Source organism: Dermacentor silvarum, chromosome 5, assembly GCF_013339745.2.
Source record: "Dermacentor silvarum isolate Dsil-2018 chromosome 5, BIME_Dsil_1.4, whole genome shotgun sequence".
Lineage (NCBI taxonomy): Eukaryota > Metazoa > Arthropoda > Arachnida > Ixodida > Ixodidae > Dermacentor > Dermacentor silvarum.
Genome location: NC_051158.1, coordinates 21,061,770 through 21,205,948, shown reverse-complemented (window position 1 = coordinate 21,205,948; position 144,179 = coordinate 21,061,770). Strand labels below are relative to the sequence as shown.

The 144,179-nt window shown below is 46.7% G+C and overlaps 3 protein-coding genes and 2 long non-coding RNA genes across 8 annotated transcripts in view; 3 read left to right on the top strand and 2 right to left on the bottom strand.

The window, feature by feature from the left end:
* Positions 1 to 56,126: 56,126 nt before the first annotated feature.
* On the bottom strand, positions 56,127 to 59,987 carry LOC125945555 (uncharacterized). 2 transcript variants are annotated; one of them, XR_007466985.1, is made up of 7 exons: positions 59,823 to 59,987; positions 58,148 to 59,081; positions 57,881 to 58,066; positions 57,350 to 57,532; positions 57,083 to 57,268; positions 56,816 to 57,001; positions 56,127 to 56,734 (listed from the first exon to the last, which is right to left on the bottom strand). It is a non-coding gene; the product is annotated as an uncharacterized LOC125945555 (long non-coding RNA). The 2 variants fall into 2 exon arrangements; XR_007466984.1 differs by lacking the exon at positions 56,816 to 57,001.
* Positions 59,988 to 61,802: 1,815 nt separating this feature from the next.
* LOC119452322 (uncharacterized) lies at positions 61,803 to 64,948 on the top strand. Of its 2 annotated transcripts, XR_007466986.1 has the most exons (5): positions 61,803 to 62,427; positions 62,509 to 62,695; positions 63,045 to 63,231; positions 63,313 to 63,498; positions 63,580 to 64,948. It is a non-coding gene; the product is annotated as an uncharacterized LOC119452322 (long non-coding RNA). The 2 variants fall into 2 exon arrangements; XR_007466987.1 differs by lacking the exon at positions 63,045 to 63,231.
* Positions 64,949 to 70,916: 5,968 nt separating this feature from the next.
* LOC119453027 (regulator of G-protein signaling 7) lies at positions 70,917 to 114,322 on the bottom strand. 2 transcript variants are annotated; one of them, XM_037715000.2, is made up of 15 exons: positions 114,189 to 114,322; positions 104,872 to 105,136; positions 104,312 to 104,362; positions 103,717 to 103,841; positions 96,233 to 96,281; positions 95,174 to 95,238; positions 93,251 to 93,327; positions 91,158 to 91,239; positions 89,819 to 89,908; positions 89,088 to 89,149; positions 88,453 to 88,554; positions 87,001 to 87,204; positions 85,608 to 85,841; positions 80,769 to 81,185; positions 70,917 to 77,948 (listed from the first exon to the last, which is right to left on the bottom strand). In XM_037715000.2, the coding sequence occupies exons 2-15, from the start codon at positions 105,026 to 105,028 to the stop codon at positions 77,726 to 77,728; spliced, it is 1,938 nt and encodes a 645-aa protein (XP_037570928.1). In that variant the 5' UTR covers positions 105,029 to 105,136; positions 114,189 to 114,322; the 3' UTR covers positions 70,917 to 77,725. The 2 variants fall into 2 exon arrangements, with proteins under 2 accessions (XP_037570928.1, XP_037570930.1); XM_037715002.2 differs by having other exon boundaries at positions 77,813 to 77,948; positions 80,719 to 81,185.
* LOC119453992 (uncharacterized) lies at positions 109,743 to 126,882 on the top strand. Its single transcript, XM_037716012.2, has 4 exons — positions 109,743 to 109,819; positions 116,944 to 117,071; positions 122,601 to 122,756; positions 126,650 to 126,882. Exons 1-4 carry the CDS (start codon positions 109,743 to 109,745, stop codon positions 126,880 to 126,882), a joined length of 594 nt encoding a protein of 197 aa, XP_037571940.2.
* Positions 126,883 to 137,793: 10,911 nt separating this feature from the next.
* Positions 137,794 to 144,179, top strand: part of LOC119452320 (beta-1,3-galactosyltransferase 9) — a 7,843-nt gene continuing 1,457 nt past the window's right edge. The window contains exons 1-3 of the mRNA XM_037714542.2: positions 137,794 to 137,852; positions 139,048 to 139,353; positions 140,686 to 141,166. Of these exons, the coding sequence (XP_037570470.2) occupies positions 137,809 to 137,852; positions 139,048 to 139,353; positions 140,686 to 141,166 (831 nt within the window). The 5' untranslated portion in view covers positions 137,794 to 137,808. The remainder of the gene's footprint in view (positions 137,853 to 139,047; positions 139,354 to 140,685; positions 141,167 to 144,179) is intronic.

Genomic DNA, 144,179 nt, shown 5'->3' with positions numbered 1-144,179 from the left:
CACTGATTCATGAATACGCCGTTGAGTCATTCACTGAGTAAATAACTGGCTGATTTAGTGATTTAGGGACTCAGGTATCGACTGATACATTCATTCATTCATTCATTCATTCATTCATTCATTCATTCATTCATTCATTCATTCATTCATTCACTCATTCAATCATTGAAGTAGGTCTTTTCATGGGCGCCCGCATAGCACTAAACACAGTCCTGTGCTCGCTACGCGCCCCATGCTGTACAAAAAAAAAACACATTTATTAGTGTTTCAGCGGCGAAGCCGTTCTGTCGCTGAGAGCGGCACCACATTGTTTCGCGGAGCTATATATCGAGCTTGTAGCATAGGGCCTGGTATAGACAGTCGTGAACCATATTGTGCCATACTATACAAAAGAAGTTTATAAAAGTAATTTTATGCGATAGAAATGATTTCCAGCACAAGGAACAGATCAAATTTTCGACTTGATAACTAAAACGCCCGACCACTTTCAACAACAGGACAGTCGAACCCGATTATAAAAAACAAAAACAAATAAACCAAAATATTCCCTATACCGAACAAGCGACACCCACTGACCGATACTCATGTAAAATGAGTAATACACCATAAAGAACAGCGTATTGGATGAACGTAAACCGGTGCTTTCACTGCCAGGGGACTGGGCGTTCACGACGCACATTTGCGGTACATTTGCTGGGCCGCTACAGTGCCAACATTGAGGAAACTGGACTAGAGCAGGTCTACTGAATTTCTCGCACTACTGTATTTTGCTTCAGTTCCTCATAGACGAGTTTGGGTATATCGAATTAACCGATCTATCGAACAACTGTTTAGTGCATTAGCCAGTTCTTTATAAACGGCTTGACTGTAGTTCATAGGAGCACGATCAAGAACAGTTGAGCAGTTAATATTGCATAATATAAACAAGTGCTCATCGCGAAAACAACATGATGAACTAGAAGATACTTGCTGTTTATTGAGTGTATTTGGAGGTCTAAATAGAGTCTTTAACTGTGTAAGTTCCATTTGTGTTTGTTATCTCTCCAAATTTGCAATCACGTTGTGACGGAATAAAACTTTCAAACTTATGGCATGCACTTCGCCGCATCCTTGCATAAACTACGCAATGTTTTTATTATTATGAGACAGATACCTTTCGGAGCTTCGGTGGGAAGAGTCTCGGGCGCTTTCTTAGTAGGCGGCGGCGTCCGTTTCTTGGTAGACGGTGCGGGCCTCGAAGCTTGCTTCGTGGTAGCGTCCTTGGTGCTCGTCTGGCCTTTCGTGACCTCTGCCCTCGTCAGCATAAAGTCAGGATCAGTAGTCGAGACATCAGCCTGTTCTGAAAGCCACAGGTGCGTAGAAACGCATGGGTGAATTACGATGGGTGAATAACGAATTACAAAGTACGATGAGTAACGCTTTTAAAGGCACAGTTGCTGTGTTATATTTTTTGACGAAGTAAGCTGCTACCTGTCGTAGGGCTCAGTAGCTACGGTGTTCTGTTGCTGAGCCCGAGGTCAAGGGTTCGACTGCCGATTGAGGCTACACCGCTGCGATAGGAGAGCCACGTAAAAAGGGTTCGCGCACCAAGTTTTAGGCGCTCATCAAAGAACCCTGGGAAGTCAAAAGTATTCCGGAGCCCTCCACTATACGGTGTCGCGCAAAGCCCAGGCTCGATTTTGGGACCTTTCCTTCTTTTTTCCTTTCGGTCATTGTGATGTGTCGTCGAAGTGTAAGCATAAATATGCACTTCAGAAGGAGCGCGAGAGACAGACCGCTTTCACGAGACACCTTCCCAATATACACTCGTTAAAAGGCCAGATGCAGATAGCAACACCACTTCACCGTATCAATAATCTCGCAACTCGGCCCACTGTTAAAATAGAAAAATTTGAGCCAATGTTGCTAACACATTACGAACAATATCGCAATGCTCTTGCATGTTTCGAAAGGGGGGTACCCGTCAATGAAACTTGCAATTCATTTTTGTTTTTCTTCTATTAGTACAGTGCTCAGCGATGGAAACGCGATACTCTGAGCGCGTGGCTGCCGGCGCTTTTTGCGCCCCCACTGAGCTCTGGGGACACCAAGCTAGTTATTTGACGTATACGCGTACAATGAAGGTGAGAGCCTTCATGAAGCATTGCGACTGCATTTGGGGCACCGGCGATCACTTAGCGATCTCCGGTGGAGCAAAAAGCAGCCGCCGCCATGCGTTCCGAGTATCACGTTTCAATCGCTGAGCAAGGTACATACTGCGGGCTGTTTACAGGCCAAACAGGTGGGTTTGCACAGCAATATTCTCGAGTAAAAAAAATTAAATTATGGAGTTTTACGTGCCAAAACCAGTTCTGATTATGAGGCACGCCGTAGTGAGGGACTCCGGAAATTTGGACCACCTGGGGTTCTTTAACGTGCACCTAAATCTAAGTACACGGGTGTTTTCGCATTTCAATATTCTCGAGTGTTGAACCACAGTATTACATGTCATGAGTAGTATTAACATACACAAGAATATATATCATTATAAAATTTTAGAGTGCTTCAAGCAGCAGAAGTAACAACGGAAAACCGTTTTTTTTTTTTTTTTTTGTGCACGATGCTCAAAAAGTGTTAGAACCGAAAGAAAACTAAAGGTAAATATGCATGCCATCGATGTCCCAGAATATATTATAATGCGCTTTTAAATGTTTATTCGTGTGAAGAGAATGTGGTATTTAGCATTTTACTGCATCGTTATCATAGTTCGTTTTAACTTCAAGTGTTTTTAGAGATAACGCGTGTTAAGTCCCTGGGAGTTTGTAAAAAGCTTGAGAGAAGACTACTTTTATTAACTGCTAGATTCCGCATCCGTGAGTTCCATACCTTTTGACCCCATGAATCAATAAATCCTTTCAGTGTCGGGTTTATTGGGAAGGGACGCAACCCCAGCATGAGGTCTTTGTCTCGAACACAATGGTTTATTTTTGCTTGTGAAGAAATGAAACAAATGACACGGATAATATCAGTCCTTGTGTGCTCCTCACATTCCTGTTTGGCAAAAGCAATATGAAAAGCAACATGGCGGGACAGAAACGCGGAAACGTACGGGTACGTCATTGAGGCCGAAAGGGTTAAGTAATAGTTTACACTCACCTTGCGCCACGTACAGCACAAGCCCCAGGATCAGAAGGATCAGGAAGAGCGTGATAGTGGCACTGATCATCGTGAAGGTCATCTTGTCGCGCACCCTGCAAAGCACCACGGAGTGGAACTCTTGTCAGACGAAGGAATGAAACACCACCGTTCAAGACATGATGCGGACACAATTGATCATAATAAAGGTACAGCGCCCCATTATTTAACACCTGATCGTTTATTCTATTACTCCATGACAGCCAGCTCATTCAACCGGTACCTCGAGTACACCGCAAAGGTAAAGCTCTCGCCATGGCCAAGGCACATTCTTCCATACAACAATGTTTTGGCAATCTATGTGGACCGGCTGGGACTAGGTTGAGCTTCCCAACCCACATAGCACTCACTAACAATCTCAAGTACCTTGAAACTTGTATCACAGGAGAATTAGGCTTATCTGGATTATGCTCTTAGGTCCTATGTACACGATTCTGCATGCCAAAATAGTTCCTCGTGAAAGCAACTGAAAGCAGTTGAATGGTAGGTTCTGGGGGTAATTGCTCTCGTACCTGTATGTTGTAATGTAAAGGGTTCACTTCTTTTAATGCAACTGAAGATCTTTTGTATCAGCCAGATTCTATTAGTGACGTGATGGATGCTCTACAAGTGTGCTGGACATAAAGTTGTTTATTTAGTTTTGTTACCTGACTTTCCTATAGGGAGTTCGCGCATGGAGTTCACATTTTGTAGACACTGTAGGGCAGCACTCATCAAAGAATTGAACATTCTGAATCTGCTCTCCTGCAGTACAGTTTGATCTATTCTGAGGATTTATGTAATGTGATGAATCGAAATTTACTAGGGAACAGGTGATTCGTGCCTGAAGTGGTTATAAACTTACTTGCCATTGAACAGTCCCATTGCATGCGCGTGCAGCTCATAAATATTCCCTTTTTGGGGCTCTTGAGGTAGTGCCACAAAACACCAGTGCAAAATCAGCAGCTCCCACCATATGCTCGAATGAGAGTTGAAACGTTCTGCATTCTACGGGGGGGGGGGGGGGGGGGGGGGAATAAAGAGGCTTGCTTCCGATTTTTGGTCCCATGCATACGTTCAGTAACCATGGGCCCTCAACAAACTCAGGATTCATTCCATTGCGCTGGAACAAAGCGTTCATATTTTAATGTTGGCAGTCATTTCCTCCTAATGCTTGTGCAGTGCCGTAATGGGCACCAAATGCAGTGGTAGTCTTGTAACTTCGAGGTCACTTGTTCACAGTTTTCTCATGTGCACATTTTCGACAGAGTGGCTGTCTCTTTGACCATTTGAATAGTCTTATTATGTTCATTACCTTGCTTAAAGTTTTGGTCTATTAGGTATAGCTGAACTGCAACATGTGCATACAACGGCGACTGCAAAATTGTGCTTGGAGTGTCCATATAATTTCTATCGCGTTAAAATGCGGCCGTCGATGCAGGGATTTCAACCCGATACCTCGTGCTGACAGCCCAACGCTATAGCCAATAATCCACCATGGCGGGTCCGGGTGTTTTCATTCGAAGACGAAGCTACCTGGGTGAAAAACGTAGTGTAACAGGCTAACATCAATTTAACACGGCATTGAAACGTGGGCCCAATGGAAAAACTATGCTGGAGCTCCTAATGTTACACTTAGGCACGTGGACTCGGAAGCAATGTACCGCTCGGCGTTGTCGCGTTGTCAATGGTGTCACATTGTATTCACTGTGAAGAAACAACTGCCAGTCATGAATGTAACACTTTATTGGGCGAACTTGTGCCCAGGAAGACGAGAAACGCTCAAAACACAGCGACAGCGGCGAGCACAGTCATCGGTCGTCGAATCTCATCTTGCGGGTCAGGTCCGTCGTCCATTTATGCATGTAACTAACGAACAATCTGTAGTATTCGCTGACCCCGGCTTACATTCGAAAATGTATGTACAGCAGCATTCGTATCGTGCACGCCAACTTAAACAAAATATTTCGCTACAGAGTCTGCAACAAAAGTCAAGCCATTTCTAATAGAGTAGGTGCCTCTTTTGCCAAGCGATAACTGAATGACAGTTATAGACCGGTGAAAACGGTCACCGGCAAAATGTAGCAAAGTACATGCCTGACAATACTTACCGAAAGAATTCGCTCTTCCATTCACTCCTCCATCCTGAAAGAAAAAGAGAGCCAAATTTACGAAGGATGACTGTGGGAGGAAGAAATAAAAGCGGAACCGTGACACGGTGATCGCCTGAAGTTCTCCCGTGTCTAACAACGCTTCACAAGATGGCGGCACCCGGCAGAACGATGGAAGTAGAAACCTAATGGTGCTTGTTTGTGCACTTCCCAAACCAAACAGGGTGGTGAGAACAAAGGCTATGTCCACGAGTAGATGGCAAGCCGCAAAACGGACCCATAGACACGGTTTAGCGCACTTCAATGCAGCCGTAAAACAGGCAGGAAACTTTAAGTGAAAATTTTGTTTTGAATTCCGACAGGCTCAAGTTAAACGTGCAAGCTGGACCTAACGCGCTACATCCACACATGGTTTACCCGGCAAGTAAAGTTGTTTTTTCAAGTCGCTGAAGTTTTGGCGTAAAGAAGCTTTTATCATCGGTTGTATCGTTTGTTGCGCCAAGTGTTCCATCAGCTCCAATAATGAGCGCCTGAAAGAGTATGAGCGATTTCGATCACCGAAACCGGTTCGCATCATCGCAAAAATGCAAAATGTGCACCTGTCCAGCTCTTCTCATGGAGACCATGTTATGGAAAAGTTGCCGAGAACGTACTTCATGACAATTATCAGAATATTTTTGCACATGATCACTCGAAGAATGTGTCCGTGTTGCTTCGGTTGATTTCTACAACACTAAATTTTCTTTTCCACACTGTCTGACATCGCTTTCCCGATTTGTTCTATCTCGGCGTGGCATATCTGGGCATGCTACATGTGCCTGGTTTCTTATTAGGTTGGAGTATCGTACGATAAGAATGCGTTGAGATTAACCCCTTGTCTTATCTCTTTTTATATCATTGTGTCTGCGCTAAAGTTCATCATGTCCTATCCTCTCTCTCTTTCCTAAAACTGTGACGATAAAATGGCCTCTGGTCTTTTAGGTAATAGCAGAGAATTTCCAGGCCAAACAACTATGACTTTCATGCACTCAGACGTACAAGTTCCTGTGAGTATTAAGTACTGTTACAACTAGCCCGGCCCGTGTAGTGAACAATTTATGTTGCACCGCCAAAACCACGGCGAAAGCCCGGACGTTTCAAGTACGCCGTGCCGCCCGCAACCGTTGAAAAGCGCCTGGAAGGCCGCAACGGCGAAAAGACGTTAACCTTTGTGAGCGCATTTTCGCCTCACTCCCCACGGCGTGCGCGACGCCCTCATATCTGCATAGGCTCGCCAGTGCTGGCTCCCTTCAGTGAGCGGGAGGGTTAAGCTTCGCGTGTGCATTCCCTCTTTCTCCTCATCCTGGACAAGAAAGACGCCTGCGGTGTCTGTGTATGCGTGTGTGTGCGTCAGTGCCTCTCCCTCTGCTGGGCCAGTGGCGGTTACAAAACCGTTGAACTGGCTTCCATGTACGGAGCGGCAGCCGCAAGTGTGGGGAGCGTTCGCTCTCTACTTCTTCTGAGCGAAGGCGTTCCAAAGGCGCCCGCGCCAACGGACTTCAACCTCCAGCAGACTTGAGCAAGCTAGGGCGTGCGTCGCTCTCCGTGTCGAAGCTTGTAGAGCTGACCGCTCCGTAGTGATGTAATTAAACGTTCGTCTTTGTTACTCGTTACGTGGATCGTCTTCCGTCTCTGCCTCTGCCCCTCCTTGCTGGTCAAGACACAGACCGCCAGGCCCACGCTACCACCCCGGTCCTGGGTGCACAGTTCGTAATAGCACCTATACTCTGTTCACTGGCTTCTATTTATTTCTAACACTTATAATCTACACTTTACCGCACGCAGGAATGGCCTAGAAGGCTTAGTGTATGCTACTTATCAGCCATAAACAAGTCACGTCAATACAACGCTCGTATCAAAATCTGCCTGAAGCGAAGGTTTCGTGAAGCGGTCGATGAAATTATATAAAATTGTTCATGTTGCGCGCCGTGTTTCTCGGTATACCGAAAACGCGCCTGCCCACTAAGACAGCAAGAAGCGAAGACTCCCCCATTACGAACCGCGTGACCCACGCGGCAGCGGACTATACTGACTCCGAGATCAGTCCAATTTACATTACACCACTTCCGGGATCGGCCAAATTTACCATTGCGCATTCGCCATTGTCAGCCCTCTATAGTCGGCGCGATAAGTGCCTAGCAGATGCGACAAACCGCTGAAAAGAAGACATAGAAAGCGAGCGTCGTTCTATAAAGGAATGAGGCGATTGAAGTATAGTGTGCTGGTTGCAGTGAGTATATTTAAGCACGGTTTGTCGTTTCATTGCGTGATTTGTAGAGAAGAGAGCCGGTCACCGGCATATACGTAGAGGGAGTACAGATACCTAGATATAAGCGGATTGGTTATGCGAGTGTTGTCCTGTATGCAAGCTATTCGGCGAGACAGCACCAAGAGCTGCCGCGATGACCAAAGTCCATGAGGCCTCGCAAAATATAATACTTGCTTTAAAAAAAAAAAGCCGTATAATTGTTAGGTTGTGTTGCTCACCCGTTTCGCCCATGGTCTTCTCATTCATCGCGGTTGTGCTGAAGGAGGTCGGTTCCATGTGTGTTGTTTCCGCTGGTGGCCGCTGCTGGGTCTGTGGCGCTAGCGTTGGTGGCAGCTGCACTTGGGCCTGTGGCGCTCGCGTTGGTGGCAGCTGCACTTGGGCCTGTGGCGCTCGCGTTGGTGGCATGCTGCACTTGGGCCTGTGGCGCTAGCGTTGGTGGCAGCTGCACTTGGGCCTGTGGCGCTCCCGTTGGTGGCAGCTGCACTTGGGCCTGTGGCGCTCGATTCGGTGGCGGCTGCGCCTGGACCTGTGGTACTTGCGCAGGCATCGGGGGATCACGGGGGGCTGGAATGACTTCTTTCTTCATGGTAGCCGAGTATCTGAAAAGTAAAGCACGTTGTCACGAAAGAAAGCGACACAAGTGAGGCTTTGCCCCAATCAGTCAATCAAACCCTCGTTCTCTCTCGGAGTGATAGTAAGCGTGTTGTTTAAAAAGGCTGGAAAACGTACAGGGGGCCTTCCCAAAATTCCCATTATTGCCACGAAGGGACAGTGATTGTGCGATGAGACTCGAGTGGAAGTTTAATTTGAGCCCCCACTCACGTTGACCTGCAGCGCTATTTGCGCAACAGTTATCCGCCGGTCAGAAAGCACTAGAGCCTCCGCTTGCGCGTCAATTTGTGGTTCGTCATCAGATGACGGTCGGCCACACTGTTATTCGTCGTGTGACTTGTTCGGCCGCAGTGCAATCAAACAGCAATCGCGCGATTTCAAACAGTGTCGTAAGCTGGGGAATTGTCACCGTACACAACCAATATCTTCGCATGAATATCCTCGGTACTGGATCCCTTAAAATACAGGAATTTGATCACTGCTCGTGCTTCCACAAACTTTTCCGATAGACGCTGCCATTTTTCTTTGAATATTATAGGAGTGTGCTGTGGTACTATATAGAAAAAAAATGTATGTTCCACTGAAACAAGAGAGATGTGCGCTAATTTTGATGCTATCATGTAAGTCTGTTCCAAATGTATGGTACTGATAATAAAAACTTTGCGAACGCTCCTCGTAAGACAAGGAGACAGGAACGGAGAAGACACCATTGTATGTCGTGACGATGTTTTTTTTTTTTTTTGTTCTTGTTATAAGCACTTAAACGGTTTCCAATTATCTCTATCTACAACTGTGGGTACAAACCCTTACGTACCATGTGATTACCCTATAAAACCGTATCAGTTCATATGGGGAACATAACGTTTTTGAACATGATAACAAATAATAACATTAGTGGTATGAGGCATATCGAGTAAATGATTTTGTTTCAATAAGATTAAGCACGACAATCATCTTTGACACCAAAATTACTTAATAAACCCAGGAACCTTTAGAAAGTTAGTCAATTCCATATAAATGTTAACACCAGTGTATGTATCAGTTTCGTCCTATTATTTACAACACTGAGATGTCGCGGTTTTTCAGGCGGGGCATTCACACTGGCAGGCTACTGGGTGGCTGCCAGGATATCGCTGCTAACTATTTTTCCGGCCAGCTGTCTGGTCTTGAGAAGGCTGAGACGTTGGCCAAACAAACAGTACTGGGTTAGCTGACCAGTCTTAACTGGTCAGCTAACTCAGTACTCAGTTGCGGATCTTAGCTGAGACTTATCAGCTAAGATCCGCAACTTTAAGATCAAGAAAGAAGCCTTAAAATCTTTTCTGGACATATGAATGTTTCTTCCGACTACTTGCATCCTTCCGCTACCTTCTTGCAGCGTCGCTTCCTGCAACTCCGCCATGTTTTACAACGCTCCTCGCGTCTTCCTTCTTCTTGTGCCTGGGTTACCCACGTGTGTACCCACGAATGGTTCTTTGGAACTTCGTGTGCTTCTCCTATTGGTTCGTTCGGCTTCGTGGACTTCCTCGGATTGGCTCCTTTTTCTTTTATTTCCTTTGAGGCGCGTGCCCTCGTGCTTGGCGCACTTAGACCGTCCTCGTTGTCTTTTCCTAAAGCACTGAACACACGTCAGCGGGCTCTTTATCATCGCCTTCTGTTTCCTTTTCACTCCAGCTGGCCCTCGCGCGCTTAACACATCACCAACCATCACAGCTCAGGCTGTAAAAAGAAAAATCTCGAACCTTCGTCCACAATCAGCAATATTGGCTTGTTTAGTTTAGTTACGACCCTCCGGCATCTCCGGCGCATCGCGTTTCTCCCAAGGAGGTGTTTCTTTTGCCAAAGTAGAAATCTCGGAGTCTGTCAGTAGACAAAGAAGAGCTAGCTGCATGCCATATTTGCACCGTATTCTAGGCCGATGAGTGCTTAAAACACCACACATCGACATGCTATGCGGTAGTCACGCGTCTCAAAGCACGAGTTTATCAAAAAGACGCTAGAACAAATGTAAAACAAAAGACGTACGTACAGCTATAGTTCAGTATCCGTTGATTCCGGCCTGCTTGGCCACCTTCTTCTTGTTCTTGCTGCTGCTGGAGGAGGTCGTGTGCAAAATGGCGTCGGCGCGCTCTAAATTATGATGACATTGATGATGACAATCATGATGAGTGTGATGATGAGCCTTACACATGGCACGCACCCACGATCCAGGATGGGCCGAGAAGCGCTGGTATTGCAGCGAAGCTGTATGGCTACGATCCGGGATTTTATGGCGTCCGCGCGGAAAAATTTGGAGGACGCTTAAGCTTCGCTTTCAAGCGTTAAACACGATAGCATTCAAAGGTCCCTGACTGCTTCTCACGCTTGCCGGCAACTGCAGCTTACGTAACCATAATGTTTACCGGAAAACGCTGGCGCCGAAAGCTATGCACGAAGGCGAGCTTTCTGGTAGAAACGCGGCCTCTTGCGTGGGCCGATCCCGGAGATAGTGCCCGACAGCGTCAAAATAGTTACATGATTTTTCAGGTTTCCGTTATTGTTTCGCACTTTTAATATTTCAATCTGAGAAGATTTAACATAAAAGGACATGCGCGGTGGCTGTTTTGTTTCATGACATTTGTTTGTGGATTTTCATTCTCAAAGTTTCGAGGAATAGCTTTGTCAAGAATGTGAGACAAGGTATGAGCAACATTAGTGATTGAATGGTGTGGCAATATAAGCCGCATATTCAGCACGTCATATAGTAAGCGTGGCATATACATATACCTAAATATATTCTCAGGCCCTGCGTGGTTGGGGATGATTTTCTCAGCCGCGGACGTTGACGCCGAAATCGATGTCGGCGCCGTATTTTGTGCGGCACGGTGCCCTTAATGCTATCGCGTTAAAACTAAGCCCCAGAAAGGAGAAAACTCTCCTCTAAAAAGTGAGAGTGAAACAGCCAACAACAAAAGCAAACGCATATCGCCACTCACGTCGAAGCTCGATTTAACGGCCACCTGTACCTAAAACGATGTGTCTCTGTGAATGTATGGCGTAGTGCCTGACGTAGCGTGTGCCTGATAAGGCGACCAAGGGGAAAAGTTTGGCGCCCAGCGGCGCAACCGCGCGAACACGCTCGTGCAACTGCTCACGCGTTCGTTGTCGTCGTCTTCTTCTATGCCTGGCTTCGTTGCCACTCATCATTCCGGCGTATTCAGCAGTATTCAAGAAACCTCTGGCAAAATTACTTCCTGTGGAGTGTCCCTAATTGCCCAGTGGAATACCCTCGCACGTGGTCATCTCTGGAAATGAAGAGGCTGATCGCCTCGCTTCAAGTTGTGCCCACCACTAATGTGACTGCCCTGACATTTCCTGCATGCTTGAAAACGCTCGTCTTCTGATACGCCGACCCCTCCTAAAGCAGCACCCAGACCGGCGTGTTGCAGACGGATCGTTCCCTCCCCGTGTTCGTGGTCGAGGCTTGCCCCGTGGTGCTAGAGCACTGCTCTATAAGTTAAGGGTTGGGTCTGTGTTGGTGCGCGAACGCCTATACCGACAAGGACGTGTGGACAGCCCGTCGTGTACGTTTTGTGGCTCCTGCGAGACACTTGAACATCTCATTTTAGAGTGTCCCGCATTCGTTGAGCAGCGCGCATTGCTAATTAAGGAATATGGACTTATTGGACTACAATGGGCGACCCTTGACGATTGCCTCTTTCCAAGAGGGTGCGCTTCCCGACGTGACCAGGCCCATCGAGCCCTGCTAAGTTTTCTTAAAGACACTGACTTGGCCTCCCGTTTATAGACATTATTTGTATTTTGTTTTGTTCTGTCTGTGTCTCCGTCATTTCTTCATCTCCTCTTTTCGTTCCTCATGTTTTAAATTCCTGTATTGCCTCCCCCTGAAAGAGTAGGCAGGCGTTGTGCCCCTCTCGGTGGCAGTTGTCAGCTTACTCCCTCCCTATTTCCTTCGTGTCCTTGCGTGTATATGTACTCAAACCAAATAATAATAATAATCATTCCAGCGTAGAGAGGAGGAGGAGGAATAAACTTTTATTGTAGCACCAGCACTTTATGATGGGTGGGTAAGAGCCATGTTTTGAGGCAGCAACAACAACTTTATGATGGCCGGGCCAATGCCTCCCATAAGGGGACGTCGAGGGCTTGAGAGAAAACATTTATTTGGACCATCGAGGTCGTTGTTCTTGAGGTCGAGTGGGTGGTGTCCTCATTCCAGGACTCCACTGGTCATGGCTGCTCGATGAACTTGCTGGACGAGAGCTTCTTGGCACGCCAGGGTATCGCCGGTCAGCTGTACCTCCCACCGCAAAAATGACGTGCTAGGCGTCTTCAAGTGTTGAGATGTGAAAGAGTGTGTCGTCGCACCAGAGGCAGATGCCGCGATATGTTTGTGGGTACATTTTGCTGTACCTGTGTAGGTTTGGGAATGTGTTATTCTAAATAAGTCTGATAGCTACTGCCTCTTCAGTGCTGAGCTTTCTGTGAGGGGGAGGATAAATCGGGAGGTCGGCCGAATAGAGGTAGACTCGCGACCCAAAGCTTTGGTACTGACTGGTTCTTCCCCATTAACACAACGTCACAATATCTTCTAACTTTTGCACGCTTCTCTTATTTTAGGGGGAGGGGAGAGAAGAAGGAAGGAGAATTCAGTTAATAATTTGACGAAGGAGAAATAAGTCGTGCAGGTATGGTACAGACTGACGAAATTCTGGAAACTTAAAAGGCAACAGGTTAATTTTTTTTTCGCAGAGGCAAAACACAATCTTAATACCCGCAGTAAGGATAGCGTTTCCTTTAACGTCGTTGTCACATGATGGCGGAGATGATGATTATAATGATGATGAGGATGACGACGACGAGTGGCGTGCGTGATGCCCCCGATTATGCATGGTTGTTGTTGCTGTTGTTGTTGCTCTTGATGCCCCGATTATGCAACGTTGTTGTTGTTGTTGCTGTTGATGCCCCGATTATGCAACGTCGTCGTCGTCGTTGTTGTTGTTGTTGTTGTTGTTGATGTCCCGATTATGCAACGTCGTCGTCTTCGTCGTTGTTGTTGTTGTTGTTGCTGTTGATGCCCCGATTATGCAACGTCGTCGTCGTTGTTGTTGTTGTTGTTGTTGTTGTTGATGCCCCGATTATGCAACGTCGTCGTCGTCGTTGTTGTTGTTGTTGTTGTTGATGATGATGCCCCGATTATGCAACGTCGTCGTCGTCGTTGTTGTTGTTGTTGTTGTTGTTGATGATGATGCCCCGATTATGCAACGTCGTCGTCGTCGTCGTCGTCGTCGTCGTCGTTGTTGTTGTTGTTGTTGTTGTTGTTGTTGTTGTGTTGTTGTTGTTGTTGTTGTTGTTGTTGTTGTTGTTGTTGTTGTTGTTGTTGTTGTTGTTGTTGTTGTTGTTGTTGTTGTGTAGGCAGCGGCAGGCGGGGGGCCCGGCGTCCGGAGAGCGCCCGGCACGCCGACATGTGTGAGAAGAGAATGCGGCTGGCGCGCGGAAAACCCACACGAAGACTGGGCCGGCCAGCGGCCGTTTATCCCACCAAGACTACCACCGGCAGATGTCCTCTTCGCATTAAGCGTGCACATACACGTGAGCGGACGAGGTGCGTCACCTGGCCAAACTAGCGCATAACATATTCAAACATGATTGCACTAGCTCCCACAGAGGGCGACACGTATACCACATTATACTCATTATGGGGGATTGACCAAGAGATGGGTTGATTATTCCAAGACATAATCGAAAATAAAGCTTTAGAATTATCATGAAGTAAGTGTTGTAGAAGGTGAAATGACCTGTTAAAATGAGAGCAATAACAATGGGAAGAATCAATAATCATTGATTTAAATGACGTAAAAGAAAAAGATACAATTTTAACGGTTCATTTGGTCGGATTTCATAAAATATTCCTCGTCCGCAAAGCAAACGTCCCTGTGGCTAAATCCCAGACTGGACTCCCCAAATGAAAAAAAAAAAAGGTTCTGTTAAGTCAAGGCGAAGCTTTTGAAGAGGCAGTTACAATATTTCTTCACTTTCCGCAGTAAGGCGGGCATCATATAGACTGAAGTGATGAATTGTTTCTTAAAGGGACATACAACCGCTCAGAACATGAATTAAGATAACCCCGCGGATGGAAAGATCGTCTATCGTATTGGCTAGAACGGGTCCTGTTTTTCTCATTAAACGTGGATTTATATTTTTAATTCTTCACTAAAAGTCGTGAAAATGGACTTTGGTGCCCCATGCGGCAAAACATGAACCTATTTAAGAGGTCAACCACGTGACATTCTACAGTGTATGCTGTTCCTGGTCTTTTTATCAATATTGAAATGCAGTAAAATTCTTTCTACTATAAGATTTTTCTAACTTACAATGTGCAGATAAGCCTTCGTTTGTAGTGAGTAGAAAAGTGGCGCTGCCTTCGCCTTCATTTTTGATGACTTGGATTGGCTCGTCTATCAAGTGAATAACGATGACGGGGGCCAGCCAGCCATGACGTAGGCATGTACTTGGGGGGGAAAACGCGGTACAGCTATAAGACAGGTATGTACAGCAACGCAAACTTATTGTACCAGTCTATTTACCTTTAAAAGTGGCTGGAAAGGTGACAATATAGGTGGCTAACCACAGTTGCACTTCCTCCCGTGAAAGCAGGACGATGGGCGGCTTTCACAATTTGCGAGGCGGGCTATCGGCATCGCTATCACTTCTCAGCGTTGCTGGAGGAGGGACTCTGTTTTTTTAGAGGCTGCTCAGATCGAAAAATTCTGCTTACAAAATATCCACGCACTTTTGGAAGTAACCGCTGCAGGTGTAAGCACTACCGAGGGCAAGCTTTTCGTTGCACCATAAAAAACTGGATCCATAAATATCGCTTGTCAGTCCCTTTAAAAGGCGAGCAGGAAGTGCACCAAACCTAACCTCTGCAGGTAAAGTTCAGGGAGGGAATGCGGCAACGTAATTTGGTGAGGAAACCTCAAGCATCATGGTTTTTAAGAATTCGCTATGCCAGGGAAGTAGCAGGGACTTCATTGTGAAGCAGTCAGTACTGAGCCTGCTAATGCTTTCATAATTAAGCACATCCTAAATATAACCGCCGTGGTTTGTGCTGTAATTGGTAGAGTAGGCAGGATTCAGCAGCAAGTCGACGTTTATTGGCAGTGAATCGGTAGTATCGTTTAAAAACAAACTTTTATATCCAGGTACCCAAATCCAATGAACACATTTCAGATGGGCAGCAACTATCAAGTCAAGTAGTTTTATCATGGGCGAATCACTAGACGCGCAAAGGTTGCATTGACCAGGCTTCTCAATTTCTCATCTTTACTACTTTTGTGATAAAGAAAGAAGCATGAACCACCTTCTACTTTCACGCCGCAAATTGTCCTCCTTCCGCGACATTTTCGTAGGACACCCTCTTCAGCATCTCGCGCTTTAGATAGCTGTTCCGAATTTCCTTTCGTTCGCAGCTGAACAGTTTAGAAGCAGCCACAGGGTGATTTTCATTGCTCTTTACAAGTTTTCCGAAGCACCCGGCAGGTTGCGCTGTTAGAGGCGAAGCTTACCAGCAACCAGTATAGTAATAAGTAGCATTGCAACAAAGAATGTCACGCGCAAAGTCAGAGAGGCTGAGGCAATCTCATGGGTGGCGACAATGGAAAAGAAACCTTCTATGAGTAACTACTCAAGAGTGAAAAAATGAAAGTGAGGAAAGAAACAATTTACGATAACTCAAATGGGAACTCCTTACTTTTCGAAGCGAGATCAGGATGCCTTATGACGCACACTTATGAAACGAGGTAGAATAAAGAAGTGTGTGCTTGCTACGGTAAAGCTAGGGAAACGAGAGCATGTTCTAGTAGAATGTGAAGATATCTGCCCAGCGGTCGATTTAGGCACTGCTGGCCTCCTTGAAGCCCTTGGGTTCAGCGAGAGCAGGGGGAAAGTAAACATGCCCGCAACAGAGATTAGTAAGAGGTGATTGAAAGATTGGTGTAAGAGAAGTATGGAAATGACAAACAACGCACAAAAACAAAGTTCCCAGTAGGGTAGGGGTTTAGATAGCACACGGTGATAAAACTCTTCGTTTTTTTTATGACAACTAGGACATTAGGCAATATAACAACGAGCTTGGTGGCGCAACCCACCACCCTGTTCCGAAGGGGACGCTCCTAGCATCCATCCATCCATCCATCTCTCTGCATCAATTTTCATCGCATGCTATTTTATGACTTATACTTGTACTGACAATGATTGTAATTCTCGTGAGATATCACCTAAATGCAAAAACTGCGACGCCTATAAAGCGGACCTGGCACACATATTGAGCGACTGCCCCGGGCTCATGCCTAGGGCGGAATTCGAACTTAATAACACTTCAGACTGGGAGGTAGCGGTGTCCAGCTCGGATCCCGCGGTCCAGCTGCAGACCGTCACCTGGGCTTTGGAGGTCGCCGAAAGGCTAGGGCTTACGGCGACCTCACGCCACCTAGCAGAAGAAACCCAGTAATTTAAATAACTCTGCATCTGACGAAAATAAAGTTTTCCCCTCCTCCTCCTCCTGAGATATGATTCTTTTCGCGCCAATTTCTTTCAAATTATGCTATTTCTGGCTAATCATTTTACGTCGTCCATCCCCCTCTGGGTAAGTGACTCTGTTTCACTCAACATCAAAAAACGCACGCAATTTGTAACATATCAGTTCTAATATTGCTAAGCGGCCGAACCTCCTTAGGGACTGCAATATCGCAATAAATATTGTGGTTCATAACACGGCACAATACTGAAAACGTTCTGAACGTTTCTATTGATGATCACCTCGGTTTCACAATGCGCCACCGCTGATCATGGTTCTTCCATTTCGTTTTATTGCATGTTTTGTGCATCTAAAAATCCTTCGCATTTTCACGCTCACTTTCCTGCTGCCTCCACGAGCAATTTTCATTCCTTTCTTTTTCGTGTGCTATGCGTTTTTCCTATCTTGTCATTTCCGTAGAGCTAATATAACCAACTGTAGAGGAAAAACTCCCCATAACGGCTGTACATTGAAATGGGCGACCGCAAGGGGGCCGCCATGTTACTACGCTAAGTAGCAGTCGAGACGCGCAATTTCAGTCGAGACGCGCAATCAACGCGATCACGTGCCTCCATTGGTACGGTGGCGCCATCTAGTTCAGGCGCCTGCAACCGTACCATCTCACGCAGCGTAAATTTTGCATAAATATTTTATAAATAGTCATCGAATGTTTCTCAAAAACATACTAAATTAACTTTGCACGTTGTTGATACGCACGCGCTACGTGTAAATACTTATTACATCATATACTGAGTATTTTTAGCGTTCTAAAAATTAGCCGTAGCAACACGACTGCGGTGTCCTTGCGGTTGCCACTTCTCTCGCCCAGCTTTTCCCCTAAAGACAGCTTACTAGCTCGATGGCCATTTGTGAAGCCTAAATAAGTCCGAAGTAAACCGTAAGAGAACACTGCTGGGGTAACTGTAGTGCGGCCAGACTGGAACTAACGGCACCGGCCGCGGTAGCCCAGCAGCTATGACGTTGCGCTGCTGAACTCGAGGGCGAGTTTTCGATTATAGCGGCGTGTTCTGCCGTAGCGACGAAACACGCCGCTACGGCAAAACACGCCGAGATGCCGCCAGTGTCCCGGTGCATTCGGATGGGGGCGAAATCCTAGAAAAAAGCCCAGTACTTATATTCAGGTATGGTGGCTATAATTTAGGTGCACGTTAAGGAACCCCATGCGGTCAAACTTAATGCAAAGTACGCCACTACGGCGTGTCTCATGATTAGATCATGGTTTCGGCTCGTAAGAAAACTAACCTGAATGCTGCGTCATGTAGAAAATAAATAAATGAAACACAAGTTTTCTTGTAAATTAAAAAAAATGAGAATTTTCGAAATAAATCTGGGGTTACCCAAAGACCGCGAATGCGACTCGAACGAGTTCTACACGTCGTGCTTGTATGCACGTTATGCGAAGCAACTCAATTCGAGGTCACGCCGACGCTAAACCGCAGGTCGGGGATCGTCAACGTCGGTTGGCGCAGGGAACGTCGCTTGCGCAGTCGCCACCGCCCGACGAACGCCGAAAGTAGTCGACGATCTTGCGAACCATCTTCAGCCGACTGAAAGCGCCGAATCGGTTTCTCGTCGAACAGTTGTTGCTGTAGTCTTCGTACTCGAGGTCGTACGCCGCTAGGCCGAATTGCAACGCCCAATGTCTGGACTTGATGTTGCACACCTGCGAAGCCAGAACACGTGGTAGCGGATATCTGTTGGTTACCACGTGAAATGTGAACTATAAAGAACCCGACTACCCTTAATTTAGTAAAAATAAAATGCAAAGAAGCCGCTATACCACATTGCAGCCATCGGAACGCTGTATTTCTACTGGACTATATGGCAATGCAAAACTTGCAAAGTATATTACTGGTGCACTTGTAAGGGACTTTCTAATTAATCATATTAGCCTTCAATTTACGAAGGCCGGCACTGTAGGTTGCTTTTGTGCCCTCCATGGTTCAATCTTAGTATGGTTGGGAGTACAACTGTACTAGACACTTGTTGAAGTAACGATTGCCGTACGGATCCCTACTTCTGTATAAAGTAGCCTTGGTAAATATAACATAATTCAAAAAAATGTTTTCTTGCGTTTCTAGATAAGTACGACAGAAGATGCGCTGTTAGTCGCAGTGAGCCAGTGTAAGTCACTAATGACATACCTTTCTACAAATTCCCTGCTCGTCGTCATACATGAACATGATGCGACTCCCAACGTTATAGGTGTACATGGCGTCGAGTGCATCGGAGTACTTCAGGTGGGAGTTTAAGTCGTTGTCGGTACAAACCTGTAATACAGCGTACGACAAGCCAAGATATGATCTTTAGGAACCAAGGAGTGTGCGAATGTCTTATTCACAACCATAAGTATAGCGTAAAAGCGTAGTCCTGTGTCAGGTGTCCGTCTGGTTTAACAGCAATAACAAATCTTGTTTACGAAAATTTATTACGTGTTCTTGTTAGAACAAATTCAAGTGGTTAACTAACCTTGCTAGCTTTCTTTATTGTTCCAATCCATCATTTGATTATAAATTCTCATATTAAGTCGACAATATGTAAACTAAAAACCCGTGACTTGTGTTTTACGTCTCATCTGCACGGTGTTATAGCTCTCAGGTGTGGGCCTAGTCGATACAAATGAGGCAGCTCAGAAGCCCGCTGCTTTTGCATGATGAGCCGTCCGGTTCTTCTCTTGGCAGCTTAAGTGCAGCGCCTTGCAACCAATTTCAGGTGATTTTTGCAGTAATCCTGAGTTCGCCGTAGATATAAATAGGGTCGCAAGAGTTGAGCGACTGCTTTAGTGAAAACATACAAAAGCTTTTTACCGCAGTAACGGATTTTATCGAGTTTCTTCGCAGACTTTGGTTACGCGCATGCAAAGAAAATTCTATCATCGCCTGACATGGCGGAAATTCCGCCTGCCCGCTTCAGGCCTAACGGGTAGCCGTTTATAACCCCTTTGCCTACTTCGCAGGAAGTGAACGATATTGTTGACTTTCGCTGCGCTTTATCTCCCCCCCAGCAGCAATGTTCGAGTGATATATCGGCGGTCTTCCTGAGAATAGTTCTTGTTACAGATAGACCGTAGATGGAATAAATGCCCACCTATGGTCAGACACCGGTAGCTCGCGATGTCACTGCAACGGAATGGTGGCGCCATCTATTGCCGCTACGGAAAAACAAGCCGAGATGGCGCAACCGCTCCACTGTAGAGAAATCGGCATCTTTTGAGCAATGTTGCCGCAGCAGACGACACGCACTTGTCATTGCCTTGCATTGGCGTTGTTTCCGGCAGCATACGCGAGCATATATGCCCCTCTCGATAATGCATGAACGCTTGGGACACGTGAAGCGGATTTTCTTGGGATCTCCCGTAGACTTCTGCTTTAAGGAAATTACATTATTTCCAGCACACACATATCCAGTGGGCGTATACGTATAGCAATCTGTTCTACGGCTACAGGTGTGTCGGTCACCGCCTCTACTCTCTGTAGAAATATGCAGCAAAATAACAAACGCTACCTCACGCAACGAATCTACGCTGTCAAGAGAATCACTTCTTAATAAGCCTAATCGATGATCTCTTGGGATTTCTCCCATTTTATAGCGACTATACACTGTAGAATAATTTGCACCGAGAAAAGCAAAAACGGCTGTAAGTCGGTCTATACCTCACACCCTTACACCCAAAAGCTGTAACAATTCCTGGCCGCGTTTGTCGCCGAAATCAACTGCGCGTGTCTTGTCGAGATGTCTTCTTCGATTTCAATGTCATGTAAGTGGAAACTAGTTTGTGACTATACTTCTCGGTGGAACACCGCGGCTGCCGCCCCTGTGCTGACCAACATTAATTCATTCTAATGTTTTTTTTTTCATGTGAAAGCAGTAAAAGCATAGGAAAACACTCATCTTTTAACAAACATCCACAACGTCTCGAAAACAGGGTTTGAAAGTGTAAACTTAGTAATAGCACGTTCAAATCGTTGGTTTAGAGAGCTCCAGAGCGCTTCCGCGGTGAGGTCACAACGGCGTCACAATTGTTACAACTTGCCTCTTGAAATAACAGAACTGGTTAAGCGTAGATGGTTATCGGCAAAGTAATTTATTGCCGCGTGTGTTACCGTGTAACAAAAAAAAAAAGTCGCAGTTTCGCCCGAAGCATGATGCCACGCGCGCACAAGCAAACATGAACGCGTCTCACTCGATAATCGCGGAACCTCGCTCTGCAAACGCTGGACTGAGTCAGCGCAGCAGCAGCAGCAGCTAGCGAATTGAGCTTCGTGCCGACGCTCGCATCAACGAAATCTTACCCCCGAAAACACAGGGAGGGCGGACTAAGCACCGCCGCAGATGCCTTTCAAGATACAGCCCCGCGGGCGGGAGCTCGCGGCGTAACCACCCCCCCCCCTCCCCATGCCCCCGGAGCCTTCCATACCAGCGGTACCGCGCGGCCGCATTAAAGCGGGGCCCCACCACCTGCCCACATTCCCCCCGGAGACTTCCGGCCCGGCGGGAGCGCGCGGCCGCAGTATAACGCGGCCCCTCCACCTCCCTACCCTCCCTCCGAAGCGTTGTGCGTGACTGGAAAACTGCGCGCTTTCTTCCCGCTTCCCGGCCTTGCGTGCGCGAGCCGCGATTGCTGGCTCACCGTCGCATGCTTTCACTCACACATACAGCACACGGCACGCGGCAGCGATTTTATCGCCCGTGGATTTCATACGGAACGTCACGGCGACGACGACGCCAACGGCAGAAATTCACCTAGAGTGTCCATATAATTGCTATCGCAATAAAACAGTAATTGATCTATTACAATGTTGCCGAAACAAATGCGATCGATTACAAACACTTAAATGCAAGTAATTTGTTACGTACAAATCTTGTTGTATTTAACGGTCCGGACAATAAAATTAAATTCAGCGGTAAGCGAAAAATATTGATGCGAGGAGTCAAGTGGTCCATTGAGCGAAAAAGCCGGCGTCTGTCGTCTGTAGCAGCGTAACGGTACCTAAATTCCCATTGGGTGCGACGCTACGTCACGAGGGCGCTTCAATGGCGGAACACCTGGTACCGGGGTACCAACGGAACACCTGGTACCATTGGTGCTGCCCTAGCGCGCCAAGTGTTGCGTGAGGGGAGAGGGCATCGCCGCGACTCTATATCGCCCTCGCTCTCGCTCGCGGAAGCCGGCGCAGGGTTTGTATCTCTCTCTCTCACCCCCACTGGACTTAGCTGCTGCGCGCGCCTGCCGGCCATGGTGGCTGGTGTGGCTTCCTCGGTCTCACATGCCGTAGGACGTCGGTGGTACAAGGCGTTGGCACCGCAGGCCACGGCTTCTTGCAGGCTCGGGCAGCACGTACCGGTATGGCACATTACTCGCAGCGCCAAACTCGAAGGACCACTCAGTGGCGTTCAACTGGGTATTAATGCTTTCGCATTCAGAACTAATAAGGAGTGCTTAAGTACATGTCCTAGGATTTTAACAGCGAAGTTGTTCTTAGTCGACCCTTCGCTGTCTGTCCGGCGTCACGCAGATCACGTGACCAGGTGAGGATGAGAGCCGCGCCGGGGCAGGGCAGGTCACGTGACCAGCAGAGAAGAGGCACGCTGGGGGAGGAGGCGACCAATGAGAGGGCGCGCTGAGTGCGAGGAGGAGAGGCGATAACGGTGTTTCTGCGCGGCGCGCCCTTTCGGATAACGCGCAACGTGTAGAGCTGCTGCCAACGCCGTCCACGTTTCCCCGCGTTCGCGCCGAACGCTCGCGGTGTCCGTGACTACAACCGTGCCTCTGGTGGCGGCTCGACAGGTTTCGACCACAGAACTGGAGACTCGTCGAGCAGCGTTGGAAGTCGCTTCCTCTTCTCGCCTCGCAACGTTTCAATATAAGTTCCTGTTGTGGATCTGTGTATACTTGTGTTTAGGCAATGGTATCACATGCAACACATGCGCAAGGAACACTCGTAACACTCGGCGTAATTAACACAGCTTTGCTCTTCGACCATGTTCACGGAGTGGAAGGGGCGGTGATTTTTTTTTTATTATTATTATGTGCACATAAAAATGAAGCTCTTCGTACACTCACTATCAAAAACGACGCTTTGTACACTTTTGCACGTTCCCAAAGTATTGTTGGAGTTGGCCTTTGACTGTCGTCGAGGTAAAAAGTGAATCGCACCTGGGCGTAGTTTCCGAAGGGCTCGGCCATGGGATCTTGCTCGCACGGGGACAACGGCTGGAACTGAGACCTGGGCCCGAGCTTTGTCCAGCGTCCTTTCATGCCTACGGACAAGAGCCACTTCGACCACCCGCCTTCGTCATGAATCTGCTTCAGGGCGTTCACCGCACCGTTCTGGAATGGAGAACATCGGGCCTTATCTGAACCCAGCGATATAACCTGAAACGGACCCTAGAGAAAAAAACTTTTAAATGAACACTAAATAAATATATTATGTAGCGCTTGATCGACAGATTATTTATCTACAAGTATATTGACATTTTCTGTGTGCCAATCTTTCTAGTAAAACACTGCCGCCGGAGGTATCCGACTGCTGCTTCCATAATTTGAGCCACACGCGCCAAGACGGACAAGTTGACGTAATGCACACGTGACCTTCCCCACTGCCGCTCTCTGCGAATCAGCCAGTGATGAGAGGCACCATATTCCACAATAGTTGGCGTCACATTGATTTGGTCATTTTGTCGCTCTCGAAAGCTCTCTTCTCGCTACGAATTACCTATTCGTTACTACAGAACCACATTCTTTAAATATAGCTCCACCTAACACTTTTCTTGAGTGTCCCTTGAATCAGTTTGGACTGATAAATCCTCCATTCTAAACTCTATAGTTTCAGTAATTTGCCATAAAAGCACCGAAAAGAACGAAGAGGAGCGGTGATTTCGCCGTATGTTTCCCTACCAGCTTACCACGACGTCATTAATTTTTAGTGGGTCTACAAGGGTCAAGGAAATTATTCGTCGGTATAAGATGGATTAGCGCACTTTATACGAAAATATACATTGCAGTCACGGGCGGCATATCGACGTAGGAGCGGTAAGGTTCAGCCGCGCATTTAAAAAAAAGGAAAAAGAAGAAAAAAAGAACGTCCTGGCTTTTTTTTTCATTTTCTAGTGATCTTACCGTGAAATTAAAGCTGAGAGCTGTGAATGTCTGAAGGTAGAGATTCGTGGCAATTCCAGTGCTTATAGGAAACAGGAAAACTTGAGAATCGCAAAAAACAAGAACGACAGGACAGCAAGGACGCCAGACAAGACAGGGAACAAGTGTCCTTCCTGCCCTGTCAGCCTTTTTTTTTTCTCTTCAAATTTATATCATTTTCTTACAGGTGCTTCAAATATGTCAAGAATATCTAGCTTCCAACCATCCCGGCTATCAGCCTTCAATTCACGGTACGATGTTGATTACATGAAGAGGAAATATGTTGGTTATTTCGCACCGAAACCCCACCTCATGTGACCAAGCAACCCGAACGATCGCCGAAACATCTGTTTTTTTCACCTGAACTTGATCAGTGACCGCCACATTTTTATCATCATGGTATTTGTACGCGAGGACTTATGTCAAACCGTTGACTGCATGACAGTCTTTTTTATGTCCACTAAGATCTCAGTGACACGTCCTGGACAGTTGTTGCTCCCTTTAAAGTTTGCTCTGAGCACAAACCTTTGTATAGGATACATACACATTTTATTACCGATGATTTATTTTAAGGCTGACAAGCAACAGATAAATTTTATATCACAGTGACGTTTTCAACAACCTTGTTGTTGCAAATCTTGCGTGCTTCAGAACTTCTCTGAATAAACTTGCTGCAAGCAAATAGCGCTTAGGTAAATGGGGACTAGCACTGCCACAAGAGGGCGACACAAATATTGTCACAATTTCTTTCTTGTACGCATTCTTCGTCATCTTGCGCCGCCCCAAACCGTCGGCATATTTAAAGCTTTTGCGGGAACGGAACCTATTTGACAGCGAAGCTGTCTATGGCAGTGTTCAATGTGTTTTTCGTGTCCGTCAACAGATATGCGTAGTACAAAAGCTCAGCTCCCGAAATTGATGCAAGATCACTTCATTCTATGCAAAAGCTTATACGTCTCATCACTTGGATATGCATTTTCAGTACATTAATTATCAATAGGCACCCTTTTCAAAATCAGCACTCTCAGGTACATAATAAGGGTTTCTCAAAGATTTGGCACTGTTTTACCAGCGTCGGGCATGAGTACGCTCGCATCGCCCTCTCTTTGTCGTCGTTCCTAGCGCTTGCGTTCCTAATTTCCTTCCGCTCTCCCGGCGCGGCGGTGCCGTCGCGCGTGCGTAGTTTCCTCCGGCTCCCCGAAATGGTGGTAGACTTCCACGGGAATATTTTCCGCCGATCAAAATAAAAGTGTGGCTGCGTGTGTCTTTCTTCGGTGTGACCACCGTCACCGCTCAAGAGAAATAAAATTTGTTCATGCCTTTGATCTAAGTTCTGTGTCACCTCTATGCCGTGTGCTAAACTGCTAATTTGAGGCATCGTATAAGTGGTGATTAGAAAGTTTTAATCTGTCCGAGAACTTACCGTTGGCAGATACCGTGTTAGCGGAGGAGTAAACATGATCGACCGGATTGGTGGCGCAGGTCTCAACCAGTCAAGCAGATATTATTGCAGTAATCAAGTGCATTTTATTCCGCAGCTGGTGTAAATTTTTGGCAGCTCCGTAATCGTGAACACGTTGCTTTTGCTTTTTGACATCTTCATTTTTTTCGACAAGAACATTCATGAATCACGAAAACGCGTGTCAATAAAGGATTGCGGTTAAATTAAGTGTCCCAAGGTGTCCCACGCCGGCGTCCGGTAAACCGGTTTTACGCCAACGCCATTCCGTATGCCAGTATACCGGACACAATAAAGCCCTCTAATGTCGCATACCACAAGTGCCGCATTGTGCACGCACCAGGTCGTACGGGTATCCCGGCGACTTAGGAGGCTTCGTCAGCATCGTGGGCGGTACAGCCTTACAGTCGGGAAGATCACTGTCACCGTAGGCGAAGTGGCCCTGAGATATGAACAGGGTGGGCGAGTACACGCTCCTGCAAAAAAAGAAAAAAAAAAGAACGCAGGACGAAGAAAAAAAAATAGCAAGCAGGCGTTGGTTGTCAAAGATGTCATTCTGGCGCTTGTTGCATAGTAATCTCACACCACGCATGTGCAACTGGAAGTTAACGTAGAGCCGATTCATCGAAGCTTCAACGACGTACCAGCATCTGTGCTAATCTATCAAGTCGTTGCTCAGTGAGCTCAACCAGGGTCCTTCAATACATTGGTTAAACTATGACGAACAAGATACGGATGAGCTGTAAACCATTATGCCACGAATTGAAACGGTTTCTCCTCAACGTGTCTTCTATATCCTTCGTGCTGCATCTTTAGGTTGACCAGCGTCGTTTCTTTTGTGGGCCAGCAAAGCTACCTGTGGTCAGCTTTGAAGACGGTTTCTCAACACAAAAAAACGTATGATATTTATCCGAAGCGCGAATACAGCCACGCAAATCAGGAAGGAAGGCCAGCAGAAAGCTTCCTGCCAATTTTATGGTCTTCGCCTTTTTTATCTAACGACATTAGCGCTAGTGCGATTTGCAAAATTTTATCGCATGCAGACTGATTAGCCAGCAGAACGGCGTTCTCATTGACTTCGTCTTTCTTTAGCTCTCGGTCGTGAAATGTCACTTTCTACCCAACGTCAGTGTAATATCTCAAGTTTGGAACCCTCACGCAGTAAAGCACAAGATGTTTGTCTACTTGTTACGTAGTCACATTTGAACGAAGCAGCGAGAGTAATCTAAGGGCAGGAGAAATTGAACAAAAGAGCAACATACGTTCTTTCCGTGGTTGTTGCTCTTTCATATGCGTGTCGTGATCACCTAGTTCTATTACGAATTCACTAACAGCACCTGAAGTAAAACGTTTTCCTGCATTCAATGTCCTATTACTCGCCTCATCTGCAAGGCGTAGTCGTTGGCAAGCTGCAGGGGCACAGCTCCTAGAACGATGTAAGGCAGTTCGACGTCGCCGGGATTCTGCTGAGCCAAGGCGCTCAGCTCCTGAATAAAGCAAAACGCAGGACGAATTTTCCTGCTAGTCCACACACCGCGTCAGGTTGACCAACCGAATGAATGAAATAATTACTTAAATATTTGCTTAAAAGTAGAAAAAAAGAAAACGACGGATTGAGTGAGTGAGTAAATGAACCAGCTTGTGTGGATTGAGAGGGAGACTACTAATTAAGTTGCTAATCACAGTGGGTGGGAGGAGGAGTGAGAGAGCAAAGCATTTGAGGGAATGAGTCAGTTTGAGTGAGCGAATAAGTACATCAAGGCTAAGCGAGTAAGCCTGTGCTGATTAATGGAAGAATGGAGTAAGCGAGTACACGACAATCAATGACCAAACGAATCGTGATGGTGACGGCGAAGATAGCAATGGCAGAAAACGTGACGGGCGCTGTTTTACGCTGTCTATTTTATGGGCATATAAAACAAGCGTAACGATGAACCTGCAACAGAGAAGGATCAGGACGTTTGGTTATAGGCGGCCCTAAATAAGCTTGCCTCCAATTGTAGTAAGTTCGCTTTTTTTTTAAGACGTGCAATGTCAAGTGCGTACGTCTTTACTCTGATGAGCATGCTTGCTCAGACTAGGAGAGTGCTATTTAATCAGTGCATTAGCTGCTACTTTTCTATGATTTGGGTTACTATGTGTGCCTACTCTGACCTTAAGCACGACGAACACCTCAGTGATGTCCTTGTGTACGATGCCAAATGCCGGCATATCGACGATGCCGAAGTGGTAGACGCGCCAGTTCCAGAATTCTTCAAGAACCTTGCCTGCTTTCATGTCCGAACGAAGCGTGGCCATGTAGCTGGTTGAAAAGCACGAGAAAGATAAGCGTTACATCACTCTAATATCTATCTACAGTGTTCTGTAGTTTCCTACTATGTTTAATCTAGCAATCTAGCCTAACCTCAGATTTTACTTTGGTTGCGGGTTTAACCGTTACAACATGGGTGACGAGGCCATACTATCGGGAGCATGCATTCATTCTGGACGATCAATGTATGAACTTGTTGCAGGTGTAATGAACCACGCAACTACCAAACATTAGAGAAGAAACAATAGCTAACGAAGTACACAACGCCTCTTTAATATTTTGTACAAAACAGTTAGAAAGTACTGTGTGGAGCACCTGTACAGCGACAGCTGGACAAACTTATCATACTGTGAGTGAAGCCAACCGCGACTTCGAAGGAAACTGCAAGCAAGACACATAGAGGAAACCTAAGCGAAACCCACTAGCGCCCTCAAGGGAACGGAAACGTCATGAGGACCACAAGACCACAGCCTCCGAGATTGGGCCAGGCGCGGTTGTGAATCTCGAAGGCCAGGCCAAGATGCGGATGATCACGTGCCAGCACGACGAGGACGACGACCCCAGTGTGACCGAGCTGCCGTATTTATTCGAGTTACTCGAAATGAGCTACCGAGCTATATCCGTGACCAAATAACCTCGACTTTTATTCGTGAAAAAAGCTATCAATGGTACCGTGCTAACGGAGATTCTCCGTCGCGCCCGCAGGATCTGTTAGCAGAGATTATCCAGATTGGGTTGAAGAAATACTGCATATCCAACGCACTCGGTGGCACCGAGGACAACATCGTTTGGGATGTCGGGGACGCCTGCGAAGCATCCGACAAGGAGGACTTTTTTTGGCAGTTCCAAAGAGGATGCAGCTTGGGGCATCGAGTAGCGGGAGCTAGTCGCCGAGCTTGCGGTGACTAACGGTGGGCCACATCCAGTGCTTCTGTTTGTTGTTTCTTTCTAAAACTATATGGGGCGAGCTATATTCAAAATTTTATTTTTATTTCTTGGTGAATACAATCTGAAAGCGGTTGGCCTATATTTGTTTGTGACCTATATTCGTGTTCGGCCTGCTTTTGAGTAAGCAAGGTAACTTATTTTCTTAATTATTTCTCTTTTATATGTATACTTCGAAATTGTGACATGATGATAAGTACTTGGTATATTTTGCATCAACACTTCATTGAGCCACCATGAACTATACAGCTGGAAAGTTTGTATAACAGGTATTGCTCTAAACACCAGCTTCAGCAACAAAGGTGGTTGCTAGAGACAGCATGTACATAGGAAGCAGGCTAAATAATCGTCATCGAAATTTAACGATTGTACGGCGCCTACTGCGGTGTCGCTAGAGTAGTTGGAAAATTCTTGAAACATCCGTAGTAAGGTTTTCTCCACTTGTACTATCTAGCAACAATAAAGCGATAGCTATCGCTGTAGAAATTGCAAAGAAGCCCATTAAACCACGATGGTTGTACAAGGGAGCGCATGGGAACCACACTACAGAATGCATTCAGGATGTCCGTGACTTTGCACCACCAGAAGGTGACGTCGCATATTGCTTTGAGACTTCTTAATGTTACGGAAAACCAGCTATCGCTGTAAAAATTACGCACATCCAACGTACAAGTTGAGCTATCAACGAACCGGTGTCATCAGAATGAAGACGATGATTGATGCTTGTCGATTGAAGAATGACGAGAAGAGGTGCTTGCCGAGAGAAACGGGGTGCGAAATAGATTGGTAATGTTGACTATTACTCGCCCGTTTCACTAGGCCGCCTTTGCCCGAATGGAAACCAGAGCGTGCGGACGTGCTGCTCTTACGCTCTCGTGCTACGCGGGCACGCATGAATCGTTTCAGAGCTTGTCATTGGAACCAGAGAAGTGAGCATGCGACCTAGTGGCTAGAGCATCGCACTATTTTGATTCGAGACCTCACCGTGGGGCACGTAATTATTTTCTGTGAGCGCTACATCACAAGTCAGCAGCATAATCAACACCCGGCAGCAGTCACAGTCAGCAAATTTCTGGGAGGGCTCGCAGAGAAAGTTTAACCTTACCGAAAAATCCCTATGCCTAACGTGCCCTAGCTGTTTCTACAATCTTATATGATTGTATAGGCTAGTGCATGAAAACCTGTATGTTCCCATATAAAGCCATATGGTCACGTGAAATTATAGTACGGCGCATATGGAGATTTTCCCGTGGGCTCCGAAATCGCAAGTGCGCGTGGTTCACAACTGCGATCTCAAAGGTCACGTTTTTCCCCCAAAGGAATGCGTTGCCGCCACTTGTCCTCATACCAGTGAGAATTACCACCGTGTTATTCGACTCTTTGCGACCATGAGACGCGGCGAACTATCTGGTACCGTATAGCCATGTGCTGCCCAAAACACTCACTCGAACGCGAAGGCGATCCCGATCTCCGTCGTCTTGTACCTTAAGGAAGCAGCGAGGACTGCCTTCATGCTTTCGCTGAAGCTAGCTGGTGAGGTAGGACTGTTCCGGCCGTGATTGTAGGCCGAGTCGTAGAAAATGAAGTCGCAGAGGCCATCGTCGGGAAACAGCGTCGAAGTGTTCGTTTTGGTACCGTACGTACAGAGCAGCGGGTAGGCATCCGAGATCCTTTCTGCAAGCGCGCACTGTTAGTACGAGTTGTAGCTCTGAGAAACTAGTAAAAGCTAACGAACTGCAGAGGGTATTGGTAGTCCTCGTGAAGAGTATCCTTGTTCCATGCGATCTGATAATCATTCCTCGAAACTTAATTTCTGGATTTCCAGGGAAATATTTCGAACTCAATAGCACTTCTTAAGGTCTTAGCTGATTTTTCTTCGAAACGGCGCCACAATCTTAGCTGCATTACTGTCACTTTCATACCACACTGCGTGATTCCTGCTCGTCAAGTCATTGCTCCTACTCCTATCAGTATTTCATAACAAGCTGCCCTTCTATTTTCAGACAAAGCCTGTTTCTGATGTAGCCGTAGTTGCTAAACGAATCCGACATGTCGGCATGGCGTGTCGAAAGCCCCCTCCAAACGCAAACGGGGATGCCTGCGTTCAACTTAATGCCTGCATTCCGCCTGTTTTATTCTGAGAAAGGCATGGAGCTCGAAACTGGGCGGGGTACCGGAGAGGTGGAGGAGAATGCTTAGATTCAGGTGACCTGAAATACTGAGCGGTACTCTGTATCATAGGTCAAACATCAAACGTTCAATAATCATGCGAGCCCAAACCGCGTCTTAATATGGCGCTGTATCATCTCATCATTATCAGCCTATTTTTATGCCCACTGCCAGACGAAGGCCTCTCCCTGTGATCTCCAATTATCCTTGTCTTGCGCTAGCTGATTCTAATTTCGACCTGCAAAGTTCCTACGCAAGCACAGAAACGAGCTTTACGACTGTGCCTGCTCATTTTTGAAACTGCACCGTTCAGCCCTAAAGAGAACATAACAGGCCCCGAACTCACAAGTTGCAGCGATCGCCACAAAGGTCGAAACGTGAACCGCCGCGTGCTCCAGCATGAAGAACGTAAGTGGAACAACTGTAATTTGGTCGGATACTTTGATTCCTGTTCTTTCTGCAGGGGGCGCTCAACGCAGTTAAAATTTTTATCTATAAATGTACAGTGGGGAGCACTGTTAGGGTGAACACCTCAGTAGTATTCAAGTTGGTATAACATCAACATACCGTCTACTTCAGGGGGGAAATCTGCCCAATAGGACGCCTATTGCATCACGCAGGTTCATTTTAAAGCAGTTTTCTTTTAATATCAATAATTTCTTAGCCAGTTCATGCGTCACATTTTCGATAGCTGTCACCATGGGAACGTGTTTAAAGACGGCAAATTTTATCAGGTGTGGCGTTTCACTAGCGTAATGGTTGCATGGCTTCCATCGTTAGTGATATGCCGCGTATGGTCGCGTAATGACGTTTTGGTTGAAAAAACAAATGGGCTAGCTGGCACGAAAGCTCCGCGCTGGAACCGAGCACAGTCTTCTTAGAGACAACCCACGAAAGCGAATTAACCTTGCAGCCTGTGGGCCTGCGCACCGGTGAGTAAAAAGGCACGGCTTCCTATTTTAACAGCGGAGCTGTTTAAGCTCTTGGTTATAGGCCGCGTAGTGCGAACAGAAACTGTGGGCTGATCCTGGAGGTAGTGCAGAAAGGGTCCAAGCGCTATGGCACATACCCCGGTGAACTAGCGAAGCTGTTTAAGCTCGAGGATGGTCCGTCGAGTGTAAGCCGCAAACAGTCCGCCTGGCGATGACGTCACCATGCGTCCCCTAGCAACGCTTCGCCCCAGCTGCGACGACCGCGCCGAGCCTTGCCCCAGCTGCGGGAGCCGTGACGTCACCGCGTCGTGCGGAGTGGTCGCCGCGGCTGCGCAGACACGGAGCTAAGCCGTGACGTACGTGCGCCGACCCACGGGATAGATAGCTCCGCGTCACCGCTGCGGCGACACCAAAGCTCCGCCGTCTCCACGCCGAGCACATCGCCGCGAAGATGGGGCGGCCGAAGAAGAGCGTCACTACCGAAGAGGAAGTGAGACGGACACTCGCTCTCGGACCGCGCCGCTACTCGAGAGCGAGTGAGACGACTTCGGTCCGATCCCGAGTATCGCACCGCCGAAGCGGCGGCGAAACCCGGCGATTCGCAGAAGATCTGGAGTTACGAGACCGCGAAACCGAGCACAAGCGTTTGAGCGCCCAGAAGCGTCCAGATACTTTAATGACCGAGTGTTCGTTGCTCCTTGGGCTGTCGATGATTCCGGTGTGATCTTGCGCAAAACGTGGCCGAGTCTCGAAGCAGAACCTCGCAAAACCTTGACTAACCGAGGTAAAGCTAGGTGGGGTCGCCAGCTTCGCTGTTTGCCCAGTCTTCGCACCACTGATGTGAAGCTGCCCTAATTTTTTTAACTTTCAATTCCCTTGCGTGCGAGACGGATAAAACACATTGCTGTAGTCATTTCTTAAAACTGGAAAATGGTAATAGTTATATGGTGATTGCTGTTCAAATCCAATGAGGCTCTCAATATTTTGACAAGTTTCTAAAATTCATAAGATGGAGTACAGCATAATTAATAACTATTTTTGCCTGTTCCTTCATGAATGATCCACCGGCAAACATTCACTGCACATTAGTGGCAAATGTACTTCCAGTGATACATGTAGATTAATTGTGCACTTGAAACGTAATAGAGTAACTGTGTTTATTGCTAGTATCTGACATAAACAAATATGTAATCGAGGCTTGACTAAACACAGCTCACACAAAGACACCATTGAAAGAAATGCACACGCAAATCAATATTTTTATGTGGGCTTTCCAGTCCTGGAGAATATTGTGTGCACTATTCTTCGTCAGACGTGATTCAAAACTCACCGATGCCTCCACCATAGTAATTGAGGCTGGTTTTTCTTTCGACTTTTGCCTCCAAGATACTGCTCATATTTGTTCACCCCTTTGCACTCTATTGTCTGTGGACGTGCAAGTTGTCACCAATGGAAGTAACAACAGAGGACAGAATTTTCACAAGGTATGTTTCTGAACATTTCGCCTAGAACCACGATTTGTTCATTTATTGGACTAGCATTTGTTCCACCATTTTTGCTCGCACGTTTGTCACGACTTCAATATTTCTCTTTACAGGAAGACGTACAAAAAGAAATCATTCTTCTGCAAGCTGACCACGCCAAGCCATAAGAAACTCAATGGTTGCCCTAATGACAGCAGGTCCTCTTGAACTCCGTGCCTCACCATGAAATGTTTGCAAGTGTACCAGATGGAGGGGTGTGAGCCCTATACAAGAAAGCAGCAGTCTACGCTTTTGTATTATATCGAGCAGGAATGCTAAAATTTGCCAAACAAGCTTACTTGCTTTTAAGGTCATTTTGTGACAGATGGTTATGCGTAATCAAGGCGCGAGGCATACGTGAATATCTAGGCAATATCTACAAAGATTCCACAGCTGCCTTGGTTCTCCCCAAGAAAAGTAGAAAGTTACCTATCCAGAAAGGGGTCAGGCGAGCAGACACAATCTCTTCAATGCTAGCCACTGCATGATTAGAAGAAATATTCAAACGATTAGACTGGAAAGGCTTAGGGATGAGGATCAACTACGGATGTCCCAGCAAACTTCGGTTTTCAGATGATTATCCGATTCAGCAACACTGGGGCCGAATTACAACCAATGCTTGAGGACCTTAATTAACCGAGAAAGTGTAAGAGTGGGGCAAAAGATTAATATTCAGAAGACAAATATAATGTTCAACAGCCTGGCAAGAGAACAAGAATCTAAGATCGCCAGTCAGCCTCTAGAGTCTGTACAGGACTACTTTTATCTAGGTCAGTAACTCACAGGGGTCCCTGATCATGAGCAGGAAATTTACAGAAAAATAAAATTGGGTTGGAGTGCATACAGCAGGCATTGCCAAATCCTGAATGGGAGCTTACCACTGTCGTTGAAAAGAAAAGTGTACAATCATTGCATTCTACCGGTGCTAACATATGGGGCAGAAACTTCGAGGTTAACAAAGAATCTGTTAAGGACCGCGCAAAGAGCGGTGGAGCGAAAAATGGTAAGGTTAACTTTAGGAGACAGGAAGATAGCGGTGTGGATCAGAGAGCAAACGGACATAGTAGATATTCTCGTTGACAATAAGAGAAAGAAATGGAGCTGGCAGGTCATGTAATGCGTATGGCAGATAACCGGTGGACCATTCGAGTTTCAGAATGGGTGCCAAGAGAACGGTGACGTGCATTCGAGGGCACTCTCTTGTTCGGCTATGTCAAGCTATTGAACTTCATCTTGTGGGTACCGCCCATGTGTCCGTGTGTCCCTTTTTTTTTTGTCCTCGTCTTCACTAAGCACTCAACTACTGCGATTCAAGATGAATCAACAAGCCCATCTCGCCACACTTGCCAAGAGAAGGGAAGCGCAGTCGAGGACGGCACAAAACTAGGTGGGGTGATGAAATTAGTAGATTGGCAGGTGGAAATTGCAATCAGCTAGCACAAGACAGGGGCAATTGGAGATCGCAGGGAGAGGCCTTCGTCTTGCAGTGGACATAAAAATAGGCTGATGATGATGATGATGATGATGATGATGATGATGATGATGATGATGATGATGATGATGATGATGATGATGATGATGATGACAGACGAAGGAACATGTTGAGTCCTTACTTGTTTCTTTTCTAGTCATTACAATCATGAGGGTCAGAACGGAAGCAAGTTAGCAAGCTCCTACTTGATAATGCACAAACTCAGCCATCTGCTATTTGAAAGTCAGCTTCACGGGCAATACAACTAAGTATCACAATTCTGCCTCACAACGTACGATACTTCCTTACATGAAAATTCAAAGAATTTTAAAGCGATCAAAAGCGATCAATTCGATTTCGAGGAAATGACACGTCATGGTGACAACCGGCCTACTCCACATTTCACAAATATGACAAATCAGTACAAACTATCTTTCTTTCCCTTCAAACAGCAGATGACAAACCTGAGCTCAATGTATTCCGAAAAAGTTTTCAAAATATACTCCGAGGATAGTAAGTTCGGCTTAACATTCCGTCACTCAACAGTGGACGAGCAAGAGAAGCCTCAGTGTGGGAAACAATTGTCTTCGTCACGGCCGTCACAAATAAGTTCGCATGTTGAACGTTGGCTCCAGGCTGATGCTTCCCTTTGAACATCTTTGCTCTGTTTGAATACATAAAGAGATACTTCTTATTTTCCGGACGAAACCGTAACTTGCGCTTTCCAAGGATCTGCGAGCATTAATTTGGCTTGCGCATATGTTCATTTACGGTCCTTGTTTATTCACACAATATTTGCAGAAGTGCTTGTAGGCACTGTTGTCTCCATAACGTCCCTTCATTTCCTATGAGTACTCTCCCCTTGTGTGAAAGCATTTACTGTCGAACCTGAATGCTAAATGTCCAGCAGAAATATCAAGAGCAGACAATGTGTGTGGAAAATTTATCATAACGTTTCTTGTTTTGTTATTTCCGAACACTGTAGGCTTCTCACCAATGTGTTAGGAAAGAAGGGGACTTTGCAGCTCAGGCTTATCTTGCTGACACTACAACCTTGCCGAGCATGGTTTATGGTTTCTTGATTTCTTTAATCTAGCTAAAATCGTCGAATAATTGCAATATACGCATAGTGTACGAGAAGAAAGGAAACCGAGGGGCCCGATTATTATTAATCATATCATAAGAAGCCAACAAACGATGACACCAAGGAAAACATAGGGGAAATACTTTTACTTATTAATTGATGTAAAGAAATGGTAATTTAATGGAAATAAAAACGGATGAAAAAACAACTGTCCGCCGGTGGGGAACGAACCCACGTCTTCGCATTACGCGTGCGTGAGTGGTGGCGCTGGCTAACACTCCCAGGGTTAGTTCTAGTTGTAAAACATAAATACCCCAGAAAGTGTATGGGAAAACGGCTCCGCGGTAGCTCAATGGTGAGAGCATCGCACGCGTAATGCGAAGACGTGGGTTCGTTCCCCACCTGCGGACAGTTGTTTTTTCATCCGTTTTCATTTGCAATAATTTATCATTTCTTTAATTCAATTAGTAAGTACAAGTAATTTCCCCTATGTTGTCCTTGGTGTCATTGTTTGTTGGCTTCTTATGCTATACGCATAGTGTGAAACACATCGAGGATCACTGTACGCAACTACAGTATCCCAGCATAAATGTCATTGTCTGAAGCTTCATTCTCCCTATACTTTAGGCGGAACGCCCAACACGATGAGAAAAATTCGCTCGATTTCAGCTTTCGATTCCATAAAATAGATGGCTATCTGTGTTTCTTAATGTTGTAAGCTCATTGACTGACAGCATTAAGTCCACCTGACATGTACGAAAATTGTGGGCCATGTACTGCATCATTCACCATTGACAGTACAAAATGTAAGCTTACTTGTTTGAAGGGCTTTTAAGTGTTTCTTTGCCAGTTGAGGCCTCTCGGTCACCTAGCGACATAATAAAGATATCCGTAGTCATGTTAGAGAACCGTACACACGAATACGGCCCTGACAGCGGTGGCAAAACGTCCAAAACTAGCGAGCGGGCAGCCCGACTTGCCTTAGCAGCCGCTAGCGCAGCGGCCATATTGCTCGCTACGTAATTAGGGCGACACATATATAGTTTTGATTTTGACAGCGCCATCTCTCGGTCGCATACTTTAGTTCACGACGCCACCGCTGCTCTTATTTCCGTTGCACTGTGAAAGGTACTGTTTCCCTTCTCTAAATATTGTAGGTGACCTGCGGCATAAAGCCTTTCCGCTATTTTCCACGCCAACCGGGAATATTCAGCGCTTAATTGTGCCACCACGTGGCAGGCAGAAAAGATAAATTCCGGCATAGCAGTACCTATGCGATAGGAAATAGCTGGTTAAAGTATCTTCGCTTTATGTAGCCTGAATGTGGCGCTGCTCCCGCGGCTAAATTAAGGTCCATAGATAAACTTGTTTTATCTACGGACCTTAGACTAGACTGTAGCTTTGGAGCGCGCAGACAACTGAAGGATGTCACGTGCGATATGGCCTCAGGTATGTGGAAGTGTTGATGCCCCTGATTCTTGAGGTTATTGCGCACATAACATATTACCGTGGTTCGCCGTGAGGCAGTCCACGCTGTGGAACTTCCTGCCTGGTGTTTAAACGGACACCAAAGCCAAATATTAAGTCCAAGAGGACTGTTAAAATAAACGTTCCACAAACCTCGCAGCGCTTGTATCGTGCCAAGAAAAGACTTAGTTTAACAGAAAATCGCGTCTGAAGGGTCCGCATACATTTAGCTGAATTCGTATCGCCAGCCTCAGAGCGGGTGGGTGGTGACGTTGCATACACCAACACCCACGATCCTGTGCTACCGTCGGTGAGTAAAACAGCGCCCGACAGACGGCGCTACGGTTTCTTGCGCCGAACGCAAACGCGCAGCCATAGAGGAAACCGAACGAAGAGTGTTGCACTCGCCACTGCAGCTGCTTTCGGTCAAATGGCATGGACGGTTCCGGCATCCCCCGACATCACACGGACTTCCAATTCCCTGCTACTTACAGTTTGTGTGAGTTTTGCGAGCCAGCAAAACCAGCGCAGCACTACGCGATAACGAAACTACTGAAACGTGAAACTGCGAGCACCGCAGAATCAAGGGCAAATAAAACATTTCGACCGCCTGCGTCACTGTCAAGGGTAGCGTCAATGAGTTCTTTTTTTTTTTTTCTAAACACCAAATAGCACTGGACAAGCACCATTTTCTTTCATCTTATAGTGTAATACCATGACCTTATTATTAGGAGAGGTTGTATTCTTGTCACAGAATTGTTATGAGGAGTACCTTCGTCTTTGGGCTAGTACTTGAATGTGCCGTGTCAGTCGCAAATTATGTCCTGCATTTACCTCAATGTCTCAATTACAGAAACTTTATTCACGATAGTATTGACGCTGTATACGTTCTCGATCATCAATCTATCAATTTACGGAGGCGTTATGTTTGCCTTTATTGCCATCTTAATCAACATTTGGTGCCTACAACGCAAGCTTCCGGTGATGGCTTTTTCAAGCAATGGAAAACAATCTCGAAGGTCATGCTTTTGCCGTAGTGCGCGCGGCTGTAGGTACTGGTGCCGTGTAGGCTAAGAGTAATGTATAAGTGCCGCACATAGCAGTGATGTCGTTCTCTTCATGCGACCAAGGCACCTACAATCCCTTCTAGCATAGAAATCCTTCAGCCGTGAATTCTGTCAGTTCACAATTTAGCTTTACGTCATTCATTTCATCTTCAGAATCATTGAAAGCGCTTTGCAACAATAATGGTTCCAATTTTGAAATCTTCAGCCAATTTAATCTATCATAGAAAATGTGGACTCCATTCACGGAGACATCGCAGAGTCTTAAGACACGCATACATCAATTACTGCGTGTCCATCATTCTTGAATATAACCCTTACGGTCACTTTAAGAACATACCTGGTGTAATACACTGCCAGAAACGACCAAAGAAGCGAACCTACGTATGACGACATACTGGCACTGAGAACAGACACCCAGACGTCAATCTTCCGACTCTTTCACTAAAATATATCGCACTTAATATTCAAATCTCCAGCAAAGTTCTAATCGCAAATATCTGAAACGTGGAAGATGCGACACGCCTACATCGTTACTATTTTCATCCATGCATTTAATGTTATACACCGTCTTACAAAACGTCCTGAAATAAATATAATTCAGGCTACAAGAAAAAGCGATCACCGCCCATTGTACATGGCCTTCATGGCGGTGGTCACATTGGCCACAACTTGGAGGTGAGATCTCACTAGTCCAAACCTGCTCTTACCTGTACGCGCAGTGCTGGTCGGTGCCTCCTCGGTCGTTTCTGGTTCATCGTGTTCTGAAGACGCAGGGATGGTTGTGGAAGGTGGCATCTTGTACGTGAGCACAGTGATTTTGGTTGTGTCTTCTTCCGACTGCTTGTTTGCTGCGCCTGAGCCACCGTCAAGGCATGGTCAGTATCCCATCGATACAACAAACCTGAACATACCGGCAGCCCTTGCTTGTATAACCGCCATAAGGAAGCAGTCAAACGAACTGGAAAACTGGCAGTGGTAAATATTGCAAAGAGGTCTTCCACTCAATAGTCTTCATAGGAAGCATCTCGTTGATCCAACTTCGATTTCCTTATTCATACACATGTGAAAATATCATCGTTAGAAAGGCGCTGAACTGGTTTGAAACCGAATTGTTGCATTTAAGAAGGTGTAGTTTTGTAAACATCTCTAGACAGAGATTTACTCTAGGGTATCAGTTTTTTTTTTTATGTGTAGAAACTGATGACATGTTTTAATGTAAAATATTTATGGATGAATGTTACGACTTAGCAATTATAGTCCAGAAACATTAACTCATTCGAGGAGCGGAGACTTACCCTCATCAACGGACATGAGTACGGATGTGCGAATAGCTGTTTTTAAGGAATAATCGAATACGAATCGAATAGTGCCAGGAACGAATCGAATCGAATATTTTCCTATTAATTTGCGAAAAATGGAGCGCCTTCTCACCAGTATTTTGAAATAGATTTAATCACAGTGAATTCTCAATAAAAACTATGTCATTACAGTGCGATTAAGGTAGTCCTCATTAAAACCACAAAAAACAGCATTATAGGAACAACTGATCAAATTGTTCGCAAACTCAGGGCTCGTAAATGAATTCGCGGTCATGCATAATCGGTGACTTAGCGAAACAACTAATATCTTTGTATAACATTGCGACCAGGCAAACGTGCCGAGTTCGACGACGATGGAGGGAGAAAAAGAAAATGAACATTTTTTTTAAGTCTGATTTGACGCGGCAGATGGCGCCACTATTGCATGAAGTATGCTGCAGTAAAACGTATTTTGAGTTACTTGAAATAGAGGGCGCAGGTGCTGCATTTATAAATGTACCAAGTAATAACCACTGCCCAAGGCAGTGTCTAAACAACATTGTATCACGAGTAATCGCGTTCAGCTGGAAAGGTTAGGCTTACTCTGCGACGCAGCGTTCTCAATAGTACGTTATGTGCCCTGCACGTGGGATTTAAAATATCGCATTCTTGCTTCAATTTCTTGCTTGATCGTGCGCAGTCGATGACGTCAAGTATTCGAAAAATATTCATATTTTCAACTATGGATTAGACGATTCAAAGATTGAGTCGAATAAGGCAATATTCGATTACTTATTCGAAATTTTTGAATATTACGACACCCTTAGACGTGAGGAAACAGAAGTAGGTGCTGCTGGGGCATTTCGATTCTGCTCGACATGCCGGCATCATTTCAGTGTTCCAGGGCGAGCACCTGATCGCGAAGGGCATTCTAAATTACCCCGCACCTTTCTCTGGCCAAGCAGCCATCAATACCAGGGACACATTCTCTATCTAATCACATCAGACGAACCTATTGTCACGTAGTAGTGACGATGAAGCAAACAGTCGTAAAACTGGGAATGACGAAACTGATTCTTTATTGGGCGAACCTGTGCCCACAAAAGCAAGTTACACTTGAAGCACAACGATAGCGGCGAACACAGTCGGCGATCGTCGAAATCTGATCAGCGGCGAAACGCGTCGGCTTTTATACCTGAATCATCGAAGGTTCCAGATTAATCCCTGATGCCCGCGTGTCTTCCAGAAAGTTCTAGACAATTCGCGTCGCTCATACAATCAGATTACATGGGCGTCGGTGACCACAGACGACGGATAGAAGCATTGATAACGTCCGAGAAGCTTCCAATGCAGGCGCGTCCTGCGCCGAGGGATAACGTTTAACATTTGTCAGCCAATGTTGAAAGCGGCCACCGGTGAAAGATAAACATGTGTACGTGTCAATACCCTCCCCTTAAAAAGCATCGCCCCGATGCTACAAACAAACACGAAAGCGAAAACAAAACCATGCGTAATAAACAAGATAACAAAAAACAATAACAAAGTAACAAAGTACCTAAGTTTGTCAGCGGGCGTAGAAAGGCTTAAGACGCACCACGTGGATGACTTCAGGTCGTGCCCGGCGCCGCTGTGATTGCGAAATGCCGTCTGGCACGACCTCATAGTCCAGTGCGCCAATACGTCGGGTGATCTTATAAGGTCCGAAATAGCGACGTAACAGCTTCTCGCTAAGTCCTCGTCGGCGTATCGGAGTCCAGACCCAAACACGGTCACCGGGCTGGTACTCGACGTAGCGTCGTCGAAGGTTGTAGTGTCGGCTGTCGGTCCTCTGCTGGTTCTTGATGCGCAGTCGGGCGAGCTGTCGACCTTCTTCGGCACGCTGCAAATAGGTGGCAACGTCGAGATTTTCTTCGTCGGTGACGTCCGGTAGCATGGCGTCAAGCGTCGTTGCCGGGTTCCTTCCGTAGACCAGGTTGAACGGCGCCATGTGCGTCGTTTCTTGCACGGCCGTGTTGTATGCGAAGGTCACGTACGGAAGGATGGCATCCCACGTCTTGTGTTCGACGTCGACGTACATTGCCAGCATGTCGGCGATGGTCTTATTTAGGCGCTCGGTGAGGCCATTCGTCTGCGGGTGGTAGGCGGTGGTCCGGCGATGGCTTGTGTGGCTGTATCGCAGGATGGCTTGAGTTAGTTCTGCCGTAAAGGCAGTACCTCTGTCGGTGATGAGGACTTCTGGGGCACCGTGACGCAGGAGGATGTTCTCAACGAAGAATCGGGCTACCTCGGCAGCACTGCCTTTGGGCAAGGCTTTTGTTTCGGCGTAGCGGGTGAGGTAGTCCGTAGCTACGACGATCCATTTATTCCCGGACGTCGACGTCGGAAAAGGCCCCAGTAAGTCCATCCCAATCTGCTGGAACGGTCGGCGAGGTGGCTCGATCGGCTGTAGAAGTCCGGCTGGCCTTGTCGGCGGCGTTTTGCGTCGCTGACAGTCTCGGCATGTCCTTACGTAATGGGCGACGTCGGCAGAGAGGCGAGGCCAGTAGTATTTTTCTTGTATCCTCGCGAGCGTGCGAGAAAAACCGAGGTGTCCAGCCGTTGGGTCGTCATGGAGAGCTTGCAGAACTTCTGGACGCAATGCTGAGGGTACCACGAGGAGGTAGTTGGCTCGGAGAGGCGAGAAGTTCTTCTTTAGGAGAATGTCGTTTTGCAAGAAAAACGACGCCAATCCTCGCCTGAACACCTTCGGCACAGTGACGGTCTTGCCTTCCAGGTAATCTACAAGGTTCCTTATTTCCGGGTCGGCTCGCTGTTGTTCGGCGAATTCGTCGGCACTGATGGGTCCCAAGAAAGTGTCGTCATCCTGGTCATCCTGTGGCGGCGGTTCGACGGGGGCGCGAGACAAGCAGTCGGCGTCAGAGTGCTTTCGCCCGGACTTGTAAACGACGGTGATGTCGAATGCTTGCAGTCTCAGACTCCATCGTGCGAGGCGACCTGAAGGATCCTTCAAGTTAGCTAGCCAACACAAGGCGTGGTGGTCGCTCACAACTTTGAAGGGCCTGCCATAGAGGTAGGGGCGAAACTTTGATGTAGCCCAGATGATGGCGAAGCACTCCTTTTCTGTTGTGGAATAATTTGATTCCGCCTTCGATAGCGACCGGCTAGCGTAACTTACAACCCTTTCTAGTCCGTCAGTCCTCTGCACAAGCACGGCGCCGAGTCCTACGCTGCTTGCGTCGGTGTGGACCTCGGTATCGGCGTTTTCGTCGAAATGCGCAAGTATTGGCGGCGATTGCAGGCGTCGCTTCAGTTCTTCGAATGCTTCGACTTGCGGCGTCTCCCACTTGAACTCGACGTCGGCCTTCGTGAGATACGTCAGTGGCTCGGCGATCCGTGAAAAATCCTTGACGAAGCGCCTGTAATAGGCGCACAGGCCAAGAAATCTACGCACTGCCTTCTTGTCGGCGGGCGGAGGAAAGTCAGTGATGGCCGCCGTTTTCCGTGGGTCAGGGCACACTCCAGACTTGTTGATCACATGGCCCAAAAACAAGAGCTCCTCGTATGCGAAGCGGCACTTTTCTGGCTTCAACGTGAGTCCGGAGGTTTTGATAGCTTGAAGAACTGTTTCAAGGCGCCGCAGGTGTTCTTCGAAGCTTGAGGCAAACACAACGACGTCGTCCAAATACACGAGGCAAGTCTGCCACTTCAAGCCTGCCAGTACTGTATCCATGACGCGTTGGAAAGTCGCAGGTGCCGAGCAAACACCAAACGGCATGACCTTGAACTCGAACAGTCCGTCTGCTGTTATAAAGGCAGTCTTCTCCCGGTCCCTCTCGTCGACTTCGATTTGCCAGTAGCCGGTTTTGAGGTCCATCGACGAAAAATACTTTGCGTTGTAGAGTCGATCCAAGGCGTCGTCAATCCGTGGGAGGGGGTATACGTCCTTCTTCGTGATCTTGTTGAGGCGACGATAATCGACGCAGAAACGTAGGGTTCCATCCTTCTTCTTCACTAACACCACGGGGGACGCCCACGGACTCTTGGACGGCTGGATGATGTCGTCGCGTAGCATTTCGTCGACTTGTTGCCTTATGGCCTCGCGTTCGCGCGCCGAAACTCGGTACGGGCTCTGACGGAGTGGGCGGACATTTTCGTCGGTTATGATGCGGTGCTTGGCGACAGGGGTTTGTCGAACTTTTGACGACGACGAGAAGCAGTCCTTGTATTGCAGGAGCAGAGCTTTTAGTTGTTCTTTCCTATGCCTGGGAAGGTTCTGATTGACGTCGAAAGTTGGTTCAGGTACTATAGTCGTCGTTGCAGGTGCACTGGAATCCGTGAAGGCGAAAGCACTGCTGGCTTGTACTATTTCGTCGATGTAGGCGACCGTGGTGCCTTTGTTAATGTGCTTGTATTCGGGGCTGAAGTTCGTGAGCATCACCCTTGCTTTCCCTGCACGTAGCTCAGCTATGCCTCTAGCGACGCAAATTTCACGGTCGAGCAGTAAGTGATGATCGCCCTCGATGACGCCCTCCATGTCTGCAGGCACTTCGGTACCGACGGAAATCATTACGCTGGAGCGAGGCGGAACGGTGACTTGTTCTTCTAGCACATTCAAGGCATGGTAACTGATGTCTGTATCCGGTGGTATCGCGTTGTGCGTTGAAAGCGTTACCGACTTGGACCTTAAGTCGATGACTGCACCGTGTTGGTTTAGAAAGTCCATGCCTAGGATGACATCCCTGGAGCAGTGCTGCAGGATTACGAAGCTCGCCGGGTAAGTGCGGTTGTTCACAGTGACCCGTGCTGTGCAGATTCCAGCCGGCGTTATTAGGTGGCCTCCCGCTGTACGGATATCGGGTCCTTGCCAGGCAGTCTTCACCTTCTTCAACTTGGCGGCGAACGGGCCACTGAAGACGGAATAGTCGGCTCCAGTGTCGACGAGAGCAGTGACGTGATGACCATCGATTAGCACGTCTAAGTCGGTAGATCGTCGTCTGGCGTTGCGGTTAAGTCGTGGCGTCGGATCACGGCTGCGTCGGCTTGCTCCGCTGCTGCTACGTCGCGTCGGTAGGTCTTCTTTCGGCGGCGAAGCGTTGTCGTTAGGGCTCTTGCCAGGTGGTGTGCTGATACCTCGTCGTGATGAATCGCGAATCGTCGTCGTCGTCAGCGGCGTCGGAGGATCTTCGGCATTGCGTCGTACAGCAACCGCACCTCCATCGGTTGCTGCCTTTAGTTTCCCGGGTAAGGGCTAGGAGATCGGCCCCGGGTGGGACCGTTGTACTGACGGCGATGCGGCGAGATGTAGCGGCCTGGTGACGGCGAGCGTGAAGATCGTCTTGGTTGCCACTGGGCTCCGGCGAGGTAGTCGGCGATGTCGCGCGGTCGTTCACCTCGATCGGGACGCGGCGCGTTGACGGGGAACCCTCGTAGGCCCATCTCGCGGTATGGGCATCGGCGGTAGACATGACCAGCTTCCCCGCAGTGATAGCAGAGCGGGCGGTGGTCGGGGGCGCGCCAAATGTCCGTCTTCCTCTGGTAGCTGCGCTGGGCGACGGGCGGGCGTGCTGGCGGCGGCGGCGGTGGACGACGGAATTGCGGCGTTACGGGGCCCTGGCGCGAGCGCGGAGGGGGGCCTTGACGACGGGCGACGGCGGCGTATGTCATCGCTTCCGGCTGGGGTTGCGGCGATTCGGGAAGTCCTAGCGATTGCTGGATTTCCTCCCGCACGATTTCGGCGATGGAAGCAACTTGAGGCTGCGACGACGGTAGCAACTTCCGCAGCTCTTCGCGTACTATCGCCCTGATGGTGTCTCGTAGGTCGTCGGAAAGTCCTTGGACTTCGGCGTAGTGTGGCGTCGAACGGCGATTGTATTGCCGGTTGCGCATGTCCAGTGCTTTCTCGATCGTCGTAGCCTCCGAGAGAAAGTCTTGGACTGTTGTTGGTGGATTCCGTACCAGTCCGGCGAATAGCTCCTGCTTAACTCCCCGCATGAGCAAGCGAACTTTCTTGTCTTCGGGCATAGCTGGATCGGCGTGCCGGAACAATCGAGTCATTTCTTCAGTGTACATACCGATGCCCTCATTCGGGAGCTGTACACGGTTTTCCAGCAAGGCTGCAGCTCTTTCTTTACGGACGACGCTCGTGAAGGTGTCCAGGAAGGCGGCTCGGAAGAGGTCCCAGGTTGTTAGTGAACGTTCCCTATTCTCGAACCAGGTTCTGGCGCCATCCTCAAGAGAGAAGTAAACATGGCGCAGCTTTTCGTCGCAGTCCCACTTGTTGAACGTAGCGACCCGGTCGTATGCCTCCAGCCAGCTTTCGGCGTCTTCACATGGCGAACCGCGGAAAGTCGGCGGCTCCCTGGATTGTTGCATCACGACCGCAGATGTTGGCACAGGGGCTGTCATGGTAGCTGCTGCCGAGGTCATGACTTTTGTCCTCTTGGTCTTCTCAGGTAGGGGTTCGTACTCCGGTGGCAGGTTCAGTAGCCTGCGACTAGCTCGCTGGTCGGGGTAGGCGTCGACGTCTTCTAGACGGTGTGGGCTTGGCTCACGGCTGGACGGGGGGGTCCGGTACAAGGACATAAAAGCACCTCCACCAGATGTCACGTAGTAGTGACGATGAAGCAAACAGTAGTAAAACTGGGAATGACGAAACTGATTCTTTATTGGGCGAACCTGTGCCCACAAAAGCAAGTTACACTTGAAGCACAACGATAGCGGCGAACACAGTCGGCGATCGTCGAAATCTGATCAGCGGCGAAACGCGTCGGCTTTTATACCTGAATCATCGAAGGTTCCAGATTAATCCCTGATGCCCGCGTGTCTTCCAGAAAGTTCTAGACAATTCGCGTCGCTCATACAATCAGATTACATGGGCGTCGGTGACCACAGACGACGGATAGAAGCATTGATAACGTCCGAGAAGCTTCCAATGCAGGCGCGTCCTGCGCCGAGCGATAACGTTTAACATTTGTCAGCCAATGTTGAAAGCGGCCACCGGTGAAAGATAAACATGTGTACGTGTCACTATAGTTCAGATTCACACTCTTTAATTCCTGAGCGAGTATTTAGACACGAGGTTACACGTACTTAGCTTGATCACCATTAACACGCTGCTTGCAACAAGGATGAGCACGAGGACCACCCCTGCGACGATGAGTTGATTCCTTGTGACCCGAAGCCCCCTGTGGTAACACAGCAACAGTGAACGATTTCCCGTTCATTATTATTGTAATTTCGAATCAAGATTTGCGCTCCCAAAGCTGCAGTTCAAGATGCAGAAAACGCAGTAGCGGGTCAATGCCAAATGTTTGATCAAAACGGAATTTTTTGTGCAACTTGAGCGAGGACAAGGGAGCGATAAACGTGTAATGTTCATTTAAAGTTGTTGGAACAAAAACGTAGGCTGCTGTGCATGAACATTTTACAGCGAAAATATCACGACGCCCCGAGTTCTACATCACATGTCCAATTCATTGAAACGGGGTTATTTTATTCATTTATTAATTTATGCATAATGCTTCAAAAGTACCTAAAACATGAGTGATGGACACATATAAAAATTACGGGTCCGGTTAGGTGACGTGGCTTCATGGCTTGAAATTCGTTCTTGAATGGCAGCTTTGAAACAATAAATTTTGCTTATGAGGCCGATGTCAGAAGTATAACAGTAAAACCTTCGAATACTTGTACAACAGAAGAAATTCATTCATCAAAGACAAGAAAGCCGTGCACAGAAGAAGTGTATGGGAAATATACATAGGTGAATATTTTATTTTTTTGTTGTTGGGGGGGGGGGGGGGGGGGCATTCTTCCATACTCATTGTGTAAAGTTTCGCTGTCCTTGATGTATCTGCATGCATAGGCGAAGCTTGTTTTTCTGTATTCTTCCATCACCGGACCCTGCCCGTCATCACCTCATATCGATATCGCTACGTCACCAGATCAGGGGCAGAATTATCAAGGCCGTCAGAAGAGCTGACAACGCTTCAGAGGCCAAGGAGGGCGCTCGTACTTACTGTTTTTTCTCGTACTCTGGAATAATTAGTTAGAAAGTAGTTAGCGCTTTTTTTTAATATTGCTACATGTCTTATTATTGCAGGCATTTATAGCGCGTGCAGTTGCAACTTAGTAAAAAATATATAAAAACGAATTCGTGTATCAAACGTAAAATAAAGCAAGGAACAAACATATAAATCAAAAGTGTACAAAAGTACAGATCAAGGGTTCCATGATAAAATCTAGCTTGTTTCTCGGCCTAAAATACGTCCTCGGATTGAGTTCTGTAATCTAAACTTGAAGGCGTGATCATCGCAGCACACTGATAACATCTAGGCTGTACGTGCACACAGAAATCCGGGTCTTGCGCGTAACCGGTGCTGGGTACCGAGACGGCTGGTGTCATGACCACTTAGGCATTTGCGGAGCGCCAGTTAATTGCAGAAAAACGTCGCAAAACAATCACAAGAATAGCCACAACAATAGACACGCGCAGCAATGTTACACGCGGTGTATGTCATGCTATAGCAATACCATAGATGCCCATAACGATGAGCCCTACGTAATCTGTGCAGATGATACATTAAAATGGGTTTCACGTAACATTGATTCCCACATGTCCCTGGGACCTGCATTGCACTCGTATTTAAAGCTAAGCTTTCTAATCGAAACATCGCAGACTTTGGTCACCTGGGGCTGCCGGTACTGCTGCTGTCTTGCCGAGTATTTCTCACACGGGACAGCGCTCGTATAACGAATCGCCTTATGCCTCGTAGTCGCGTATTCAACGCCCGAAATTTTTCAGCGTCTAACGTTTCGCGAAGCTGTGATCTAACCGTACACTTACACCGACTGCTGTCGTTCCTACATAAAAGCGTTTCAACTCACGGTTAGCGGCAAGAGTGCTCCCGAGCATCGTCGACATCGACGTCATCATCTTAGTGCTCGCCTCGGTCGGCATGGCGGTGGCCTTGGTCTTATCAGAAACTGCGATAGCAAGCGTGCGATAGGAACAGGCTCAGTGTTATCGTGGTTGTTCGTTCCCGCACATCCCTCACTAACAGCCACAAGACACGGTTGCCACCTACAAGCGCCTGCCAGTTCTGGCACATCACATGTCACCGATGTGCTTACATGAGTACCAGGAATAGCGTGGAAGTAGAAAAGGACCATCTTGGAAACTTTTATGCGCAGAGCTCAGCTTGAAAAGCTTGCAGGCCAAATTGCTTGCTGAGCTGCGATGCCGTCTGTCAGCAGTCCCCTCACTATCATAACCTAACCACGTCATTGTTCTCTCAGTTTTGGCCAAGCGCCTTTATCCTCCTAAGACCCCTTCTACAATACATTGCACATTGCCGTCAACTATATATTTAGAAATTCACTCGGAAGTGATTTCGGAAAATATTCACTCTGGGTATAAAGTATGATGCTTGTATAACTGTAAAGAAGTGGCTTACTCATGTTCTTGTCGTCCGCTTTCGAGAAATTTCACACTAAATTGATCTAAACCTATGTGCTGTACCAGACGGCCGAAACCAAGTTTGCGGTGTGTTTCGAAATCACTGAAATAGCGTCAAAATGCTGGACGCGACAGCAACATGAAAATGTACTACACGTAGTTCCATATTCATATATCCGCTTAAGCAGTTTTTATCGCAGTGCAGATGAGGAGATGGTGGAGATAGTGAAGACATGGAGACGCAGCTTTTGGCACCTAACCGTGGTATTTAAATTATAAAAAAGCCGGCAGATTCCACGCCCTGTGGGAATCGATGTTATGCGAAGCAGTGTGCGGGGAGCCTACCAAGTTAAGGCAACCACTACTAGAGCACCAAGACGTAGGCGGCTCTTTCATGAACTACATGACACGCTTGTCATGACATCCATGTCATGAGTCCTCGGGAGTCCCTTTAGCTACACCTAAGAGACTTTAAGGCGAAAGTCTCAGTCACTTCTTTCACTTAGTACCACACCCAAAAACCATTTCGGTGGTTTTTGAGTGTTAATCTTTTTTCGCTGAGTCTTTCTCGATTTTGCTGAATCATGGCCATCACAATAACTTCTACCACAATCCTTCAGCGTTTCCGTCACTTGGTGCCCACGTCCGAGCCCATTTCAGTGGCTTTTGATTTTTAATCTTTTTTCGAAGTCATTTTCATTTTTGCTGAGCCATGCTCATGACTGATTTCTATCATCATCATTTAATGTTTCCTTCACTTAGTGCCCACGTCCGAACCCATTCTAGTGGTTTTTGAGTTTTAATCATTTTTTCCTGAGTCATTGTCATTTTTGCGGATTCATACTCATGACTATGACTTCTACCAGCATTCTTTGGTGTTTCCTTCACTTAGTACGCACGTCCCAACCCAATTCAGTGGTTCTTTAGTGGTATTCTTTTTCGCTGAGTCATTGTTATGAGCTACATGACACGCATGGCATGACATTTATGCCATGACCTATCTCTTATGTTCGTCACACTCCTGTCATACTATGCCAATTTTGGTACATCCCAAGTTAACGAAACGACCATGAGAGCACCAATACGTAGACGGATGTTTCATGACCTACATGACACACATGTCATGACATTCATGCAAAGACATGTGTCATGTGTCATTTCTGTTCGTCATATACTCGTTTCATAGTATGGCAATTTTGGTACATACCAAGTTAACGAAACGACCATGAGAGCACAAAGACGTAGGCGTCTAGATTAGATTAGATAGATAGATAGATAGATAGATAGATAGATAGATAGATAGATAGATAGATAGATAGATAGATAGATAGATAGATAGATAGATAGATAGATAGATAGATAGATAGATAGATAGATAGATAGATAGATAGATAGATAGATAGATAGATAGATAGATAGATAGATAGATAGATAGATAGATAGATAGATAGATAGATAGATAGATACTGTCAAAGTAGCAAATGTTCGCCAAGAAATGCTTCGCCCACGATACCATGCCGTAGTGTTCCTCTACGTCAAGAAGTGGATTCTAGGGCTAGTAAAGCCGATGACCCTATAGGCAAGCAAGGAGCTGAAAAGAATGACAAAGAAAGCGTTGAAAAAATGCTGAAATGCCTGCTAGAATCAATGCGCGTGATTCTTTGTGGTCTCCAGACTCCGGCCGCTAAAAGCGCCGTGCATGTCCTCGCCGTACTGGAGCAGCTGATCGCTGCTCTTTACATAATTTAATTACCTTCCTTGGCACCTGTGCTGCTCACGCAGGAGAAGCCCATACACAAGCTTCTTCGCGGCGAGTTTTTGTGAACTTTCAATTGTATTCGTGACTCCGTCCATGCTCTGTAAGGTAGATGCCACTTTTTGAAGGACCTTTTTGGACTTTGTTGATAGCCATGACGATGCTGAACTTTCCTTTACCGTTGTACATCCTTCTTCTATGTGATCATCACCCCTCATCCAGCCTTTATGTCCCCGTTGCCCCCTCCCCCTGTGCAGAGTAGCAGGCTAGAGCATGCTAGCTCAGGCCGACCTCTCTGCCTTCCTTCCAATAAATTATATCTATCTCTCTCTCCGGAGGATATAGCCGGTAGCAACCCAAGAATTACAAACAAGCTCCACCCACAAAAACTCTCAAAGAGGGACCAGCTAGCTTGAATACGCTCACAACTTGATGAAGTTGCTCTGCTAATATAAAAGCTCGGCTAGTTGCAAAATAAAAGCTAGTTATTTAAAGCTTAAATGTCACCTATGGTGGAAGACTGATATTAGAAGTACCCACAACATTTTTTCCTAGATGTTCAGGATTCATCCTCAAACAAGTGACACAAAGACCTATCTGAGAGAAACAAAAAAAGCAATTATTTCAAACATGCCAAACCACTTGACTTCAGGTATATGAGTGATCCTAATTCACTGGCGCATCAATTCTAGAACTGGACCACTGGGATGCTCCATCGTCGACGCTGTTCTAATAAATGTGGCCTTGTACCCCTATAGATTAGGTTAACTTAGATTAGGTTGTATTGAGTTCGACAGCGTTCATGCCACCTTTCAATTCTTAGGTTGTCACCAACAACAGTCTGTTTCTAATAAAGACGCCGCTGCTCAGCAGGAACGCTAATGCGTGTTTGCACAACACTCATTTCAATAGAGGAAGCGAAAACGCTGCACTGTCTTTCATGCAGAGTCGAATGAGCGGAGCCTCATGGTGCGTCCGCTTGGCTGCGTCGTTTTTGCAGCTAAACGCACTGCGCATCTCTGGACACCTTCGTGCGCCAACGATACAGGGACAGCACGGCGACGCCAACGGCGATGGCAGTGAATCACCGTGGACGTACTTTTGAGTGTCCGTACAGTTTCTATTGCAATAAATTAGTGCCTTGGGTGCAATGGAATAAATATCCTAGCCTTATCTGAATGTCAGTTGGGTGCGCTGAGAAGTATGGTAAAGGAAAAGCAATGCTCGTATTTCACACTTACAAACTGCAACACTGGGATGAAAAGCCGGGTTTGCTCGGTGCCGTCTGCTTCCTTTTCGTCTGTAGTTATGCGCATTTTCTAGAGCTTAAAGGGCTACGGACACAAAAGTTGGCGGATGGTTTTTTGCGTCGGAACAAAAGTTTAACTGTTGAAAAGGAAGAATACAACAAGCTGCTTTGAAAAAAAAAGAACGAGAAATATGTTTTTTTTTTTTGCGATTTTCTGTTGCACCTTGCCTCCAAGCGGCCGCCGGCAGAAGCTAAAATATGACGTCATAACGCCCACCCGCGCGCGCGCGCGCGTGGCCAAGGTCGGCCACAGCCGTCGCAGTGTTTGCAAATTTTCAGATTTTGTGTCCGTATCAGGGGCACAAAATCTGAAAATTTTACGAAAATCCTGAAAATGAATCCTCAGTGTGTGTTTACACCAAAAAAAGTAGTCAGCTCATTTTTGAGCCAATGGCATTATTTTTGGCGTTTTTATGAGCGCGCGCCTCACCGCCCGACCCGCGGGAGTTGGAAGGCATGACGTCACAACACCGTCGTCGGATAGCCAGCCGGCCGGCCACGGTCATTCGAAGCGCGCCGACGCCACCATCGCGAGCATGGATTCGAGTTCTGGTGCGTCTACCAGCGATGAGTACACGTCTGAAGACGAGGACAATTCCAACTTGGCCAGAAATATTACCGCTTACGGTTACGAGCCTTCCGCGTCAAGCGACGAAGAAGAGTAGGCGGCCGTGGAAGTGCCGGTCAGGCTTCCGCGAACCGTAGCGCGAAGATTTCGCTCTGCACCAGACACTTGTGCAACAATTATTTGTCATTTCCTCTGTAAACTTGCGTTTTCAAGAGCGCACGCAGGCGAGAAAGCTGCAGGGTACTTCAGCATTGCGTGGATGACTGAATAGTAGTTTATGCCGTCGGCGTGAGCAACTGCTGTGAGGCATCAGTACCTCCGAGACTCTTACGTGCACTTCGCCAGCCCACCGACAGATGACAGCACATGTCTGGCGTTCTGCCCAGTTTTTTCTGCTTTTAGCCTGTGGAGAAGCAGAGCTGTGTGTGTGTCTGATCTGGTGAGTCGCGCTCGCTAGCCTTGTATTGTTTTACTATGCTTTGCCAACATTCTTAAAGACATTACTGCCTTTGTGCCTAGCCTCGGGCATCTCGCCCCAGCCTCGCCCTCACACTGCTGAAGAAGGCTGCAAGTGAACGAAAACAGTAGCGACATCTTTTCGCCTCCTCTTTTCAAACGCGCCGCTGATCATTTCTGCCTTGCGTTTCCGTGAGAAGACCGATGGCACAGCGTCAGGCTTTAGGCATTGCCTTTTGAGCGGCATGCCGAGGCTTTTCAGCACAGCCGGGCTGGTCACATAAACATCGTCGACGAAGAAGTCCGCGAAAATGAAGTCACTTTTTAGAGGTCTCCAGGCTGGGCGTGACGGCTGACGGGCAGGTATCCAATGTTTACGCACCTTCTCGTCTCTGGAAAACGTGTGCGATGGCGTGTCACGACCGACGATGCGGTTATATAAGCAATGTCTGGGAATTTCCTTCCGCCGCGACGAACGCGTCAATACCGAGCGACGACCGCGGTAAGGCGCATGTAAGAAGCACCACCTGCGTGGAGCGCTGACGGGGATCATGTTTCGGATGGATCACGTGTGAAGATTTTGGAAATTGGTTAAACAAACTCTGCAAGGGACCGACACCCCCGGAAACACTGCGACGGCTGTGGCCGACTTTGGCCACGCGCGCGCGCGCGGGTGGGCGTTATGACGCCAAATTTCAGCATCTGCCGGCGGCCGCTTGGAGGCAAGGTGCAACAGAAAATCGCAAAAACAAAGATGTTTCTCGTTCTTTTTTTTAAAGCAGCTTGTTGTATTCTTCATTTTCAACCGTTAAACTTTTGTTCCGACGCAAAAAACCACCCGCCAACTTTTGTGTCCGTATCCCTTTAAAGCCATTGAAAGAAGCCACAACCATCGCTGGTGCTGATTCCTGTCTAACAATATGGAGTCTGGTACGTATACTTGCCGAACGTATACTTGGTACATACAACTTTCTGTTGCAATGAAGGGAAGCTACGGAGACAAGTGATGCAGAAGCAAATGTCACATTCAAAGTTTTCGTTGTACAGTAGAACCCGGATATATCAAACGCACATATAACGAATTATTTTGTATATGGAACAGTTGTGAAATCCCCTTGAAAATTTCTCTATCAAATCTTTATTTCATATACCGAATTACCCATACACCGAACTTTTTCGTGATTCTTCAGATTCGATATATCCGGGTTCGACTATGAAGCTGGGGAAAAGAAAATTTAATTTTTTTTTTGTTCTTAAGTTCTTAAGTGTCACGTTGGCGCTAATGCAATACCGTTGGCGATTCAGTATATGTTAAAAAATGGCTGTCAGACGCTGCCGGTTTAGTATTTGCACAGTAGCTCCGCTCCCAGTAAACTTTCCCTTCATTGCCACATACAGTTGTCCCAGGGTATACTGTGTGTCCACAAGACTTACTGTGTTCTGTCTTCAGAACACTGACTGCCGGACACCCTAGGTCTTATAATCTTATCTTGCACTGCGATTTCCTTCCATGTCAGCACTGTGGAAGGACATTGAAACTCACTGCGAAATTGAAATTTGCGTACCGCTAGCCGTTATGCCTGCTGCAATTCATGCAAGTAACACCAGCAGCAGTACCTGCTTTTCCATTGTGCCATTGCCCACAGCAGCATTTGGCAACTTACAAATAAGTAGCAGTTCCCTCCTCATAATACCGGCTGGCATGATAACAGACACAAAGTACTTAGAAATGCGACACCGAAACGCACTCAAATCAGCTTAAGATGCAATGATGGGATGGATATCCTAGACCATGGCCCCCAAATTCCAGCATGCTGCAGGTACCCTGAAAATATCTAGAGGCATTTCAAATGCAGAATTTTGCAGAGGCTGCACTATCTACTCTGGATCCATGTCCAAAATTTCATTGCAGCTGGCCTGTAACACCAGTGAGCAGCGAAGTGTGGACAAGAAGATTCACTACAAAGACTGCACAAGCTCAATTTTAATTTTCATAACTGTACACTTCAAGCAACTGGGTAAGCAACTGATTGTGTAGGAGGTAGTTCTAACAATCTTTTTCACATAGGGGAAAACAGTGTACGAAAGGTAATATGAAAAAACATCCTTGCTATTTTATTCAGTTCCAGGGAATATCAGCGAGCAAATACATGTCATAGAAATGTACAGTAAATAAACACAGGTAGCTAAATTTACACAGGGCAGTGAACACTAATGTAGGACAAAAGGAACTGTGGCAAAACAGTCTGTTGAACACAACAGGCATGTGTGGTAGTGTTGTCTGAAGAGTGATCCAGAACCTGCCTTGAGAGTGGTACACTGCTCTAGTATCAGCATCATTCATGACAGCAGACAGTTAAAAAATATAAGAGCTTGGTGCCATGCCAGCACCAGATTTCAAATGATGTGCTCATAATAATAAGATTTAATGCCTTTAATTCACACCATGTATTTTTGTTATGGTTCATTGATGCTGTTTTGCATTGTCCATGATGCGTCGCTTGAAACACCAAGAATATGTGAATAAGGTAAAGATACCAACAGAAATCCCTTGGAATACCAAAGAATTTGCCAAGAAACTAAGTGCCACAACTAAATATACGAGTGGACGAGTTGTACAGTGCAAAGGTTGCAAGAGTTTCCGAAACAATTCGCAACCATCACTGCTGAGCATTCGACGAGCTTACTGAAGGATGTAACCAACTGCAAGAAACCAGCCATACAATTCGTGGATGAATTGGAAATGCACCCTAGCCAGAATGACTACCTACCAGATGAAATGAGTGCAGCGCAGACACAAACAGACACACACAAATGCGCGCGCACACACAGACACACACACAAATGCGCGCGCACACACAGACACACACACACACACACACACACACACAAATGCGCGCGCACACACACACACACACACACACACACACACACACACACACACACACACACACACAAATGCGCGCGCACACACAGACACACACACACACACACACACACACACACACACACACACACACACACACACACACACACACACACACACACACGCAATTCGGCAACGCAAAGCAGCATCGGTGTACCATTACAAAAGCACAGAATGTCAATGAGCGTAAGAAGCAAGAATCCCCAGAACAACCCAGTTGCTAGATTTGGAGCAGTGTACCACTACGAAGAGCTAGAACAGCTTGTTACCTGGGATTTTTCGGTACTCACGTCATACGGTCACAGCCACTGAATAACATGCGAGTTCATAGAGTGGCCGTCATATTGCTATATGGCGGAACGAACAGCTCCAACCGTAATGTTAGATGAGCATTCATGTCACGCGACGTCGTACTGTTTCTTGGGACTTCATAGTTGTGTGACCTCGTCGAGGCAGCGAAGAACGTTTCCTGCAGCACGACGACTTCGGAAGCAGCACTGCGATGAGTGGCGAGAGAAACGCCTGCCTCCCTACGGTCTGCACTTGGTGTCATTGCCTACTACGCTGGTGGTGCAGACCTTGATGGGCGGCAGATGTCAAGACAAGGGTTGCAGACTGAAACAGCAAACAGGCATCTTGTTAATTACCTGTCGGCACACCATCACAGGAAGAGTCAGAACAGTTGGATATACTTACGTGTAATGGACGTTCTGCAGGGCATGGATTGCAGGCATCTTCATTCAGCAGGACACATATAGCAGTAAGGCAGGAACAGAAGTGACGCGATCAGCCGTGGGACGACAGGTGCTGGACATCATCTGTGCGAGACACGGCCGGCTGCAGGAAAGTCCGTCGCGTGCGTCTGGCACCAAAGGATGTGGACTGAAATGACAAACAGGCCTCTTATTAATAACAAGTTAGCACACCGTCACAGCATGGGCTGGAAGAACTTGATATACTTACGTGCAATGGACGTTCTGCAGGGCATGGATTGCAGGCCTCTTCATTCAGCAGGACACCAATAGCAGTGAGGCAGGAACAGATGTGACGCGATCAGCCGTGGTAAGACAGGTGCTGGACATCATCTGTGCGAGACACGGCCGGCTGCAGGAAATTCCGTCGCGTGCGTCTGGCACCAAAGGATGCGGACTGAAATGACAAACAGGCATCTTGTTGATTACCTGTCAGCACACCGTCACAGTAAGAGTCGGAAGAATTGGATATACTTACGTGCAATGGACGTTCTGCAGGGCATGGATTTCAGGCATCTTCATTCAGCAGGACACAAATAGCAGTGAGGCAGGAACAGAAGTGACGCGATCAGCCGTGGGACGACAGGTGCTGAACATATCTGCGAAACACGGCCGGCTGCAGGAAATTCCGTCGCGTGCGTCTGGCACCAAAGGATGCGGACTGAAATGACAAACAGGCATCTTGTTGATTACCTGTCAGCACACCGTCACAGTAAGAGTCGGAAGAATTGGATATACTTACGTGCAATGGACGTTCTGCAGGGCATGGATTTCAGGCATCTTCATTCAGCAGGACACAAATAGCAGTAAGGCAGGAACAGAAGTGACGCGATCAGCCGTGGGACGACAGGTGCTGGACATCATCTGTGCGAGACACGGCCGACTGCAGGAAATTCCGTCGCGTGCGTCTGGCACCAAAGGATGCGGACAGAAATGACAAACAGGCATCTTGTTGATTACCTGTCAGCGCACCGTCACAGTAAGAGTCGGAAGAATTGGATATACTTACGTGCAATGGACGTTCTGCAGGGCATGGATTTCAGGCATCTTCATTCAGCAGGACACAAATAGCAGTAAGGCAGGAACAGAAGTGACGCGATCAGCCGTGGGACGACAGGTGCTGGACATCATCTGTGCGAGACACGGCCGGCTGCAGGAAATTCCGTCGCGTGCGTCTGGCACCAAAGGATGCGGACTGAAATGACAAACAGGCTTCTTATTAATAACCTGTTAGCACACCATCACAGCATGGGCTGGAAGAACTTGATATACTTACGTGCATTGGACGTTCTGCAGGGCGTGTATGGCAGGAATCTTCATTCACCAGGACACAAATAGCAGTGAGGCAGGAACAGAAGTGAAGACACAATCAGTTGCTAGACGACAGACAGGTGCTGAACGTCATCTGTGCGAGGCACGGCCGGGTGCAGGAACATGTTCCAGGGTCCAAGCCACAGGTTGCAGATCTGAAACGTAAAAAAATGCGGGGAGCACTTGATAAATGAGGAAAGTAACCAGAAAGCACGTACTCACCATGACAAGCGTCATCGCGCTGGCGATGGGACTAGTCCACGATGGTTAGCTTGTCGAGCGACGAAAGCCCGGCGTGACACAGCAGTAGGGACGAGAACATACGGAAGACAAAAAAGAAAATGCGGCCACCCACCACCGTCTTCGCCGCAGCGCACCGCGCTGCAGACCGTAGGCAACGTCCGTTCTTCTTCTGTTTTGCTGGAAGAAACCTGACACTAATTAATTCCGGGTGCAAATTACTTCCACGTTTCGCGCGCGCCGACACGCAAAATATGACCGGGAAGCAATAGCACTCGGAATGGGCCGACGTCCGTGTCGCAAACGAGAGAGGACCCCTGCCAGCTGGAGCCTGCGCAGCGTGAGCTACCCTTCCAAGTGTTAGCTAAGCCTAAAGCTACAATCGCCCCGCCCAGTCCTCTCCGCTTCCGTCACGACGACGACCCAATGTGGCAGCGGCCGTCTCTTGCCAATCAGTAGAAAACAATTAACATTGCCAGTTAGTTGATTTAATGGCCGCGCCACCCTCGCAAGCTAGTATCCCACCTGGTGAATATAACTGCCGAAGATCGAACGTAGCGATGACGGTTGCTCCGTTGTCCCTCGGAGAAGTGCCACGGTCACGTGGTTGCGTTGTTCCCCGGAGTAGTGACACATTCACTTGGTTGCACGGGATTCACCTACGGTTAGGAAGACGGGGAAAAAAATTAATGTCAACGGCAAGAGAGAATGTCAACGTGGGAGCGGCCCGCTGCGCGCTGAGTCGCGTACCTCAGGACGTTCATTAAAGTTTTACATCCATCCATCCATCCAACGGCAAGAGAGACGTGAAACATACCGTATTTGCACGTAAACACGCGAGCTATGAACTGCCGCCGCAGAATTAAGTAAAAGTACGGGCTCTGGCACTGTCGGCGAGAACGGCGTCGTCCATTGTGCCACCCACTAAGATTATCGGACAAAAAGCGGCTCAGTAATGCCCGCGACACAATCGAACACAAGGCCTTTCACGGATTGCGTGGCGATCCACCGTGTGACATTGAAGACCTGCACAACCGCGTCTATCGTCTTGCTCAGAGTTGCGATAATGACGCCGTTACCACATTGATGCGTCAGCAACGGCGCTCTTTATCAGGAGAAGACTACGCAAAATGCACGGGCCGTTAATAGCTTCATGGTGAGCAGGTGAAATGAAACTACATAAAGCGAACGTTATATTCGTGTGACGAACCCAAATATAAGATGACGCGCGTTCCGTGGCCAGAAACGTTGGGGGAAAAAAGAAATAAAAAGCGTTATATGCGTGCAAATACGGTAATTACTCAGCAACATATAAACTAGGAAATGGCCATCGTGTAGACAGAACAGCGAGAAATGGATATAGCCGCGTCACCCTAAGCTATATACATATAGGGGCCCACCTTGTAGGTTAGCAGGGAGGCACGTGGCGACGACAGTCGCTTCGTTGTCCTCCAGTTGATTGGCGCAGTCAGTTAATTATCCCGGCGCACACAAACAAAAAAAACTAAAGGCGTCTAAAGTCGTCAATCGCTGGTTCAGCTGACACTGGCGACGTATAGCAGGTATGGCGTCAAATTCAGTATGACGGGCGGGCCTCCCGGCGGTCGCTTATATGTATATTTCACTGACCATTATCAGCTGTTCGCGCATGCGCTACTGCGCCCAGGCGTCTTTCCTTCGTGCGCCGTACACGTTATCGCCGAGATCAACTCGGCGCAATCGTGAGGGTGCAAGAAAATATACGAAGAACCGAAGGAAAATTATCGTTGCAAAAAAAAAAAAAAAAACACGCCTTCCGCATAGAGAAAGAAATTCAACAAGAGGGGACACTCGTCAAAAACTGGCACCAGGAAACACGTCACCATACGTCACGCTATAGTATTGATGCCGAACGTTAGCTGCCGCGAACACCGCAAAAAAAACGAAAGTGAAAATAAGTTAACAGACATTGATTTATTTTTTAAATTCTTTGCCGTGAAAACTAAAACGTTTTGTGTATAAATTAACTTAAACTTTGCGACTTATTTTTCTTGCCTTACCTGGCGACAGACCAATGACGCGCCAGATGCATGCGTCATCCGGCTGCCAGACACTGCCCCGAGGCGAGCGAGGGCGGCTGCGCGCGCGTTTGAACGCTCGCCCGCGGCGACCCGTCTGTTCTCTTTCTTTAAATGTAGCCTGGTTTATTGGGCTCCCCGCGTATTCTTGCGTTCCTTCTGCACTGTGACAACACACCACTGCACTATTGGACACTGGCAAGGTGAGAAATTTTGTTTCACCGTCTACGACGCAATTAGGCTTATGTACGGCATGGGACCGAGACTTAAGACGCAGTTAGCGAAAAAAAAAGCTCAGCGGTCCTGGCGCAGTTAATTTGAGTTAATGAATCGTGCTGGGACATGTTTCCGACGCTTCCTAGGGGATTATTGTAACTTATTTCGGTTCTGTTGAGGCACACTGGCTGCACAGGACGCTGTGACGCAGTTAGCGAGAACCAGCTCGGCCGTGGTGCGTAGTCTAGTGCATCTTGCTAGGAGAAGTTCGTGCTGCTTTCTCCGACGCCAGACATTGCTGAAAAGTAATTTCGTAATTTGGGCGTCACACGAATATAACGTTCCCTTTTTTTTTTTTTTTTTGCTTTCATTTCGCCTGCTCACCATGAAGCTATTCACTGCCCGTGCATTTTGCGTAGTCTTCTCCTGGTAAAGAGCGCTGTTGGTGACGCATCAATGCGGTAACGGCGTAATTATCGCAACTCTGAGCAAGACGATAGACGCGGTTGTGCAGGTCTTCAATGTCACACGGGGGATCGCCGCGCAATCCGTGAAAGGCCTTGTCTTCGATTGTGTCGCGGGCATTAGTGAGCCGCTGTTTGTCCGATAATCTTAGTGGGTGTCACAATGGACGACGCCGTTCTCGCCGACAGTGCCAGAGCCCGTCCTTTTACTTTATTCTGCGGCGGCAGTTCATAGCTCCCGGTATTTAGGTGCAAATACGGTACGTTTCACGTCTCTCTTGCCGTTGACATTCATTTTTTCCCCGTCTTCCTAACCGTAGGTGAATCCCGTGCAACCAAGTGACCGTGTCACTACTCCGGGGAACGACGCAACCACGTGACCGTGGCACTTCTCCGAGGGACAACGGAACAACCGTCATCGCTACGTTCGATCTTCGGCAGTTATATTCACCAGGTGGGATACTAGCTTGCGAGGGTAGCGCGGCCATTAAACCAACTGACTGGCAATGGTAATTGTTTTCTACTGATTGGCAAGAGAAGGCCGCTGCCACATTGGGTCGTCGTCGTGACGGAAGCGGATAGGACTGGCCGGGGCGATTGTAGCTTTAGGCTTAGCTAACACTAGGAAGGGCAGCTCACGCTGCGCAGGCTCCAGCTGGCAGGGGTCCTCTCTCGTTTGCGACACGGACGTCGGCCCATTCCGAGTGCTATTGCTTCCCGGCCATAATTTTGCGTGTCGGCGCGCGCGAAACGTGGAAGTAAATTGCACCCGGAATTATTTAGTGTCAGGTTTCTTCCAGCAAAACAGAAGAACGGACGTTGCCTACGGTCTGCAGCGCGGTGCGCTGCGGCGAAGACGGTGGTGGGTGGCCGCATTTTCTTTTTTCGTCTTCCGTATGTTCTCGTCCCTACTGCCGTGTCACGCCGGGCTTTCGACGCTCGACAAGCTAATCATCGGGGACTAGTCCCATCGCCCATGCCAGCGCGATGACGCTTGTCATGGTGAGTACGGGCTTTCTGGTTACTTTCCTCATTTATCAAATGCCCCCCCCCCCCCTTTTTTTTTTTGAAGTTTCAGATCTGCAACCTGTGCCTCGGCCCCTGGAACATATCCCTGCACCCGGCCGTGTCTCGCACAGATGACATTCAGCACCTGTCTGTCGTCTAGCAACTGATTGTGTCTTCACTTCTGTTCCTGCCTCACTGCTATTTGTGTCCTGCTGAATGAAGATTCTTGCAATCCATGCTTTGCAGAACGTCCATTGCACGTAAGTATATCAAGTTCTTCCAGCCCATGCTGTGACGGTGTGCTAACAGGTTATTAATAAGAGGCCTGTTTGCCATTTCAGTCCGCATCCTTTGGTGCCAGACGCACGCGACGGAATTTCCTGCAGCCGGCCGTGTCTCGCACAGATGATGTTCAGCACCTGTCGTCCCACGGCTGATCGCGTCACTTCTGTTCCTGCCTTTCTGCTATTTGTGTCCTGCTGAATGAAGATGCCTGAAATCCATGCCTTGCGAGAACGTCCATTGCACGTAAGTATATCGAATTGTTCCGACTCTTACTGTGACGGTGTGCTGACAGGTAATCAACAAGATGCCTGTTTGCCATTTCAGTCCGCATCCTTTGGTGCCAGACGCACGCGACGGAATTTCCTGCAGCCGGGCGTGTTTCGCACCGATGATGTTCAGCACCTGTCGTCCCACGGCTGATCGCGTCACTTCTGTTCCTGCCTTTCTGCTATTTGTGTCCTGCTGAATGAAGATGCCTGAAATCCATGCCTTGCGAGAACGTCCATTGCACGTAAGTATATCCAATTGTTCCGACTCTTACTGTGACGGTGTGCTGACAGGTAATCAACAAGATGCCTGTTTGCCATTTCAGTCCGCATCCTTTGGTGCCAGACGCACGCGACGGAATTTCCTGCAGCCGGGCGTGTTTCGCACAGATGATGTTCAGCACCTGTCGTCCCACGGCTGATCGCGTCACATCTGTTCCTGCCTCACTGCTATTGGTGTCCTGCTGAATGAAGATGCCTGAAATCCATGCCGCGCGAGAACGTCCATTGCACGTAAGTATATCCAATTGTTCCGACTCTTACTGTGACGGTGTGCTGACAGGTAATCAACAAGATGCCTGTTTGCCATTTCAGTCCGCATCCTTTGGTGCCAGACGCACGCGACGGAATTTCCTGCAGCCGGCCGTGTCTCGCACCGATGATGTTCAGCACCTGTCGTCCCACGGCTGATCGCGTCACTTCTGTTCCTGCCTTTCTGCTATTGGTGTCCTGCTGAATAAAGATGCCTGCAATCCATGCCCTGCAGAACGTCCATTACACGTAAGTATATCCAACTGTTCTGACTCTTCCTGTGATGGTGTGCCGACAGGTAATTAACAAGATGCCTGTTTGCTGTTTCAGTCTGCAACCATTGTCTTGACATCTGCCGCCCATCAAGGTCTGTCCCACCAGCGTAGTAGTCAATGACACCAAGTGCAGACCGTAGGGAGGCAGGCGTTTCTCTCGCCACTCATCGCAATGCTGCTACCGAAGACGTCGTGCTGCAGGAAACGTTCTTCGCTGCCTCGACGAGGCCACACAACTATGAAGTCCCAAGAAACAGCACACAGTCGCGTTACATGAATGCTCATCTAACATCCCGGTTTGAGTTGTTCGTTCCGACCATATAGCAGTATGACGGCCACTCGATGAAGTCGCACGCTATTCAGTGGCTGTGACCGTATGACGTGAGTACCGAAAAATCCCAGGTAACATGCTGTTCTAGCTCATCGTAGTGGTACACTGCTCAGAATCTAGCATTGGGTTGATCTGGGGATTCTTGCTTCTTATGCTCATTGACATTCTGTGCTTTTGTAATGGTACACCGATGCTGCTTTGCGTTGCCGAATTGCGTGTGCGTGTGCGCGAGCACATTTGTGTGTGTGTGTGTGTGTGTGTGTGTGTGTGTGTGTGTGTGTGTGTGTGTGTGTGTGTGTGTGTGTGTGTGTGCGTGTGCGTGTGTGTGTGTGTGTGTGTGTGTGCGTGTGCGTGTGTGTGTGTGCGCGCACATTTGTGTGTGTGTGTGTGCTGCGCTCATTTCATCTGGTAGTTAATGTCATTCTGGCTAGGGTGTATTTCCAATTCGTCCACGAATTGTTTGACTGGTTTCTTGCAGTTGGTTACATCCTTCAGTAAGCTCATCGATGTTCAGCAGTGATGGTTGCGAATTGTTTCGGAAACTCTTGCAACGCTTTCACTGTACAACTCGTCCACTCGTATGGACGAGTTGTGGCACCTAGTTTCTTGGCAAATTCTTTGGTATTCCAAGGGATTTCTGTTGGTATCTTTCCCTGATTCACATATTCTTGGTGTTTCAAGCGACGCATCATGGACAATGCAAAACAGCATCAATGAACCATAACAAAAAGCACATGGTGTAAATTAAAGGCATTAAATCTTATTATTATGAGCACATCATTTGAAATCTGGTGCTGGCATGGCACCAAGCTCTTATATTTTTTACCTGTCTGCTGTCATGAATGATGCTGATACTAGAGCAGTGTACCACTCTCAAGGCAGGTTCTGGATCACTCTTCAGACAACACTACCACACATGCCTGTTGTGTTCAACAGACTGTTTTGCCACAGTTCCTTTTGTCCTACATGAGTGTTCACTGCCCTGTGTAAATTTAGCTACCTGTGTTTATTTACTGTACATTTCTATGACATGTATTTGCTCGCTGATATTCCCTGGAACTGAATAAAATAGCAAGGATGTTTTTTCATAGTACCTTTCGTACACTGTTTTCCCCTATGTGAAAAAGATTGTTAGAACTACCTCCTACACAATCAGTTGCTTACCCAGTTGCTTGAAGTGTACAGTTATGAAAATTAAAATTGAGCTTGTGCAGTCTTTGTAGTGAATCTTCTTGTCCACACTTCGCTGCTCACTGGTGTTACAGGCCAGCTGCAATGAAATTTTGGACATGGATCCAGAGTAGATAGTGCAGCCTCTGCAAAATTCTGCATTTGAAATGCCTCTAGATATTTTCAGGGTACCTGCAGCATGCTGGAATTTGGGGGCCATGGTCTAGGATATCCATCCCATCATTGAAGCTTAAGGTGGGTAGAGTGCGTTTTGTTGTCGCATTTCTAAGTACTTCGTGTCTGTTATCATACCAGCCGGTATTATGAGGCGGAAACTGCTACTTAATGGTAAGTTGGCAAATGCTGCTGTGGGCAATGGCACAATGGAAAAGCAGGTACTGCTGCTGGTGTTACTTGCATGAATTGCAGCAGGCATAACGGCTAGCGGTACGCAAATTTCAATTTCTCAGCGAGTATCAATGTCCTTCCACAGTGCTGACATGGAGGGAAATCGCATTGCAAGATAAGATTAGAAGACCTAGGGTGTCCGGCAGTCAGTGTTCTGAAGACAGAACACAGTAAGTCTTGTAGACACACAGTATACCCGGGGACAACTTTCTGTGGCAATGAAGGGAAAGTTCACTGGGGGCGGAGCTACTGTGCAAATACTAAACGGGCACCGTCTGACAGCCATTTTTTAACATATACTGAATCGCCAACGGTATTGCATTAGCCCCAACGTGACAGATAAGAACTTAAACAAAAACATTTAAATTTTCTTTTCCCCAGCTTCGAACCCAACAGTCGAACCCGGATATATCGAATCTGAAGAATCACGAAAAAGTTCGATATATGGGTAATTCGGTATATAAAATAAAATTTCATACAGAAATTTTCAAGGGGATTTTACAACTGTTCCATATACACAGTAATTCGTTTTATGTGCGTTTGGTATATCCGGGTTCTACTGTACAACAAAAACTTTGAATGTGACATTTGCTTCTGCATGCCTTGCCTCCGTTGCTTCCCTTTATTGCAACAGAAAGTTGTCCTCAAGTATACGTACCAGAGTTGATATTGATAGACAGGAATCGGCACCAGCGATGGTTGTAGGTAGCACGCCGAAGAATGTTTTAAAATTTCCCGGGTGCAGCATCAAAACGTTATGACTCATCATGACACGACACTATAGCACCCCACAACGAATGCATCAGCCATCGCCACATTTTTTTTTAGATTTTGTTGAAGAGACTACGTCGGAAATTCAATACTGAAGAGAAAGCAGCTGATAAATTGTTGTTGCTGTTGTCGCCTTTAACCTATTGCACGTACCCACGAGTGCCTATTGGCCAAGGTTCACAATGGAAAGATAATACAGGACATCTCTTCTTGATAACATGGAGCTCTGTACTACCTATGTTTAAATAATCCGGATAATAAATTCTAAAAATATTTGAATACGCAATGTTGATGTTGCCGTTTACCCGAAAGTTTATGGTCCAAAAGCCCAATTGAATACGTGCGATCATCTATGAGCAATAATCTCATACACTGCCTCTGGATGATACATTATCTGATATCAGTGATCTGTCTTTATCGAGCTTTTTTTTATAGCGACGTACTCCTTTGCATAGTTGAAGCGAAGGTCAAACACGAGGCCTTCCAAGGTCACAGAGCTTGTCACCGATGCGCGAGCAACTTCATGCACCCGCTCGCTGGCCGCTATTGGCTCGGTCTCTCCTTGCTCCACTCGCCAGTGTGGGTGCACGCGCCACAAATAGACGTGGCTCGACTGCGCTAGCTGCGCTATGTTGCGCGCAGACCTCTACTTGTAGATACAGCAATGGGCCCTCGAATGCATAAAACGGAAGAGTGCAAAGGCTCTGCAGAGACGCGTACTTTCAAAAGCCCTTTGTCGAAGACGAATTTGTTGTGGCGTGTAGCTTATGCTACACGCCACAACCGATCGTCCGTCGGCAGTGTGTCGCGACCCACGCATGTGGCGATCCTCCAGCGAGCGTTGTCACTGGAGGACGTTAGTATGGTCGGGCTTTGCGCCACGTGCAAGGGAGAAATACTTCGCATTGACTTAGATGATCATCGACGATGGTTTCTGTCGTAATTCTTTATTGGGACTAACATTCTTTGGGAACTTCACCCCGCTTCCGGTATGCTTCTCACTGCTTTCACACACCCATTGACTTAAGTTGTCTACAAGCCTTGTGCCACGAGGTATGTGATGGCTGTTGTCTTGTCGATCAGACAACATGGACAACTAGGTGTGCGTTACCGTATAGACAACTTGCTTCTGGCTGCTGTCTGGTCTAGAAGACCACTCGGGTCACTGGATGTGAGCCACTGGGTATGAGAGAAAAGTTCGGCACTGCGTGTGTGATAAAGGTGTGTGCCCATTCTTGGCCAAATCTCCAAAATTGGTGTGCCAAGGAGACACAAGAGGTGTGTAGACTTAAATATATTAATGCAATATGTCACTAAATCCGCAACAAGCACATCCAAGTCGAGCGCGGCGACTTGGTAGATAGTCATTCTAGCGAAGTTGCAACTGAATACCAGCAATAGAGGGGGCTGCTACGGAGTTTCAACTGTGGCGCAGTGATTGCAACAACATTTACTGTGTCAAGTTATCATTCCACGTTGTGGTTGGCAGTGACACTGCCACCCTGTGTGTCCCCTGGTATGCTCATGATGTTTCGTGATTCACGGATGGCATAGGCCTATTCCACAGGGGTACACTAATCATCAAAATAATCATCAGAACTAATAAAGCATGTCGTCACCAATTACACACTCTCAATAAGAAAGATTTCAAATCCGAATAACGTCACCAATTTTCTCCAAAGAATGGTTATGCCGCCAGTTTTGTTTTATGTGTTCATGTCGTAGCCGTTTAGTGCTTTTAAGTACCCTTGCGCGTAAGTTTGGATGCCGCATGTAGTTATCTATGGAAAGTCTTTTACGCGCTCGTCCCTATATGATTATTCGGCGACTGTCCCAAGTACTAGATTCTGCTGTCGGTACGGGTGCCCCTGGTAACACTACTTGTGTTCTTGTGTCTTGTGTTAGCGCGTGGTCGACGCTTTCCTAATAAATGTGGCCGCGTACCTCTACGTTAGGTTTGCTTACGTTAGGTTGCATTTGAGTTCGAGAACGTTCATACAACCTTTCAATTCTCTTAGGTTGTCATCGGCTACAGTGTGTTTCTAATAAGGACGCCGCTGCTCCGCAGGGACACTAATTTGTGTTTGCACAACGCTCTTGCCTGCAGTGGAAGTCAGAACGCTACCCTGTCCTTCATGCAGAGTCGAATGAGCGGAGCCTGACGGTGCGTCCGCTTGGCTTTGTCGTTTTTGCAGCTAAACGCACTACGCATCTCTGGAGACTGACCTGCCTACCTTGGTCTTGAAGCAAGTAGCTCTAGATTGCTTGCACACTTTTTACTTTGACCGATCGAGTCCACATATGTATATGGATGGCTCTTCCACTCAGACCAGCTCCACCGGCGCAGTGGTTATATCATCACGATCAATGAGCCTCACATACAAGATTTCCCACGTCACATCACCGACCGGTTCGGAACTTGTTGCCCTCCTAGGTGCCGTTGCATATATTAGCAACCAGCCGGCTAATCAGTGGGCAATATTCTGTGACTCAAAGGCGGCCCTACATTGTCTTTTGTCAGCTCTTCGTCGCGGGTCCTGTGAACAACTCGCGTGGGAGATACGAGAAATGCGCCACCATACGATCGCATACGATCGCTGCCGGGTCATTGCGGTATCTCCGGCAACAACCTCGCCGACGAAGCTGCTAGGAAAGAACACGAAGGAGCAAACCTTGCTTCACTGCCTTTATCGAGGGCTGACACAGGCCAACACATAAGCAAGCTAGCGCACAGTATGACATTGGAGATATGGCGCACACCTGAATTTACCCAGCATCGGTTGCATTCTCTCGACCAATCTACGCAACTGCGGCTGTTACATGGACTTCCGCGAAGTGACGAAACAATGCTGCGCCACTTACGCTTGGGTGTTGCATTCACCAATGCATACACGTGTTTGATTGGAATAGCTGATAGCGCCGAGTGCAATTCCTGCCGTGTCGCGGAGACCATTGAAGACCTACTGTGCTACTGCCCATCATTTGAAAACGAAAGACATGACCTGTGCACAGCTCTCATTCAGCTGGATAAAAAACCATTCCCCTTGAACAAGATCTTGGGACCATGGCCTTGAATATCGCAGCTACAAAAGGCCACAAAAGCGGTGCTGCGATTTTTGAAAACTACCGGATTGAGTGACCGTCTGTGATCCGGACTGAGTGATCGTCAGTGATAGAGCAGAGCTCTGTTGCTACGTCGACGATATCTACAGCCGACTTTCTATTCTTCTCTTAATCTTTCTCTCCCCTTTTTCCTTCCCCCAGTGTAGGGTAGTCCACCGGGCTCAGTCCTGGTTAACCTACCTGCCTTTCATTAATCATTTTCTCTCTCTGTGTTAGCGCGTGTAATGTTTATCTTTATTTTCATCTTTCTGCCTCTTTCTTTTGTATTCTGTCCTGTGTAGAGCACATGGAATTTCAGTATAGGCGACACTGAACGAATCTCCGTTCACCATTCTACATTTATTTACACAAATAATTTAGAAGAAACGTAATATCGATAGAAAACAACAAAATTATCAAAATCGTGAACCTGTTACGCCTGGTACAAAATTACACGTAGTATGATGGGGGAAGCTGCGGTCAGGACCCAGTGTTGCTGGATTGTTGGTGTCGCAGTCATTCCTAGATGCGCCACACACCCACCTTGGCAGAACGGCCGAAACATCGGGTGCAGTAATAAACGCTCACCTAAATGTCAAAGAAAAGCCCAGAAAACGTTTAAAAACTGGTTGAGAAGAGTTAAGTGTCGTCAACTTTAAAAGAACGAAAAATGAAGGCACAAATGTAATATAAACCTATAACTTATTGTTTTTCATTATGTATCTGTGATTCATGGCATGCTTGTTCTGTTAATGAATATGTGATTCAAAGTCACGATGAATGCCTGCATATAGGAGCACAGTAAGTAGTCAAAAGTGAATGAACTGGGTTAAGCTGTTTCAGACAGACTGACCGACGTTTCAGTAACTTATATCTTTGTCGGGAGCGGCGTTGTCACCTTCGGCGTGTCCCTGAATGCTAACGCACCAAGAATGATAAAGTAAAATACAAATATATCCGCCTATCGAAACATTGGAGAGCCTGCCATAGAAAACACTGCTGTACTGTGAATGAAAAACAACGTTTTAGACTTGGAGGAAAGAAAAAAAAAGAAAGTTCAGGAGGAAGCATGACGTCACACTGTCAGCCTTCGCAACGCAATCTTCTCCTTCTCTGACGCCGATCTCTGCCTGATTTCACTCGCCAAATATACACTGCGAGCGTTGAATCCTGGGAAGTGCACGCCGCATGAGACCTTGGATATCGGGTGTCGAGTTATCATCCACGATACCCGGAGCTACAGTTTAGCTGTTTCAACGGCAACGCTAGGCTACTGATCTCGCTCTAAATTGCCACTAAGGTCGACATTTTTTCACGTAAGTTTCACCTACTTACGCCCGTTACAACTTGTCTGCTTCTCTCGCACGGCGGACAAGCAGACGACGAATAAACCCAGCACAGCAGCCTCGATGGATGACTGTAGAAACGACCGCTTGCCATAACGTGCTTGGGTGCCTTTCCCGTGATTCATCATATTAATTTCTTTGTCTTTATGGCTAGGCTTCAACATGGTAACGTGATGCTCCCTCATAGGGTTTTTTTTTTCTTTCGTTCTCGGTTGTAGACGCACCTTGTTTCTGCCGGTGCCTTCGTTTCAAGCTCGCTGCAAATCCACGGTGGAGAAAGAAATTTTAATATACTCCTATAAGTTTGGTACACCGTCTGGCGAAAGTCCTGCGTTCACACACCTATGGTGGAAGAAGAATGAACGGCAAAAAAGATAAGACGTAAAAACGCAGGCTTCGGGGCGCGCGCACAACACTTGCACTCTCGATGTGAGTGCTACTTTTTAATCTTTGTTTCTGCCTTCGACTTTTGTCTTCGTCTTCGTCTTCAACGTTGTCTTCGTCTTCAACTTCCGCGTGGTTAACAGTCGATCTAAACACTTTTTTTTTGTTGACTCTCCCAAATCGTCAGCACTACATGCGAAAAACAAAAAGTGTATAAGGGAAGCCCCAAACCTGAACTTGAAGACGGGCGCCACAAGAAAAAAAAAAGAATCACTTCCGCGAAACATCTTCTTTCCTGTTCCTTCGTATCTATAATTATTCAACAAACTCCATATGCATTACGGCATGCGGTCTCTTGTGCCGAGACTTCAGCAGCTATCGACACCGACATCTCTCTACTTTATCGATTCTTAAGTCAAGCGAGTTTGTCTCTGTTTTCGCTAACAATGCTTGGCCTCACAGAGGCAAAAAAAAAAGGATTTACATCGGCAGTGAAATAACCTCCGATTACCTAGACAAATAGACTAATGAGACGTTTCGTAGTATACACTCCGCTTCATAATTAGCAGGAAACGCTACGCAACCAGGCCAGTAATGCGGTCGTAGTAGCCCTACTCCGCGAGTTTCGCAGTGCTGTTGTTTTTTGACCTGCGACACCCTCTCCGGTTAAAATACTTCACACACACACACACATTACATTTTGTAACCAAGGATTCGACGTACATTTGTCTGGTCAGGAACCATGATGATGAAGTTGCGGTCACTGACCAAGTCAAGATGAACAACACAAGCGATGCTTCGGAGCCCGCAGGAGCTCCCGAGTTCTTGGTCACACTAGCATTACGGTTTCCTTAGTCACGCTAGATGTCAGTGTGACCAAGAAACCCGTACTTCAGCTTGGTTCACCGGCCAAGACGTCTTCATTAGCTACAACTTCGTGACATAAGGTTACGTCCAATCAGGTATCAGTTCCATAACATTATGCTTGCAATATGTTTCGGTCGCAAGCGCCACTGGTGCTGTCCGGCCACTGGTCGCTAGGAACGTTTCCCTCCTCGGGATCGGTAGTAAATGCGCGATAAGAGACCACGACGCCTTCCGTGTAACAATCACGTCACATATTGCGAAGTAAAATGGAGCGACTAAAGGCCACATTGAATAATTCGCAGTATACCCAGTACTTTGCAGTAGTTGCAGTACTTGCGATGCACTATTTTTTGGGGTCGCGGATGCCGCGAGCAGTGCTACAAGTCTCTCTCTAGTCTCTGTAGTGTTGGCCTGCTAAGTATGAAGCAGTATTAGCACGAAGTAAACTGTGCAGTTCAGTTCTGCTGTTAAAGACAACACCAAACTAGCATTTCGGTAGTTATTACAACTCATTTCTGACATGAAAGCATCAGCAATAACTTTTTTTTTTGCCATTAGCGGTCTTCGTAGCATGCCGCGCCGAGCATTTGTGTGCGTGAAAATGACGATACTCTTAATTTATGTTGATTTGAATACTAATTAGGAGATGCCTTTAAAAGTATACCAGTCTGTACATCCAGTTCATCACTGCACTCCGAATGAAAGAGCCCACGTTGCCTGGGAATCCAAGCTATGCTTTGGAACTTCGTTTCCACGTGAAAAAAAAAATAAAAACAGAGAAAGTAACAACACAAATAACCAACTTTCGTCAGTGGTGCGCATATAGGCTTATTCATAAATGAACGCTAAATGAGTTTACCCGAAAAAGTATATTCTTTAAAAACTAACTTTTTTGTTAATTTCGCTCTACTATGTTATCTCATTCAGGAAAAAAGTAATGGTAAATGTTTTATTTGTCTTAATTTCGTTCCCAGAACACCAGCGCCACTACGTCAGTATGACGTCGCGAATATCAACGCATATACATATATATATTTTTTGTAACTGGACCGTATTGGCTCAGTGAAAGTTCTTAAAACTTGCTTAGTTGAGTTCCTGGCTCTTTTAGGAAAGTACTGCAAGTTTATCTCTACCAATAACAAATAAACTAGGCTCGAGCAGATGACGTCAAAGTTGATGACGTCATGACGAGCTGGTACGGAAGTTTCGCGATGGTGTCGCCACCTGTTCTATATGTATATATCTTGTAGTAGGGTGGTTTACTAACTCAGGTCACATTTTTTTTCTCTTTAATGGCCCTTCAGTATATTGTTAGGAATAACGTCGTTACGACCAAGCAGAAGTTTACGCTGCAGGAAAATAATTCTTAAGCTAAAACCACGGTCCATGACGTCATCCGAAGACGAAAACTTTAAGTTAAGGGTACCGGCACAAGCTTCGCGCAGCACGCCCATCAGCGTGTCTATAGGCAAGAAAACAACAACGCGAGACATCCTCTGTCACGGTTCTCCAATATCACATCGCTAGTATCCCTGCCCCCCCTAACCAACGAAGCAAGAATAAACATCTTCCTATATTTCTCTGAAACACACTCCATTTATATTAAAACAAAAATAGACACCAGCGACATATTTTTTAACACACGCAGTATTCGCAAAGCCTCGCCTGCTCCGGTTCACCCGAGAGTTTGCCGAGTCACGGCGCAAGTTGAACGATGACTTCAACGTGAAACTGCGTGATGAACTACACAGCGTACTCGTCTGTTGCATGCGTGTCTATCTGTGTTTGTACGTGTCTGTGTTCGTGTGTATATGCGTGTTGCGAAAAAAAAACATTACGCCCATCTGCGGTTAAGCAATTTTCAACTGCTATAATCCTAAAGTACCTAGAAAATATCACATGACCTCTCATACCTGTCTCCTTTCTTGTATTTTGGTTATCTCTTCTGGACACAAGGTCATCGGCCTAAGAAGGGTGCCTCAACGTTCTCAACTAGATGGGACCTATAGTTCTTTTTGGGGAATGGTGGCGAGTTAAGCGAACGCCATTCGACTGCACTTCCCGGCATGAAAGTGTGAGACGTTAAGAATCGTGTCGAGTTGCTCCCGGCGAGATCTAAATGACGAAATAAAGAATTTCCTTCGTGTAGGCATTGACGGGCGCAAAACACGACCTTGCGCTGTTTCAAGAGAAAAAAAAAAGCAGATTACAGGAATGAAAGGTTATGTGCGGACAAAAATAATTGGAACACGGAAGCTGTGGTCGAAGTAAATCGAACTTCATCGCACCTATAACGCACCTAATTCACACTGCTGGATATGTTTCTTTACCCGTGGATCGAGGCTTCATTTGCAGCACCTTCGGCTGAAAAAATCGCTAGCGGGATGACACTGTTAGCACTCTAAGCTCCTCAAGCCTAAGTGCAAGTCTTTATATTTAGGCTCCTTAAGCTTCGCACGCCCGTGTCAAGGGGGCGTGTACAATGACCTGCTAACTGCAGAAGCTACTGTGCTATCGCGCAATCCCACTGACCAGTGTACAGCCGCAGAAGCTTGGAATGACGCTGTAATTCACGGTTTAAGAAAGCCGGTTGAAATGTGTGGACTGGCTATTATGGCAGGCTGGTGCGCGGACGTGATCAAATATGCGCTTTGGCCGCTGTTCCCGTGTTCCAGTTACTTCTTTCCGCACCTGTGCCTGCTTGCGAATGTAATTTCCCCACGCGGACATAGCTCTCCAATAGAAACCGCAGCGCGCCTTGCTATGCACAGCCTTTGTCGATCATTCTCAAGACATTGCGTGCTACACTGCGGCAGACGCCAAGCCATATTCCGGGACTTCGAGGAATTCCGAAGCTTCAAAAATCCGAGAGAGCAAGTTCTTAACGTTCTTGCTATGTAGAGCTTCGGAGAGCCGCTATTTTACAACAGAATGCAGAGATTGCCACCTAGTGTCAAGGTTGGCGCGCTGTAGCTCCGAGTCCGCTACGGCGTGCTTACTTTTGCCCCATACTGTACACGAAGATCCCAAAGACTGTACATCACTCAGGAACCTGTGAATTCTAGCAGCTAGCCAAATACTAGACGAGCTTCTCTCCACCGCCTACACATGCAAGAGACCCACTTCGTTACTCCGGTGACCAAGTTGGCGGACTTTTTGTTTCCCTGAACACTGATTGCTGGACGTGGCCTCGAGTAAAACGAAACTACGCTTTGTGTGAGTCGTTAACAGCGTGCCTTGTCTATACGAACAACTGCCCCGCGCATGCGCATGTAACATTCAAAGCGACCCCCTCCCCTCTTTGCCGAGCCCACTGCAAAACACTCCGCACTACAGCTGACATCTTGCGCTACGCGAGAGCGGCCTACACCTGCCCAACATATGTATTATACTTTCTATATTATGGCGATAAAGAGACGTCTACGAGGTCCGAAGACGTTACTTGAGTCTGAGCTGGTTCGCTCTAGACGGGCGAGGCGCTTTGCCCCGCAATGACCGCGTGCGCTGGTCAGATCGGCAGGGTCCACGTCGAAGCGGCTGGCAGGATGGAAGTTTTGAGACGCAACGGTATAGGACCGTGAGCTCTCTGGCAGAAGTTCATGGGCCAACTCGCTGTTTCCGCTAATATCACACGTGGTGCGAAGTGCCTAATCGTGCTTCATTTTCGCCCATGTCGCAATTGAAATCTTATATGGCAGTCTCTGTATATCCTCAAACTCTGTAACTCTTCAAGTACCGCATTTCCAATGCTTCGAAGTCGTGAGCGAAGAACGTTCTTAACAATGGGACATTCATTTACTGTTGCGCCACAGTGGGAGGAAATATGCAGCGCTTTGCAATCCCCTTCGCAGGCGAATTGCGATTGGGGTTCAGTCACTCAATATTGCGAACGAGCAGCTGCACTTCAAGCTGTGGCGGCGTAAACATTTAACATTCTCACAATTTCCTAAGTACTTTGCACCACACGACTTTCATGTCACTCTGCCTGCAAAATTGGCAGGTGTAGGTTTACTAAGCTTTGAACGAACGCTTAGAGTTCATACCGCACGAGTAGTGCTCCACAAAACCAGCACATGAGCGAGGACTTCTTGGCACTTCTTTCTGATCAGTGATACAGACTTGTGATCCTGATTCGTTATTATGGCTATCCCACTCCGTGAAGGTCGCGCCCTGAGCAGGGCGTGTTAGCTTGGCTCAGCGATGTGCAGCTGGCCGAGTTTACTCCTGAGATCATATCGTAGTTGGCTCCAGAACTTCTGACAAAGAGTCCACTTCTCCTTTACCCTCCATAAACGCTGCCATTCTCTCCTGGCAGGAAGACTCGAAAGCTTTTAAAGGAACTTTGCGAGGTTTGGCGTTTAGGTATCAGTGACCGCAGAAGAAGGTGCAATCTTTTTTTTTTATGTGCGCATTAGCGGCCCGAACGGATGGCACGAACTATTTTAACCCGTATGCGAGGTTATCGTGGACATTTTGTTGCAGTTTTGTAGCCTCAGTAAAGTTCCTCCCACCCGAAAAAGTCTGGTGAATCGTGACAGTAGGTAAAGAAAGATTTTGTGTGAACCACAACAAAAGGCCCGTACAAAGACAACGGAAAACGTCATACTGAACGTCTGAATCTATGTAAGAGGTCACCGTATAAGAAAACAAGAGGCTCGGACCACTTCGAGCGGGATTGGTAACCTGGCGACAGTTGTTCTCGATGTACTGCCATTCCTTCGAAAACCGTTTAACTGATAACCTCTGCCCGAACAACCGATCTTGGGGAAGCTGCCATCGGTCGAGCGAAAGACAATTGTATACACTGAAAGCGCCCAGCGCAAAATCACAACGAAGCTGTGCTTCAACTACAACTTTGAGTACTCATCAGGTCGCAGTGTGTCGTTTCCTTCTTTTCGTGTTCGCATTGTTCTAGCACTCAGATCAAGCTTTTTCTTCTCAGAAGTGATGCTTCTTCCCTCAGCTCTAATTCATGAAATCAAGGCGCCAAGCACCATCCTTACTCTATTCCATCAACTTTGTTACCATTTGGCGTCTATCAGTACTTTTGTTTTCAACGACGTCCGTATGGTCACAACGCTTTTGTGATCAACAAAGTTTTCCATCTCAAGTTCCCTGCCATGGACTTATTCGTCTAGCAAAAGGTTTCACAGCTGCACTTCGCGACCGCTTAACGTGTTGACGTAAGGATCGCGTAATCGTGGCAATAATGTAAAGTGTTTTGTCCCTTTGCCTCTTTACGGGTACATCTCAACATCTTCTCGGCATGCTAAACATGACCTGTCAACAATATTCACCTATCAGGGAACTCTCTATATATATGTATGTAGTGTACCTCACATAATTTATCACTCAAGCACTCTCTTTTGCCGCTTTGCTATCTTTTTTTTTTTAGTTAGGCGGACAAATCTACCGCTCCCGATCACGCGGCAGCGCAAAAAAAGGAAGAGCCACATTGAAGCACCCTATAAAGCAACGAACACGAATGAAAAAAGAAAAAGTCAAGGACACTATAACAGTTTGTCACAGTAAGGAGATGCGGGGACACTTCGCCACGCGCGCTCCTCGACATCATCAAGTCAACACCAACACCGTCAACGCAGTGTCAGCATCGTCGAACAACGGTATCGAGAGACGTCACTGGCCAAACGAACACGATACGGCACACAGCGGTGGCAGCGAAGAATGGAGACAGCGGTCTCGATGCCGGAGGACGTTTTCGGCTCCCGTGTGGACAGCGACACTATCTCCGAGAGGGAGGAGTTCCGGCTGTTTTGTCGTGCTCTTGTTGTCTTTCTCTGGCCTCGCTGGAGTTCGTTCTTTCACGGCTGAGTCGTGGACGACGGCGGCTGAGCCGTCGTCGTCGGCGTCGTCGCTTCCTGGATGTCGTCCTTGCGAAGCGACGAACGATCCCAGTTGTCCATGTGCAAACCGAGCTGCGGCAAGAGAGCCTCCGGATCGCTCGCTCGGTGACTCCAGCGCGGAACCTTGAGGGTGCTCGAATCTGCGTCCTCGTCCATCGGTTCTCGAGAACCCCATGAAAACCTGCGCGGAACGACAATGAGGTGGTCATTTGGTGCTCGAGTGTAGTTGCCACGGCATCTGGAAGGGCGTGGGAATCGACACATTCGCTGAGCTCGCTGTAACCAACGTTGCACTCGGGTCTCGAATCAAATGGCTGTCTTTGTGCAAGATCTTCGATGTGAGAAATAGTGCTAAAGCAATAGATATCTCGGGAGCCAACGTTTCGGCAGTGCGACTTGTGTTCGTCAGGTCTGCCTTGACGAAGACAAGCCTTCTTGTCGAAACGTTCGCCATAGTAGGAATTGACTGTCGGGCTAGTTGGCTCATGATTAGATTAGTCTGAGCTCGCCATATTAGGCCAAAATTTATCACTTCAAGTCCCCATCCTCCTGTGCAACCGTTGGCTTGTAAGAATCTCGCGGGGTTTTTGGGAACCCGACACTCGACACGCTGCGCCATCTAAAGCCACCGCCGCGGAGTCCACTCCACGCATGGTATGTGTGCGAATATAGATATTGCCATTGAGACCTGAGATCCTCTTTAAGTATCACTGTAGGGTCTCCTAAACCTACCAAGGAAACTTTGATGACACTACATGCCTAAATGTTTATGGAAAGGTGCCCGTCAGGGGCTAATGGTATCTTGTTATTACAGACTAACCTTAGGTCAATCTTCAGTCAATGTTTACATACTGCTGAAGAAACAACTCAGCGTTCAGGCAGGTAATAATATTGTAGACAATCATCTAGTCTCGTACGGCTATAGAACGGCAAAATAAACTGCCCCAACTCAAGTTTGGCTGCACCACCATCTAAAGAGCAAAAGGTTTAAAAGCAATTGGAAATTTTCTTGCTGTTAGGCTCGGCCTACCCGTCCCCACGTGGGAGCGGCCCGCAGCTCTGCCCTAGGGCAGGGCTTCTCAGGACCTATTTATTAAAGTTCTTTGTCTGTCAGTCTGGTGCTAAGAAAGCTATCCTGCTGCCAAGTTTTAGTACGTAGGTACGTAATTTCATAAGATTACTTTGAGGATTCTTGCGCAACAAATAATTATCATGGCTTCAAGACGAAATTGTCACTTAACAACCGTAAACAAACTTCAAACTTAACGTCCCGATGTTAAAAATCGAAGCTTCGCATAGTGGGCGCGATACTATTCCTGTTATCATGTCATGCTACAGTAACACGCATCATTATTTCTAGACAATCAACTTCTTGCGCTGAAATACTCGCCTCGTAATCGATTCATCATTTCCACTTGGTACTGCTAAATGTCCTGATGGTCCGACAAAAAAGAAACTAAGCTGTGAATGAAGGCTGTGAAAGTTGATGGTATTCGTTAGGCAGTTTTGAGAAACAACCATTTTTTTACTGCACTTAATTATCATTCTCTCTTCTCTGACGTAATGATGCACATATTTCCGGCTATAGTTTAAGTTACGCCAGCTTTTGCACATGTTATTGACCTAAGTATGTTGAATATTGTTTGACGCCCGGAAGTTTCTTGAGAAAACGTAATCAACTGCAGTCCAAGGAGGATGTCTCAAACGGGAGCCAATGTTTCGACAAGGCGACTTGACTTCGCCAGGCCAACAAGTGTTTCCTTTGGGAGCAGTTATATAGCTTGCGCTGCCCCCTTCAATATGGCCGTATAGACAGCCCGAACTGTGAACGCTGCCGAGTGTCTGAGACTCTCCAACATCTGTTTTGCGACTGCCTTCTCTACGCATCACAGTGGAAGACCCTGGCTTCGACGCTAGCAGGCATTGACAGGCGAACATTGTCAGAAAGTAATATTTTGTACGCATTGTGTGACCCTAAAGTAGCATCAATAGCTACAAGGGCTGCTCTGGACTACTTGAAGATCACAGGACTAGACGCAAGACGTTAGGGAACCCACTGTGTTAGTGTCTATATACATCCCTTCTTCCTGTCCTCATCATCATCTTTGTACTCACAACCACGGTCGCGCATATGGTTGCAGCCCCATGCTCCATGAGACTCTCATCCTGTCACGTCATTGTAGCAAACTAACAAAACTATTAACTGAAGTATTTCATACTAACAGATTACGAGAGAATTGCATAAGTCACGCTTATGTGACCCTCACGGCCAAGGAATTCGATTACCCAAATGGCACTTGTGCATTAGAATGAGTGGGTATGGTCTTCTTATTATTCTTTTTGTTTACTTTCTTTTAACTTTTGTTAAGTTTGGTTCCCCTTGATGGTTTTTAATCTTGTCTCCTTTACCATTCTCCGCCACTGTTTTGCTATAGCTTGACGTTGTCAATTTACCTTTGTCAAGCATCTTACATTTTATGTGCTGTTGCTGCTAGCGTTTTCATGAAACATTTTAGTTGGGAATACATCGCGTAAGTTCACTCTATTTTTTTTTTCATCTCTCTTTTGTGCATGTCATACATCGTGCTGCCAGGCATAGGCTTGATTTCTCACGCACTCTCCCACCTTTCAGTCATTCTCTATTGCTAGTCTCCTGAGCAAGATACTGGTACCCGTTCAGAGGCCTGTCATGTACAAAGCGACCCGCAATCTGGAAGGGTACTGCTTTGCGCTAGTTGGTACAATTTTTGATAAATGTTATTTGCGCACCACTTGAACACGAGCTAAAGTTTGCGCTTGCGTCTGTCGTTTCTAGTCCTCGTTTCAAGTGGCGCGCGAGTAACATTTATCGCGCATTATGGATCTTCCCTCCCGTGCAGGTGTGTTCGCGCCTCTACGCATACGCATGGCCGCCATCGTCGCCAGGGCAAGCTCCGAGCAGCCAGGCGTACCCGGCCAGGACGTGTGTGTGTCTCTGTCGCAGAGGCCGCCGCCCTTTCACCTGGCCACGACGTGTCCGTGCGGCGAGCAAGACGAGGGGGCCTCCAGCTTGTGAAGGTCGCTGGTCGAATGCGAGTGGCGACCGCTGAAGCCGCCTGCAGCGCCCACAGCGGCGCCGGCCACGTCGTCGCGGCGCTCGGAGGTGTTGCGCAGGTCCACCGTGCTACCGGACAGGGGCCGTCCCGAAGGTCTCGTCGCCGTCGGCGAGGTCGCCGAGGCCGTGATGCCGGAGACCAACATGGAGCCCGCCGTGCCGCTCGAAACGCCAGCGACCCCCGCGGCGCTCGTGGAAGCGCCGACGTTGACCAGGGAGTTGCCGGTGACGCCAGCGCCGCCGCCGAAGTTGGGCGGTAGCGTGCCGACCAGCGGGCCGCACACGGACGTCTTCTTCTTGGTGCTCGAGCCGAAGTGGAAGAATCTGCGCACGGGGAGCGTTTACGTTCGCGAAACAAGATACCGCGCACTGTCTCACGTCTGTACAATAAACGTCGACACATCGTCTATGACGAAACAATGCAATGCACAAGACAAAGCAAGCAAGAGAAAACAACACGAGCGCTAACTTGCAACTAAACATACACTGGGAAATTCTCGCTTTGTCAAACAATTAGGCATGCGTACGTCAAGTGGCATGCCTTAACCGAGAAACCTTAACCGAGAAAGTGTAAGAGTTGGATTGAATATGCAGACGATAAATATAATGTTCAATAGCCTGACAGGGGAACAAGAATTCAGGATCGCCAGTCAGCATCTAGAGTCTGTAAAGGAGTGCGTTTATCTAGGTCAATTACTCATAGGGGACCCTGATCGGGAGAAATAAATTTACAGAAGAATAAAATTGGGTTGGAGTGCATACGGCAGGCATCGCCAAATCCTGACTGGGAGCTTACCACTGTCGTTGAAAAGAATAGTGTACAATCATTGCATTCTACCGGTGCTAACATATGAGGCAGAAACTTGGAGGTTAACGAAAGAAGCTCGAGAACAAGTTAAGGGCCGCACAAAGAGCGATGAAACGAAACATGTTAGTCCTAACGTTAAGAGACAGGAAGAGAACGGTGTGGATCAGCGAGCAAACGGGAATAGGTGATATTCTAATTGACATTAAGAGAAAAAAATGGAGCTGAGCAGGCCATGCAATGCGCAGGATGGATAACCGGTGGGCCATAGTTACAGAACGGATACCAAGAGAAGGGAAGCGCTGTCGAGGACGGCAGAAAACAAGGTGGGGTGATGAAGTTAGGAAATTTGCAGGCGCAAGTTGGAATCAGTTAGCGCAAGACAGAGGTAATTGGAGATCGCAGGGAGAGGCCTTCGTGCTGCAGTCGACATAAATATACGCTGATGATGATGATGACGTCAAGTCGTACATCAACACAAAACGAGGGTTTCCCAGTGTATGTTAACTTTCAAGCTAACGCTGGCCGTTGTTTCGTCTTGCGCTCTTTGCTAGATATTATTTTATTTTATCCTTGTCAATGCTACACCAACTGATCTTCACTCTGACACTTTTGATGCCAATACATTGTTCACTCGAGAGAGAGAGAGAGAGAGAGTAATGACAAGAGGAAAGGCAAGGAGGTTGGCCAGGCTGAGCCGGGTTGGCTACCCTACACAGGGGAAACGGGAAACGTGACTGAAAGATGAGAAGGAGAACAATGACAAAGCACAGGTTCATCGTTCAATTAGCCATAAGCTGTCATACAGGCTGGTGCATCTCAAGAAAGCAAGCAGTACTTTTGAGGCTTTGAACATCGCAGATTCATGAGGCCACGGCTGCAGAATCTACCTTTTTTATGAAAGACCTGTTACCCCATTGCTCTAAAACTGTCCGAAAGGCAATTCTCTATCTTCGTATGATGGGTGAGACCGGAGATGTTTTAAGATTTCTTCTATGTCACGGGTGTTACAACTGGTGCTGTCCACAATTCTAATCAGGAATGAATAGAAATGAATTAAGAATGAACTTTTAACTTCACTTTTGACATTGAACATGTGTCCATAGCTTTGTATAATGATGATTTTCCGTGTATTCAATATGTTTTTTTTTTTTGTTCTCCTAAGTTTGATGTGTAAGTCACTTGCCGCTGGTGATGCTTATGTTTATTGCGATAGTAACTATATACACACACCAGGCGAATTTTCGCTGCCGTCGTCGGCATCAGTGTGGTGGTCTATATGGATGCCTCGATACTCTATACAATAGTTATATTATTGAAACGCCAAACTTTCCCTGACCAAGTTTTACAGTCTTGACTGGTTTATTCATCACAATGCTGGTGATTTCCGCGTGCAAGAAACCGCCGCAATACATTAAACCATTCCATTCGCAGCGCATGCCGTTTACCTTAAACCAAATTGAAAAGCGATATCAGGGCTCGCAGTCCAAAAGTCGTGTAATTTCACTGATGCCGGCGCCAGTGCTGTTTGCAGGTCTAGTATTAACGCGATAGTGTTTAGGGCCCCGTGTCGCCGAAAATCCGGCGTCGGCAATTGGCGTATGATCGCGGGTGGCGAAAAAAATTATCCAACCACATCGACCGCGCAGGCCCTCCACGTGGTGCAAGGTTTTGGTGAAAAAAAAACTGAATTTCTCACAGTGAAATCCGTCAGAAAAATGGTAAAGTACGACTTTACCATTCGGCGTCGGATTCGCCATTGGACTGTTTACCAATCGGCGTCGAATTGTAATTTGAATGTACGAGAAAACCTAATTCTGCTACGAGGAAACTCAAACACAAACCCCTTTTCCAGCATTTCTACCAGACCTGCGCGCGCCTGGGCAATAGCAAACAATTCATCAAATAATAAAAAATGTGCTAAGGACTTCACATTTTCATATATGACCACTTATATTGTCTCTGGAAAAACGTCTTTCTAGCAATGCATTTCACTTTAAAAGTGAAGCCGACTTTAAGGGGATCGGTGTGCGCTTGGTCTTTGTAAGCTGGCTTTCCTACCTTCAGTGTTGCAGTGAATGAAGCCTGCTTGCCGTATGCGAACGATGCGATGCGAACGGGTCCCGATAACGCTATCGCGTTCTACTCTTAAAGTGGAAGCTTAAGCGTCCTCCAATTTTTCACTGGACGCTGGCTAATGCTGACGGTTTTCCGTCAGTTTCGTCTAAGGAGGTTTGGTCTCCTCTGGTGCAGCTTCGACTTGAGACGCCTGCAACTCCACCAGCGGCGCTCATGACGCTATCGTACTCGGACGCCTGGTAGATTACAGGGCATTATTCCTTCCACCCAGAAGGAATAACCCAGGCCTTGCGTACTGCTTCGGTCCAACATGTAGCACCAGCACATAGTTACAACACATCGAGCGCAATGCCAAGCCCTTCTATCGCTGTCAAAGGGACTGGGGGTTCCACCCACCATGTGGATCCACCCCTGTGCGTGCCCCGTATAAATAAAGTTTTCTGCTCTCTCTCTCTCTCTCTCTCTCTCTCTCTCTCTCTCTGCCTTCGAACGAAACTGCCAATTTTTTTTTTTTTTTTTTTTTTGGGGGGGGGGGGGGGGGCGGGGTCAGTCGAGCTGCCTTGATGCACCATTTTTCCTACCGTCTTTCCCACCTTTTTTATGAATGCTGCGCGGAATAAACTGTAACTGAAAACCCGAACTCAAACCATAAATCAATATTTAAGGCATGATAAGAGTCACGACAACCTCATAGATCATTGCTTCACGATTTCCAAACTGTCACATTAAGTGTAAACCAAGGTTTAAATAGTGAGACAACTCAAAGCAGGCGGTAACGTTCGTCAGTGCATGACGACCGAGACAGATGGGGTCGTCTGGGATATATGCGACCCTTTTTTTTTCGAACGTGCTTTTAACCATGGTACAATACTGCGTCGCCTTAAGTCGCAATTTGTCACGCAACTAAGCTTTCTCTTAGCATAAAAGAAACCTTGCGAGCATTTTATAGGGCCATCTAGTGTGCTAAATTGATTCAATGCTTGCTTCTATTCTCAATATAACTTTATCGCACCTGCAAAAACACTTCTTTCCTCCGCACCTGTAAATCTTTTGCAACCCGTCTAAATGTGCGTCAAATGGTTCGGAACGGTGCCAGATTAAATTGATCTCATTCTCACTTTGTTATCCCTAACAAAACGAAGCAATCTTTCGATACAGAACACAAGTCATGTGACGACAGAATGCAAGAGCGGCACACGTAAATATATGCACTAACACTTTCACTTGAAAATCAAAATTAGGCTGTGGTTCGTAACGTGTAACAAGTCGGCTGTCTTTTTTTTTTTCATGTTTCTTTTTCAACGCGACAACATTATATGGCTCATGAGGCGGGAAATCCAGCGTTGGCGTGATCACGATGAAGCAAAAAGTCCAAGAGATCCAAGTGAGCCAATCGAGGCAGTTGATGACGTCAATTAGGGAAAAGTTAAGGCAGGTTTATTAAGATGGAGTTCATCGCGGCACTCGCACCCCCAACCCTTGGTATGAGCCGAAACCACAACCAGTGGTGTTAATTAAGGCGAATTTAATTAAGGTAGAGTTAATTAGGGCACAGGCTTAAATAAGATATACTTCATAACGGCACTTTAACCCACGACCTTTGTTGTTAATTAAGGCGAAGCTAAACAAGGTAAGTTAATTATGACATAGTTAATTAATGCACTCAAACCCACGACCTTTGGTGGGAGTCGGACCCTCGACCTTTGGTGATCGCAATGCTTTCGGATTCATCCGCGTAGGGACTAAGCGCCCCTTGAATTTTTATTTCTTACGGAACTAAAGCTCACGGACTTTTCTTTGGCAAAGCCCGACAAACCACGGCTGGCATTACAAGCGCAAAAGACAGAGATACTGTCGCTGACCTCTTTCTCTGTCCCTGTGCCTGCTGCAGCGCTTGCGCCTTGGCCATCAGTCGGCGGAAGTGCTCTGAGCGCGTGAAACGCGTGTACGTGTCTTTCTTCATCAGGGCGAACACGTGGTGTTGCGCGGCGTCCAGGCTGAACCGGGTGGGCCGCTCGTGCACCTCCTGCTGCGTGCGCTCCAGTGTCTCGCTGTCCAGGTTCACTTCGCACGGGGCGCCCCGACACAGGAACTCTCTGCGAAGTAACAGCGGTGACAACGATGACGAATTAAGGGGATCAACATTCCGAACGTTTGGAGTCGGTCCTGAATTCGTCATCGTAGTTACATGTTTTGACACTTGACAGCATTGGAACGTGGATCACGGTGAAATCTAAAATTTTGTTCATCATTCATTCCTGAATGAACTCCATGTAGCACAGCATGAATTGCAATTGTCTAAAGTGCTCGACCAGCTGGAGGCGACCTACGCGAGCGGCAGCTGCTCAGTTGCTTTTTTTTTTTTTGTCTGCTTCTTTGCTTGTCTGTTTGTCTGTCTGTCTGACTGATTTATTTTTGTTTGTTTGTTTGTTTGTTTGTTTGTTTGTTTGATTGATTGATTGATTGACTGTTTGTTTGTTTGTTTTCTTGTTTGTTTGTTTGTTTGTTTGCTTGTTTGTTTGTTTGTTTGCTTGTTTGTTTAATTGTTTGTTTGCTTGTTTGTTTGTGTGCTTGTTTGTTTGTTTGTTTGTTTGTTTGTATGTTTGTTGTTTGTTTGTTTGTTTGTTTGTTTGTTTGTTGTTTGTTTGTTTGTTTGTTTGTTTGTTTGTTTGTTTGTTGTTTGTTTGTTTGTTTGTTGTTTGTTTGTTTGTTTGTTTGTTTGTTTGTTTGTTTGTTTGTTTGTTTACCGCGTGGACCGAGCATGCGACATGACCACGCGTTGTCTTATTGCGACGTCGGTCTGTAAGTTTTTCCGTGAAAGACAGTAATTGAATAGGAATGCTGACCGCTATAGACTACTGTGATTCACACCGTACGGTGGCAAAACAACGAATTCACAATGGCTAGGCTGAAGAACATGCAACAGAAAAAGAACTTGTTATCGCGACGCCTTCGTACCCAATACTTGGAATGTGAGCAATGTTGAATGACTAAAAGGGCAAGATTCCACCAGACGTCGTAAAACTCGTGAAAGAACTGCTGCACCACCTCTGGCGAGCAGCATCAAAGAAAGCGATGTATCGAAAGGTTACAGCAGCCAAATTTCCGCTCGTACAGCGTGGGAAAGCGGCGTATAGCTTAAAATGGTTACCCATAAACAATGCTGTAACACGAAGATTCGTTCTAAAGGAATGTGGCCCTACCATTCATGAGCGGACACAGACGTTCCACAAAGGATGGCATGCAGGCACTCACTCGTAGATGGCGGCCACCTTGCGTGGCATGTCCTGCTGCGATCCATGTCGCAGGTCCTGGACGGCCTTCCAGAAGAGTATGTTCTCGTGGCTGTACTCGGTGCGCAAATACTGTTCGAACTCGTGCGCCCCCATTGGGTCCGCCAGGAGCTCCTCCAGAGACAAGTTCCACCGCTGCAGGCGCCGTTCCGTGGGCACCTCTGCCCTGCAGTTGCGTAGAAAGATCATTATTCCGAGAGTGCAGTGAGGTACGTTGTTAAACACAGCACATGAGTGTAGAGCCCCATCTTATGACTCCGAATTTCTTAATTTCATCAGCATCTCGTTATTAGCTACCGTCCTCGACTGCGCTTTTCTTCTCTCGGCATCCATTCTGTAACTCTAATAGGCCACCAGTTATCTGTCCCTACGCATTACATGGCCTGCCCAGCTCCATTTCGTATTTTTTAATGTGAACTATATTAACCATACCGAGGAATTTTGAGCATTGTCCCTTCAGCAATCTGTTGAACTTTGCCGCAACACACTAGCCTAACTCAAAGGGAGGCCCTAAATTATATTTCAGGAGACTGACATAATTTCAACAGGCTTTTGTTAGCAACGTTTAGAGGGTGGTTCCTTTTATCAGCATACGCATTCATTACACCTAGTCGGCACGTAGTGCAGCTTGATAGCAATGTTTCAGTCTTCACTGAAACACTGCTTTAACGAAGCAAAAATGGCCGACTAAGTCTGGTAAATGCGTATGTTAATATAAGGAAGTACCTTCTCAACGGCGCTGTTTCAAACCTTTTGAACCTCGGCCAAGCTTTTGACATATAATTTCTGAAGATGCTGTCCATTGAGTTACCCCAGTGTATTGTGGTGAAGTGCAACAGATTGCCGAAGGTGCAATGTCTTGAATTCCTGAACATGCGGGTACTCCATTTGCTGTGTAACCCCGTAATGCTGCGACAGAGTCTGGTTGCCGAAGAAACAACATGACTAGACGCGATGCTTAAGCCTGCTGTGAATTTGCGCTTCATCGTGCCTGTCTTTCTTTGTCCTTAACCTGTCCTTCGTTACTCTTTAAGCAGTGCGTCTATTCGTGATTTGTAATCTTAACCACTGTCTTATTGTTCCTTAATCTTACGCCTATCATTTCTCGTTCTATCGCTCACTGCGCTGTCTATAACTTCTCCAAAATTATTTTTCTTAATCTCAAAACGTCTGCCCCATTCTCATTCTCATCAGGGGCTAACTTGCCACACTGGTCCAGAACAAAAGCTTGACACAACTATTTGACTAGGAGCCACTATATTATTCCTCCATTTACAGCCACCTTTTCTTGAATGGCTCGGTATCGTTTGTTGAAGGAACCCTTTGTTACTCCGATGAACCCATAACTAAAAGTTAAGGTAACTGAAACTTTTGGTAAAAGAGAAATGTCCAGTCCGTTGTCAAGTTCACTTACGTGCTGCTCTCGAGGGCCCATAGCGTGGGGTCATCCGTGATCCAAGGGTTCCCGGGGTACGGCGGGACGATGAAGCTATCGAAGCACTGGTACTGCTCACACCTATTGCAAAAGAAATCATCATGGCCGGTCCAACTCGGCGTCACCACTCGGCTACAATAAAACGCACGTTCATTCGGTTTAGTCTCACAAAACTGGTTCAGAAGCTCATGGATTGACATTGACTGTTAAAGATTTCACTATTCAGGATTTAACTAGTGCAGTAACTCTCGTGATTACCAGGTGCTCATGTGGTGACCCTGCATACAAACCTGAGCACAACTGAATCCTTCGTAAGCTAGATTCTGTCAGCATCGAGATTATTGAAGGTCGTAGAGCATTTCGTTCCTAGGATTTCTCTTTCTTTGGCAACTTCATGACAGAATTTTGCTAGCCTCTTGAAAAATGTCTACTGTTGAAAGTGTGCCAAATTTCAAGCATTTGAAATTTTAAAACACTGCTGATTTGTCAATTATCTCATGTTCAGCATTGTGGGACCTTCGATAAGTAGATGGTCGACAGAGATAACCAAATCGTACCTCATTTTAAACGAATGGCTGCTGGTAATCACTTCAAATAACAATACTATAACATACCTCGCGAGGATCTGTGACACTTTAGTCCGCGACCGAGCAAGGTTCCTCTTGAGAATTTCGATCTGGAAGAAATAAATGTTGATGCAGTTTAAAAACAAGCTTTTGTGGAGCTTAAGAGAGTGCACGACCAAATTGTGCACCAAGCTTTTGCTCGAAAGGTTCAATTATCACAATCCGTACAAGCTTGCCTATGTATTTTGCAAAAATCTTTTTTTTTTCCAACACACAAGCCCCTTATCAGTTTGCGATATCTATCTAGAATTAGCGAATCACTGGAGTCAACCCGTGCAAAAAATTAAGGGATCTTTAAACGAGAACTTAGGTATTAGTTGTATCCTTATTAATTTGAAGTAGACAAGCAGGCTAGCTTGTCTACTACAACTCAGTCAATGCTTATCCTAGCCTGATATGTCTTGCCTCTTGTGTTATTATAGGCTCTATTGCAATGAAACATTTTATCTTTTATTTCGTTTCCGCGTATCTATTTCTCATTTTATCAATTTATGCTTTAAGAAAAAAAAACGAACTTTCACCTGCTTTTTTATATTCAATGCTGTATCTTTAGGGTTTAATGGCAAGTCGTATTAAAAATCTTTCGCCTTTCACATTTTATGATGCTGAAGAAGCTAAACCTTGCAAGAAATCGATGTAAAGCGTATTTTGGGCATGCCATTTATTGCGTTATATTGAAAGATATAGGCCAAGTGCACACATATGGTTGTGGACATTACCTCTCGTTTTAGGTCGTCTTTTGTCTTCTTCTTCGGCGGGCCCCTCTTGTTAGGCACTGGACTCTTCTCTAGGCAACTCGTACATCCGGGCTGCAGGAGGCATCGGCACGATAAAGGCATATGTAGTGCAAATTACGATGTTGTAGAAAGCATGAAAACGCTATTAATCTTAAGAAACTGATTTGAAATCAAGTTTCTGGTACCCCCGATTCTTGTCCCTTTCAGTCACGGTGCTTCCACATGGCTATGCAACTTGCTTTTGAATAGTCTGGCTGGTGATGACAACATAAAAACCTTAAGCTTGGCGCACTGAATGTAAGCGTAACCTTCTGCTAACAAAAAATATCATGTCACGTTTATATTGAAAGTGATGCAAGACAATGGTAGTATAACAAGTGCACCACCAGGTTTGTCGAGAAGTTGTACATGTTGATGTGTATCACTGTTGGTAATAGCGTTATCATTTGCATCGAAAAGCCCTCAATTCAGTCACAACCAGCGTTCTAACTTCTGACAAATAGTTCACTTGTTTTATAAGTATACTGTATGATCTATAAAAGGCCAACATTAGTAATCAATTATTTCTTGTAGTTATTACGGATGGCCTAATGTGACCAAGTATTCATGCTACAGGTCCAAAATATTTTTGCAAAGTTAGTGCTCTGGTTCAGAAAAGTACAAATTTTGAAGACTTGAGGACCCTGAGCCTTAATTCCCGACTGAGGAGGTCTTGTTAACCCGACGCGTATTCCTGTCAATCAAATAGGAACGCCTATAGCGAAGTATAATTTACAAAGCAGACGGCTTGTAAATAGAGTTGGATTTTTGTACATGCAACATAGTATGCGCGTGATCATGGCACATTACTATCACGCTGTCATGGTCTTACGATTATAGTAAGGGTGGACATTAAAACAAGGTCTAATGACATATTACGTTTTTCCAAGTCCGACAACGAGCATTCTGTGGAAAAATATGAGTCGTTAGCAGAAAAAGGAAAGATCGAATGTGCTTTTCTGTTCTTAACGTCGCAGAAAATTCTGTTATAGTTTCCCGGTAGGGTTTCGTTTAACAAATATTATACGTGTGTGATGTGGTCCTCTTGATGAAACGATTAGCTAGACATGGCCTGCTACCCGACTATGTGACACACAGATGTGGCACAAGAGGACAGAAGAGTCTTGCAGCTCGTAAATTACGATTACGTGGCCTTCCACAGTATTAAGCCACACTCTTCGAAAATTCAGATATTTGCTACTTCAGGTGCGCAGTTGAGCAATGCTTGTCAACATTCTGCTTGATTATTTTGAAATAAGTGGGCAGAAAGCATTGAGATTACCGGTGGCCGGTGAATTCGCCAGTAGGCCCGTTCTTGACTTTGTAGGATCAGCTTGTCCGTTTTCTTCCGCTCTTTAGCCAAGCTGCGTGAGAGATGGACAACAGCGAATAAATTCTTTTAGTTAAGTGCACTATCGCGGGCATATTTATTGAGTAGCTGTTAAGGAAGTTTGTAAGGCTATCATGGAAAAATGTCACTGTGTCAGCCACAAAACTGTGAAGTTTTGTGAACTTCCCGAAAAGGCGAACGGGCGTAAGGTGTTTCTTATTAGATAGTTTTAGCCTGTCTGTGAAACGGATAACCATTTACAAAATACCGAAGTACCGGAGACGTGTACGTTAAACACAGCGCTATTGGCCCTCTCGCGTGACACTGAGTTCATGGGGCAAAGGGTTCACGAGAAGGTGCAGACTTGATATGGTCAAGAGGGAACGAGAAGAAAGGATTACTCAGTCTTACGTATCAACTAGATGACTAGACTTAGCCAGGGTCCTGAAGAAGGCAAGCCGCTTTTTGAAGCGTTGGCCCCAAGTGGCGGTATTGTTTCCTTGTTCTAGAGCTCAACCAGAGTGCACAGAACTATTATTGCAACAGATAACAGTGCTGATACTTTTATTTCTGCATTTATTTATTTCCTTGCTATTTATTCATTTCTTCATTTCGTTTATTTATTTATTTATTTATTTATTTATTTATTTATTTATTTATTTATTTATTTATTTATTTATTTATTTATTTATTTATTATTTATTTATTTATTTATTTATTTATTTGTACTACAATCTTATACGAGGTTTTTACAGGTGGTAAATATACAAGACAAACACTAAAACCTGCAGAGCACAATCGCTGTTCCTGAAATACAACGCGAGAAAAACAAAAACAAATGCAAATGCATATCTAAACAATGTCAAAATGCGACAAAGAATAATGTTGGGTCAGACAGGTTGTTCCACTACATTATTGTTCTTGAACTAGGAATGCGTAAAGCAATTGTTACGGATCGTTAACGGGGTAATTGCTAGGAAATTGCTGAGTCAAGTAGCGTAACCAGTTGGAAAAGTGAAGAGGGCCGAAATGTTACTGTTGTAGTGCCTGTTCACTAATTGAAAGCGAACTTTCAATTGGAAAACTGCCGGCGTAAAAGCGTTGGCAGCAGCCTAACGAATAAACTATAGTCGCTCCTTTATTTTCCTTCGAAGAAACAGTCACACGACACAATACTTTTTCCGGACCATTGTCTTTCAACAAAGCGCCACACGATGTCCCATTATCAGCGCTTCTATTTCCGTCCGCATATCCGGTGTGTTCAGGTATTTCGTGAACGGCAATATGCACAGGAATAGTTGTTAAATCTGCTTTGTGGCCTTTATTACGACGATCACTGCATTGGAAGCCGTTAAACAATGTAACAAAATCTTCGACTGGCCGTTTCGAAGCACTCGTACAGCGTAGCATTGGTCAGGTAAGGCAAGAACTAAGTGTTATTACGAAGCTAAGCAGCTTTCATTGTTTGTAACGATTACCGATTAGCACCGTAATAGCCTGCGTATCCACAAAGTAGACTCAATGCGGCCTTACACAGTTTCGCAGAGCGATGGAAGCGCGCTGAAACAACCAGTCAATGGTGGCACAAATCATAGGACGTATGAGTGCAGTAACATCAGTGAGCATTTCGTGCATCGGACCTAACCCCTGAATTTTTTACGTGTTTCCGTATACGCCCATCAAAGTATGACACCGAACTGTCGACTCGTTCTTGTGCGCAAAGTAGTTTTTCGTGCTTTTGAGCAAGATATCTCCTGTACTGCCGCATCCCTTATGTAAAGCTTACCGCGGCAGCTAATGCAGCGTAAGCCTTATAAGAATTGTAACAAATGTTCACGCCGTTATCTTGACAGTGCCACTCCTTGTGTTGCACTAGTGAGCCCGCAGAGACATTGAGAGGTTTTAGTCATAACGAAAATTACATTTCCATTGTAATATCGTACTTTAATTATTATGAATAATAAATACTTGATTCGAACGCGATCGATGTTTCTTTCTCTCGAAGGCCCCGGTCTCGGTGCGAGCTTCCAAGAGTGAGTACTTACGCCGCCTGTTCTTGGGCTTGCATGCAAATGAACTCCCATTTGTGGTAGAGCAGCTTCTTGAGCCTCTGCAGGGCCTCCTAAAAGAGCATAGACGCGAGAATTTGAACACTTTAGGCACACAGTGGCACAAGAGTTATGTTCATCATTGGGGTAATTAACATATGAACAAGCTTAGAAGAGAGAAAGAGTTATGCCGGGCAGGATCAAGTGCGCTACTAAGCGACTTGCGGAAAATGCCGAGTGTTGCAGCAAGTGCCATTTCACTCCCTGCTTTACCTTCGCCCCCTTATTATTTTCCTCAGCGCTTGATAGCAAACTGCACGCTTGTCAGGTTAACCTCCTTGCCGTTCATTGGTTCTCTCTCTCTCTCCTCTCTCTCTCTTCTTGAGTGTACAATTTTGGCCTGGATGGTTTGTGAACAGCTCGCTGAACAGCACGTGAAGAGCACATAGCACACGAAGGACGGTACACATCAGGTGACAGTCAACTGATTGATTTATGTAGAAGAGTGTGGAACATATGACACCGATTTATCAGGAAAGAACACAGCGTAACAAAAAGAATAGGGCACATGTAGGCAATCGATGATGAAAAGCCACAACGCTATTTGACTTTCATTATCGCTGGGACATCTACAAAGCCTGTCAGAAGAACAGGTGTGAGCAACATCTCATCCTTGGTGCCCAGAAACGCGCAAGCAAGAAAAAGACACACTATCGAACACAAGAAACATCTGTTCCATCTTTCTTGTCCTGCCGTTGACACTGTTCACCAAGCTCTCTCTCTCTCTCTCTCTCTCTCTCTCTCTCTCTCTCTCTCTCTCTCTCTCTCTCACCTACACGCGCCGGTTTGCAGGTGATAAATATTTGCTCAGTCCTCCAACTGGCAATGATTTACACAGAATGCAAAACCTATGGTAAACCTTTTGACAGAGTTTAAATTGCTATAGGGAACTAGGGCGCCGGTGTTTAAGAGAACTTATAGTATGTCGGTTGCGCCAGCATGGAAATGGTGAGTCGTACGTGTGTTTGCCTAAACTTCGCCCTTCTGGGTTCAAGCGGCTTTGTGACTTTGCAAATTGATCATTTTCGTGTACATATATTGCGTCATAAGCGCAAACTTTTGCAAAGATTGCGCATTTGCGCAGAGTACAATTGCCTTACTGTGTTTAGAAAACTAACAGTGCTTGAAAATTTAGAACTCTAAAGCCTAACAAATAACCTCACAAGTACGTTTGAAGCCCCAAGCACGGATATTTCCGTGGCATTTGCTTGACCGTTGTGACAGAGTTGCCTTTAATCATTTTTAATCATGTCATCAGTGGTCCCATGAACGGTGGAATGACGGAACCTCGTTTTCGAGCATCCACATCACGCACACCAACATTTGGGTCGAATTTCTCTTCCAAATCTCGCACACCAACATTTGGGTCGAATTTCTCCATTCCACCACCACGTCGCGTCACTGCGAATTGCACGACACCGGTTGGGACTTGAAAATCATGCAAAATTCTCACGTCGACTAAATATTGACATGGATTGCTGTGGTCAAACCAATCGATGGGTTAATTTAGCGACGCTTCTCTCAAATCAACCTGCCACTAGCATTCCTGTAGAGTGGGAGGCAGAAAGTAGTAATATTTGATCCGCCTCTGTCGTCTGCTTGCCTAATCTATGATCTGCATGCTCTTCGCAGCCGGACGGGTAGCGGAATTATTGTCCGCGCAGCCGTCCGTCGTGTCGATACATTATGAGGAGCTATTAAGCAATAGTTCAAATGGCACGATGTGGTAAAATGGTGAGACGCGTGTTGCGAGGATATAATACAGCTGACCACTGCGTGCTAAAATATGAAGCAGCTAAGGCAAGAGCAGCGTGACGATTCAAAATTCCCGTGCAACGAAAGTGAAGATTGCATTCTCACCTGTTCATACTCCTCGAGGGCGTACTTGGGCTTGTTTTTGAGCGCCCGCTTACACAGGTAGATCGCTGAACAAGGAAACACAGAAACATGTCAGCCGTGGTGAAGAATGGCACAGAAGTGCTCGCATGTCTTTATTTATTTATTTATTTATTTATTTATTTATTTATTTATTTATTTATTTATTTATTTATTTATTTATTTATTTATTTATTTATTTATTTATTTATTTATTTATTTATTTATTTATTTATTTATTTATTTATTTATTTATTTATTTATTTATTTATTTATTTATTTATTTAATAAACGTACTGCCGAGTCTAGGCGAACCAGAGCCGGGTATATAAAAAGCACAGACAATATCGCAGACAGGTCACACAATGTGAATGTCTGGTACATTTTTTAGGCCGCTGCACTCTGTTACCCTTCGCAGACGAAATTTTTTAAACGTATCTGTTCTTTTGAAGTTCGGTGATATAGAATTAGGCTTAGTGTGCCGTGTGTGACTGGTTGATAGTGGTGACAGGTACTGCTTGAGGTCAACAGCGAGTTTGTTAATCCGGAGCAGGGACATGAATTAGATCCACTGAGATTTCCTTGCGTGAAAAGAGGAGCTCGATAGCGTTATCCTTTATTATATTTTTTGGAGAGGGAGACTTGCCGGGATTACTTAAATAACTGGATTTGTTGTCTTCTCCCTCCATTCGTTCAATTTCGTTAATGTGTCCTGCAGTATGCGGATCCATTTCTTAATGTTTCTTCACCGAGGACCGAACACAACGTAAGCCCACCTGTTCATTAGCAGATGTTATCATACTTATTCTCAATTTCAGCGGGTCGCTTACTGAAAAGCTGTTGCCGGTAAATTGTAGTAATACATATTTTAAGTCGTATAACAAGGTCTCGCTCTGTCAGGACGAGTAAGAGAGCTTCCTGTGCAGTAATATACAATGTCTACTCCATTGTCACGCACGCAATAATAAGCGGAGTTGAAGTAAATGAAGTCCTGGCATAATTAATGTTAATCAATGCAACAAAGCATCGAGTGCCGATGCTTACCGTAATCCGTGTTGTCGGGCTGGTATCGGGAAGGCCAGAAGTAAGGAGTCTGAAAACAAAAGCAAGCGGGACATGTTGTAGATGAGGTAATTCGCGAGGGCATGCAGGTTACACGGTAAAGCTTTAAGCCAGGTCATCAGCTGTAGGTAAGGTAGACGCCTGCTTAGGTCTCACTAATAAGACAGCAATGTAAAACATCCAGTATCAATGTGTCAACACATGTATCATAGCTGTTTATTTTTTGCGGTGACAATAATCGCAGGAGTTGCATTATTCAGTTTAGTCACTCATGCACCTGGTTTTACTTCTTAGAATCACACGAACTCATCTCAGGTGCATTCTTATTGGGCACTCTGTTCTGGTCTTCATTTACGGGGTCGCATCAACAAATCATGGTACGAAGGCTGACGGATCCCCCATTCTTCCTCCGTTATAGACACTACGCCACCACAATGCTAGCAAACCAAAGAGTTTCGAGAACTATGTCAAAACTATTTTAAACATTTGACGCTCTCAGCATCAATGACAGCATTTGTAACACGTCGCTTTTGTTGGCCTTATAGCAATTAGAACTTTTGCCACTGACCGTAAAACAGCAAAATTCTGTTGTATTATGGACTGTGGCAATATTTTTAATTGATAGAATATGGTTCTACCTAGCCAGACGGTTCTCCTTCAAACGGCTGACTTCATCAACAAATTGTTTTGAAGCCCAATACTACAGCAGTCTCTGGAACGAAATTAAATTGTCGAATAATCAGCTTATTTCCTATGCCATCTCTCTTTACCTTGTGTGCACGTTCTATGCATTGAATTAGGCATCCTTCTCTTATATACCACCTGTCCAGCTGAGCACATTCACGAGAACTGTCCGTGCGCGCCTATGGGACGGCACGAGGCGAGATACCCAACCCAAAGATGGCGAAGATTAGCACTAGCAAGCAGCGACGCGCTGGCAACATATACATTCACTCTCTTCATTTCCAGCTTCATACATTCGGTGTAAGTAATGCATTGAGAAACTAGGACCAAAGGAGAGATGATTACGGTGTTAATAGGCCATCCCCTTTGAAACGGGGCGGAGACAAATAGTCACCTAGCCTGGTTGATTCAGTCAGGTTTTACTAAGTTTATCGCTATCTAGCCTTTTACATATCTCATCTCGATCCTAACTTTCGCATTTAAAACCCCTGTTATATTTTGTACCATTAACTACGCTTGGTAATTACACCAGTTCTATCAATATCTTCCGGTTGTTTTTTTTTGCCGCCAATACTCTAATCGTCTCCTACTTATCTCGGCAGCTGGCCAGGCAATCCTATCACTTTCGTTGAATCCTAACGCTTCTTGAGGTTGGACACTATCTATGGGTCTCGCTGGGTGAATATCTTGGTATTACATTAAGATGTTCCGACTTGTTTTCGATATTTCTTGGCAGCACACGCATGCATCACCCTGTGGCGCGTATTGGCTCGGGTATGTTTTTTGTCCTCAGGCAGGCAGCTCGGGCCTCAAATAGCTAAGGGCACTGCCATTTGCATTCTAATACAGATTTTTCCTCTTGATTTATTTCTCGCTATTTGTATAAATCCCTATTGAATTTTTTTTTGGCTCCATCCCTTGCATCACACTAACCGTCTCTGTTTCTCTCACCTTCTTTTTTATGACTCCTGGGTGTCTATTTACTCTTCCAATTGTCCAGTACTTGGTTGCCAACTTTCTCGACCTCTCGTTCCATTCTGTGTCCATGCCTTAGAGGTACGGATATTTGCGCAGTTTAGCACTCCATTTCTTTTCATCCATGTTCCTTAGACTTCCTGCAAAACTAATTTTGATCTGCGCTTCTCTGACTTCAAAAGAAGCTTAACCCAAATCACCTTGCATTGCCTCATTTGTGGTTTCACCATGGGTCCCCAACGCCAGTAGGCCAAACAAGCACGGGTTATACTCCAACCCCAGAATATTTCTTCTTTGAAGCGCACAGTTGTCTTTGCGAACTTAGCGCTGGCACAATTACACCTTATCCAAATTCCTCGCACCACCTCGTGTTTATTGTATCCTCAAAGTACTAGTAAATGTTTCATTATTGCTGCCTTGCGCTTCCCTTTCATTTTTAGATTGTCTTGGTAGACGCTGGAGTAGGATTTTCCTTCATTTATGTAATACTCCCAAGTATCTATATTGCTTGACCATGGGTATGACTTGCTCTTGAATTAATACCTCGTCATTACTCGTCTCTTCAATGAAGACCATAATTATCGATTTATCTGGGCTAAACGTAAGGCCCAGATTCGTCCCCGCATTACCACTTACATTCGAAAGTCTGAAAATTACTTGAACTGTCCGCAAGTAGCACTATGTCATCCACATACATCAGCCCAGGAACCTTCTGTGGCACCGTTTGCCCATTACGGATGTAAGATAGATCAATCGATGCAACATAGAGACACAAACACACGTGGCGCCACCTACAGAGAATGGTGCTTTCCCTATTCGCCCAACACGTTAAGCTTCCCAAAGTGCCCATATTTGTCAAAATGACTTTCTGCAGGAATGCCTAAGCCAGCCTCAACAAAACCCTGACAGCACTGTCGTGTTCTAGCGATCCGGCCGCTTCCAGGTGGAATGCTCGCAACAGATGTTTTCGCTTTTAGCAGCAACCAAGAGAACAAGCAAGCAGCTTTTGGAATTTTGTCGTCTGCATTTCGGAGGTGGCCTCGTGGTTCCTACTCTTTTGTTCCCGTCTCGGTCTCTCTGGCAGTCTACTCGGTGTTGAACAAGCAGCCGACCCTCTGGAGCTTTTCGGCTTTACATCGCGGACGTACCTAGACCCTCTGGCTTGGCCGGCAAGGCAGAGGTAACAACCGATGTTTTAAAAGCCGCCGAAGTAAAGATCAGATACTCGCGAACCGACGTAGACACTTTCGTGAAGAATACCTTGATCTGGTTGAGTTAGTTCATCTTGCTGACAGCGTTCAAACAGCGTAATGGACGAAGACGAAAAGGGACACATAGGACAGGATGGGGCGCTTGTCTTTCAACTAGCGTTTACTTCAAACGACCGACTATTTATTACAGTACACACTATCGCCCAAAAGATTCCGCCAATCAATCAGTTCGCGTGTCTGCATACAGAGCCCGAAATATTTGAAGCGTATTACATAAAGAAAGTAGGCGATGAGTGAGTCAGATGTCTGTCTTTAGCACTGGAGGAAAGGGACTTGTCATTTCCTATGCGGTATCTATGGACGCTTGAATTGATTGATTGATCGATGCAATCTTTTGGGCGGTGATGTGTGTCTGGTGTGCCTGATTGGCAGTGTGTATCAAATAGCCGGTCGTATGAAATAAGCTACAGTTGCAAAATGAGCGCCCCGTCCTGTCATATCTGTTCCTTTCCCTATCTGTCCTTTGCGCGGTTCAAACGCTGTCAGCTCTTTGCTGATTTCACTCATGCGAGATTGCACAGTACTTTACTGGGCTCAACCAGAACATTGGTGGAGGCGCCTGCGGCAAACAGACCCTGGCAGGATTTTTAGCCTCCAAGCTAAATTCAAGTGAAGCCAAGCAAGTAGCTTCTCGGAATTCGGCTGATCATTGCCTTCACTCGACGCTGTGCAAATCTTATTGGCCGTTGCTGACAGCCCGCATGCTTTGTGAGCACTGCCAAGCGCCTGAGACTCTGCAACTTGTCTTTTGTGACTACCCTGCGTGTACTTTCCCCAGTGGAAGATGCTGGCTTCTACGATGGTAGTCATCGCAAGGCGAGCGTTGTTGTAAGGTGCTGTTTTGACAGCACTGTGTGACCGGCGCAGCAGCAGAAACCCTTAACGAAGATGGCTGTTATGGACTGGTGGCAGAGCAGCCAACTAAACTCGGGAGTTTAAGAAAACCACTGTGTTGTATGGTTATTATGCCCATTCCTTCTTCATGTCCTGATCATCGTCGTTCATCATTATTTGTTTGTACTCTCTCAAGCTTCCACCTTCCCCTGTGCAGAGTAGCAGGTCAGAACACTATCTCGCACTGACCTACCTGCTTTTCCTGTAATTAATTCTCTCTCTCTCTCTCTCTCTCTCTCTCTCTCTCCTTCACTGAAACAGCTAAATTCACGAGAATCAATAATCACGAAATGAGCGCCTCCAAGGAATGAGAGAGAAATAAATCTATTCTTGTCATACGTAAAGAAAACGTGAAACACCCCTAACGAACGCGCAGATAACCATGGTCACCGCATTGCTCATAGAAAAGAAAATTATAGAAGCGCCTTAGCTTTTTAATCGTTACTCACACATGCGATGGCCGACAGTATCAACAGAATTGATCAGGATTTCGCCGCTATCTTCTGGCACTCATTAAGTCAGGGGTTATGTTACGTGTAATCCAGTTGTTTTCGACTTTTGGTGACACTATGAACACATGAACACCAATGTGTTACGTGTAGATGATGTACAAGCCTATTTACAATATTTTACACGTAGGCTAACGCTGGCCAAGATAGCGAGCCTATACCAATCGGGAACACGTCGTCTCCCTCCTCTTCAGTTCAGCCATGCACGGTGGCGGCTGTTCCGTATCAATATCTCCTTCAGACAAATTCCTTAAGTTCACTGAAACGCTTCCCGTGGCCTCAAGAATGCATGCCATCTAATCATCTCTTGCAGTGGCGTCCCCTCCATTTTCCCTTACCTTCAACTTTAACGAGCATTAATTTGCATTCCATTGAACCGGAAGCACACATGACATGACCAAAATAAAAAAGTTTCAATTTCATAACTTTTTCTTCAAAGGTCAAAACGCGTTGTTGAGCTAGTAGGTTCATCATGGCAGCAAGCGGTGCCAGAAAACACGAAGAGCTTGTCCTTCGTTTTTCTTTTTTTTTTTCTTGCACCGTTAGCTGCTTCGGTCAAAATAGCATTTCGGTTTAATCTCGCTTATCTAAGCATATCTTGGCGCACTACGTCACTGCACGACGTCACATTTAGGCATAAAAGCGACAACCAACTCACGTCCGCTTTAGTGGTACCGAAGAACGGGCTACAAAATGTAGTCGCAAGTTTTTAATGCGATTAGCATTCTTAGCCTACTTCAGGCGTTTTGAGCCTATCTATCTATCTATCTATCTATCTATCTATCTATCTATCTATCTATCTATCTATCTATCTATCTATCTATCTATCTATCTATCTAGGCTCTTACGCCAACGCAGTCACCCAAGTTGTCTACCAGCTTGGGTCACTAGGTAGGTGCTCGTGGTCGTGATGTCATCGTGGTCGTTGCATCGTTGTAGTTCCAGCTTTGTCATCCGGATTTTGTCATGCATTCATTGTCATACTGTTGTGATGCCGTCGTGGTCGTCCCATCGTCGTCACTTGAAGCCTTTTCGATTCAATCCGATTCTCGCGATGCCGTGGTTGTCACGTCATAATCGTCATAGAGACTTCGTGATACAATCGTCGCCATGCCCTTGTCGTCATACAGTCGTCTTCATCCCAATGCCCTCACACCGTTGTCATACCATCTCCGTCAATGCGTAGTCGTCATACAGTCATTGCCATAACGCCGTCGTGTTCCTTCCAACGGTCCTTCCATGGTCGTCATTCTAGCTTCATCATCAGATGGTCCTCATACCGGCCTCATGACGTCATCGTTACGCTGCCGTCCTTTTACCGTCGTCATCATTTCAAAATCTTCATATCACTGTCGTCGTGTCGTCATACTGCCTTTGTCGCTCCTTCTTCATCATTCCATCCTCTTTACTGCGTCGTCATCGTAGAGTCATCGTCCTGCTGTCACGCTAATGGGTGATCTTGGCAAGCGAGTGCTATAACAAAGTGGGCCGATATCGGCGACAGTATATGTCGCATTTATCCGAAGCGACGCAAGTCTTAGAATGACCACCGCAGATTTTGAATGAACGTACCTAAACCCGCACTCATACCCCAGCCCTAAGTGCCTGGCATGGCCGGCCGGAGGTACGGCCGAACATCTTCTGTGGAGTTGCTCCGGCTTTGACACGATCCGAGGAAGGACACTTCACTCCCTGCTTTTCTGGACTATTTGAGGAAAAAGGAAGATCCTGACCGCCTCTTTGCAGAGCCGACCTGGGGACCACTCCACCTCGAGGAAGAAGGGAACACCGGTCCCCCTACCCCCATAGAGCACCTCTTTTCTGCCGCAAGGTTTGACTTACTAAATGTAGAAATAAAGACGTTTAAAAAACGTACCTTCAGCAATACGGCGTGTGGTTGTATTGCTTGAATGCTAATCGCATTACCATTGACAGTCGTCGCGAGGTAAGTTTAGTGGTCGGTTGTAGGTGGTCACTGGTTGGACTCGGCAAGGAAAAAAGTTCGTCCGTTTGTTCTATCTTTCGCTCTCTATCTCTCTCGGTTGCTCTCTTTCTTGCTTGTTCGTTTGCCCGTTTAGGTTATACGTTTACATTGACAATAATCGTCGATGGTTCCTTCAGGACTTTTTTCTTATCTTTGACTTGGTCAGTGACTGCAGCTGCGCTTTAAAGTAAAGAAAAACTGTAGTGCCGAATAAATCTATACAGACCAAGCCACATACGGGCCCCGCGGTTAAAATGTTGCATTATAATTGATCTTGAGTGGGCAATTGCCGGCATTCTGACAGTACTGACATTGGAAGGAGAGGTCTTGCTCCGTGTGCTCGGTCAGCCACAGTCACTACATGCAGAAGAGATACTACGCGCTCGACCAAGCTGCTGTAGTGGTCACTGACGGAAGGGCTTGAAACGTCTCCACATATACGGTTGAATTGAGCAATGTCGATTCTACGTGTCATCCACACACCAATGGCGAATTCAAGCTGGTATGCCACTATGCGATACCAATGTCGATTTTAACTCTTTCGTACCAAAACAACTAACGAATGTAACGATCTTTAATGCCACATGATTTGTGTGCGGTGTGATTCCGCGCGTAGCAATACAATTACGCTAGGGTAAAGAGTTCGCACAGTTTGGGCGTTCAGCCCTACGTAGGCTTGCGAGACATGGCGCGTTAACTCTCACCTCTGCACTGACTACAATGAAGCGCTACGGCTGGTAATTACTGTTCTTCAGTGTAGAGCGGAAGACATTACTTGACAAACTAAAAATAAAATAACGTTCACATAGGTGTGTGGAGGTTGTAGTGCTCCAGAAACTACTGCGCGTGCTGTGAAATGAGCTGCCGCGTCTTGTCTCGTTTTTTAGGCGGTTGTGGCCAATGGTAGCACACTTTGTGTGGTCTGTACAGCTGCGCTCCATCGGGTTGACTGGTTGCCGGCACTAACTTCCAGGTTAACCCCACCTGAAGCAACAACACAAACACCACCCTCTGGAACCACGTTCCTGCAGCCATCACTGCCATCTCCGACGCCACTAACTTCAAAGAAGCTGTCCCCAATCAATTATTTCCGCTTGGCTATTCAACGTAATATAATGACCGAGAGAGTGCGAAAATTAGTGAACTGACCTGGAACCTGTACAGAGTGCTGTCATCTCTAATGGCGAAAGTCTTGGCGTTGTCGCTGACCGGAAAGAAGTAGCCGTACTGGCACAGCAAGTTGGCCAGGTGAAGGGCCTCAGCTGCCACAGGATCTGCGGATACATGCAGCTGTTCTATCCTTTTTTTTTTTACACGCGCGTGTGTGTACAGTCGACCAAAGGGAAACTCAATAAAGGCGCCATGCAGCAAATCGCTTTGCTTTACTTTCGTCACGTTATTCTACGTGTCTTTTCGATTCACTGCTCCGTAGCGAGCATCGAGGTGTTGTACCCTTATCGATACAAACAGCCAGCATCTTGGCATTTCATTGTGCTCTCGAGCAAGTGTTGCTCGTAATAATTACAATTCGCGTCTCTGAGATGGGTTATCTTTATATGAAAGTCTGAACGACACACCGCATTTGGTGCAACAGCCTGACCAATTAGATAACTTTATCGTCAGTTCTGGAGTCGCGCCTGGAAAGCAGCTGGGGTCTGTCTAAGTTTCGATCGAGTTTCCTTTTTAATCGACTGTACATGCACTCAGAAAAGCCAACAGTGGCGTTGGACGCCGAGATTCTTACTCTGATCCTCAATGTCCAGGTTATCCGTGAGCCATTCGACAACGTCATAGCCTGCGAAAGGAAGGGAGGTCAGTAAGCGGGCGAGTAAGTGAGCTAGTAAGAGTGAACATGTGGGGCAGTGAGTGCTAAGTGGGTTAACGAGTGATTCAGCGAGTGAGCCAACGGATGAGTGAGACAATAAGTCAGTATGATGAGTGAGTGAGTGAGTGAGTGAGTGAGTGAGTGAGTGAGTGAGTGAGTGAGTGAGTGAGTGAGTGAGTGAGTGAGTGAGTGAGTGAGTGAGTGAGTGAGTGAGTGAGTGAGTGAGTGAGTGAGTGAGTGAGTGAGTGAGTGAGTGAGTGAGTGAGTGAGTGAGTGAGTGAGTGAGTGAGTGAGTGAGTGAGTGAGTGAGTGAGTGAGTGAGTGAGTGAGTGAGTGAGTGAGTGAGTGAGTGAGTGAGTGAGTGAGTGAGTGAGTGAGTGAGTGAGTGAGTGAGTGAGTGAGTGAGTGAGTGAGTGAGTGAGTGAGTGAGTGAGTGAGTGAGTGAGTGAGTGGAGTGGAGTGGAGTCAAAGCGACGTACCGAGGAACGCGCTGGGTATGGAGGTGAGGAAGAGCTTCTGGCTTCGCACGGGCACGCCGGTGTCCGGGTGCTGCATCTCTCGCACGAGCGCCTCCATCTTGGCCAGCACGGGCTCCTTGCAGCTGTCGTCTGGCGGCGGCGGCTCCTTGCCCTCCATGGGCGCTCAGACACGCAGCCGGCGGCGACGATGGCTAGGGCCAGCCCGCCGCGCAGCGCGGCCGCTGCTGCCCATGCCCCCCTGCGGTGCTGCGGCAGCCCACCAGGCCTATACGAGACAAGACAAGACAAGACGGTCAAGGACGCGACGGCGTCGCCTGCCCCGTCTTCACAGGGTAACTGGACTTTGCTGTATTCTGCTCAATACTCTGCAATACTCTGGCGGGGCCGTATCGAAGATGCCTGTATCTAGATACTACCTTAAGATACTTTGTGTGGAGATACTGTCTTAGGATACTCCTTTGGTATCTTGTATCTGTGTCACGATACATTCGGCAAGACATGCATCAGTATCTGTATTTTCGATACATATACGAACTATCGTGTGTCTTAAGATACAACATACAGCTAAGGCAAAATGAACAAAAAACGCAGCCACTGACAGCAGTTAAAGTTTATTCTGAGGCGACACTATTGTGCTAGATCATTTTGCTAATAGCCAAATAGAATTAAGAATATCGAATGTTGTGCAGCACTTGTATTAATAATGAATGAAGGTTTACTAAATAACTTTTTTTAATTATACTCGTTAGGTAGAATGTTCCAACCGCAGAACAAGGCGGTGCTTATAGCACACAACTTGGCTGGGAACTTTGTGCTTATGTAGAACGAGTTTAATGAAATGCATGCTGTTTGACAGTGCTAACGTAGACAAATGACGGCGAAAGAGGCGACAAACGAAGACAAACGCTGACTTCCAACCGATAACAGTTTTTCACAAAAGAGCACGCATAAATTCAGGGGGTACACACGCGCAGTTTCACGCTGACGCTTGCTCGTATCAATGACGCAAGACAAAACGCTCGACACCAGTCATTGTCAAAGAGAGGACGCAGGTGGCGACGGTGGCTCGGAATTCCCTGCACCAGCTCGGCGTAGCGTCATGGATTTTGACCTCGTTTGCTCGGGCGTAGTTAAACTTTAACAGCGTAGCTGTTGTTAGTCGAGCGTGCGCCGGCGATGACGGCGCCGTCACGCAGGTGAAGAGCCGCAGAGGTCACGTGACCCGGGGGCTACCGCACTTCGATCACGTGCAACGCTTGGCCAATTGTCTTCCAGACACATCAAGCTTGTTCAACATACTGCTATTCAGCAATACAAGAACACCGTCACTCCTCTGCACTGTTCCCTGCACAATCTTCCTCGAATGTTTTTTTCCATCTACTCAGCCATCTGATGTCGAAGTGCTATTCATTTTATCGTACCTTCCGTGTATGAAATAATAAAAAGAAACAAAGTTAGAAAAGAAACAAAGATACAAGTTTCCTGTCCTTCATATATAGTTGCTTGGATTTGTATAGATCTGCAAAAAGAAATATTTAACGTTTGTGCGTGTCGAATTGCAATCACGTGAGGCGCCAGCGCTTTGAACCAATCAATCGTACTTTTCGCGATGTAAGCAACTCAATAGGCTAACCGGTAATGTGACATTATGTGCGAACATAAGTTCAATAACCTCAACTGTCAATAACCAGCAACGACCATTTAGAGCGGCCATGTCAGGCTGACCCTAAAATCACAGAGGCGTCTCGAGTGCATACGTGAAAAAGACGCGTGAGCACGTGAGTGGTTCGGTGGTTGGTTCGGCAAGTTACACTACGAAATACTGCTAACGACCTAATTTGGCAAGAAAAATGTCGCGGAAAAGAAGTTTAATGCGCCTGAAGTTTGCCACTCTTGCACAAATGGCAAGCTTGTAAGCATGTATGCCAATGAATAAAATGGTAATTTGAACAATTCAAGAGTGACAGCAGCGAAAACTTAATGTACCTCACTAAAGGACCCCGCACATGGATTTAGTTCAAAATTAACAAGATTAAGGCTCCCCAAAACCCTCTTTGCACTAGCCGCCCAATTCTTGACCGATCCTTCACACTGTTAATCTCAAGTAGCAGGTCCGGCATGTCTCATCAAAACTGTTTATTTCTCTCTCTCTCTTTCAAGGATCAGCTGTATCAAGAGGTAATTGCGAGACAGTTGAAGGTAGAAGAGCGCTGAATGGCCAATGAAAAGACCAGAGACGGAAGGAACAAAGATACAGACGAGAAGAGCGTCTTTCTGACTGGTTCTGTGTTCGTTTCATCGGCAATTCGGCACTCTTCGACCTTCAAACGACGCACTAACTAGCCCACCGGCCCACGCTTCCACAGCAAGAGACCGCTCGTCCGTATCTTTTTTTTTTTTCTACATGGAAACTGCTTTTCTCCGCATACACTGACCTGATTATGATCAAGGTTGTTACATTTGTAATACAATTCAAAATCTCATGGCCTATGACAGCAGATTATTGTGTTTAGCCTTCTATGTTGAACTGTAAGTTATCCTAAATCCAATTTTTTGAAAATGAGCCATCGTGTTTACATTTCACAAACCCGCGGTCAAAACAGATGCCACAATATAGCCAACAGTACCTATTAGAGTTCTCGATAAAAATCTTCGATATTCGTTTTTCTTCCTTTTTTTGTCTTTTTTTTTTTCTTTTTTTTTTTTGGGGGGGGGGGGGGGGGGGGGCTTTAAATTCGCCGAGCTGCAAAGCTAGGCTTCAATTCTCTCTCCAATTATAAAAATCTTCGACACTTTTTTGAAACACATGTTAGCCGGTATGTTCCAGATGTATTTCAATCGACAAAGAAAGCTAGCTCACAGCCTTAAGTCTTCATGTGCCACTGCTGATGCCACATATTACAATGTCACAGCTGCTCAAGCCACACATCATGATGCTTACAAAAAGAAACATGACACCATGAGGCTCACCAAACTGATATGGCACATAATCGAAATATAGACAACCTACAACTCCCCCAAAAATATCCCTATTGGCAGTCAACGCTAAAAATCGTTTTATAGTGTGAGCACTTGTACGCACCACAGTTTTCTGGTGCAAACGATTTCTTTACAACACGTCTGCTAAAAAGTACCCTCAAGTCCCACTAGGTGTCCCTAGACGCAAGGAGCAACATGAGGCCAGGCTGCTCGAACTTTTCGTTGTCACTCACTTATAAAACGAAAATATTTGCAGTGGCTTTGCGCTTTATACTTCTTGTACGTCCGTTCGTCATCTGCAAATATATTTGGGCCAACCAGAATTTTTGTGAGATAGGGCGCATAACCAAAAAACAAGAAAACAAACGGGAAACACTTGCGCAGCAATTCCCCACCAACAAGTTCAACAAAAACCATCTTGATCGTGGATTAGGAAGATAATTTTCACGAAGGCAATGGTTGCCGAAAAACATGGTCGTAACCCGGTCAGCTGGGCAGAAACCAGCAGTTCTTTTTGTGAATGACAGTGGTCGAACAAGAAATTTCGCTGGAGCCAATGTTTCGGCAAAGGAGAGTAGGTAAAAAAGAGAGTGAAAAACAGCCAGGTTAGCCAGTGTAAGCACCGGTTTGCTACCCTGTGGTGAGTGAAGGGCTAAAGGGAGTAAAAGGTGAGGCAAGATGACCTGCCTTCGTCAGGAAAGTGACTGTTTTCTTTAGCAGAGAGTCAGCTCAATATCCTCTCCCCCATCAATGAAGGTAGTAGCGTACACAAACACTGCTAGTGAAAGCAGTAGCTGCACTGACGCAGAAAAATCCGTTTGCCGGAACGTTGGAGCAAGGACATTTCTTGTTCGACTACTGCTCGTCACTTGAAGCTTTCATTTTCCCGTGGACTTGTTAGCAGTCCCTTACGCAATACATTATCATCACTGTCATTACCTAGCAGCAAAAATCGATATTCTCCAAGATGAGGCATTGATGAAACTAATTTTGCACTGACACAAAGTGTGGAGTAAAATTCGTGAAATGAAAAATTGACTTTTGCGAGTCTGCCGAACGAAGCGACAATGCAAGCATATGGCGATTTCGGTTTCTACAGAAACCCACATTGGTTCCCATTGTAGCTTCATGTCACAGTGTTTTGGATTCCAACTTTTCCGGTCAAAAAAGAACTTCCTTGCAACCCTTTCCAGTGTCATTTCGACGGACGCACATGGTTCAAACAACGTACAGTAATAATCTAGCTCAACGGTAGTACGACATTTCACAAGAGAGACACTTTATGTGCTAATCGTTTTCGTTTGACCTGTTTGTTCATAGCGAAGCACTCTGTAATGGAGGATCAGTTGGCTGGGAATCACCATATACAAGCCCAAACATGTGTCAAAACACACGATCACCGGGTAGTTATGTATAATAGAGACTTCTCCGCAAAACGGTACTACATGAATTACGAAACAAATTTAAAGTAGGCTCTTCAACACACACCATGCATACACACGCGTACTCTATGCAACACTCAAACTGAGTGGGTCAACCTATGCCAATGAAAACAATTTCAGTAACTACGAACACCTCTTCCCACACCACACAGCATCCCACGAAAGCTTCTAGAATGTGAAAGTGAAAAACACATAAGCTTTCCAACGACGTCAGTGTAATTGAAAAAGACACCGCTTGGTTTACCGTAATCAGCTGAGCTTACTCTAGGACGCAGGCTTCGGCAGTGAAGAACGACATCTTTTAAAGGTTCTCACGCCTCATGAACTTTTCTTTGAAGGTGCGCGTTGCTTTGCTATGCACTTCACTGAAACCGATTATATATAGCTACGCACTAGTACGTGTGTGCTTTAAAGCAATTTGTGAATGCGTCATCTACAAGTTCGGCTGACATGCATGTCTACTTTTACAGGATTCACTGGACTGCCTCGGACTTTAGCCAAAAAGGGAGCGAGAACCTTTCCACACGGTAAGTCACTCATACTGACCTGCAAAGAATGCTGCGAAAGCACCGTTCGATGGCATGCAGTCATGACTCACGTCAAACACAAGGGTGAGTCCAAGCATTTATCTGTCAACAGTAAGCACGGGCTGAGCAGGCAGTAGCAAGCCGCGCGGTATGATGCAAGACTCGTCGCATCATTTTCTCGCAAAGTTCGTTCAGTGTATTTCGGCGAAAAATGCGTCCTGTTAGCTATAGCGTTTCCTAATAAACTCACTGGAAAGAAATCAGTGGCTGCAAGTCGTTCAACAGCCGTAAAAAATGCCACAAAAACCTTTTTTTTTTTTTTGTATGCAGGCCGAAATCAAGCGCTGTAGCCTATGTGGGCCTCTTCGATTCGAAGGGGGGGAAGGGGGGGGGGGGGAGGGGGGTACAGGCTTTTTTTTTTTTTTTACTGTTCGCCCTGAGTACACACGTTTTGTGGGATGCAAGTGAATTTTATTAACTGTGATTTACCTCAAGATACAGCACACGAGAGGCAACAATCTTGGAAGAGCATAGAGTAACAGACCAACATGTGCATACCACGTTAGTTTTCAGCGACCTCACTATTGCCGATTTCGTATGCTTCAGAAGCTTGTCTGAACAAACTTGCTCGAAGCAAGTACTTCTCTGGTGTATGGCGTCTTGCGCGGCTACGAAAGGTAATAAGTACAATCCCATTTTATTTTTTGTAATGCATCAGTTTTGCAAAATTACGCTGTCCCATCCTACGACACATTTAAAACCTTTTTTTTTTTCGCGAGCAGTGTTAACGTTTTGTAAAATTTCACGCGACATTCTTAAAATCTCAGTATGGGCCCAGATTCGTAACCTTTACGAAACATTCGAGAGAGTTGGCAGGTATGGTTTAAATCAGGGTGTTAGCGTTCATATAACAAATTCGAGATGACAGTACTGGGCTAAAACAGGTAATTAGAAAGTTGATGGATGAAAAATGGCTTCCCATCATCATTCTAATGCTGGATGAAACACCGTACCGGCGGCGAGCGTAGACAGCTTATCATCACGTTTCCGACTAATATGTTAGCTATGAAGAGTTGAGCCGCTACCAGTTCAATTGGCCAAGGCGGTGGACTTAGCGAACGCTTGCGAGGAAAATGAGCGTTTGGACACTTCCTTTGGTTATCCGAACACATCGCACATAGTCTGAATATGTCCCCTCCCCCCCCCCCCTCCCCTCTTCCACCTCCGTTACCCCAACCCAGTGAACTCACCCTACCCAAGCTGACTTATGTGTGCGGCTAACTCAATCGGAAACCTACGGGGACCTAAGGCATCTCGTGGAATTCATTGCTGCTGCACTGGGAAATGCAGGTATCAAAACCCTTGACTCAGGCACTTAGGAAATCACCGACCTCAACAAACTTAAACTATTATCTATCCAGCTCTCACGCATAACGCGGTGGATCACAATTTGGGTGATATAGTGATCCCACGCGAGCCTCACAAGTGTCACGAGAGCACAAGCGCAAGCACGCACGTGCCCCCAACAACCATAGGGCATCTATTGATTCACTTCGGAGGTAGTGTAGTGGCCTTGCTGCGTTCTGTGCGTTACGTTATCATGCGAGCGCCTTATATCCAATCCATGTAACTGCTGTCGCTGCAAAATTCCCTTTTGCGAAGAATTCTTCACCCTGTAGGGACTGCCGCTCGTCCCGAACAGAACACTGCTGAGACTTACAGCCCCTATCGAAAAGCCGGTGCATAACTGAATGGCGCGCAACCCTCCTATAACCTGTCAAGATTTATTAACCTTTCCGATTTTTTTTCTTTTCCACTCGTCACCAATTCTCTGATGGAGAGTTCTCGATAGTCGAAGGCATTGTCGGGAGACGTCAGAAAGGATGTTGGGACGGAGTTTAAATTGAACAGGACTTCATGACATGCAACAGGGGGTCTAAGGGTTACGTCAGAACGAGGGTCATCAGTGATAGTGCTGCAAGCAGAAAAAGAAAATCTCAGAGAAGCATCGCCTAAGCAAATAAAAGCTCCGACAGTGCCATCCCAGCCTTTCTATACTCACAACCTCTTTCTAACCCCGTCATCTGGCAAAGAATATTTGCTAACCGTAACCACGAATGAACACACCCGACAGTAAAAACAGTAAACGCCGGCCATGCGTAGAAATAAGAGACATGTAGCTATTGCATTATGCGCAAATAAAGTGAATAAAGCGAAGCGTAGCTGCTCCTCAACTGCCAGAGCACGTTACACCTCAATCGGACACGTTTCTTGTACTCCCGGTATCTCCGTTCCCACCTGAACACCCCAAGACATTTATTTTGTTCATTGCTCCGCTATACCTTTCTTTGTTTACTATGCTAATGCCTAAAAATATTAGCCCAAGTACTCTTCAGCTGGTACGTTCTTGACACTAACAGTTTCTTACCCAAGACAATCACTCATTCACTTCATCAGGCTACCTAGTGTCCCTTATCAAAAGTTCACAGGCCACAGCGTGAGCGAACACGTTGAAGTGTACACGAGTGGCAGAGCTCCTGAAGTAGTTTTTCCACTCAAAAGCTGTCGATGTGAGAAAATGGTGTCCCTTTTTCCTCGTCAGAACCTTGGAGCTCTTAGAATCAAATACAAGTGCTGCTACAGGGCACCAAGTCAACGCGCCCGTGCACGTATTGACCCAGAATCTTTTGACCAAGACTGAACCTACTGCAACTGACAACAGATATACTCGAGGTGGACATTCCGTTCGGGTGCAAACGAGAGGCCTCTCAAATTCTTCGAATACTGAAAACTCGGTGACAAATTAGTCCCTGCGAACTTATCACTGCGTCAACTGTAAGATTACTGTCGCTAATGGTATGAGCCCGCATTCAATAACCATTTTGCACGATGAAGCTGCGGGTTCAAGAGCTAGCACCAGCCAATCAGAATGGCGAGCGTATTAGTGGACGTGGCCGTCAATTGACAACATTTCTGAAGACGGCTTTGTGGGCTGTGCTACTGCTGCGTGCGAAACGAACACTTACATTCTGGCGACCCCCTTAGGCTGTATACTGATGAAGTGAATTCGAAGAGTTGGTGGATGACCGCAGAGTGAAAGTTGGCCATCAGCCATTCACTCTAGTCAGTGTACACTAGCGCCAGTGTCGCAACCAAAATACGCATAGCTCCGGAATAAAAATCCGTAATATGTTCACCCGACGCAACCTTCATTTGCTTTCGCGAGTATGAAAACAAGTTTCGGCATGATTCAACGCTCACATCGTCTCCCACCAGAGCTGTCACCACTGTTAATGTCAATGCACTGTAAGGCTGCCTTTAAAGGTGGCCCTAAAGGCTTGAAAGTGTGCGGTGGCTCGCTCCGCCATTCAACAAAGTGCTGCGGACCTCCTGATCGCGCAGTCAACAACTAGGCAATTATAAGCACAAGGTTCGAGCCCGGGGGTAAACTAAAACGTAAACGAGCGAAATCTGATTCATTCTGACCCACTGGAGCAACACCTTCTGTGCGTCGGTGCAGCTAACACTAGACAGTACATTGACAAGGCAACAGGCAGCTTTGACTTGCCTGCTTCTTGATGCGCCTTTGAATCAGCTGTGAAACGTTCAAACGTTCCCCTACTCGTCGCCGAGGACATTCCACGAAATCAGTGTCGAAGGTCACACTGTCACTTTAACGAATAGGTGGTGTCGTAAATCTCGAAGCAACAACCTGCATGCAGCGTCCTCGCTGGCAACTCACGGTGACCTATACGGTGCCGCGTTTCGCAGCGGCTGACTGTCATGCCACCAGTGGCGCTGAGAAAGCCTCGTGCGACATAACAAACAGTGTCCTCTCGAACTAATCACCGCGACGACTGCGCCTTTCTTGGCGATTACGCGGCAATCGTTCGCTAACACTCGTAACAAGCGAGGCTTCGCGAAGAAAAACCGAATGCCCTCGCCCGCCGCGAGGGTCGCTGCCCCGTCCACGCTCGAGCACCACGCTATGGGGCGACACGCTTGGCAAAGCCTTCCCGACATAGCGTCGAGTCGCCCGTCAACAACTCCGAATCGCGTCAAGAGCCGCAGTCCGGGACTTCAGCGGACACTTCAGAGGTCAAACACGTCGCTCCTGGACATCTGGCGCGGTGGGTGGACGGGTCAAAAAGAAGTCAACACTTCCACCAATAAGAACGTTTCCTGCCTTCGGCCGAACGAGGTTCACCCGTTGGCCGCAGAGGCCTCGAATAACACCCGGGTCCCGAACCCCGTCTCAGAGGCGTAAAGGAGATTTGGTGGCCCGCAACTCGAACCATCTTCTCTCTTTTTGGGGGGAGGTGGGGGGGAGGCGAGGGCAGCAAGCCTGTCCTGGCTTACATTCACTCACCGTGGCGGCGGGGTTGAGCGGATCTGCTGCAGCGTCGTTGACGGTGGTAACCCTGCTGCGCCAACATCGATTGACGACGCCGTGAGCACCCTCTCGCCAACATGGCGTCCCCTATCGATCCCGTCTCGGGAGCGGAGGAGGAGGGAGTCCCTAGGAAACCCCTCTCTGTCGCACCCTTCCTTCCCTTGCCGCCCAGACGTCTGCTGCGCCGACCGCGTCATGCACCGCCATCATTGATCTGCAAAGGTGATGCCGTCGGGCAACGCCATCGCTCGGCGCCGGAGTGAACTCGGCGCCCACCGTCGTCTGCATGTGGAAGCGTTGGCGCCGTCTGCAAACTCCCTTAACCTGTCGTGAAAAAAAACTTTATAAAGAAAGTATGCTATGCACTTGAATACTACAACAGAACACTACAATGTGGGCCAGCAGGTATTCCTTGAAAAGTAAGCATCGCAGCTGACGAGACGTTTATCCCGAATATGCGCGGATTCATCTGACTTCAATGAAATCGGTGTTTGTTTGTGTTCTAGAACAACAAACACCGTAGTTTCATTACAGTAAGAAAATTTATTTCTTGGCTTCGTGGCATGAAACCATGAAACTTTGTTTATTCTACAGTATTCTTTATTAGGGGAAGAGAAATGGAAAAGTAGGTCTCTTTAAGGCCGGCTACCCCAACGTCCCAAACCACTGCTCAGTAATGGAAACAAAGAAGGATAAAACGAGATGTAAATGACACATAATAAACCAATAGAACAAACACTGCAAACAACTTTAAAAGAAGTCCGAAGCCTGTATGTAATGTCATCACGGACATCAGCAAAAAAAAAAAAAAACGTAGCCTAAGTACGTGATGCAATCGCCACCTGACACAGGGAGAATTACTCATCAACGCTTGCACATAAACTTGCAGATAAACTTGAAGGGAATGCATCACTATCAAATGGCGCTCAAAGAACGTGGAACTGGCATTCAGAGGCAGTCCACAAGATTGCTCTTCCCGAAGAAGTCACGAAGGGCCCAGTCTTTCATTCTGTCCTCGGTATTCGGTCTTCCTTTAAATTCCGCGCAGACGTCACGTTTCTGAAGTTATTGGGCAGACCTAACGCAATCTTGCAATCTCAATGACGCGAAGCTTGCTCAAGTTCGCGAAGTATAAGCAGTAGCAGATAATATGCGATAACTGCTGTCTGCGTCGAGTGCACGAAGACGATGTGTGGTATTTGTGCGAGGAATAGCGCAGGTGAGACGCGTATGTACAGGGAAACACTACACTTATCGAAATTCATTTTAAGGCTTCTATATCCTTGTGGCCCCGTGACACGCATCAATTCTGGCACACACTGGCACGCACCAACTTGCACATATCTACTGACACACGCTGTCTATTCGGTACATATTCAGTACCGAATAGACAACAAATGGCACAACTTAATGGTACATATTCAGTGGCGAATACGCAGTTACATATCCCCAGTTGGCCGAAGTTGCCAATTCAGCAAGAAGCATTACTTACGTACTAACGTACGCCAAAGCTCCTCCCCCCCTTCCAAGAGCGCGCGCGGTGAGGCGGGGAGGTGGTAGGCACTGAAATTGATTTAAGAGTGTCCTAAGTCACTCACCAAAGTGTGTGTGAATGAGCAGTCAGAAGCGACGAATGAAATAGCTAATGTATGTTTGCATTAAAATGACATTCATTGTGCTTTTAACATCTATTCCAATAATGCATTTTGCCAACGCTGTCGAGTTCACCTTACTGGGGCCGCGCCTCCGTCTTTGAGGTTATCATCATCAAAAGCAGGGCGGGCGTCACATCCGACGAAGAAGGAAAAGAAGACCTAGGTGAGCAAGCAGCCGTTTCTGCTCCCTGCGCGGAGCGTCTCAAGTACTGTAGGTTTATACTTTATCGATATTGAAACTATCGTCATTTTGATGACAGCCACAGGTCTATCATGGCATCTCTCCATATGTTCATTGCATCATTGGGAAGGTTACACTACTAGGGTGCCCGTCGTGCTACAATTTTTATTGCGATATCAATTACATGAACGCTTGAAGCACGGCCACGCCGTCGGCGTCGGCATGCTGTCCCGCTATCAACGGCGCATATGTTTACAATATTAGCTTACAATTCACGAAAATGAACAATGTGTTGCTGTGAAAGTCATTGATGCAGGAAGGGGATTTCGAACCTACGAAATCCGTGAAATGAATGAGTACTGGCAAGCTTTAGTGCGCCATGTATTACTAACACAATATGAAAGGGTAGAGAAAATTGAATCAAGGCGGAGCTGTAGGATATGATAATAGGTTTTCTGAAATAAATACAGCCGGGCACTCTTTGCGTACACTGTAGTGAGGACACTTCACGGGTATTTTTCATGGATGTGACACTAGCTGCGCGGTTTTCTGAACGAGCTCAATTGTAGTAGTAGTAGTTCGCAGTATCATAGCAGTAGCAATTCGTGTAGTAACATCCGTACTACGATGGGCCTAAATAAGATGGTGGCCGTGCCTTAGCAGCGCGTCGTCGTAACTTGATTCGTAACCAGCTGCGTTGATGATGGTGACAATAATGATAATGGTGACAGCTATGATGATGACGATGATGATGATCAACAGATTCATTTTTCAAAGATCCTGGCTGGATCGCATCCTATGATCATGCACGGGTTTCTCCGTGTAGAATTTCGTCGGCATGGCAAGGTGGTTTCGCTGCGCCAACTGAAGTTGTTATTTTGTGTTATCGACGCAGCAACGACCCACCTGTTCCTAGGCAAGTGACATTAAGCTCACTAGTCATGATAATCACGAGCCCGACACAGCCGCAGTACTCAACTGTCCAATCGGAACGGATCTTCCTGACCAGTCGCCTAACGAGTCGTGAGTGATCTAGCTTATTGATTTTGATTTTGTGTGCGTGTGTGCGTGCGTGTGTGTGTGTGTGTGTGTGTTCGAATATTCTGTGATGGGACTCACTTTCTGAAGTCATGGCCACGCACGTTATGTTTTGCCGTGTTTGATGACAGCTGAGCAAGCAGCACAGTTCTACTAAAGAATTGGTTACTTTGCTTAGTTGCTTAGTTTGAATATTTTGAGACAACACTGATTGGTTGATTGATTGATTGATTGATTCAGCAATAGGGTTTGTCAACATATATAGTTTTTGCCCCCTCTTACAGGGACAAGAAAAAATGCCTTTTGCGTGCCCAATCCACAATCTAATCATGAAGCACTCCGCAGTGGGTGATTCATTTCCTGATTAATTTCCACTGTCTGGTGTTCTTTAACACAGCCCTAAATGTAAAAACAGGAGCGTTTGTTCATTTCTCTGCCATCGATATGCGGCAGCCACTGGTGGGACTCGAACCCACAACCTCGTGCTTAGCAGCACAACGCCGTAGCTGCTAAGCTACCACGACGGGGGGTTCATACTGGAGCAGCCCGGGCACTTGAGTAAACTCTACAACCCTTGTTTTTTGATAAGACCGTTCAACCAATTTTCTTTTCCACTCAGTAATACAGAGGTTTTACAGGGAATCGCAGTCGAGGACGGCGGCACACAAGTTGGGGCGATGAAGTTAGGAAATTTGCAGGCGCAAGTTGGAATACGCTAGCGCAAGACAGGGGTAATTGGAGATGGCAGGGAGAGGCCTTCGTCTTGCAGTGGACATAAATATAGGCTGATTGATGATGATGATGGACGAATACAGAGGTAGTCGTAATCACCATTCTGCGATTTACCGCCGGTTTTGCACGAACGTTATTCATGACATCCTCCGTTATCTTTCTTCCAGATGTGCAAAGAAAAGAGTAAGTAATATGCGAGCCTGGAAACTCGAGCTTGACTCTCCACAAAGTGTTAACGATAATATTCGATTCCTCTTACACAATGAATGCTACGGTATACAAATCAATGCCTTTATATAAAGGCTCCAAGCACTTCTTAATATAACGAAGTGCATGGGATCATATAACGAAGTGCCGAAATAATTCGTTATACAGGTCACTTCGTTGTAAAGGTGGCGCACCGGACCGCTCACAATAGTACCGCGACAGAATTATTCCTTCGTTATACAGGTCATTTCGTTGTATAAGCACTCGACTGCGTAGCGCATGGAATTCTTGAGTAGAATAACAATCACGCTATTCTCCGTAGTATACTGGAATTCCAGAGAAAAAAAGAAAGACTACGACGTAGGTTGTTCGCACTTAGTACATTTTCGGCAGGTGTACCATGCAGCCTTTGTCAAAGTAGCAAATGCATGCCTTCTTGAGTCCATTTTTAACACGGTACACACGATGATGTTGGCGCTACTGACAAGACCAATAGTACGATCGTTACAACGCAAAATATCGATACCACAGAGAAAGTTGATAAGCGCTGGTCGGGCGATTGACACATAAATATAACTTGCAGACATTTCGCGTTGGTTTATTCAACTCCGACAATTGAACAATGCATGGTCACGCTTGAAAAAGAAAGCCACAAACAAAAGAATTCGAGACCCAGGCTATACCCGAACTGTGGCCCCGGCCTTGACACCCCGAGGCGTTCTACCACTAGGCCACGGCTGCCACAGATTTGGGTGGCTACAGCCTTCTGAAACAATTTTTTCCTACGTTGATCTGCACATTATTCGGGAACCGCAACATCACCACGCATGTGGTCGTGAATCAAGTCTGATATGGCCAGGCGGAGTGGCACAATGTAGAGCACTGCACGGGCTCGGGCTTACCCGAAAGCCCGGGCCCGGCCCGGCCCGTGGGCCGGGCCGGGCCGGGTAGAGCAGTTTTTTCACGGGCTCGGGCCGGGCTCGGGCACGGCGTGTGCTTTTTGACCCGGGCCCGGGCCGGGCTCGGGTTTTTTGACGCGGGCCCGGGCCAGGCTCGGGCTTTCTGCGAGTTATCCTCGGGCTTCTCAACTCTGAAAATCATGTATTTTCCGGTCTCGGGCCGGGTTCGGGCCGGTTTCGAGCCGGGCTCGGGCCGGGCTCGGGCTTAAGGTAAAGGGGTGGCGGGCCGGGCCGGGCGGGTAACGTAGATTATTTGGTCGTGAATCAAGTCTGATATGGCCAGGCGGAGGGGCACAATGCCCACGCCGCACGCAGCGCTGATATCGAGCGCTGGTACGCAAAACGTGAGTGGTTAACTACGTAAAACAAACGGTAAAAATGTATAAAAGTCCAAAAATACTGAAGGCGCAGCCCAACAGTACTACCCGATCGCGCGTGATACACTCTGTGCTAGTGTGCTAGGGAAAGATTGCCCTCCTCCTCCTCTCCCGTCGCCCTCTCCCGCTGCTACGACTTCCAGAGAGGGCTGCGGCGCGGCTACAGACGCATTCGGTAACGGTTTCACTATCCGCACAATTACGCAACGACACATCAAACGCTAACAAAATGACCTCCCTGCAACAAATACTTTACGCCTTTAAGTGCACAATTCGTTTAATAACGCGAATAGCTTTCTACAAAGCGCTAGAATATTCGTTTCCACGTGCTGACAACCTTCGTCGATGCCTTACTGCACAATTTTTCTTACTGAAACCATTGACAGCGCGAAACAACACGAACTACACAGAAAGGATACACGGATACCTGAGTCCTGAGTAACCGGTTTGGGGGACCCCGCACCTTCTGGTCGTATTCTCCCCGCTCTGGTTAACCAGTTCTTGATCTTCACTCAGGGCAATCTAAAGTTGGTAAGAATGCTATAGCTTGCTCCTGTTCGACGGCGTCCTTGAAGAAATCTTGCCCGCATTTGATGGAGGACAGCTTTACTAGACAGTTCGTAAGACTATGGGATTTGGGTGGCTACAGCCTTCTGAAACAATTTTTTCCTACGTTGATCTGCACATTATTCAGGAACCGATGATAAACCTTGAACGACATAACTTCCACATTATGAGGATATGAAGGGTGAAACTCTCGTGTTTTGCTGTTGCATTTCAAAAAAAAATAAATATGGTGAGCCATTTTGTAGTTATTTGAACATATCACCCTGACCACCCCTGCTTGACGCAATCAGCTAGAAGTCGCGACACGTTACTGCCTTTTTTTTTCTTTTTACGCGCTGACATGTGCCTATATTGGCATGCGAACAATAAAACTTATTTAAATTACTTTTGTTGCAATGCGTGCAGGAAACCTCCCCACGCTTTGAATATATGTGCTGCCTTTATCGACATCATGGCCAAATATAGAGTGCCCCTGCAGCTAACGCATTGGAAATGCCTATCTTTACCTTTTTATTTATCTCTTTAAACGCCTATTAAGTTCTCTCCGTCTATATCGTTTACCAATCTTTTGCTTGCTATTGATTAATGTCTCCCTTTCTTCTTTTTCCAAATCTATATCTCTTTATCTATTCATATATTTCTCTCTCTCTCTTTCTCTCTCTCTCTCTCTCTCTTTCTCTCATCAGTATATTTGAAGGGGCGAGGGGTGAGCTAATCGCTGCCGCTGTCATTGTGTCCTTCGTCACCTTCGTCGCCCTCGTTCTCGTGGTTTGGAAACTAAGTACGTGCATTCTTCTTCGTCTTCTCTTACTGTCACAGCAGTTATGAGCTAGGAGAAGTTATGAGCAATGTCCGTTCGCACTTTGAACCACACATGCTCCCGCAACAACTCTCCCGTCATGGTTGAAGAGTGCCAACTTAGGGACTGTTGACGCTCGAGCCGAGGCCCGTCGCCGCAAGTTGCACCGCACGCGCGCGGTCGTGCTAAAAAATTGTACATATCGGACAACGGGCTTACAACCTTCGGTTTACACTGTGTACGCAGTGTAAAAACGAAATTTGTGTAACTTAAGAAAAACCAGAGAAACAAAAATTGAGACCCAAACACGAAGGAAAGAAGAGACACCATAACGCTGGACTCGCAAGTGACGTATATTTTAAAGAAAAAGAAAAGAATGGATCAGCCCTCGAACATCAAACCGCCGACGCATGCTCAATGCTCTTAGCGAGGTACAATAATTACTCAATTTTACTCAAACCGTCTCCATTTCTTTTTTCGCCGGTTTTTGTCAAGCAACAGTATGAACCAACTGGCCCAGCAAGCAGCACTTCTACGAAATTGGTGCACAAGTGTTCGATACGTGCAATTTTTCGCCCGACCGCACGCGTGCGGTGTTGCTCGCGGCGACGGGCGGTTCGAGCGTAAAGAGTCCCTTAACCCCCTCGGTGACAGAAAGTAAATGTTTTGGTTAAAAGGCAATAAGGTGGGAAGCGACTTGCCCGTGGTATCGCTCGTGCTTTACGCCGAAAGTCCTTATTATGACAAATTGTTTTCTGTTCGACATATCCGTTTGATTCGAAGTTTTCGTAGCCTCGATCCATAGCGCATGCGTTTTAGACCTGAATATGCGAAGCACATTAGCACCGTTCTTCACTTAAAACGAAGTGCGAAGCGGGAAATGCGCACGTTGGTGCAGCACATGACTCTTTAAGCGTTCTCTTTTTTTTTTTTTTTCGGACGAAATTGCCGAGCTAAACAGCGCTGCCAAGGTCACCTCGCCACGTGGCGGCTTCTGATTGGTGTTTCACGCGATGGCGACTGACAAGCAAGCCAGCGATTCACAGGCGTCGCCAGAATTACGTCATTGTCAGGACGCGTAGAGTGCGGCTTTGTTTCAACGTTTTGTGACTTGACGCGCTGTTAGGGTGTACTTATCGCATTACTGTGACTCCTATTTTTAACAAAATGGTGCTAATAACGAAGTTAATTTGCGATGTCGATGACATGATTGTGACGAGGGTTTACATGTATGTGGTTGTCAGAAGTTTGGCAGGAATAGACAGAAAAAAAATAGATTATCCCTGTCCGTGCTCTAGGGTTCTGTAAGACAGCATGCTATGGAAAACCAAAAGACAGAATGCGCTGACTGAACAAAGCGTCCTAAATACAGGAAATGGCGGTTTTCGCAGTTTTCGTGGCGTCGAGTGGGAGACAGGCGAAGTGGTCACGATCCGTAAATTTTTTTAGCAGTCGTGAAAGGGCTAATGACAGAAATGGAACAGAAACAGTTTGCAATAGCTTTTCGTTAATGTGCCCAAGGATAAGAGAGGAAATAGCCCTGTTCGAGAAGATGGCTGCTAAATTAACACTATTGATCTCACCCTCTGATATTCTTCGATTTTTTACCTCTTGAACAGCTTTCCCCGTGCTAGCTGGGATACACTGTAGGATTTATATAACGAGAAGGACAAGTCTACAAGAAGGAAAACGTGGTGTACAAAATGTATTCAGACAATTCACGTGGACTGTCTGAACTCATTGTTCTGTTTCGCCAGCGAATTTGCGAAACCGGTAGTTGCGAAGGTCTTCACGCAAAGTTGTGAAGAAAAATGTTCGAACTAGGCCGAGTCTTCAACCATTTCTGGCGTTTCTCGAAAAACTTCCACGGCAGAGATCGCGGCCTCTGAGGACACCACGGCCGCGACCGACCTCACCTACCGGCAGATGAATGCGACTTCAACGGCTGGAATGCCAGAGTCGTCGGTGAAGATTACGGTTGCGGACACAGCTACCGACAGCACCAGCACGGCCAGAACGGCTCCGCCAAGTGAGAGCGGCAGTCAGCGGCGCGTAGTTTATTCATGAGCGAGAGTGTCAGCAACAACCATAGAGGAAGGAAAAAGTTAGGACAGAGCAATTTACGTCATGCAGCCAGCCTTGGCAAGCGAACGCTCCATGAAGCCATGGAGCTCTTTACACAGTGGCGGCCAACACGTGACCTCTTGGGTTGAGATCACGGAGCAAGAATCGAGATTTGCCGGGACGTTTGGTGCCCGGTGGGTTTTTTGTCAATCAATGCGCACTTGTTCGGGGGCCCTACCGCAGCGCTGCATGCAGAGCGGTAGCCCTAAAATTTTCCACGCGTTCTGACGTGCTATCACGTGTTGGGCCGACACGTTTGGCTTCAATCGCGTTGCGCGATGCTCCCTCCTGCCTTTTTTTCTTTCTCCATGGAAACAACCATACGACGTCAACAGATAATGAAGTCAGAGAAGTGAGTTTATTCACATAATTGTAGATTGTACATGATGTCTGGGAGCACAGTGGAAAAAATTCTTGCAGAAGTCATCGATGATTATTGTCTAATGCCGGTGTCACAAGGTCACTTCTGATCGCAATCGGGCCCGCGATCCCGATAAAATTTCTTGATCGCGATCAACAACGATTGCTGGTGCATGGTCTAGCGATCTGTGAGGAATTTGGGTGAGGTCAAGCACGCCACTTGTCGTTAGTGAGTTCAGTGCACTTATCAAATTTGTCTAATAAGCGCTGGTCCGGTGCTCTTCCTTGTCCGTGTTTTCTGACGCTTTTTGATATTAATAATTTGTAATATAAAACTACGTTTTTGATTTCAACGTAATATTATTTAGTTTGTCATTGTGAGTAAGGCTATTATCGTCTGCCGATCGTCTGCAACTCTCCGAACTACATGGTCGTTAGCCTACGACCGCGATCAAGAGGCTCGATCGCGATGTACGGACTGCGCTTGTCTGGATCCGGATCGAGAAAGATCGCGATCGAACGTGACTGTAGCATCAGCATTCTATCCGGGTCGAGCTCAATCCGGATCGGGCCCGATCGCGATCGTTAGTGATCATGTGACACCGGTGACACCGGTAACTACGTGACAGCGGCATGAGTAACCGAATCCATGTGGTCATCCATGTGGTCATCCATACGGCCATTTAATTAGGCGTCTATTAACCCATCCACACGTGCTTCTGACGAACTTCAAACGAGGTGCGAGAGGTTCAGGTAAATAGCGGGATCATCCGTGCAAATATGCGAAGGGGATTGTCGCTCGTTCACGAAGTGGCGAAATTTCACAAACTATCTTTCATTAAATCAAGGATTAGGAATCGATCACCAATCACTAAACAAATGGCTACAATTAAGGAGTCAATGATTGATGGCCGCTCATAAAGGTATTATGGCATCCGCGTAATCAAAGCATGCGCCTCTATAGGGCATTTTAGCAAGATTGACTACGAAGTCAATTGCGTAAGGTTGATCGAGGTTCTCTTGTATACCTTCTTCTACACAAGAATGTATTTGTAGTGTTTATGTATCGTGTACAAACGCTATTTTGTCCTTTTTTTTTTCAGGTACACATAAATATCTAAGCTGTCCTGAAACATATTCTTTCCGCTTGCACGAGCGGTTTTTTTTTTTTTTTTAACATAATGCATGCTTTATACCCGCGTCACACGGGCACGCTTGGTAGGCCTTCCAGTAGACGGCCTTCAAAACGTCACAACTCTATCGACTCAAAGAAGTTGTGGCGGTGCAACACGGCACTCGTGAAAGACCGTTGAGTGGTTCAGGCATTTCCCGCAAAAATTGTGTGGCGCTACGGATCTTCAGCGTCGTTTTCATGTCACCAAAAGTTAAAGAATATTAAATCCACTCAAAAGCACAGAAATTTATTTTAATAAATTGTTCATACATTCTTATAAATACATGTTTAGTTTTTAAGTTATTGAGTACCGAAACTCTGGCACAATGAACACAAGCCCGTCGCTGTTGTCGAGAGTATGTGCAGTTCGCACATTTCAAGTGGCAAAATTACTTTATTAAATAATTAATAACACTGGTATATACTATTTTTGAGAGCATTTGGTTTGATTTTTTCTTTCTATTCGTGATTACGAGCTCGCTGTTATTAACGAGAGGGCTCGTTGGCGCTGTTTCCGCTTCCGTCGCGCAAAGGCCATCGGGGTTTCGATAGAGTTGTAGGGTGCTCCGTTGACTCGATAGACTATTGACTCGGCGGCCTTCGAAACCGTCCGTGTAGCGGCTCGAACTTGACCTTTGAGTCAACGGACTATGGGTTGGAAGGCCTTCCAAACGCCCGTGTGACACGGGCATAAAATTTTATAGAATGAAGAATTGTCTTCCCGTGAATACGGTATTTATTGACAATTAATTGCCACCATTATATCGCCAGCCGAGCCGCCCTACTGCTTAACACGGCAACTTCGATTGCAACGGTTAGCTATACATTGCAAAGAAAAAATGTCACAGTTTCGCCCTAAGGGCGAAGCAATGAATGCGATAGCAACACAGCAATGTCATACGAAGTAAGGTGAGCGGTTTTGGTAGCAACAACACGCAGAACTGTTGTCGACGCCATCGGCGTTTTGCCCGCGTTAGCTCAAAATGCGTGCGGCGTTGGTGACTGTTGCTGGAGCCTCTGATATAAATAGGCACTTGGTGCCGCAGCTAAACGTCGCCTCCCTTCCCTCCCCCTCCCCCACGGCCTCTCACGCGTCTGAAGAAGGCGCATTTGCTCTACATATATGGTCATTGTAAAGGAGAAAAGAGACGCCTACTTCTGCAGCCCTTAAGCGAGCACGGCGCAGAACGCGCGTTTGTTCTCCGCCGTGCGTTCACTCCCCGTGAAAGACGCGCCCCTCGCGCCCTTTCACTCGCACATACAGCGTTCGGCGCGCGGCGACGATTTCTTCTCCAAATGACGTCATACGGAACCTCACGGCGACGGCGACGGCGACGGCAGAAATCTGCTTTTGAGTGTCCATATAATTGCTATCGCAATAAAAAAGAAGGCACGCAGGTCCAACGCAGATTTTGAAGTCTATATGAAACGAAGCGTACGTGAAGCGGTTAATTAAATGCTCTAAAACTGTTCCTAATCTGCAACGCGCTCTTCGGCATAGTGATTCTGTGCGTTCCCGGCAAAAAAAAGTTAAAAAAATCATTTACACTCCAAGACACCCACCAACGCGACCCACGTGATCCGCGCGAGCTCGGATTGCACGCCCTCCGGGATCAGCGCGATTTCCATCTCGCCATACCCGTGGGTTGGGCCAGTTTACTGCTGCACTATCTCCAGGACCGGCCTACCTCACTCGACGAGAATGCGACAGAGCCCACATACGAAACCCCTGGAAAGAAGACAAAGGAAGCTTCGCTTAATGAAACAATGATAGGCGTGAAGGAATATGTTGTGTTGCATTGAGACTATTTAGACGCCGTTTTTTATTCTCCGCGATATTCCGTGGAGAACATAGCCGACGGGTGGAGTATTACAACAGCTCAAGCTTTGTATATATATAATCTTGTTTTACATCCTGATGAATACTGGTCCACCGGTCGATACTGCTGCAATTGAACACTTGTTTTTACCTTGTAACATTGGTCACGTTCTTTAAGTTCGAAAGTAAGCCTGAAGAATTTCTCTTCACTTTCTAGTTCATACGCAGGGCAGCACCCACATAAGGTATACTGCCATCTACATATATATAGCAATACTTTATATTAGTACTGCCCTTGGTGTGAGCTATTTGTTAAGGCAACAGAAACAGCTGCAGCCGCGGTCAGCAGCCATTGTCAGCAAAGTCCAATGGTGTCCTCCTCGTAAAGCCTCGATTTAAAAAGAAAGCTTGATTGGTTCGACCAACGCGCGCATCTAATTTCCAGGACCGATCCTGGATCCTCAGACCCTTCTGTGCACGTACGGAACACGAACGAACCAGAGTACGCTGTTTCCCGACGACGGCCTGTGCGACCTGATCTTCTTCGACTCGGTCTACAAGGAGAACCAGAACTCCCTGTGGGCCACCGCAATTTTCAGCGGCAACCTGCGCAAAATGCTGGACGTGACCTCGAACTATCGGTCGACCGAGTTTGGCGTAGCTTTTGCGTACCAGTAAGTCTGTCTGCCCTCGTTCGTTCCGTCGGCAAATGGAAACGTCGATATATCGAACACACTGCTTCGTTTTGTTAAAGCAGGAGACGTCAGTGTCTACAATCCGAGCCTTGCAACACCGCTCCGATAACCTGCTTAGTGCCAAGCACATTCTTTGTGCGTGCATTAGCGGCGGCGTCGCGCAGCTGCCCGGTAATAACCAATCGTTCATATCGCTAAACCAAAGAAAACATAAAAGCATCGGAGAAAAGACAGCCGATCAGCAGACGTCCGACACGATAGATTCGAAAAGTCGTTGTGGTGGCGTATTGGCTTTGACGTTGCGCTACTAACCCTAAAGGCACAGGATTGAATCCCGACCACGGTGGCTGCATCTCAATGGGGGCGAAATCCAAAAACGCACGGTATATTGTACACTCAGTGCTCGTTAATGAACCCCAGTTAGTTCGAATTATTCCGGAGTCCCCCCACTAGGGCATGCCTCATAATTAAATAGTCACGTTACTATATATATATATATATATATATATATATATATAGGCAACAACTATTGCTCTTAATCTAATGGAAGCACGCAGTTTTCGTCCGACACCTTCACTGAGAGTGCGTCTTCGTCGTCTTCGATCTCAGCTTTTCGCAGAAGCGGCAAACCCGCTACATAGCCAACCCTTATGCTCGTGGAAATATGGTGGTTTTGGCACGTAAAACCCAAACATTCATATCATTATCTTACTTCCGAAAAAATGTGTGCTTCAACAAACAGCGTCACCAGGACGTGTTTGACAATGTCTTTAATACGTGCAAATAGCAAATTTCATTGCACGACTGAAATTGCTCAGTTTAAGCCTTAGATTGTTGTTGTTGTTGTTGTTGTTGTTGTTGTTGTTGTTGTTGTTGTTGTTGTTGTTGTTGTTGTTGTTGTTGTTGTTGTTGTTGTTGTTGTTGTTGTTGTTGTTGTTGTTGTTGTTGTTGTTGTTGTTGTTGTTGTTGTTGTTGTTGTTGTTGTTGTTGTTGTTGTTGTTGTTGTTGTTGTTGTTGTTGTTGTTGTTGTTGTTGTTGTTGTTGTTGTTGTTGTTGTTGTTGTTGTTGTTGTTGTTGTTGTTGTTGTTGTTGTTGTTGTTCACCCCGTATAGCCCGCGCGTGTTTGTTCCGTTGCTTTCGTCAGGAACCGCTCCAGCCTGCGTGACGAGTTGAACAAGACAAGCAGGAATCCGCTGGAGGTGTTCTGGAGGCGAAACGTCTCGAACTTCGGCATCGTCGACATGCCGGCGATGGGCGTCGGCTACAAAGAAATCGGCGAGGTGTACTTAGCGCTCGTGGTGAGACATTAGCGGAGTCACGCGATGGGCACGTTACACTTGCATGAGTGACTCCGCGCAGACACTGAACGTGGCCACTTGCATGAAACCGGTGCTTTCACGTGTGTTGTCCCGCGAGCCAGCGAAAACATCACGTTGCGGTATGCTCCCCCTCCCCCCCCCCCCTACACCTTTCCTTCTGACGTCACGTGCATACTGAGCCGCGAGCTTTCCCATTTCAATGAACCGATACTATTACACTGAACACATGTTTATATCCTACTTTACCGCTCCTAGTTATTGGGAATCAGATGAGTGGTACACCCTAAGAAATTGACAAGAGCAAAGTTTACCGGCTTGTATTGCGCTCCTCGTTGACTCAAGTGAGTTCATTCCCGTGGTTCGTTCCTTACAGCATGCACGTAGTATTGCCCCCAGAACAAGTACATACCTCCTGACACCGCTCTCGTTCATTATAGCGGAATTCGGATAGGTTCTATGCTTGGAACGAAGCTGGAAAGTCAGGCATCACGGTACAACGTTAGTGACAGATTGATGTATGCAGGGATGTTTCCCGTGTCTAGCCAAAGGCTGTCACCACCATTAGAGACGGCGTTGTCGTAGATCAAACTGGTACGATGTTGTGGATTCCATTTCCAACCACGGCTGCTGCATTCCGATGGTGGAATACAAGAACGCTGATGTTTACTAAAGTTTGTGTGCTATGTAAAACTGCAGGTGGTCAAATATATATATATATATATATATATATATATATATATATATATATATAATACACCTGCCGCGGTGGCTCAGTCAGCTAAGGCGTAGCACTGCTGAGCAATTATTGCACCAGAACCAGAACAATGCCGCCACCTATCTTCCAGGGCTGTAGGAAGACTTCTGACGGCATAGAACCATACGCAACAGGCCACATTATGCAAAAGCTTAATCACCCATTTGTAACCACTGCAGCTGCGGCAAAACAGTTACTCACTGTATGCGACGTGCCTCTACAGGTACTCGCCTATGGCTCCCCATATCTTATCATTTAAATGCTTTTCTTACCCTGTGCCCTTACTTATGGGTGAGTCTGTAATTTTTTTTTTCCTTCAAGGATCTGAGGAAGGCAGCCAACAAGCAACCCGGCTTGCTCAAGCCTCCCCACATTGTCCTCGGCACCGTGCCAATGATGCACGAAAACTTTTACGGAACTTTAATGAGGCAAGTCTCATGTGCGCTCCATCAACGAGAAAATTCGAGATGTAGACGCCGTCTGTGATCTTTACTGAACATTTATTTCACGTCGTGCAGTCTGCGATGTTGTGTGTTACCTTCGAATTATAATACAAAGTACTCACCTGCGCGCGCATTGCAATTTACGGAATACCAGAGACGTAGACGTGAACAGCAGCGCTTATGGCACCATCTGTCGAGGATGAATACAACCATAGTGTACATAAACATTACAACTGTTATTGCAACGACGAAACATGTGGCTACTTTACTGCCGGCGAAAAGTCGTCGCTAGAAGCGAAGCGATTATTGATTGAGTGAGTTTTATTTCGACGCAACGCAAAGGCGTTTCTAACGGTTTCAGGCTGAAGTAAGTATGAAGTAGATGTCGCTATGAGCGCTGCCGCTGCCGCCTATACTTCCGCTTCTGTGGTAATCCGTAAACGGCAATACTTAAGTGGACAGGCTAAAGCACTTTATTATTTGGCGGTTTATGTTCCTTTCATTATCGAATGTTCGAACCTCCAACACTTCAAACAATTGCTCACTTTACGCAGGTCATTACAGCAGTACTGACATACTGTTAGCCCGTTATACTACAACTACTGAAATTATGCTAAAGGAAGCCCAGTTTCAAGCCGACACCTTCGCTGATAAGCGCGTCTTCGTCGACACTCACCGCAACATTCTAGAACGTACTTCCACTCAACACTCCATCACGACAAAAAAAAAAATCGATGGCAGCGCCGCCTGTCGACAAAAGTGGTTACTGCGCTTCAATGACACTCCACGGCAATTCTTGAAAAGCGTAGTGTCTTCTTCAGTCGAGGGACGGCGCTGTGCTCAAATATGTGCAGTGGAGAAGGAGCTTCGAGTTGAATATGGTTTGAGAATGCGGGGGTCAGCTCACTTCGTCGTCATCGTCTTGCGCAGAAGAGGCAAAGACCACAAGCCAGCCAGCAACACTACCGCGTAACACAACAAAGTGCGCTGTCAATTCACGTGATGTTAACCCCCTCCCAGAAAGCACCGTCTCGGTGTTCGATAAGCAAAAAGAGAAAAAAAATGTTTGATGGATCATTTTTTGCGTGAAATACAAACGTAAACCCTAGAAGAAAGTGGAGCATATTTGATTTCTGAACTAAACGAGGGTATCGCAGAATTTGTGACCGTCGAGTGCCATGGAAACAGGGAAGATAGTCACAAATAGTTCTGCAAATATGTGGCATTGAAATGTTAATGGGACTGGCGTAAGCGCTGTTTGTGACTCAATTACAGTTTTCGGGCACATTTAACGTGCTCTCACATTCGCCCATTGGACTGTACTAGAAGAGAAACTTGGGCGAGTTGGTGGGAATTCTTGTTTAGGAAAATAACAGCGCAAGATAGACAAGGACACAGGTAAAGAAGAACACGACACTGGTGCTGACGCAAGTGAATTTTATTCCGAGGAATATTCACATTTATAAAGTCAGCGCCAGTCTCGTGTTCTTTTTTGCCTGCGTCCTTGTCTATCTTGCGCTGTTGTTTTCCTAAACATGAATCGCCCATTGGAATTGGACATAACAGAACCGGTGTTTGGTCCCCCTTCATTATATCATAGAGAGAGAGGAGGGAGGAAGAAAAGGCAGGGAGGTTAACCAGACTTTGTCCAGTTTGCTACTCTACACTTGGAGAGGGGAAAGGGGGAGTGAAAGAAAGAGAGAGAAGACATGAGTCTCGGTCGCGCTTTCACATGAACAATGCTAGGTGCAGAATGTCTGCAGTGTGGCACCCAAGTCCGTCGCCTTCAAGTACTAAAGAACAGCTCGAATGGCGTTCTGGGCTGATGAGTTGTGAGGCCTGGCTCACAAGACCTTTGCTTCCAGCAAAGCAGCTTGTTCCAGCTTGTCTGTTCTCGCAGGGACGTGTTCGCCCCCACGCTGTTCATCTCCCAGGGTCACTACGCCTTCGGGGACAGCGAGGTACCCGACTGCAGAGTCGTACCACCCACGGTACTGCAGAACACGACTCTGACTCCCGGTTACACTTACGACCTGGTGAGCACCTATACAGGGCGAAAGAAATGACCGCGGCGCTCACAAAAGGAACGCCTGGCCAAATTTCTTTAGCCTTGTGAAATGATGTTTCTTTACTGCATGTTAAACACACAAGTGAACCGTAGCACAGCCTCTTATAGGCGCCTGCTGCTGCGGTTATATTATTTATAGCACGCGTTTCCCTGCCCTTGCGTACAAGGCCCCGCGTGAGGCATTAGTGCTACCTGAATATCCTTACGTTTTAATCTTACAACCACTTCGCAACATATATACTATGTACTATCGACCAAAAAAAAAGGTTGCGGAACAAGGGATCTGACAAAAAGCTGAATATCTCGCAGCCTCAAAACGCAGCCTGGTATTCCCATTTCCAGCCTCTACTGGTATATGCGAACAACATTGAGATGTACGGTCTTACTGGCAACTTTTAAAGGCTGCTCAGATATTTAGCGTCTTCTGAGATCCCATGACCCGTATACTTTTTTGGTCGATAGTACATAGCTCACCTCACATGTCGTAGTTTTAATACATATACAGTATCTTTTATGCATTTAACAGCCAATGTCTTTAGGCCACTGTACAGCCAAGTTACATCTATACAGTTTGCCATTGAACGAATCATCGAATGCCTCTTACTTTTTCCTGGCGCTCTGTGGTCATTATTGGCCCTTGCGTCATTAAACCCCACACATCATGTGACCACATTTCCCTAACACGATCGAATTTTACAGCGTCAGCTGTTAAAAGGAAGCTTTAGCGCAGGCCCACTTAACTCCGATGCCGCCTATTCAAGTACATGTTACACACAGAAATGCTTTCCTGTGGTAACCCCTGGACGGCTTTCAATAAAACTTGTTTAATTTTATAGAGGAAGTAAAATTCTATTGACTGTTCACGCAAAAATTTTGTTTTGAGGTTGGAATTTTTTCGCGTAAATTGCCGAAAATTGTTAGGTTGAAAAAAAATAGAAGCACGGAGTTTACAAATTCTTAACTCTGCGCCAAGAACAGATATCGTAGTTATTTAAACTGCATCGGTTAGAACATCTAAAGCGGGCAAATTCGATTTACCAATTTGTACCTTACGTGAATTTGTTACAATGATTATAAGGATTTTTGCAAGAGTCCTACCTTCGTATTAGTGGTTCGCCATGTACAACATATCAATGTGGTCCTCTTTAGATTTACAATTGGATGCAATTTACAGAATTGGGATATCAGTCATTATTGCTGGGTTACCGAGTCGTGAACCTGATAGTTTTGTTTCCTGAAAATTTTCCAATTTTCGACAATTCTTGCTGAACAATGGACGGCCTAAATCAAATATCCGCTCCCAACAGTCGCTACACTTGAATATTTTCCTTTAAATGCAGCAAACTTCATCAAGTGCCTAGAAAAACGTTTTATCGTTTGTGTTTCTAGATCAAGGCCCCCAAGCTAAAGCTCCCTCTTAACAGCACTGCCGGTTTCCGGTTCGTCACTTCCGTGCCACGGGTCACGTGTGTCGTGTACCGCACGTAGCACGTGACCAGCGTCAGCCTTTAAAGAAATCGTACGCGCTCGTGCAAAAGGAGCCCGCGGGCGAATTCTTCGAACGATCGCCAGACGAATCCTTCGTGCATGAACTTGACAAAACCGGGTAGAGTCGACTTCTCGGGCTGAGCTTTGCCTGTCGTGTTCACGTGAACTCTAGCTGCTCGAGTACTGTCGAGTCGGGCTGACCCAGCTCCACTGCACGGGTTAGCTTGTTCAGCTCGACTCACATACAACGCGCATGCAAACACTGATGGGTCGGGTCGTCGTTTTCGCAGCCGACAAAAATGAGCGGGACGCCTTGTGTTCTCTCTCTCTCTCTCGCCTCGCCACATGCTGCAGTAGCGATGTCGATTGCAGACGCTCTCGCGTCGAGCTGTCTGAGCCAGATGAGATCAACTCGACTAGTACGTGTAAATGTAGACTACGCCAAATGAAATGAAGTTCATTTTAGTTTGCATAGTAGAAGGAGGGGACTCACGAGAAAACTGAAAAGGAAACTACTGCTTGATGAGGTCTGAGCCCACCTTACAAGGCAAGACAGCAACCGCTTAATGCATCGAAATCCGACATATTTCCTGGGGAAAAAAGTACATTAAAATCTTCAAATCAACATATGTTCATAATAGGAGGTACTTATAATAGCTATGCAAATGGTAATATAACAACAAAAAATAATTTCCTCGTGTGTACTGGCAAATGAAAGCAGTTTACTCTCTTTTCCAGTTTTACATTATTTCATCTAGAAAAAAATAGTCTGTAGCATAGAATTACATTGCCTTTTTTAATATCGTGCTTATTAAGGTAGTTCAGTAACACCGGAAGCAAGTGCATCAGCATTTGATGTCCAAAAGCTGTGTGCGGATGTGTCACCGTCCATATTTCTGATGACCTGAGGCATACTTTTGGTTGTTAATTCTGCAAGTGAACTTGGAGTTGTTTCAGAATCCTGAACGCCCTGTTTCGCTAGGTTAAAACAGTGCGTGTTATGCGCACTGATTAGATATTAAGATGCGTGTTCCGTTCAACCCCAGCTATATGCCGAACTGCTTCTTTTTATTTTTCTTTAAGCACCTGTATTCATTGCACATTTGTTAATGTAATCAATAATGTAGTCGTAGTTGTAATTAGAAAACAATAATTTAGATGAGACATAAGTAAACACTATAATAAGACGTGTCCAGGTGAAATTTTGCAGGAAAGAAGTGAACCTTGTGCATCCTCTGTTGAGGATCGGAACCCATACCTTGCAAAATTCTAAAGACATTTATTGATCACCAATCTTGCAATAACATCAGTTAAATCATGCGTGCGCTGCGGCGAAGCCAGGCCAAACGCCTTCTCAGATTTACTGATAGCCTTCGTGCAGATTTGAAGAGATCCCTACAGATGCTCGAGCATCGGCTAAACATCGCATTTGAAGGTGAAGGCCATCGTGGCTCCTAAAGTGTTTGCTATTCTGCAAGCTCTGCTCTTGATTGCATGCCTTACAAACAGTTTTGCACAGACCCCGCTAAAGTGTCTTAAATGTAACGACGCGTCTGGTCCCCCAAAAAGAAACCATCGTTTGTATAGTTGTGCCTCTTCCAAAACGCGTGCGCTTGCACCAGTATATTCAAATGAGCGGCACTGTTTGCCGGCGCGTGTCCCACTCCAGAGCGCGGCGACGTCTGCACTGAGGAAGGTTCAGATCGCCGGCGGTACGTCCCGCTGGCTTGTCTCGGTCGGCATGAAGGGGCGATGGACCACTGCCCGTGACGTCACGACGCCCCTGAGTATCGGGTCCCTCTGCAAGCACGACGTCAGTGCCGTACCCTTCGGAAACTACGCCCAGGTACCCATCCCCTTTCGGTTTCAGTTTATCGTTGATTCGCCATACTTCAAATGCAAACGACATCTAGAGAGGGATCCCACAGTCAAACAATGTACCGGGAGCCCTAGTTATCAGTTACAATAAAAAGCGAATTCTAAAGCAGCTGACTGAAGAAGAGAATGAATACAATTGAAAAAAAACAAATTATGTGCGGCCAACACGAGCGCATAAGCTATACAAAACAAAGTACTGTGACTAGCATACAATAATCGAGATTACAGGCACAGAAGTAGTGAAATACGACATCGCGAAATACGCAATGTTAATTTGACAGGAAATGATGTTTGAGTATGAATTTAAATGATTATAGGGATTAGGAGGACGCTCATCATCGGTTAAAGCGATAGCTTATACGGGCTGTTCCTTCACTGTCTAGAAACGTCACGTATGAGACATAGGTTAGCGCATGGCCGGGTGCGGTGGTGTTGCAAGGTTCACACGTATGAATAACATCATCATAAAGTCAGCGCCGGTTTACTGCTAGACACATGAGGGTGCATAAGGCGCCTCATGCTGTCACTGTGGCTGAACTGTAAATTTACGCAGTTCTTTTTTTTAGGCGAAAACTGTTTCAAGGTCGCGTTGTGAGGAACAGAAAGTCACGTGACCCAAGGAAGGCCAGAAGCCAACCAAAGCATGTCTAGCCGCGTGTAAGAGATGAATAATGATTAGCAAAGATAATGAATGATTTATTAGTGATTACATTAAGGTGAATTAGGGTGGATTAAGGTCGATTAAGGCGGGTTAAGGTCGGTTAGGGTGAATTAAGGTGTATTAAGGAGGATTATGGTGCATTAAGGTGTATTAGGATGGGTTAAGGAGGAGTAAGTTGCACTAAGGTGAATTACAGTAGGCTTTACAAGGCTTTCGCCTTCGTGTCTCTTAGGCGATAGCTAAGGACACCTGGGAACTTTTTTTTACGCTATGTGGGCGCAGGTCTGCCGGGACGTCTCTCTCCGACCACGCCTGCGGTACGCCGACCTCTACCACGCCATGGAGACAAGCGACGCAAGCAGGCAGCGCATGTTCGTGTACGACAACGAAAAGGCCCTCTGCAAGAAGGCACGTCACCGTTCGAGCCGAAAGAGCGCGGCTCGCGTTCTCCGTGGTGCACGTTATTTTGCCAGCCACGGAGACAGGCTACAGGAATCTATGATATCTACTAACCTAAACCTAAGCCTATCTAAACCAGCCTACCTAAACTACGTTTACTCTCTATATGCTGTATAATATATCTATGTAGCGCCTATAGACTACCAGGAACATACCTCTTGAGAATTTTTTTTTTGGTCGGTATGTTTTCTTACGTGACCCGTTCCAATTAAAACGTCTATGGACTCTCATTCACTTGCCGCCATATTTTCTTTATCAAACGTAGTATGTAGAGTGCTCACACAATTTATCGGCAGCGATGGGTTATTAGCCTGAACTCAAGGCATAGCGTTTTACATTGGCTGCTGCTTCGGGAATATCTACAGTTGGTTTTCTTTCTGGCTGCGAAAGTTTCTACAGAGGAAAATTGGTCTAAATACGCCTGCAAACAGCATACAAAACAATTGCTTCAATCTATTCTATATGGATCACTTTGCGACTTCAACGTTATGCACTCCCGCTTTCCCATATTAGCTAATCAGCGCAAACATTATATATATATGCACAGAGCTCAGGGTTTGGACTCCCGGCCACAGCGGCCGCATTTCGATGAGGGCGAAATGCGAAAACACTCGTGTGCTTAGATTTAGGCACACGTTAAAGAGCCTCAGGTGGTCCAAATTTCCGGAGTCATCATAATCAGATCGTGGTTTTGGCACGTAAAACCCCATAATTTAATTTTTTTAATTCATTTGGGAATTGTGTGTATGTGTATGCGTGTATATGTGTCAAATAGAAATGAGTGGGAAGACAGCGCTCTGTCCACGTTTTTTTTTTTTTTTTTTTTTTTGTCCTCCTGTGAATGAATTTCAGGGCTGGTTAGCTAATATTGGCTCCCAATTTCCCAACGCGCCCAGTTTAGCACTTTAACAACTTTCCCAAGAACAACTTATAATTTCTTCTTCGTGTTTCATTTCCGCAGCTTTGCAAGGTAAAGTCCCAGAACCTCCAGCTCCGGTTCGGCGTCGCCGTCTACGACCTCGAGTACGAGGACTACGCCAATGGTTGCGCCGACCTGAACTCGTTCGGGGCACTTCAGCCGGCTCAAAATGGTCCGCATGGTGGTCGACTACTACGGGTCCCTCCCCGCTGACGCGTCCTGACTGCGAGGACACTGTGCCATGCATGCAAGTGAACAGACCTACAGAGCGTCGATAGTCACGTGACCTCCTTATGATGCATCGCGAATATAGTTCGCTATTGCTGGTTTTCTGGGTGTTGTTTCACTCTCGCAACAGCGCGAAACCTGTCTCGTATTTTCCTTCTTGACGCCCCCCCCTCCTCTCTCCTCTCGCTGTTCCGATAATTTGGAAAAGCCAAGTGGCATGGAAAACTCATTTGTGTGTGTTTGTGTGTTTGTATGTGTGTTCGAGTGTGTGTGTGTGTGTGTTTATTGCGCACATTTTACTTATTGCGTTTATACACATTTATTTTATGCGCACACTTATTGCGTTTTATACACATTTTATTGCGCGCATTCAAGCAGAAGCTTCCTATCCACGTATGAGATCAGCGATCCGTCATAGCAATGCTCTAGTGCCATCATCATCACTTTCTCGATGCTACGTGCTCGTAATACAACGACGACGGAAGAAGACGATGAAGAAGCAAAAGAAGCTTCTGGAATCTCGAAAATATCCAGAAATATCGTACAAAAACGTGGCTTGCGGCCAAAACGATGACAATAAATATCCCTGCAATTGTCTTAATAAAAATCCCGACGATGCGTTCGCTGGTCGAGACAAAAACGAGCACCTGCTCGCGCGTGACGCTTGACACAGGTGACGGAAGAAGAAGAAGATGACAGAAGGTTCCAAGAGAACGCCCAGTTCCCCAACCATGAGGTAAGTGGACGCATACTGCTTTTCGCTTGAAACTTTTTTGTGACGGGCGAACCCAAAGCAGTAGTGCACATGATTCCTTGAGAATTCGGCAACCCAACGTCGTCTGTGCGTCAGGTGACGGTCGCTCTATTGGCGCCGATTTTTTGGCGGTTTTTCGAGAATGGCATCGAACCCAACTCCGGCAGCTGTTCAAGGCGGCTATAAACAGCGCCCCATCTAGTAGCCCGCGCATCCACTAGGTGATGAACACGTCGTGCACAACTCCAATAGCCAACTTCTACGCGTTGTTCCGGAGCGCTCAGGTAGCGTGGTAAGCTATGAGATAGGCACGTAAATACGACTTTCGCGAAGCCCTCGTAGATATTGGGCCAATTTTGCGCAATTTGCTAATTCATATACAGTCGAAGCGGGATATATCGAACTCGAAGGGGATCGCGAAATAGTTCGGTATATCAATAATCCTATACATGAAATAAAACTTTTATACAAAATTTTCAAGGAAATTTCACAGCTGTTCGTTATACATGATAATTCGTTATATCCGGGTTCGATATATCGGGGCTCGTCTGTAGGCCTATCCATCTGGCGAGGAGGAAATGGCACGCGACGAGCATTTCCTCCTCTCTGGCTTGTGCGAGCCGGCGTGGCGCTGCATGCCTGGACGCGTTGCCGTAGCGTGCTGCGGAAAGAATTGGAGACGTTTTTAGCTCGTCCTCCGTGAAATTTATGCGATGTCAGCTCATGCAAGGACATTGAAGAACCACTGTGTAGACTTTCGCTGGAGCGATGACTACAGTGTGCGGAAATTTCTCTTACCTGCGCAAACAAGCGACCTGCATCATCAGCCTCGGTGTGTGCATGTGTTGTGAAACCATTTTGGCTGCATCGGGTTGTATCAATCGACGAAGAGATCCGGCATCTGTGAATTACCAGCGTGAATTGGAACAAAATATCGCTATCTGATCGCTCGAGGCGCGCTCGTGTACGGCCAACCCAATGCAACCCCGAAACATCTAAGCGCGAATCGCTGTAAAACATTTGCGCCAGCCACCGGCATGCAACAGAAGGTGTGCGACAGAAGCAGCGCTTGTATGCGTGTTGTCTTTGGTCCGTCTCATCCGAAATTTATACCGTCTCATCCGGTATAAGGTAGCGGTCCTTGTGCAAGTTTCGTTGTTATACGCCTTCGCTGCAGCATCCTGTTGGCGGTGACGCGGCAGAGCCGCTCCCCGACCACGCTGATAGTGTTCAGCTTCCTGTCCATGGTGGTGCTGGGGCTGCTGATGCACCACTTCACGGGCACCATGCTTCGCCAGCACTTCCCCACGCAGCTGTGCCAGGCGCACGGCGCCAACATCACCGTCGTCGTGGCCGTACGCACGAAGCCCAACAACTACTCGTACAGGAGCGCCATCCGAAACTCCATGGGCCACCCGGTGGTCCGCGCAACACTGCCCTGGAAGGTGGTCTTCTACATGGGCTACTCGGCGGACATCGTCAGGTAGGTTACTATCTGTACACAACCATACCGTATACATGCATGGCTTATGGGAAGTGGTGGGACTCTGGGCAAGTCAGTGTGTGGCCCCTTGTTGGAGGGGGTCACGTGAACATTCCTGTTGAGGAAAGAGTACGCTGTCGGTGCGGTTGTGGGCTTAATTGGGAGATGGTCGAGTCTCCCGAACGAAAGGCCGTCCACGGCTGGCTCCGAGCCGTAAGCGCTTTCATGATTTGTACATGGACGAAGGAAATAAAACTGGGACAGAGAATTGTACGAAGATGGCGGATCGGCCGAGTTGGAACTAATCCGGCCGCAGTAGCAGCCCACGGGCAAATGAGGACACAGAAAATAAATAAAGGGGACATCTGCTTGTCCCGTTGGTTTCTTTTCTGTGTCCTTGCTTTGCCGTGCGCTGCTACCATGGACTGCATTGTGTCATTCAGCCAGCCTTGGTGAGCGAATGGCTCCGAGAAGCCAGTTCCTTCGCTTTTTCCTTCGCAGTAACGGCCTAACACGTGGCCTCCAAGACTCGGCGTATTTCGTCGGAAATATTTGGTTCCGGGTAGCTTATATTCGATGCGCACTTGTTCGGCCGCCCTGCTACTGTAGCCCCTCCGTAGCTCTGCCCAGCTCTGCCTGTAGAGTGCGGGCACTAAAACCTACCGCGCGCGCTGACGTGTGAGTGCGCGTGCACGTGCGTGTGCGTGTGTGTGTGTGTGTGTGTGTGTGTGTGTGTGTGTGTGTGTGTGTGTGTGTGTGTGTGTGTGTGTGTGTGTGTGTGTGTGTGTGTGTGTGTGTGTGTGTGTGTGTGTGTGTGTGTGTGTGTGTGTGTGTGTGTGTGTGTGTGTGTGTGTGTGTGTGTGTGTGTGTGTGTGTGTGTGTGTTGATTTTTTTTATATCCCACTCCCTTTCTTTCTTCCCTCATCATCTCACCTGGAGAAGCATGCCAGAACTATCGCTCAGCTAACCTCTCCAAATATCATTAACCCTGCAATGCCTTGCGTATGACATTTCCTACGCAAATTTCGGTTCCTCAATGTTAAGATTTAAGCACGGGAAACCTAAGCGCATAGCCCATAGTAGCGTGTTTGATACGCTGGAGTGACTAACTGATAAATTAATTATCATATAATTAGGTTCTAACTCGCATCTGACTTCATTGTTCTTTTTTTTCTACAAATACTTTCCATAGCCAGAAATAGAGGTAAACGAGTTCTTCCAATTTACATTGATGTGGAACTCTTTGGGCATTCAACGTTAAATACTCTCCCTCTCCTTCTCTCTCTCTCTCTTTCTCTCTCTCTATTTTTTTCTCTCTCTCTCTCATCAAAGATCTCGCTCGCTCCGCCGCGAGGTGCTCAAGGGCGACCTGATCATCGCGCCGTACGAGGCCTCCTTCGAGAACACCATCCCGATCTTCATAGACACCGTGCGCTGGATTCACGACCAGTGCGCGCCAGCCATGCACCACCTGGTGCACACCAACGACACCACCATGGTGGACTTCCTCGCCGCGCACGAGTACATTGACGGCCTGAAGGAAGCCGAGGACCGCCACTTCCACTGCTCCGTCGTGCAGCTGGTCCCGGTGGACCGGAACCCCAACAGCTCGACGTACATACCCGAGGCCCTCTTCAGGGACGCCTACTGGCCCACCCACTGCCAGGGGGACGCCTTCATCGTCCACTCTAAGCACCTGCAGCCGCTCGTGCTGTCTTCGGAGGCCATCGCCCAGTACCCAATGCTGGGGCCCTACGTGACGGGACACCTCCCTGTCCTGGCCCGCGTTGGACACAGAGACATCTCGCCCAGGGTAATTCAATTCAACACAATTCTCTTTATTTACCAGAAAATATCCTGGCTGGACTCCTAGGCTTTCTAAAAGCTGCAAGAAAACAGCTTGACGGGGCCCAGGAGACCATACATACGTGGCAGCATGTGACAGGTGAACAGATAACAGATGTTTAAAAGCATCATACACGAAAATAAACAAGTTAGTTAGACAGATAGTAGAAATGATTATACATTAATTAAGAACATGCACTCTTACTTGGAGAACTGAAAGAGAAACACAATGCATTTATGTTAAAATGCAAAACAAACACTATACTCCATCTCACAAGCTCGTTGCACCACTGCCGAAGTTACGAGGCGTACACAGGCAATATCTTTGCGCAGCGATATATAGTTCCTGGCCGTAACTGGCTTATTAGCTACACTAGAGAGTTTTAGTTTTGCTCGCTACCCGCTACGCTACAGCAATACGTGACATATGTTAGGACCTTTGCGTATACACTCGTATACCAAGAATTACTGTGGCAGTTGCTGCCGGTGGCCGTAATAGCCACCCTAACCATGGCAACATGCATGGCAGCGCCCATAGAGTGCCCGACCACCCGCCCGCTTCGATCCTAATTCGCGCTTGTTACTGCTTCTCCGCCCTGTCAGCAAGAAACAAGCGGCAAAATCCGTCATCGCCAAGCCTCACCTCAAGCTGAGGTCAAATCATTAGGTATGTTTCGTCGTAACTATTGAGATCGGCTGTTTTCACGCTGCTAGGACTACAGACACGGCACCGAGCCGTAAAACTGTTTTGAATTCTAATTAGCAGATGGCGCCACAGCATTAGCATTCGCGATTCGTTGACGATGCGGAACGCTATAAAAGCCTAATTGTTCACTGCATAATTAATTTACTACCCCGCTCTAACATGGCACGCGATGACGGTAGCGAGAAAACGCCATGTATAGACGCCGAGCAGACGCTGTGCCGCAGGTGAACATTTATGAGGGCATTCGCCCGTACTACTTGCCAACGAGGCTGCAAGGTAACTGCAGGGAAAGCAAGCAGGTAAAGCGAACCCCTGCTGTCGCATGTATGTAAACGCAGCTTGTGGTTATGGTGACAAAACATTTTATTGCGATAGCAATTATATGGACACTCAAAAGCAGATTTCTGCCGTCGGCGTCGCCGTCGCCGTCGCCGTGAGGTTCCGTATGACGTCATTTGGAGATGAAATCGTCGCCGCGCGCCGAACGCTGTATGTGCGAGTGAAAGGGCGCGAGGGGCGCGTCTTTCATGGGGATGAACACACGGCGGAGAACAAACGCGCGTTCTGCGCCGTGCTCGCTTAATGGCTGCAGAAGTAGGCGTCTCTTTTCTCCTTTACAATCACCATATATGTAGAGCAAACGCGCCTTCTTCCGACGCGCGAGAGGCCGTGGGGGAGGGGGAGGGAAGGGAGGCGACGTTTAGCTGCGGCACCAAGTGCCTATTTATATCAGAGGCTCCGGCAACAGTCACCAACGCCGCACGCATTTTGAGCGAACGCGGGCAAAACGCCGATGGCGTCGACAACAGTTCTGCGTGTTGCCGATGCTGCTGCATGTCCAAGTTTATACAGCTGATAAAGCTAATATCTTTACTCCGTATAGCTCTCTACAAGTTTGCTATCGCAATTGATGCTTCGCCTTTCAGGTGAAACTGCGACAACTTTTTTTTTCGTCAATCCACCAACCCTGGAGCATGTAGCAGGATGACACGCAGACGCTGAGCAGACGACGCGGCGCGGATGAGCACTTCTCGAGGGGCATTCTGCCTTCCTATTGGCTAAGAATTCGTGTAGCCTCCACAGTGCCGCAACAAGCTTGTGAGATGGAGTATAATTCAGGAAACTAAGAACGCACAATTCTACAATAATACGTAACACTCCCGGGTAAGCCTCCCATCTTCTTGCCTCCGAAGCCCTGGAAGCGGTAGCAAGGCGTAGCGTTGCGCTTAAGCTCCCCGGATGTTGTTCGAACAGTACGCGTTGGCGCGACGCCGCACGCGAGACAACTGCTACCGCGCAGCTGAAACAGTGCCCCGGCAGCTACCAGGCGTCTCACAATGCTGGCGGGGATGAGGAACGCCGCCACTGAGGTTGCGGGCGTCCCAACTCGATTTTGAGGAAATGAGGCCGGAGGTGAGGCGTCAGGGGAGCTTGTAGCTTGAAGTGTAATTGTCACTTCCCCTCAGAACACTCTATGTATACCATAGCAACTCGGCAGGAAAGCTAGTGTTAGTGCGCCCAAAGCTCGTGCCGGCAGCAGAATGCCAGAACGTTGGCCTGGCTGAGTCCAAGGAGGTTTAAAATGGAAATTTCTGGAGTGGGCATGACGTCTCAAAAGTTAAGCCGGACCATCGCCATCTTACGAAATGCAATCTTAGGACATCTTAGGCACACAAAAATGTTAGCGTCTACTCCGTGCTACTTAGGGTGCTTAATTTTGCCATATAGATATTGTTCGACGCATTTCTTTCTGTCACTGGTTTGCAAAAGGAAGCCTAAACATCTTGTCAAATTTTGTGGCACATTATGACATCAATACACAGCCAAAGCTAATATTCCAGCTAGAAATCAAGAGCATTTAACTGGCAAAAATGAAGTGAGCTGTGAGCGGATTCCAGCCGTCGCTGCCTTCTTTCAGGGTAGAAGTATAGGCGAACTTTGGATTTACCTTTTCTGGTAAGAAACTGCGGATGCTGCAACTCCAGCAATTAACGCGACAGCGTTAAGGAACCCGTGTCGCAGAAAATCCGGTGTCGGCGTCGGCGGCGTTGTGCGCTGGAGAAAATTATATTTGGGTATGTGTTAAACTAAACGGTGGGGTTTTACGTGCCATAACCTCGATCTTATTATGAGGCACGCCGTAGTGGGGGACTCCGGAATAATTTGGACCACCTAGGGTTCTTTAACGTGCACCTAAATCACGGGTGTTTTCGCATTTCGCCCCCATCGAAATGGGGCCGCCGTGATTTAGGTATGTATATATGTGACGCCTTGC

Coding starts and splice junctions, on each gene's coding strand:
- LOC119453027 (XM_037715000.2), bottom strand. CDS start 105,028: ATGGAGGGCAAGGAGCCGCCGCCGCCAGACGACAGCTGCAAGGAGCCC. Junction 89,909..91,157: donor GGCGAATTCACCGGCCACCG/GTAATCTCAATG, acceptor TGCCTCCTGCAG/CCCGGATGTACGAGTTGCCT. Junction 88,555..89,087: donor GTGTCACAGATCCTCGCGAG/GTATGTTATAGT, acceptor CTTTTGCAATAG/GTGTGAGCAGTACCAGTGCT.
- LOC119453992 (XM_037716012.2), top strand. CDS start 109,743: ATGCATGTCTACTTTTACAGGATTCACTGGACTGCCTCGGACTTTAGC. Junction 109,820..116,943: donor AGCGAGAACCTTTCCACACG/GTAAGTCACTCA, acceptor TTATCGACGCAG/CAACGACCCACCTGTTCCTA. Junction 122,757..126,649: donor GGCCAGAACGGCTCCGCCAA/GTGAGAGCGGCA, acceptor TCTAATTTCCAG/GACCGATCCTGGATCCTCAG.